Genomic DNA, 115,336 nt, shown 5'->3' with positions numbered 1-115,336 from the left:
GTTATCTGATACAATAAATTTATTATCTTGGAAACTTGTATCCGAAGTTGTAATCGTTCGATTACCAGGAACGTTAGTCAGGTCTAGTTTTATCGGTTCCCAATCAATTTTCCTTTTTTTATCTTGATCTTGTTCAACAGTTTTTGCTTTATAAGAAGTTCCCGCTGAAATTCCAGAAGTTACCGATTCAACTTCATCTTCTGATTCACTCAATGCGAGTTCCTGGACTTCAGGCTCCTTGATAGCCTCTGCTTTCTTTTGCTAACTTTTAATAGCTTCAGCTATATTTATCGCTGGAAGATCTTCAGTCTTCTTGGTTTTCATTTTTTACTGTTGTATTCATTATTCTGTGAAGATATAAAACAAAATTTGAACGAGACATTACGTTTTATGACAATTGTAGAAAACTAAAGAAAAATAACTCAAACGATTCAAACAAAAGTTTGTTGGGAACTTGGTGAAATTGAAATAATATTCAAGGAAAAACTTGTTGGAAACTTGATGAAATTAACGAAAAGATTTAAATATAAACTTGTTGGAAGTTCGATGAATTTAATGAAATATTCGAGTGAAAACTTACTAGAAACTTGATGAAATTATCCAATCGATTCGAACTTGTTGGAAACTTGATGAAATTAACTGAATAATCAATTCAAAGCTTGTTGGAAACTTGATGAAATTAACTGAATAATCAGTTCAAAGCTTTGGAACCTTGGTGAAATTAATTGAATGATCAATTCAAAGCTTATTGAAAACTTGATGAAATTAACTGAATAATCAGTTCAAAGCTTGTTGGAACCTTGGTGAAATTAATTGAATGATCAATTCAAAGCTTATTGGAAACTTGATGAAATTAACTGAATAATCAGTTCTAAGCTTGTTGGAAACTTGGTGAAATTAATTGAATGATCAATTCAAAGCTTATTGGAAACTTGATGAAATTAACTGAATAATCAGTTCTAAGCTTGTTGAAACTTGGTGAAATTAATTGAATGATCAATTCATTATTGGAAACTTGATGAAATTAACTGAATAATCAGTTCTAAGCTTGTTGGAAACTTGGTGAAATTAATTGAATGATCAATTCAAAGCTTATTGGAAACTTGATGAAATTAACTGAATAATCAATTAAAGCTTGTTGGAAACTTGGTGAAATTAACTGAATAATCAATTAAAGCTTGTTGGAAACTTGGTGAAATTAATTGAATGATCAATTAAAGCTTGTTGGAAACTTGGTGAAATTAACTGAATAATCAATTAAAGCTTGTTGGAAACTTGGTGAAATTAACTGAATAATCAGTTCAAAGCTTGTTGGAAACTTGGTGAAATTAACTGAATAATCAATATAAAGCTTGTTGAAAACTTGATGAAATTAACCAATAATCAAAATATTGTTGGAAACTTGATGGAATGAATGAAATTATTCAACTGATATTTGTTGTTTCAGTTGATTTTCTTTATACTTTTTGAAACATTTTATCATTGGAACAAATCGCTAGAACGTTCATCAAACTTCTAGCACGTATTCATTACTTATCTCAAAAAGCACGTATTCGTAAATAGTTACATGTTACACCTACAAAAAGTTGCACCTACTGCATGTTCCAGAACAATTTTCAGCTTCAGTGAACCTTAAAATGAGCTGGAACATGCAGTTTATTACTACTGACAATCAGTGAAGAAAAAAAAAGTTAGAACTTTTTTTTCTTCTGTTGTTTGGGTTTTAGGGGCATGAGTTTGATATAAATTGAATGTCAGAAACATTTGTAGTCAGTTTAGAGGAAGAGAAAAGTGGGAGATATGAGAGAGAAGAAAGAGAGAGAGAGAGAGAAAATCACTTTCTCATCATCTTCATCATCATTTACTAAAGAGAAGCTCATAAAATTGAAACCCTATTCTATTCTTTGTCTCTCCCTCTTCCAATTTTCCTCCTCTTCTCTTCATCATCATCATCATCTTCCTTCATTCTCCTCCTTTTCGATCCTTTCTTTCTCCCCCCATCTCTCTCTCTCTCTCATTCTCCCCTTCCAGATTTTCATCCTCATCCTTAACTTGCATCTATTACATTACCACAGAAGATGCTGTTGCATATTGTATGCAAAAGTATTACTTGTATTCATATTCAGAGATTTTCTCTCTGAAACTTTCAACTGAATCCATTTTCCTGTTATTACTTCAACATCACCATCATCATCACCATTATCATCATGAAGTAATAATGTTGTTTTCATTTGATTTCACTTTCTTTTTCTTTACCACCGGTGTAATAGACACCTTCAGATCAATTCAATCTAATACACATTTTCACTTCCTTTTCCCTCTCATCTCTCATCTCTCATCTCACATATAAGATTTGAATGAGTTGTGTGTGTGTAGGTTCAGATCATGGGAGTTGTTTCCTTTTCTCATTTCAAATTCTGATTATTCAAATTGTGAATATCATGTTTGAAATTCACTATTTTTTATATATTTACATGAATTTTCAATCAATTCAATTCATTGTTACTTATTGTAACTACCACTCATCATCATCATCATCATCATCATCATCATACCAATGATCCACTAATCATATTCAAATATGCGTCACAATCAAATTTACCTGATAAATGAAAAATAAAAATCTAGAACAATAAAAATAACAATTATAAGCCCAATCGAAACAGTTTAACCAATAGTTATTGATTAAATTCATTGATAAACAATAATCATCACAGTCACCATGAGTTAAGTGATCTCTCACTCCCACTCATCATCACTAAATGAAATGTCAACAATCAAAACATAAAGTGCTGAGTAAATATTTACTTACAATGTAAATGCTGTTTCATTCATTCAGATACATAAACCATGGGTTAACCTCATGTCAACATGATATTATTATTATAACGGTAAATATATATTGTTACCCTTTGAACAAGCATTAATAATAATGATGATGATGATGATGATAATGTTAATATAAAAATATATACACATTGATAAGTAGTAACATGTTAATAATAATCATGGTTACACTTGAACTGATAACATTTTCTGATTATCCAATATTAACAGAAAACGTTACCATGGTAATCATATCAACCTATATGATTTAATAGCATCGATAATACTCTTTAATTGTTCATGTTAATTAATCATAATCATCATGATCAATTCAATGAGTGGAAATAACTAATAATCGCAAAGTTTGTAAATAGTAATAATCATCACCCTTGGAATCAAAATATTAATTGTATTTGAATTGAGAATTGAAATGAAACTCAGAAAAAGTTATTTTCCGATTTTTCTAATTGTTGTTGATTTAATTTATTAACATAACATCACAATTGGATAAGTGTTGATTAAATTGTTTACCATTATCTGTCTATTTTTACAGGATTGATACCTTTAGGGCTTATTGTTGATGATTATCATTGATGATTGTTAATTAAGAGTTTGTATTGCTTATTGTTCACTAATTTAATTCAAGATGAGAGATGATGAAAATTTGATCTTCATCATTGATGATCATCATATTCATAACCATAAATTATTAGTAATATGATCCAACCTTCATCACCCTCCTCTTTTCATCCTCATCATCATCATCAAAAGATGAGGATGAAAATGAATCCAAGAAAAAAGGAGCAGCAACAGCTCACTCGATATCTTCTCTATCATCTCCATCTCCATCAACCTTATCTCTTTGTCTTTCTCTCTCATTTTCTTTTTCTTCCTTTGTTCTAACTCATCTTCCTCATCTTCCTCATCATCATCTGATCATCTTCTTATCTTCATCATCTCCTAAACTTATAATTAACTATTAATAAGGCGTCATAAATCAATGAAGCTCCTTTTCATTTGCCTGATTGTTGTCTTAATTTAACATCACCATCATAATTTGTTTACTTATCATCTTAATTGTTATTGTTGATTGCACCTCTTAATTATTATTATTATTATCTTAATTACCATCATGATTTTGATCAAACAAAAAGGAATGTAACTATTAATATAATCACTTAATCAACATTCATCCAAACTTTATCATCGTTATTGATAGATAATCAAACGATTAATTGTTATTACCTCATCTTCAATATCGATCCAGATTATTTATCATCTTAATCATCTATTAACAATTTAATCCTCATCTCTAGTTAATTTAATTGGTACAAATAGCTTATACATAAATTATTGTGATTAAAGATTAACAATCAATGAAAAATTAAGCTGAAAAAAATTTAGTAACATTTAATTACTTTGATAATGACTGGAAGAAAAAAAAACAAACTGAAACAATTAAGATGATATTAATTGATTTAAGTTGATAGAAAGAGTTATGAGTTTATTATGTAATAATAATTAACAAATTGTTTAGACAATTAAACATCCTAATTAACACAAATAAACAGGTAAAAATTGAGTTAATTACTTTTAGTTAATCATCTTATTATTAGTGAGCTTGTTAATTGGTGACAGTTTTAATCAACTTGAAAACAAAAGTTTCATCATTTTATTTAATAGCAGTTTAAACAATTAATTCATTATAACAATACAAAATTAACATACAGTTACAATGTATAACAATTAACCAGAATTAACAATCAGGCTTGAAAATTTCATACATATAAATCATTAAAAATAATTAAAGGTTTCAAGTTACACAACAATTAAAGTTAATTATGAAGATAACAAAAGTTAATCATGATCAAAATGAAATTGCTATGAAAACATTGGTGTTGAAAGATACAATTTAATCATAATATATTGTGAGTGTGGTTAACCAGCCTATAATTTAATGATAACTTGATAATCATCATCATGATGATAATATAAGATGATGAAAACATCATCATCATCATCATCATTGTATGATCATGATACACATTCAATAGCAATTACCTTGTCAGAGGCAAAGATAATTAATGAGTAAAAAATGTTCACCTCGTGAAGATGATGATGAAGGGAAGATGATCCTTAGCATCCTCATCCTCATCTTGATCATAATCATCCTCTTTGAGAAAACAAAATTAAATTTAATTCCAGTAAATGTAAAAATTTAAACTAATTAAGTTGCTAATCAAGCAACAAGATTGAAAAAAGATTAAGGCAAAAATTTTATACATTCACCTTGCTTTTTTCATCCAATCATTTTCATCATCATCAAGAGGTTTTAATTTAACTTTGAAACAATTAGTTAATTGTGTGTTGAAAGGTGGAATGAATTAACTAATATTTAACTAACCTTTAATAATCGTAACTAATTAACACAACAATTAACATGATTTACCATCAAAAGTTATTCAGGTAAATGAAGGTAAAATATATAATAACAACAATTAACCAAACAATTTATCGGGAGGTAAAAAATTGCATTAGATTAACAATCTTGACATAATATTGTTGATATCAAGTTAATTGTGATTAACACAAAACACAGCAACAATTAACTAATCATCAAAAGCTATCAGAAGCATAACTAATTAGTTAAACATGATTTAATTAACCAAAAAAAAAACTATTACATTCATTTCAATGTGATATTAATAATTTTTTTTTCTTGTTTCTATTCAATATTTAGCTTTAAATTGTTGCAGTTAAATTTGAACAATTTGTTAATCACCCAATGATTTTATCCTGTAAAAGGTTAATCATGATTAACATTATTATTATTATGGTTAAATCATGATGATGATAATTTATTAAATTACACTTTTTAATCAAATATAATCAACCAACAATATAATACAATTTAGTATGAAGTAAAAAAAAAAGTTTCCCTTCAACGGTTAGTTAACTGTTTAAAAGTTAATTTAGTTAACAGATTGTAAATTGTTGTTGTTATTTTATTATTAAATTATCATTATTGTAATTAGGAGGGAACCCACAAATTAAGCTTCACTAATTAGACTAAACTTAATTGTTGTCACTTTAACGCTTCAGGTAACAGTTTTTTTTTGTGTTGATGTAACAATTAAGCTGAATAATTATAATGATAATTAATATTGAATCAATTTATTATTAATCTATTAATATAATATTATTAAGCTGATTGATTGTTAACTCGTGTGTTGATTAAATTGGTTAATCATGTCACACTTAACCACCAACAACAATTGGATGGATTGAAAGTTAATTTAAATCTCAAATGACCACAATTAAGGTTATCTTATTATTATTATGATTATTTGATTGTTGTGTTTAAATAAACATGATTAAGATAAGTTTGTATAAATAAATATATATATATAGATGATGATAATGATAATAATATTAATAACAATTTAAAGAGTGATAATTGAATTGATATGATAATGAAAAGAGGGTAACAAAGTTTCAATAACAATCAACTGGGCACAATGATCACAATTTAGTTAAATTGATTGTGTGACCTTAAGATGAAGGTGCTAAGGTGCTTAAATATATATTTCCTGTGCTAATATGTTCAAATTGACAATAAGTTTGGTGAAATTTATCCTCAAATTGACAAGAGAAAGTGTCAAGTTTGTTTTTCTTTCAACGTGCCAATCGCGTTTCTTTATATTGTATTTGACGTGTTGACGGGAGATTTCAATGGCCTAAGGAGGTGGAAATGAGTGACCTCTCGATCCTCATATTAGGGTAAGGATGACAAAAGAAAGAGGATGATGATTGTGATGATGAGGAGGAGGATAAGCCTTAGAATAAGTAACAATTTTCCGTTCAATTGAACGGATTAGTTACTAATATGAGAAGAAACTTTTTTCTCCTTCCTCTTTTTGTCCATTATCGAACTCACTTTAGCTTAGAACTTTTTTTTTCTTCTATTTTTTTATTATTATTCTAATATGTTATCAGCCTTTCCACTCTTAACGTGTTTAGTTAATTATATGGTAATTAGTTGGCAATCAAAAACGTGCTGACAATCAAAAAGTTTGTAGTTTTGTTGTGTTATCAATAAACATTGAACATTGTTTCATATTAACTGAATGATATTATTGATTATTATCAATAATTATGGTTATTATTAAAATCGGTGAGTGTGTTTGGATTAACTATTAATAAATACATAGTTAATAATTTAAATTGTTTGGGTTAATCTTGTTCATCTTGATTTTGTTTGTTTATCTTGTATTTCAATTATAATGATAATTTTTGTGGGTTTGGCTTAATTTGCATAAACTTCAAGTGTATTAGGTTAACCGAGATTAACTAATGACAATAGATTAAAACTCAATTTAATCTTAGTCTTTCCGGATTATGTTAATTGTTGATAAACTAAAGTTTTGGTCAGATAATTTAATCTCAACCAGGTAAAAGGTCAAGATAAGATCTATGGTCTATTACAGGTAAGGTTGACTTTTAAGAAAGAAAGAGATTCATTTTCTAAAATTTTCCATTTTTATTCATGATATTTCATTGAATTTCACTGAATTAGCTTCTAATTCCAATATCAAACTAATAACAATTCATTTATCATCTTATTCTGGTCTCAGTCTTTTTTTATCATCTATCAATCCACCCTCTCTCTCCTCTCTCTCTCTCTCTCTCTCCATGAAAATACTGGGAGGTTATTATTGATATTATTATATCATGATTATTATTGTTACTATTATTATTATTGATATTATTATTTGTTGTATATAAATGTATCAATGCTCATGGTCACTCAATGTCCATCATCATTGTCCAGATGCTTTTGATGGTTTTTTATATTCCAAATAAAAATCTGTTCTTTTGGAACTCTTTTTTTCTATCCCTTCCCACCTTCCACTCCTCCTTTTCCTTCTTATCTCCATCATCATATTTTCATCTCTTTTTCTTTTCAATTTCTCAGAGAATTTCTTAGATTTACCCTGTAGGTTCATTCGCACCTTACACACTGGTTATTCTGTTTTTTATTATCATGAAATTGAGTTTCTTTCTGATCATAGAGAACGAAAAAGTTTCTTATCGAGTGATTCTCTCTCACTCTCTCCCTCTCTTTTTTCATTTGTCATCATTTTGTCATCTTCATTTGGACAAGATTAAAATGACCAGGACAAAACTTTTCAATTCTTTCAACTGGAAATGTTAATGGTTTGTTTTCCACCTCCATCACAAGCAGATACTCAGAGCATCTCTGTGATGGGCCAACTGAGCATATCTTTCATTTGAATTGTTATTAATTTGATTGTTAGCTTGATAATTATTCATTGATCATCATCCGATGTAATAATATGAGAAAAAAATAAACTTGCACATTTTGATTGCCTTCAATTCATTGATGATCATCATCATCATCATCAGCCACTCCCATTACTCCTTCATCTTAACTTTTCCTCTTTCTCCTCCAATCCAATCATCTAATCAACCTTATGCTCTGTATTTGACACTGTATTTGAGTTTGGAAAACAAGAAGATGGAAAAGGATGATAATGATGATAAAAAAAGGGAGTAATTGGAAGATGATGAAGATGATGAAATGATGATGAATCTCTTTAATATAACAATATAAATCTATGGGTGTACATGAAGTCTGAGGAAGAGGAAGAGGAAACAAACTATGATAATGATGACAGAAACGATGATAATAATAACGATAACAACAACGATGACGATGATAAAGATGATGATGATGATGATTTCTGAGTGTTTAGTATTTACGAGACAATTAAGTCGCTTTTATATTATCATCATCATTGAACTGATCTGTCAAATAAACGTGACAATGCTCATTAAATTGAATCTCTTACATCATTAAGTTTCAGCTTCCGAGTATTTCAATTCAATTCAATTCAATTGTTAGTATTATTTTTATTATTATTACCCTGATTATTATTATTATTATTATTATTACCCTTTCAATAACAACAACAAAGTATGATAATAACAATCATCATAATGTTGATTAATTCAAAGCTTATTAACAATTCATCATTAAGGATAATGTGTATTAATTGTTAATCCTAACGGTAAATTTGTTTTTCTTTACCTTTATTTACGAGATAAATAAAAAATGTTACTTTAATTAACCAATTATGATCAACATTAAGTTAACCTATTGTAACGATTAACTGATTTACTTATATATCAAATAATTGGCTTCAGATTAATCAGATTAATCTTCTGTATGAGTGATCACTGATTTATTGGGATGAAGATTACATTTTGCTCACTCACCTGACAATCTACAGATTATATTAACAGCTCACTTTATCATCTCCATCTCAATCTTCATCTTCATCATCATTATCATCCTCTTAATGACACTATAATTCATGTTCCACAAGCTGTTTCCTTACCTTATTTTTTTTCATCACTCATTTAATCACTTTGTTGAAAAGAGGGATGAGGATGATAAAAATCATCCTCATCTTTTATCCGCATCCTTCATCATACTCCCCCTTTATTAAAGTGTGTACATTATATTATCTAATCATTGAGTTGAATGATATTAAGATGATGATGATGATGATGGAGATCATTTTTATTTTATCATCACTTAGCATCATCTGTATAAACCTTACAGGGTTTCCCAATGTTCACTCACTTTCAGATTGATTAACATGTTAACCCTTTTCATTTGATATTTGTGATACTCTGTAGGTTTTTTGATTGATTTTTCAATTAAATTCTGATTACTATCAATGCTAATAATCTAATTAAATTATGTTAATCATGGTTAATCTGTTTCACAATTTTCTTTTTTTGCTAAATTGTTCTTTCACTCACTTAATCATTATCATCATCATAATCAAAGGTTGTTGTTGATTATTAAATTATCATTAAAATTGATTGTGTGTTCTGTTAACGGTAATTACTTTTTAATTGTTCCAATAAAGGTTAACTTTTCCTCGTGATTTAATTTAAAATCAACAAAAAAAACGCTTTTTAATTGTTGTTAAAATTTTCTTCCTCTTTAATTATTCACTTTAAACATATCCACCAATCAACTAATTATTATTATTAAATTCCCATATATTGTTATCATTTTTATGGAAACAAATCAACTGCTAATCATCCAAACCTTTTATTGACTCGATAACAATTAACTTTTAATTGCTACAACTCGATACCCTCAATGTGATCAGAAATTGACCATTGGTCAGTTTTGACCTCAATATTTACATTTAGATCACGAATTGAGAGTCTTGATCATTCATAACGATTAACTTAATTACAATTGTTGAGATTATGTTGATAGTTAATCCATAACAATAAATACAAAACCATCAACATGATAATTAATCTGAACAATAATTAGTTGAATAGCAATTAAAATATATTCAGTTACCTTTTTTTTCATAATTCATTTTCTTTAATCGTTAATTAACTTTTCAGATTAATAATGATTATCATGATTATCATGATGATGAGGATGATAAATATATATACATAAACAATGGATAAACACACACGCCTATGATTAAATTGTTGTTAATCAATGTAAGTTAATTTTCAACTGAATCTAATTTAAGGTAATCAAGATGAATTTAAATCCTCCCATTATTTGTTTTTCTGGTAAAACTAAAAAACTACAATAATTAAACATAGAAAACAATTAAGATGTAACATAATCATCACGTTAACACAAATACAATCAACACATAATTTAGCAAACAATCAACCTTGATTGTGGAAAATTAAACAACAACTAATCACCATTGTTTTCACCAACAACAGCAAATCATAATAACTAAAAGTAATTAATAATAATTGTTACAAGACAAATGAAGATCAACAAGTTAACAGGTAAAATAAATCACCTTTAAAATCAACTGTTTCCAACTGATAATCAAAGTTAATTGCGATCAACTCAATTTCTCTCAATGGATTAATCTTGAATGGAGAATGAAAAGTAAAATCAATTACTAGTTAATTGATTAATTGATTAGCCAGATATTGATAATTGGGAGCAAAAAAAGTTCTAATTGATTAATTGATTGGCCAATTAAATGATAATGAACATTGTCAACAGAAATTAACAAAAGGCAACAAACCAAGTTAATAAAAACTGATTACTATTATTATCATCATTATTAACCTCCGGTTGAATGGGACTGATAAAAGGCTTGTTACATGATGATGATGATGATGAGAAAGAGATGAGGATGGAGATGATGAGGGTGATTGTTACTACCATGACTCGATAGTAGGGGGTAATGATAATATCCATGCCAAGGACAGACTCAATTGTGAGTTCTAATTTTCATCATCATCTCTCTCTTTCTCTTTCTCTTTTCATCATCTTCTATTTTCCCCTTTCTTTTTTCTCTTTTTTTTTACTCGACTAAATCTTAAGAGAATATCTAAAAGTCACATTCGATGAAGAAGAAGAAGAAGATGATGATGATGATGAAAAAACTCCTCCCGTTAAATGTAATGTCGAATGTCCCATGCATCTGTTTCCATTTATTTCCAATGAATAACTTTGGAACTTTTCTTTCTCTCTCTCATCATCATAATTGATAATTTTTATTAGTGAGAGACTTTAATTGTTATTATAATCATTATCATCTAATCCTGAATTTTTTTTTCTCTAATTGTAACTTAAATTAGACTTTTGATCATTTTTTTTATTCATCTTGGAAATTTGGATGAACAAAAAACTTTCCTCATGATTCGTAATTTACTTTCATGGTAATTAGTTGGATGAAGATTCTGGTGATGATGATTATTCATTAGGATTGATAGGAAAAGAGTTGAAAATATTTATTGCATTGTTGATGAGATGATGATGATTAAGAGAGAGAGAGAGAGAGAGACTGTTTTTTCCTATATGAATAGGATGTTATGAAGATGAAGATGATGATGATGATGGGAGGAGTTATTTTGATATGTAATGAGCCAATAGAATTGGATAATTTAACATCTCTCTCCTTTTCTCTTTCATCATCCTCATCATCTTCATCTCCATCATCTCTTACCTTGATCACTCCATGAAAGTGTATATTCAATTTATTAGTAAGTAAATAAAAAGTTTATAATAACAACAATTACCTTTTTTTGTGACCTCATCATAACCAGTGAATTAAATCAACTAATTTAATTAAGTGACAACAATAATTGTCTAATCTTAATTTAATCAATTGATTTGTAAACATCATTTCCATCACGATTGTGTTAATTTGAAATCTTTTTTTATTTCTCCAAAACAAAACCAATAATAATAATCAACTCTAATTGTTTGTGTTTCTATTAATTAGATTAACATGGAGTTAATTATGGATGAGGATCGGCTTGATGATAGTTTATGTTCCAGTAATAATGGATCAACATCATTGATCATTGATCAAAGTGATTTAACTAATAACAAGAAGGAGATTAAATCAATTGAATCCTCTGAAAATATTGTTATTAATCATAGTGAGTCCAACAATCAACAGGATAATGATAATAATAAAATTGGTTGTGATGATAAAGTTAACAATGAGGTTACAATTAACTCCAATACAAGTAATTGCGTTAAATCAACACGATTATCATTTAGTATTAGTAGATTATTATCAAAATCATCGTCACCACCGATTTCATCAACAATTAAACAACAACATTCACCTGATCCAGTTATCCCAAGTTCAATTTCACCTCCATTGTCAATGTCAACATCTTCCAATTCATCTTCCTCTTCCGCATCAACCCATTCATCCCATGGTTCAGAATTGTCTAATTGCTCATCTAATGTAATCATGATGAACGAAGATAATTATAATACTAATCATCATAATAATAATAACAGAATTAAAGAGGAAGATGAGTTAATTGTGAACAATGGTAATCGTGAAGATGAAGATGATGATGAGGATAAAATTATATCAAGTCCATTGATGTTTGATAAGAAACTATTGATTCCAAGTCAGTCAAGTATTACAGTTAAATCAAACTCACCACAACCACTACCACCGACAACAACAACAACAACAACAACAACAACACCATCACCACCATCACAGTTACTATCAACCAATGGATCAAATAAATTATCATTAAAAGATAAATTTAATGATAAACTAAATGATAGTGAAAATAATTTAATGGCAGCAAGTTTTTATCATCATTATATTACCGATGCTTTTAGTGATTCAATGTTGAGACTACATCATGCTCATCATCATGCTCACCACCCTCATCATCACCAACAGCAACAACAACAACAACAACACCCTCACCATCCAAGTGTCACTCATCCTCATCATCATCAACTTTACCATCCACATGCTCATCACCCATTAACTAATGGTACCAATTCAATTCCAGCTCATCAAAGGTCAGCTTATCAATCAGGTAATCATAAATATCGTCATTTTATTGGCAGTTGATTAATTTTATCATCCATTTGATTAGTTAATCTTAATCTTTTTCTTTCCTTCATTTAGCTTATCATTCATCTCCAGTTGAAGCTTCACAATTATTGAGACCAGCGTTTAGTATAAGTCGTTTGTTATCATCAGCAAATCGCAATGATTCAGTGTCTTCATCTTCATCTTCATCAATATCATCATCAGGTGCCAATATTGTAGGTACAAGTAATAGTAATAATAATAATAATAATAATGGCAGTGGTGGTGGTGGTCGGTCAACAGGATCAACGAAAGACTCAATTCACGATCCTCGATTCCCTGCTAATCCAGTCCTGCGATCATCTCTGTTTACAAGCCATCATCCTGGTCATCATCACACTCACCATCCAACACATCATCATCCTGCTCATCATCATCATCACAACAATCTAACCCTTGGCTATCCTTTGGCCTGGATGTCCAGTTCAAGAGGTAAACCTCGAAGGGGAATGATGAGACGAGCGGTTTTTTCTGATGCTCAGAGACAAGGATTAGAAAAACGTTTCCAGGGACAAAAGTACATCTCCAAACCTGATAGGAAAAAATTAGCTGAAGAATTAGGATTAAAAGATGCTCAGGTAAATCAAATTGTTCCAATTGGTCTTCTAATTTTTTTCATCATTCAGAAAACTTTTCCAATGAACCAAGTGAAAAATAGATTGAGAAAAACTTTGAGATTGAATTTTGTTCCTCTGCCAGAAAAGTGTTTAAATAGATGAAAATATTGATTGTTGATCTTGTCTTCTAATGATCATGAATCAACAATCAACTACAATCAACAACAATCAACTTCAATTTATCAAATTGAACAACTAATCAGATCGCTGTTACATGAAAGTACATTACTCCTCCCATCTAAATCATATTACAGTAAAATGATTTAAATTTGTTTCCCACTCACCTCAGCATTCAATGAATGCTTAATTCAACTGATTAAATTGATTATTGATCATGAATTTATCAATTCAATTGAAATTATTCATCATCATCATCATCTTCATCTGATTATTTATATTAATATAAATATTAATATGAATTGTGTTGAGTATGAAAATTGAAATGAAGGTAAACATTTATTAGATTTTGACAATAACAATAAAAATCTAATCATCATGTTGATAAATGATATGAAACCTGAACAATTTAAATTATCATATGAATTGATTTTGTCAATTGTGATTATATGATAATATTATTTATATTTAAGTAAAACCTTTAATCATGAAAAAGTTTTCAATTCAATTTTCATCTCATCATTTATGGTAAGAAATTCAGACTGATTCTCATTTTGGAACATGAATTTGTAAAACTTTCCAATTCAAATTCATGTTACATGATAAATCATGAGAGAGATAATTATTATCATGATCGATTTTAGTTCTAGTTTTTCATTTTCGAGTTAGAACTTTTTTTTATTTCTTTTTCGCTAATATATGTAATGTCCAAGGCTCCATATTAATGGGTGAGGTTTTCATGATGATTAAGATGATAACCCAAAGGCAATCGTTGATTTTTTGTATAATAAGTTGATTGGACTTGAAACTTACACACAATCAATTGATTGTTACCTTTAGATTTAATTTTTTTTCTTCTTCTATTAATTAAATCAGCAATTACCTGATTTAGGAATTAATTAAGAAACTTTGACTTACCCTTAGAGAGAGAGAGTTTTGATTTTTTTCCTCTTCTCATTTGATAAACTTTGTGATGGATAATCAATGTCGCTGATTATATTTCACTCGATTGTTGATTAACCTTTGATTAACCTTGATCATCATCAATGGTAATCAATGATTAGCTTAAAAGCTTCAAGCAATTTTCATCTTCACAATCAACAATTAGTATTTTATTCAGTTTGTTTTTTATTTTCATCACATTATTCATGAGCTTAGTTGAGATTCATTCAATCAATTGATTGTTAATTTTGTTTCTGCTCTTCATTAGTTTAATCATCAATTGATTGTGGAAAAAAAATTTCTTTCAATTTTGATTACCTTTTGATTGTTTTACTTTCATTTAAGATTATTAATCTTGATTAAAGGAAATCAATTAGTTGATAACTGATCAAGGTAAATGATCATACGACCACCAACACTGTTAATCATGATTAAATTCAATTATTCAATGATAGAAAATGAATCTAAACAATTAATTCTCGCACAATTAATTAATTAAAAGAAAATGATGAAAATTTAAGAAGAAATAATCGATGTCAAAATCGAAAATCGATCTATTAATATTTCTAATTGGATCGATTGATTCAAGTTCGAAAACTTTTTTTACCTATTAGAACATTTGATAATCGAAATCGAACTTTGAGTTTATAAAATTGTTTCGAATCTTAGTTCGATTAATAACTCGAATTTAGTTTACTAAATTAATTGTTTTCTTTTCTAAGAAAATGATTAAAACTTTGTAACTAAATTAAACAGAAGAGCAAATAAAAAGTTAATTGTTACCTTTCAATCAACTTGATCACAACTAATTACAGGTTAATTAGCGAGCAATTAGTTTACACTTTTGAATAAATGATGAAAATATCAAGTTAACGATTGTGATGATAATTAAAGCGACAATTTAATTTCTCTCCCTTTCCTTGTCATCATAATTGTTTCATTAGCTTTAACCAATTAGTAAATTGTTATTGCTTAATAGCTTTAAGGTTAATACAATTTAATTTATGATTATTATCACAATTAAGATGAGTAATTATCATGATTATTACTAATTTAAATTATGGAAATAAGAACGAAAAATTTTGGGAAAAAAATTTTCTTTTTCTTTTTCAATAGAAAAATTAAAAACTCCAATCAATACCCTCAGGCTATTTAAAGGTTATGCTAATTGCCGATGTTGATGATAATTAGTTGATCATAAATTTCCAATAAATCATAAATTTATTTCTATCGATTAAATCGATTGACCCGATAAAAGTAATCAAATTAATACGAACAATTAATAAAAACTCATTATTCCAATTTAAAAATTAGATGAATATCGACAATTAAGTAAAAAGGGTTTGCCAGTTGAACACAATTAAGTTAATTGTTGACTGGGAAAAAAGTGATTACATTTGAATCAATCAATTTAAATTAAATTGATGAAAAAGTGATGAAATTGTAAATTGTTGTTACCAAAAGACAATTAAAAATGATAGAAACTTAATTTACAGAACAATTAATCTTAATCTTAATCACAATTATAACTATCAAATGTAATAATAAGCACATTAAATTGTTGTTAATTGTTTAACAACAAACAAACAGCAATTCAAAATAAAATCTAAAGTAGCGATGAGTTTAATTGCAATTAAATTGTAATGATTAAGAAAATGAAATTAAAATCAAATTAAAATGTAAACCAAATGAAAAAAAACTTTTTACTTTTGTTAAATTGTTGAATAAACCAAATCAAATTAGTAAACAAATTAATTGTTTAAACAATGATGATTGATATGCAAAGGGAATCACAAAGTAAATAAGATGATGAGAGAGATGATTGAATGATGATTAAATTATGATTGTTAATTGTAACGATAATTATATAAATGGTTAAGACAAATTGTGAGAAACTGATACCATTTAGAAAAATGATTTATATGTAATCATTATCTTCCTATCATCATGAGTAGTTAACTACTACTGATGATCATCTTGTTGATATCTTCATCATCCTCATCCTCATCCTCATCTTCATCTTCATCTTTATCTTCATCGTTAACGTGACTCGCGGCTCTAACACGAATAGTGACCTTTAATATTGGTGCTAAATACACTTGTTCAAAATTCTGAGGCCCAAAAATTGAGGCTCAACATCGAGTGGAAACTTTATCCTCCAATTTGTGTGCAGTGATTAAAACAGAAATTAATATCATTGTGATGATAAATAATCATTATCATCTTCATAAATGATTATTATGAAATATTAAAGTGATCTCACCCTAAATTGATCAATTCCCGATCATAATCAATGTAATAAATTGAACAGATTAAAGTTAATTGTTCAACTATTTCAATGTTATCGTGGTAATGTATCAATGGTTAATAGCATGTAACTTGTTTTCATTTTTGTTACCATTTAGATTTGATTGTTTACTTTGCTTTTCGTAATCATAATCATCTAATCATCTCCAATTCACTTCTCATCACCTTAACTTGATGAGGATGATGAAGATAAATCATCATCATCATCATCATGTTTCCCTCAATGACAATGAGTGAGAGAAACTTTTTTTTTCCTTCTTCTATTACCAACAATTAACATATCATATAAATGATATCATTTGATGATTAAGATGTTGTAGATGATATTGGGTAGGGCTATTATTATCATCATCATCTCATCACCTTTATCATCTTGTTTTTAACTTTATCTTCCTCTTCTTATCATCATTATCATCTTAATCGCTCTCTCTCTCTCTCCATCTTTAGGATACCCGATCTCAGGTCAAATCGTTTGAGAGGTTGAATGTTGTTGGTGTTTTTAAATAGTTGATTATTGAACATTTAATTTCAACTGGAAACCCTCCTTTGAATTGCAATTAATTTGCTATTTATCATTGCAATTAGATAATTAGTTTGAATGAAACTTTGTTATTTGATTGTAGTGATTAAGAAACAAAAACAAACCAACTGAATTGACACTTTCAATCTCAATCTAATTGTTAAATTGATTTGACTCTTTTCAATGTTAAGATGTATTAGATTTATTTTTGTCACTTCTCAAGAGAAACTGAGTAATTAACTAATCATTGCCGATAGTTGGTCAAGATAATTAAGTTTTACTTTTGTTAATTGTCCATAGGTTAAGATTTGGTTTCAAAATCGTCGGATGAAATGGAGAAATTCAAAAGAACGTGAATTATTATCCCATGGTGGATCTCGAGAGCAAACACTTCCCACCAAGAATAATCCTAATCCGGATTTAACTGATGTGGGTGCAAATGAATCTAAATTGAAATCATCTTCAACTAAATCATCATCTTCCTCCTCTTCCTCCTCCTCCTCTTCCCACTCTTGCACCTCATCATCCTCTGCAGTAGTTACACAAGGAAAACACTCTAAACACCAACATAAACATTCAATTGAAAGATTCACTGATGTTTAATCATCATCCAGGTAAGAAATCAATCAATCAATCAACGACTAATTAAATTATATCCATAAACAAATCTACAATTAACCTTTTACTTTTTATTGAACATCTTAATCTATTATTAATAGTTGGATAACAATTGAATCCGTTTTAACTTTTGGTTAATCTTATCTACGCCTTAATTGTAATACCAAACCCACTCACCTGGATGTTACTGTTTAATTAATGATGATTTAAAGGTAAGAAATTAAAAGTTAATCATGATTAACATTCACAATTTAATTGTTTTCTAGGATACAATGAATGAGTTACTATTTCAATGTTAGGCAATTGTTGTATCAATGACAGATAACATATACAGAGACAGATACAGATATAGATGATGTTAATTGTAGCAATTAAAGTACAATTACAATTGTTTTTGTTGAGTTTCTAAATTATGATTGATTTGATTATCCAACTACAAGGTTAAGGGAAATTAAAATTTAGACTCATGAAAGTAAATAAATCATTTATTATCTCACAATTAACTAATCCAAAAGTGAATTAGTAAATTAAAAACAAACACCAGATTGTATAAGAGTTAATTGTTATCATTAAGATAACAATCAAATTATATTATCTGGTTACAATTTAACAATTAACTTTTTCTTACTATTAAAACACGAAGTACGTGCTAACTGATTAACGATAACTTTTAATTGTACTTAATTTATTATTAATCATGTTGATCAAAGCTTTAATTGCTAATGTTGCAAGTGATTAACTTGATCATTCAAATAATACGAGAAAAAAAAATATAATCATCATGTTACATTAACATGATGATTAAATTTAATGTTGAAGAGACAGATGTAGTTGACAAGATTGTTAATTGTAATTAACGATCGAGATGATTAACTTGATTTGAATTTGATCTTCAATGAAATGAATAATCAATTAAATCAACAATTACCCAAGATAATCAATATAAAATAGCTTATGATTAAATGATAAACAATTAGCATAATATTATCATGGAAACCACTGAATGACAATAACATAACTTTCATTGTTATTATCATCTGATGATGATGAGGATAAGGATGAGGATGAGGATGAAGATGCACAGTCACGTGTTTAGATTCATTGATAATATTATTCAATGAAAATTTGATAAAAATATAAGGACTTGAGGTCGGAATAAATTTCCCACAATATCAATTTACCTCAATCAAAACTAACACTCAATGAATTATGTTAATTAAACACTTAGATAATCAAACAATTAATAGATGAAATTGGAAATTAAATCTAATACTTGATCAACAATCAACGGTCTGGGAGTGAAAGGTTACATATTATTATTGAGATCGAATTAATTTTTTCTTTCTCTTTTTCATTTCCTCGAATTCAATATTATCGAAAAATATTAATAACAATTTAGATTCTAATCTTATGTGAGCTTTATAATATTACTCGAGATTGAAATCATGGGATACGAAAGATGAGAGAGAGAGAGAGAGAGAGAGAGAGAGAGAGAGAGAGAGAGAGAGAGAGAGAGAGAGTTTTCGAATCGAAAGATCAAATTCGAATCTCTTACTTATCTTCTTTCCATTGGATATATCATAATATTATTATTCTAAAATGTTCTAAGAACATTTCTTCTTTCTTTTCTTTTATTCCCGAATAATATTTCATGGGGTGTGTAATAGTAGGTGGGATGAATAGAAATCAATATAATGTTAATATATCGAAGTGATCAAAGGAAAGTTTCTTTCTGTTTCGAATAAACAAAAATAGAACTTTTTTTCTATTGGAAATTTTTTCCATGATGATTTACAAATACACTCAATGTTCATTCACACTTTTATTAACAATTTAGCCGAGCAATCAATTGCCAGTTGAACAATCATCATGATAATCATCATCAATTTATCCCCAAGAATCAGGATCATTATCAACAGAATAATATTTTTTTTATTTTGTTCTTATCAACCTTTTTATTGATATTGTTTTGTAGGCATACTGATGATGATGATGATAAGGATGATGATTGAGTAGTGGGAGGGATAAAAGGAGGCGTTAGGATGTAAGAAAAAGGGAGGAGCCGGAAGAGGAAATGTGAATCTATTGGGATAAAGTTACAACTTTTCAAGTTTTGTTTACTTTTCTAGTCCATTTGTTGTTGAAAATGATATTCATTGAGTTTTAGACCATTAATTAAATGATTAACTAGTTAACAATTAACAAAGAAACCTTTCATTTCTAATGTAAACATAATCAATTCAAGATTTATTCTGTTGATTGTTTCCAGAATCTAATTTTCTTAAAGGTGTATAACCATAATGATATTATCATTTAAAAGATAATCTATTTTTTTTTCTTCATCAATGGAGAAAAAAAAGATAATCCAATTATCATCACAATTATGAGGTTGACAAGTTGATTGTTGATTGTTACCTGAAACATATACTTACCCTAAGGGCATCTGAATGATGTTTATCCAGTTGATTTGATTGTTACAAACAGTAACCATTGAGATGTGTGAGTGAGCGTCTTGATGTGCCAAAGGTGTAAAGTCTATGGTGGAAATGTTTACTCTAAGTATTAGAAATCAAGGTGAATAGAATGAAAAAATTATCTACTTGAAACTCAATCTCGTATCAAGATGCAGGTAAAGAGTATCAATGGCTAACATGCTTCGGGCAACATTGATAAAAGAGCAACAAGATGAAGATAAAGATGAAAAGAATCTCTCTCTCTCTCTCTCTCTCTCTCTCTCTCTCTCTCGTCATCATCTTCTCTACTATTGGTTATCAAGGTGATTTGATTGTTTACAATCAATGGAATTGATTTAGTTATCATATTATAGCTTCACCTTTGAGGCTTATCAAACTTTGCCAATTTCGTTTCAATGATTTTACACAATTTAAATTGTTATGATTATAAGATGCTTGTAGCTATCTTATTGTATATTTACAATCAGTTAATCATAATATTATTGATTTTGATTAAAAGTCTTATTAACTTTGAAATAGCAAAATACCCGCGAGCAAATCAAGTCATCACTTTTAATTGCTTTCTAATCATGTTATTCAATTTACTTTTTAATTTAGTTTAACATCTATTACTTGGAATCATTTTAATCACAATCTATTAATTTTAAACTGATTGTTGATGATTAAATTGTAACTAATACTGTTTTTTTTTATTCTAATTGATTCAATTTTTTTTTTCATAATCAGATGCAATGGATTGATAAACAATCGGATAATTGCTGCAACAATTGGATTTAATTGTCATCATCAGTACCATCATTAACTGTCACAATTAACTTAATTACTGTAAAGTAAAAACCTCAATACTAATTGTAAAATGTGTTGTAAAAATGTAAATCAACAATCAACAATCAATATATTATTATTATTATTACAATTAAACTGTAATCTGTAAATGATTAATTTAATAGCTGATTCAATTAAACTGATTTTACAAATAAAAAAAAATTAAGGTGAGACGATGTCAACAATTAAATTTGATTGCTGTTCCTTAGATTAAACAATTTAAACAACAAATCAAAAACTAATAATGAAAACAAAATCAATCAATCAATGAAGTTAACAATTTGATTTAGGTTTGGTTGATTAGTTAATGATAAATAGTTAATCAAATTGCAAATTCAATATGAACAATCAAAGGTACATTCTGATTGGAACAACAATCAAATTGAATCTGTTACAATTTATTACCAATTTTTAACAACTCAATTTAATACAATTGTCAATCTCACAGCCCAAATAGCAACAATCAATTGATACAAATCTTATATATCATGATAATGATAATCATAAGACTAATCGTAATGATTAAAGGATCAGAATAATAATAATAATAACAAAAAGTTTGTTAAATAGTAAAAAGTTTGACCATGAAATTGTTATAACGTCTTTGATTGTTGTGGTGGTTTTGTTAACAAATCAACAATGTTAATTGTTACAAACGTGTTGATTGTCAACCAAGACAAACATGATTATTACAATGATAATATCAATCGGTGATTAAGAAATTATTACAATTTAAATGGTTTCTCCCTCTTTGTGTAGATTAACTTTTCCCATTGGATATTAACGAGCCTTTTGATGTCTCCATTTATTATCAAGCAACAAAAGTACATTTAAACCATAGACCCACCTCATCCTCTCTCTCTCTCTCTCAAGGTGGGTGGGTTTTTCCATCAAGGTGAACATCTATCCCACCTCCTACTTGAGGGTGGGAGTTTAGGTAAAAAAGCAAAAAGTTATCACCGATAATCAAGCGAATCTAATCCCGATCGAAAACCTTTTGATTCAATTGATTGTTAAACGATAACGATTAAGTTGTCACATCGATTTTTGGTTCTAATAAAAAAGGTTATCACATTGGTGCTGACATTTGTTGCCACTTTTTTTTCACCTTATTACATTAGCACCAATGTTGCGAGACTAAAGGTAAAAAAACTACCAAATTAACACTAATTGTAAATGATAACAATTGATTGATTGTTGAAAGGTAGCACAATAATAACAAATGTAACCTTAAAATTGAAAATTGATTTTGATTAAAACATCAAACGGTTTGATTATCATTATATTATGATAACAATAAAGCAGCAGAAAAAAGTTAAGCCAACAATTAAATCCAGATTAATTTAACACACACACACAATTTAAATTACCATGATACAATTTATACAAATGATTAAGATAATGATCAACAATCAACTGCAAAAAAAAATAATATTATATCAATGGTAACCTTATAATAACAATCAAGCAATAATAATGATAAATATTACAATTTAAGGTGAATACAATCAATTTGATGATGATGATTATGATTATTGTTATTATTATGATCATTGATTATGATTATGATTTAAATTGTTACCTATAGAAAATTATTTGGAAAAAGTTATTAGGTAATAATTTGACAATAATATATAACATATTATGAACCTTGCGAGTGGGAGTGGGAAAATTATTATTACCATGATAACTGAATCCATTGGGGTGGTAATAATAATAACTGTGATTGAATTAGATTATTATTATTATGATTATTATTATTATTACTTTGATGATGATGGGTTAAATGGTTGATGAGATTGTTAAGAAGTAAATTGAGATGATGATTATTATTATATATGAATGATGAGGATGAGGATGATGATGATGATGATGAGGGTGGGAATGATGAGGAATATATTACTTTCTACCTTATTGTCTAATGTTAATCCCATATAAATGGAAATGACCGTCAGCTGGTTGAGACAGAGAACTGAACAGTTTTTCATCTTCATCCTTATCTTCATCATCGTAACTCTTGTCTCTCTTTTTTTCCTTCTAATATCATCCCTTCCGCTTCCTCTTTGTCTTTCTCTCTCTCTCTCTCTCTCATTCAGTTTATATGAAGTTTTTTACTATGAGTTTGTTTTTTTCATGACTTTTGTTGTTTATCATCAGCATCATCTTGTTATCATCTTTTTAAAGGTTATCAAAGTCTCAGAGAAAGATGAAAAAATTATCATCATTCAATGGATGATGATGATTGTTCATCATCTTTTGTTAACTTTCATTGGTTGATTTCTATTTTATCACTTTTTTTTTATCATATTGAATTAAATTTTCATTCTGATGGGATAACATTTGTTCATCATCATCATCATAATAATCAACGATAATGTCGATTCATTTTTTTGCTCCTCTCTCTCTCTCTCTCTCTCTCTCTCTCTCCCTCACTAAAGTTATCGTCTTTTACTATTATCATTGTTTCAATTTAACACCTTGATTCACTTTTGTCATCATTGGTGATAGAGATCATTGTGATTATCATGATGATAAGTGGGAGTTGGTGGGTGTTGGCTGTTGGTGGTTTTCAAGATGAATCAAAGATGAGGATGAGGAAAAAAAATTGTTTCTCTTACTCTTGTTGTTTTATTCATATTTTTGTCCATGAAACAGATGCACTTGATGGTTTTTCATCATAATTCAGGTTATCTCGATTTTCAGTTCGAAATCAGGAAGAGGAAAAAAATTTTCTAACGATTTGTATCAACTGAATGAGCCCATTAATTGAATGCTCATGATAATGGAATCATTTTGCTCTCACTCTCTCCCTCTTTCTCTCTCTCTTCTTTCTGTATCTTCCTTTTAATATTCACTTTAAAAACCCACAATTTAGAAAATAAGTTCTTTTTATCATCAACCTTAATCATCTCCATCAACATGATAATCATAATACAATATGTAATCTTTAACATCATCATCATATTTAGATAATAGTCCAAACCATTTACTGTCATTATAAATACTTGTCGATAAACTAATTTCTTTCTAATTGTATTTCTTTTCCAAAATGTCATTTATTTTTTCCAAATTGATACTTTTTACTTCATCATCTAGAGAAATACAATTTACCACGAGCTGAAATTTATCAGATGGCGATAAAATTATTGAAATATCAATTCTAAGGTATTAACTGAAAATTCATTCATCGTTTTTAGTTGATAAATAATCCAATAGATGTCGACAGGATTGAGGAACTTTTTTCCAATTTGAATGAATGTGCGCCATCTATTGGTGAGAGGAAAAGATTTTATGACAAATCGATTTGTTTTCATTTTGGTTTTTCCATTTTCACTTGATCATTTTTAGTTCTTGTTTCATGTTTTTATTTAATTTCATTTTCCGTTCGTAATTTATTGGTTTGTGTGTGTATATACCTACTAATATAATCACTGTTTATGTGTATGTTGGTGTTTTAATCAGTCTCTCACCATGATGAATATTGATACCCGGAGTATTGAAAGATACTCTCATTGTCTCTGTCTCCATGTTCAACCCACCTCACTGATTATTGGCTTTATTCATCTGGTAAGTTTAACCTTTTCCTATCCTTGTGAGATAATCTTAATTTACCTTTTCTTTACCCAACTTAATCACAATTCCGAATGATTAACACTTAACAATTAAGATACCACCTTAATGAAACAAAAAGACAGACATCCAATCATAATCCAGAGAATTTTTTGCCCTTCTCCAAAATTTTGGTCAAGAGAATATTTTTTTTTTCTATTCTCTTTAAACCTTAATTGAGACCTCACCTTAAAGCCTCTTAGATAAACAATAATATCATCATTATTACCGTGAGAATAGATGACAAATATTTGATTTTCTTAGTTGATTTGTGAACTACCATCAACAATTTCAGTCTTTATCACAAATGATTAAATAATGATGATGATCATCATTGATTGAAGAGATTCAATAAAAAATATATAACCGTATCTCTGAATGAAAGAGCCTTTTTATTTTATTTTTTATTATTCTATGAGATTGATTCTCTCTCTCCCTCTCTCTAGTATATATTATTATTGTTATACATTAATTCATTTACGATTTACATCATTGTTTCGTTGCTGGAGACTATCTCTCCATATCTCCCTCCCTCTCTCTCTCTCTCAGTTAGATCATATTTCTCACTTTTCTATTATTATTTATTACCTTTATATAGACTGTTATTAAGTTGCTATGGCTTCAAAGTGTATACTCTTTATGGATTAGACAAAACATAAAAAGGGGATAGAAAACGATTGATAACTAAATACGAAATATACTCTGTTCAAAGTACACATACTCACACGCACCAATTAAAATATAACATTTTGTTCAAGTTCAGATTTTGATGATCATCTGAGATTGACCTTGATTATTATATTTTTTTGGCAGAACAAAAAAGTGTTACTAGTTATTAAGATTTTATGGATAATCTGAATCAGCTCCTTGTTCTGTTATTCATTTTCAATTGTTTCCTTTTCTATCTTGTAACGAAATGAGTTGATTAACTTTATCATTTTCTTTTCTTTTCTTTTCTTTTCAGATCTCTTCTCTTTTGAGTATCGTTCTACACTTCGAGGATTACACCCAATACCATGAAGATGAAAGACGTATGATTGATCTTCATCGATCAACAACAACCTCATTAAACATGATGGTCAGTCTAATGATGGCCATTGTCTCAGCTCTATTAATCTATGGTGTAACGAAATCTCGTCCATCTTACCTGATGCCCTTTTTTGGTGTTAAACTTTACATTTTTTTCTTCTCCCTTCCCGCATCCATTTCCATGTTATGCTTTTCACCTCATATCTCACAATATGAGTCCAATGGTAGAACCTGGGGAGGTGAAATGAAACGCCTATGGTCATCATCTGATCCAACTACGGCTTACACTTCATCCATTTTCATGGCTCTCATTGAATTTCTCTATCAATTATATTTTATCTGTGTTATATGGAAATGTTATCGCTATTTAAAGCTTAAAGAAGCGGTTATTCCCTTACATATACCTTATCATCTTAGAGGAGTTGAGGTAAGTTATCATCATTATAACAATACTATTTCATAGTCCATCTTATCATCATAATTTATATTACATAAAATGTTTACATCAAAACTTGTTAGTAAACAATTGAGAAATAACAATAACCTCTTCCACCGTTAACAGGAAGTTATATAAATGAAAAAAACAAAGGAACCATAACAAATTAGATAAACAATGGAAGGGAGAAAAAGATGATGATGATGATGATGGAAACTCACACAATAAGACTAATTAAGATTGGAAATAAAGTTGCATGAGTTTGATTTTTTTTTCACAACTTTACATGTAACAAAATGTTTTCAGCGTCAAATTTTTACTGATTTTGAGCAATTGATTGTAAAGTTTTCACTGGAAAGTTCTGAATGTTGCTCATCTTTATTGAATGAGTAATTCCAAGGCTCATTATCATCATCATGACAAGAAGTTAAAGTCTTTTATTAATATTTAATTGTTATATTGTTATTTGAATGTTACTACTTTATTTCAGGTGAACCAGAAAAGTAAAAGATGAGGAAGAGAAAAACAAAATCTTATGAAGGGAAAATAATGAAGAGAATGAATCTTCATTGAATGAACCGGTAGGATAATAGAAATGAAGCAATTAACTTAATTACGATTAATATAAATCCCTTTCTTCATAATAATCATACGGAACCTAAAATTCAAAGTTCTGGCTACTTCTTATAGCCTTAGGGGCTTTTTTATTTGTTTCTCAGTATTTAACCCTTGGGCAACTTTCGTCATGATGATGATGATGATGATGATGATGATGATGGAGTTAGTGATGATTGAAAGATGGAGGATGAGAGAGAGGTATAGTTATGTCTCTTTGTTTTCACGCTAATTCAGTTATTTCAATTGTTTTCATGATGGAAAAAAAGAATCATTGTTTCATTGACTTTTAATTGATTTATTTTTTTCTCTTTTATTTAGATAACTGTTCCCTCTGAGATTGTCACAACTCCCAGTGCCATGGCTCCTCCTGATTATGAAACTGCAACCAAACTGAATCCACCACCAGATTATGATTCAGCAATTAAAAACTATCAAATGATACCTGGAGAAAATCAAGTTAACAATAACATCACAAGCGTAACTGAACCAATAACGATAACGGATTCACATAATAATACAATAAGAGAGGGACAACAGCATCATTTTAATAATTCATCTCACCTTCAAACTAATGATTATCATAATGTTAATCAGCTTTCAGGATCAGGTGAAGATAATAAAGGTTCATCTTCAGAGAAATGTTCAGCTGATAAAAGTTCATTTAGTGAGACGACAACTAGTCATCATCCTCCAAGCAGCCAAAATGATTCAAATTACGATTCAAGTTATCAATTGACCAGTAATCATGATGTCGGTGGAACCAATATTGATAATTCAAGTTCAACATGTGATACAACCACCACCCACACAACCACCACCACCACCAATGACTCCAGTTAATTGAATTAAAAGCCATGAGCCTCAACTCCTTTCATCAAATTGTTACCACCGCCTTCCAATATACCCACCTTACTCTACCTCTCTCTCTCTTCATGTCTCTTCATTTACCTCTCCCACCCTTCACAAGGAAAGTGAGAGAGGCGGAGAGAAAGCGAGAAAGTCAAAGACAAGAGGATAAATGCTACAAAAACAAACCACAACCATGAGCTGATTTTAATTCTTATCATTATTATAAACAAATATTATTATGATTAATTAATCTACACTAATTACTAATATCCTCTGGTGAAAAAAAAAGTATATATAAGTTTTTAAGTCAACAAATTACAAGAAGAAGAAAAAAATTTTAATTTTTCTGCCATTTAAACACTAATCAAGCAGAGTGGACTTAACTACTATCATCATTTCTGGTCATCATCTTGATCATCATCATCATCATCAACATGAACATCATCATCGTCATCCAATTAATTAACTAATTGCTTTCCCAGATATTTGCACAACCAACATAATTAAATGAAATCAATTATTATAATATAATAGTTATGCCTTCAGTGAGATATCAGAGACGATATATAATTTATATTTATAATTTACAGAGTAATGTTAACAATTAACTACAAGAAGAAACAAAAAATTTAATGCTTAAAATTAACTTAATTTAATTAATTCATGATGAAAAAAACATAACTAATATTATTAGAATCAACAAAATTTAATTAATCTAATATATATATTGATGTAATAATAATCATTCAGATATTAATATCATGTAATATATACAATAGTTAATTGTAAAGTTAATTAACCTAATTATTGTTGATTCGCAAGGTAAATTGCTAGAGTAAAAAACAAATTAATTGTATTATTATAATTGAAAAATCAAATGAAACAAAAGTTGCAATTTAACTTTTACTTTGATCACTTTGATCAAGATTAAATTGTAAACAAAAATAAAAGACACAAATTTTAATTGTGACTGTTGATCAACAAAATGAAGAGAAAAAAAAAGTTAATCAAAACTTTTCCACTTACCCTTCAATTAGTAAACAATTAAATCAACTATTTATTCAGTTAATAGGTCACTTAATTGTTGAATTAACAGTAATCATCAACAATGGAAGAAAAAAATTTTCAAATTATTTAATTTTGTATTCCAACAATTAAGAGGAAATCATTACGATACTAATTGGACTTGAGAAAACAAAAAGCTCTGATTAAATTGTTTAAGGGGAAAAAATGAACAAACAGTGATAATTAATTACAACAATTAAATGTTAATTAGTGTTGAAAAATTTTCTCATTCAACTTGATAGTGAGAAAACCACATAATAGATGTCGCTGTTGTCGACGAATTTTTTTCCAAGTTGAAATCAATTAACTTTGCTAATTGTTTGTTAATTGATTTCAGTTCTTGACATTTGATATAAGCAGATGATTATTATTATCAGAATGATTTTTTATCATGATCAAATTGAGGTAAGGTCGTTTCTCACTTGAAGCCGAGTGAATGTTTATAATGGATTCATTTGTTTCTGTAATTGTGATTGAAGTTTTTTCTTTAGAAAATTTGGAAAAAAATTGGATCAATTTGTTGATCATTCTGAAGATGGAGAATACAATTAAAGGTGAGGTTATGATTGTCAGGTAAATTCCAGTAACATATTGGTAGTTTTCCACTTCGAGAGTTCGAAAGCCAACTGATAAGTGTCTTTTCTGATATTCATTATAAGCTCTCGATTCGTCGGCATAAATAGCGTTTTGTTTGTTCCAGAAAAGATCATTCTCAAGAACGGAATGAAATCGTGAAATAAGAAGGTCACTAAGTGAAGGGGAAATGAGAGTCGAATACATATAAATATCTTGTATTGTACTCGATTTAACTTTAACTATTGTTGGACTGTAAAGGTTAGGATGACCTGAGAATGCCTTTCGAATTATGTTGAGTTCAATTGAGTTACCAAAGAAAACGGCCAGAGGAAATTTAGAGATCGTGTGACTGGCCAAAAGGGTTAGGTCGCTATTACGATTGATTATAAGTGAATCATGGACACGCTGATTGATGTGATAGTTTTTACCATTGAGTAAACCTCGATAGCAATTGGAAGTCGTTGAAACGTAAGCACGAAGATTTCGAGAGACAAGATCGCTGATCGATATGACGGGTTCCATTTGCTTTATACTGACCAGATTAGTCTGAAAACTGGCTGAATAAAATGTCTGGAATTGAAGTAAAGCTAAAGTCAATATGCAACCAGCGAGTTTAGGCAAAAACTGAGATGAAAATGTCGGCGCTTTAGCAGATCGGTCGGAAATTTTTTCACTAAACCGTCGATAAAAAATCGGTGACCAAATAGAAAAATTTCTCAATATAAACGCAAGGGTCAGTAGAGTGATAAGAAAGATCATCGTTGATGCGGTGAAAACCCGAAGAGTGGTCAAGATGTCACTAAATCGCCGTTTAGGTGGAGTAACTAAATACGATAAAAAAGCACAGTCCAGTTCCATAATCGGCGGCGAAATTGTTATATTTGGATAAATGCTATCAAACAAAAACAATTGCGTCGATTCTGAACAAATATCATTACGATTTAATTGAATACTTCGTGCGACATGGTGACAAACACCTTCAATACAACCACGATTATTATGACCAGCAACTGACCAAGTTAAATTTAGCCCGCGGCCAATTATACTGATCCGTTTACCAACATATTCAAGCAAAGGACCTTTAACTGTTTGGGTGATATTATCAATGAAAATCAATGGAAATCTATCAATTAATCCAACCCTTAACATAGTCAACAATTAACAATCATTTCCATACAATTAAAAGTATTAACAATTTCAATGGTAACTCCTTGAATAAACTGAATTTAGTTCACTTTAATTGTATTCAATCAGCAGAATCAGTAGCAACTTTAATCAATAGACACATCGGATTTTAATAAAGTTAATTGTTGTTATTAATGTTTCTTTTATCTTAATTTACAGATTTAAATCCTATTAAATACTATTGGAATATTGATTAATTGTTTCCAACAATCAACAGTAACAATCAAGCTATTTTAATCATTGGTGATTGTTTTAAAGTTAATGATGATAAACAATTAGGACAAAGAAAAACTTTTTTTTTTCAATTATTGATATTTAGGTTAATCGGGTAAAGATTTAATATTTTTTAAAACTTAATTTAATTGCACAATTAAATGATTAACATGTAATCCCAATGTCTTTACAATTAGCTATTCAAGGTTAACACAATTAATGATTGTGATTTCTGTTTGTTGTCTAATGACAATTAATAATTTGCAACATTGAGCCAAATTTGCATAACTAATAACCTTTATTGTTAATGAAGAAAAATTAAATTCTGAGCAATTATAATGATAATCATCATGAGGGTACCTTGATCATCATCATCTCATCAATTGATTGTCAATAAATTTCTTGTCTCATCAATTAGTTGATCATTAATTGAAGTGGAAACTTGTTAATTGTTACACCCGAAAAATAATCAAATCATGGAGACTAATGTTCAAAGTTTATGTTATATTTTCATGGTGATTTTCATGATGATGATGATGATTATTCAGCCCAACTGTTGTTATCATGTTGACAATTCCCAGCCTGCAATTGAACCAAAAGCAAATGATTCGCCTGGAATTATGAACACTTTCGTCAACTTCATTCGGACAGTTGATGATTTCATTGAATTTCTCAGGTCACTTCCTTATGACATCCGTCGGACCTTTAACACTGCGGTGGTCAATCCAATCAGTGAGTTGTTCCCATCAAATTCAACGGTGGGTGTATCATGGTGGGAGAAAAGTTGGCTTAATCGTACCCTTAACGATGCATATTCAGCCCTCAACGAGACACAAATTAAAACATGATCAGTAAATCAGTCCAACAATCAACTTACAACCCAATTGATTATCACAACTTTCATATCTGTAAACAATTAAGTGCAATTAAAAAAAAGTTTCATCTCTTTGGTAAAACTTAAAACTTTACTAATTGTCAATTATATTACTTATTTATTATCGTGAAAATTAATTGTAACCAATTGTAATTAGCAAATTGTTCTCATAAATCTAATCCTAATTAATTGTTAATCCCTTTTGTAAAGTCAAAGTCTCAATCCTGAGAAGAGAAAACAAAATCGAGAAGAAAAAAAAAAGTTCTAAGTCTTCAAGTCGATAATAATCACTCCCAACATTGTCATTAACTGGATTTACGGAAATGGAAATTAAATCAACAATTATTGTTTTAACCATAATAATCAAACGATAATCTGATTGTTCATAGCATTACAATAATAATCATCAAGTTAATATAATTCAGTTGTACGATAACCATGATAACCATGAGTAATCAATGAGTCTGCTCATGAATTCAGCATTTAACTGAACCTTTTTTATATATTATTTTATGATTTGGTTATTTTTTCATCTTCCTGGTAACCATTAAGCAACATAAGTTAACTTGAATCACTTGAATCATTGATAATCATTAACAATCAACATGGAAACACTGAAAATGAAAACATGGTGATTATTGTTATTTTTGTGACTTAATAATCAACTTTTTCATTTAAATCAGCAATTAACTTTTGCCCCATTCAACACCAATGGATAAGGATATCTGATTTTCAACATTTATCATTAATTTAATTGTTCTGGTGGTTAATGAATATTCATAAATATACAATTTATCATTTACCTCTATTGGTTAGTTAATATTAAAATTGATTGTGTCTCTCTCACTTTTTGTCTGTCTTTGATTGTGATTATGGATCAACACAATTGGACAATCAAAAGTAATGCTGATTAAGTTTTAAAGGTAAGTGATTAACCAAATATCAACTAATTGATTTGTTTCATCATCATTATGGTGACAATTATGATAAGATAAATGATTAGAATTGTGAATGTTTCAAGTTAATCAATGAACTTTTTTTTTCTCTTGATTTTGCTTGAACAAATGAAGAAACAATTTGATTACAATCAAATTGACTCTCAATGTTTTCATGATGATTTAACTCAATTGAACCATGATGATGGTGATGATCATGTTGATGATAAGTTTTCCATGATTATTTTTATCATTTGATGGTTTTTTTTTGTTCATCAGGAGGGAAAATCATTATTCAGTTGAATAGAGGGCGAGGAGGAGGTTAGGTGGCGGTGGAAAAATATAACAAGAGGAGGAGGCGAAAAAAATAGAGGAGAAAAGTCGAAGAAGAGGAAAAAAGGTTCAATTCGAAGAAGAGAAAATTCAAAGTTCATTTAGAACTTTAATTCTGAACAATAATAAGAAAATAATAACCAAAGAAGAGAAAGAGAGAGAGAGAAAAAAATAATCGAACAAGATAATCGGATGATCGATAATAATTCTAAAAGTTCGAGTGGTTCATTTTCTGAACATTTATCCTCGATAACTAACAACAAGAATAATAATAGCAGCGATATTAATCATCATGATCATGATCAATTTACATTTAATAATGTATCATGTTCATCAACAATTAACTGTAACAATCAAAATCTACCAACAACAACATTACTTGAGCTTCACAAGGGTCGACCAATTAAGATAACAATTAAGGTTATCGTACCAGTTAAAGATCATCCAAATGTAAGATTATTGATAATCTGAGAGATTAATTGTGATAATTAACTGTTATGGTTTAGTATAATTTCATAGGGAAACTTTTAGGACCCAAAGGTAACTCATTGAAATGGTTACAGGAAGAGACTCAGACCAAGATGGCGATTCTGGGTAAAGGGTCAATGAGAGATAAGAAAAAGGTAAATAAAAAAGTTCAGAGGAAAAAGTAAAATTCAACATTTTGTTAATTTAGAAAATTTTTCTCATTTGTTCAACTCAGGAGGAAGAACTGACCAGCTCAGGTAATCCAAAGTATCTTCACCTGAAAGAGGATCTTCATGTTGAGATTAGTACCTTTGCCCCTCCGGCTGAGGCTTATACTCGAATGGGTCACGCCCTGAATCAAGTTCAACGTTTCCTGGTCCCTGATTATTATGATGATATTAGGCAACAACAGCTGAGAGAATTGGGAGTGTTAAATGTAACTCGAAGTGGTTCAAAGGGTGAAAATGAAATTGATTCAATGACCACTGGTCATCATCACCTTTACCATCATCATCATGTTCATGGTGATAAATTGATGGTGAACGATGATGATCAGATTTTTGATGAATCAAATGGTTCAATTGGTACATCAAAATCTAATGGACTTTGTAGTAACACCCAAACTCAACCAACACCCAATTCACCAACAGCAACAACAACACCATCAACCATTGGATCAAATAATTTAAATAATCATTCACATGCTCATCATAATCTATATCATCTTCCTCATCATCCTTATCGCCATCATCATCTTTCCTGTACTGATATGAGTCCTCATCATTTTCACAATCATCATCCCTCTCACTCTCAACATCCTCCTTATCTTCATCTTTATCCTCATCATCACCATGCTGGTTTTCAGACAAAATGTTCACATTGTCCAATCGCTAAAACAATCATCTCATCAACATCTCCAACACTTTCATCATCATCAACTTCATCCTCAATCACAGCTCTAACAACGGGAGGAGGAGGTAAAACAAAGTCATCATCATCATCATCGGAAACATCACCATTAATTAACAATGATTATGATTTAATCACAAAGGATTGTAGTTGTCCTCATGTTGAACTTGAAAATTCAGGTAAATTAATAATCTCATTCACCTAATCAAACATATAATTTAAATGATCAGATTGAACAACAATGAAAACTAATCCATTATAAACATGAGAGTATCATTGATGACAAACAAGTGATTGATTGATTGATTGGTCACTAATTGATCTGTAAACAATTAGTAACAAATCCCATTGATGGTAATAATCAAGTAACTGTTAACCAACAGTAGATCAATAAATTGTTACCATTGTTACCAGAAAGTGATCAGTTTTCATTAACACTCTCTCTCTCTCTCTCTCTCTCTAATAAAAGTAACCTCATTATCGAGTAAGAAAAAATTTCTCGAAAAAAAAGTTCTAAGAAGAGAAAAAAATTCGACACCTATCAGTTCTTTACCTTGGATAAAGTAACATTAATATCGATCAGAAACCAATTGACTGTAAATATTATCGAAAGTAATAGAAAATGCAAAGAGAAGAAAAAAAAATTCGAACTTTTTTACCACCCACTCCCACCATCGAACTGTTCACAAAAAAAATATTACTCAACCTTTCACCATTAATGAGACCCAGAGGTATACATGGGATATGAAAGTTAATCACGCAATCAGTTGATTTAATCAACAATATCAAAGCAAAACAACAACAACATCAACAAAACATGATGATGATAATGGATGACCAATGGAAAGTAAACAAAAATATAAACCAATCAGTTGATTAGTGGTCACTTTAAAATGTCAATCAAATGAAATTGCTTTGAAATGTTGACCATGTTAATTTTCAATTTGTTGATAAAAGACACGAATCCATTTTGTTAATCAGTTTGATTACAATCAATATGAAACTAATATTATTTTTAGTTTACTGATCAATATGAATCAATTGAATGAACTTATATTCACATTTATCAATATAAATCATTGATATTTGAATGTTGTACATCATGAAACTGGAATGAGTTTCAAGTCAACATGGATATTGGAACGGAAATTGATGAGAAGAGAAGAAAAAAATTTGAATAAAAATCAACAAAATCTAAATGTCGATAACAACAACAGTAATAATAATAAAGATTCAGAATTGTGATCAGAATTCAATATTATTACATGATAGATAAACATGATTACTATATAAACACATGGTAAATATAATAATATTTCTGACAGGATAAATAAATAACTGAATTGATAACAATCTGTTGATAGTAATCATAACAATATATAATAATTGCAATTGCTCATACATAAATATCAGAATATAATAGTTACCTTGATATCTATTGTTTTTTGTTATTATTGTTTCAAAAGGAGGAAAATGATTAGGAAAATCTCAGAGAAAATGAAAATATCAGTAACTGTAATTAAAGTATAAACTATATTTCTGAGTTAATAACAATTAACAAGCTACAAATAACACAATTGTGTGTGTCTCTATGCTATTATCATGATGATAGTTATTGAATCGTAAAGTTATTTAACCACCATGGTGAAGGCGGGGAGGGTAAGAAATAAGTTCCAATATATATTTAAGGAAATACTCTGACATTATTGATATTCAGGGTATTTTTTGCTCCTGATAACCTGAGACACTTTTATGATGAAGTGTCAATAGTTTTGTAAAAGTTTCAAGATATTATTATTATTTTTATTTTGTTGTTATTACTTATAAGTAACAACAAAAAGTTGAATGAAAATTTTATCATGAGGGATAATCAATGAATCAATTGAATCATGAGCGTAACAAAAGAGGAGGGCGATGAAGATAATGTAGATTATATTATATTATGATTATTATTAATTTAAGTGATATCAAAATAAGAGATAGAATTGAAACTCTGCTCTTTTTTTTATAGTCCGATTCTCATTCAGCATGATCATCATCATCATCATGTACACGAATGTATTTCATTGATCACGAAATCTTAATGTTATAATATCATCGATGATCATTTGGTCTTATCATCAATTAGTCTCTGAATCTTTTGTTCTGGTAATCTAATCGATTAATTGATCATTGATTACTAATCTTTTCCTTCATTATTGTTGTTATTATTTCCAGTTGATTACAATGCTGAAGAAACATTGAGAGAGAGAGAGAGTTTAGATCGATGGGAGTTGGATATTACTATCATCTAATTCATAGGAAGCTGATGAGTGGGAGGAAGAGACTGAGAGAGTGGGGTTGATGGTAGAGGTGAGAGAGGAAAACGGAAATAAAAGTATACGAAAGTGAATTTCGAATCGATGGCGAATAATATTCTAGAGTTCTGAAAGTAAAAGGAAAAAGTACTGAACATCTAAATGTTTTTCTACTAATTAGCACTCGAGATATTAGCATTTATATCAATTAGGTTAATTGTAAATAGAGAAATCATCGTAATCAATGTTTCGCTTTGACTGTGTGCTGTTAATTGTTATTACAATTAGAGTAGAGAAACGACTTGCAAATATTAATAAGCTCTGATGATGATAATGATAATAGATAATTAAAATGGAAACAACAACAATGATGATGACATAATCATTGAGAATCATCAACATGTAAACATTGAATTTAATTACTGGACTGATGGGAAATGCAGATTAAATTAGGAGTGATTTTGATTAACAATTTAATCAAATGAAGCAATTAGTCCATTGAATCGTTATTAATCTAATTATATTACATAACAGAAAACAACTCTGAGATCGAAACGATTGTGAGAATGTAATTTTTTATTAGATCAAAATGATCACCCACTCACGAACTTAACCAAATGGATAGAGAAACTATTTTCCAACCTTCACCTTGTTCAAGTGAATGAATTAAATTTAATCAATGGTTAATTATCACAATGATGATAATGATAATCATCAAGGTGAAAGAAAAACAAAATTAATCTATTCTGACCAAATTTACTCTTCTTTTAACTTCCCTGTAGGATTTTATCAAAGCAACAACAAGAATTGATTATAAACATGATAACATGATGATCCCTGATGATGGAAATGATTCAAATTGTTACAATTAAAGTTAAATTTTACTATTACAATACAATTAATGATAAAATTAACTTTCCGTTGATAATGAAAACTTTTCAATGGCCCATCAAGTTGATGAGAAACAAAATTATTACAATAAAAAAGTTTTCATCAATAACTTATTGTAACTTATCATTACTATTATCATGATTAACATGATACAGCTGAATACATGAAATATAAATAACATATTCATGTGATCATGGATTCAGCTGAAAATAATGTTCATTAATATAGATTATATTTCAAAGTCAAAGTTATTATAATGTTAATCCAATAGACATAGAATAGTTTATCAATAATTAACTAATTTTTTAATGATCGCAGGTAAAAACTATTGATCAGTTGATTGATATGAACATTTAATTTGATGAGAAATTGAAAAGTTAGTGTTTCTTTTTTTTCATCTTCATCATTCAGGATTCAATTGTTAGCCATTATAATGATAGGTTAATTTTAGTGTTAATCGGTTGGCTGATTTTTCATATTGTTTGATGATAATCTGACGTTTAGTTGATTAACTGATTGTTTGAAGATTGTAAGATGTATAAGCTGATTGTTATCATTATCGAATGAGGGAAAAAATAAAAAAGTTCTATGAACAATTTGAATGGTGAACAGAAATTGAAATTATCGATTTGATGAGAAAATCAAATATCTTCAAATGGATTAGTTGTTCATCCTTTGGGTGGAGTTGAGATTGAGATGATAATCATTGGGTGGAAGATTAAATCAGTTAATCGAGTTGATCTGATTGGATTGATAGAAAAACAATTGATTGGTTTTACCAATTTAATGATATATTCTAGTAGTTGATTAACTTTTCAAAAAGTATAACGGATTAGTTAATTGTTATCATATAAGTTGAATGTCAATTTCAGTTTTCTCATTGGTTTGATTTTCATCATTTGATAATTGTAGTAATTGTTTCAAATAATTTACTCAATGTTTTTGATTAATTAGTTGTTTTTCCTCTGTTCTCTTAATTGTTGTTCACATTTAAATTATCAACACTTTATCCAGGGAATTTAATTGTTGGTCCTTAATTAAATTTTTATGTTTTTCTTTCTTATTGGATCAATGTGATTACATTGGAATCTTTAATTATTGATGTTAATTGTTGTTTTCTTTTACTCCAGATGAAACATGGAATCCAAAAAGGACCCATTGTAAAGTTAATCGTAATAATCAATGTCGACAATCAAATTTACCTTATATTACAAAACGTAATTTCAATCGCTGTTGAATGGACAGTTAAACGGAATTGGAAAAAAAACTAGATTTAATTATCGAAATTGTATTAATATCTCTAATTATTCTTACTGGTCTGGTGAATATCAATACAAATTGTTTATCTCCATTCATTAAAATACTACTGATAATATCACTTAATTGTTTTAATCATTAATTTCTCATGAAACTTCATTCACAACAATTAATCGACGATTTGATTTTCTTTCATATCCATTGATCTGAGAATTGAAGATTTCAACTAAGGTTTTCATTCACGATTTTGAGGAAGAAGAGAAAATATAAATTGAATCAACAATTACTTTAGATTTGAGAGATTTTTTTTTACAATTGTAATAAATATTAACAGTTTTTCTTTAAGAACAATTAACAAGCAATTTTTAAATTGATTACAATGAAACTTTGATGGGTTAACATTTTCAACGGTCAACATTGATTTACCAAAATAATAAATTTAGAAATGGTCAAATTTGATTGACATGGATGAAGTTGAATTGGAATGATTAATCAATCGGAGAAAGAGAGAAAAGGAAGCAAAAGAGTGGCCTATGAAGGCGGAAGATCAAGTTTAGAGAACTGAGATTCAAGGCCAAAAATTGAACGATAGCATGAAAATTGGAAGATTAAGATTATTTAAAAACATGTATTGCAATGAACTTCAATTTCATCTTTTCCTCGAGTAATATTTTCTCATATTTGTCTGTCTTCATGGTGTTTTCATGGTTCTGATGTTTTCCTATTTGATTTTGCTAGTCCCCATGGTTGAAGTTCCGCTGATCCAAAGAGGACAAAAATTATCGAAGTGACTGAATAGACAATCGTTGATGTGTAAAATACCCAAGACCAGCTTTCCAATGAAACCTCTTTACTGGTCATTACACCGACATAAAGTGGAGCTAAAACTCCAGCGAAATTGGCAATACAATTGGTTATTCCCATCAGAGTTCCAGCATAATCGGGAGACATGTCAACATGGGTAATGTTAAAGCCCGAATAAGTGAACCCATTGAAAGCCATCGCGAGGAAAAGCGCACCAACAATATAATTAAAGTGACATTTGGCAACTGTTAATCCAACCAAACAAATCGCTGGACCAACAAGACCAACGGTATTGGCGATTTTACGAGCACAATTTATCGAAATTACATTTGATTTAATCATAACATCGAAAACATAACCAGCAAACCAACCAGCAATCGCTTGTATAAGATAAGGTAAACCCGAAATTAGACCATTCTAGTGATGGAAACAAAAAACAAAAATAGATTGAAATTAGAATCTTGTACTGAACCAACTTCTATCCAATGTGATTACCTCTTTAATGTCCAATCCTAGAATTGTCTTGAGATAATTGGGTAACTCGAATAGCAATGTATAGAATCCCCAATTTTGACCAAAATGAGCGGCGACCAAAGCCCAAACTGCGGGTGAAGTCACGATTTTCAGCCAAGGAGTATTACCAGACTAAATTTAGATCGAGACAATAACAGATTATACATTATTGTATCAACATTAACACATTCGATAAACAATTTCAATTCTGAGACAATTTACCTTTCTAGACTTTTCGCCATTTTGTGTGGTACCAATGTACAGAATTTCTGCCTCACTGATATACGGGTGCTCCAACGGAGACTCGTATATAAGTAAAGTCCATAAAACGAACCAAATAAGACCAATTGAACCTGAAATTTTGAACAAAATAATGATCAATATATAAAGTCCATGATAATATTTTGGGTCTATTCTGAGTTGAATAGGATCAAGAACACGAACCGAAAACGTAAAATGCTGATGGCCATCCACCGAAAAGACCTGAATCATCAAGATAACCGGTAGCAACCATAGTGATCATGGTTCCAATTTGTGCTCCACTATAAATAATTGCAGTCATAAATGAACGATCTGATTTGGGAAACCAACGGGCACACATTGAATGCATTGAAGGGAAAAACATACCCTGTAAGTTGAAAGACAAAGATAAACAGAAACAAGATGAGAAAATGAATCAGCTGACAATAAGTTGGTTATTTACCTCTGAAAGACCAATTAAAACACGACAACCCATAAAAGCTAAATAATGAAAACGAGCAGCAATCGGACAGAGAAGAGTAAAAATTGATGCCAATAAAATGCTAGCTGCAAGTGGCCTTTTAGAACCGTATCGCTCAGCTAAACGACCTGCAGGTATTTGAGTTATAACATAGCCCACGAAAAAACTTCCAACGATATAAGATTGAACTTTAGCGTTCCAATCAAATTCCCCGGTGGTCAGTTGAGTCTACGAAGAAAATATCAAGATATTAACATAAATGGACTTTAATTTACAATCGAAAAATTGAAAATCTAAACTCACATCATTTCCCTGCAATGGATAAAGATGTAACATCTTCTCCATTTTATCGAAGCTTTTAGCATCTGGATCATAACATTCAGTTTTAACCACGACTTCGCTCGAGTTGGTCACTTCCTTGGACATTGTGACGATCGCCACACTTAAGTTGACCCGAAGTGAGTAAAGAATATTGAAACCAAGAAAGGCCATCACGAGGAAAACATAACGAACTGGGAATGTCCATCTTCGACCTGTTTCGTTGGATAAAGTAAACGAGGTGAAAGGTGGATTAATAATCATGATGGACAATCAATTAATTAGAAATCATCTTTCTACTATTAATATTAAATCTGAAATTTGAAACAATTTGAAGATTGAGAAAGGTGAAAGTAATAATTTACTAATCATTTGTTTTAATTTCAGTTGTAAACAGATTCAACAATTGAATTTGAAAACAAGTTGAAGTATCTTGACCAATGGTCAGTCAATTGATTAGCTATCATACTGACCAATAGCTGGAGCTGAAAACTGTATCATCTATGATTTATTAATCAATAGTTAATTGTGATTTTTAAAGAGGTTAATCAATTAGCAGAAAACTAGTTAATTACTGCAAATCAAATTAAAAACAAAAATTGGTAAATTCAACTTTAAATTGTTCAAAATTTACTTCAATCTATTGATTGCTTGCTATAAAACAATCATCGACAATTAGACTAATTTAATATACAAATTGATTCTATTTATGGTAATTAAATCAAACTATTAATGATTAAACAACCAGGATCCTAATACAATTAATTGCAAATGAGAACAGGTCAACAATTACATCGAACCAAAAATAGAAACAATTAAATGAAGAAACAATCAATTAGATTAACTGTAATTAGGGTTAGAAAAGTAATCGATACCAATGTATTAATCTTGAATAGTAATTAGTTGATTATTAAGGCGTTGACAGTAAAACGAAAACGTTATAACAATTAAATCACCAAAATGATTAGACGATTGTTAGCAATCCAGATGAAATTATCACGAAAAATTTAGTTGATTAAATAGTCAAGGTTAATTTGATTGTCACTATATTGACACAAACAGATAATCAAATTGGGAACTATTCAATTGTCAATAAAGAAAAACATTTAACAATTAAAACCGTTGATTGAAAAGGTAGCACAATTAACATCAACCTTCATGTCACATTTTCTAAATTGTGATATATTGAACAATTAGAAGATGTTTAATCAAAGAGTAAATCCAGTTACTGTCAAAATGCACAATTAGATTAATTGTTTAAAAGTAACTAATCAATTTAACTTACTTTCAGTTGTCATGATTAAAAACTATTGGATGTAGACAACAAATGAAACAATTAAAAACAATTGAAATTTAAAAGTAATTAATTAGAAATTATTTATAAGGATAATAAGTGTAAGTTAAGTCTGTTTTTTGATCAGAGAAAACAAATTAAATGATGAGACAATTTAAACTAAATTTAATTGTAAACATTGATGGTTGATGATCTAGATTGTAAATGAATTGTAAATCAAGTTAAATTGTTGAACATTATTAAGTTTGTATATTTATATTAATGAGGGAGATAAAATTGAGGGAGCCTAATGATGACAATCAAAATGAATAGTAATCAATGAAAATTAAGCTTTTGATTGTAATCATCATGCCAATAAAGTAACTTTCCACTGAATTAATTCAGTTGATTACTCAATGACAATCTAATGATAAAATGATTAATTGTTATACCCAATTTTTAGGCGATAGAAATTAATTGTGGATTTAAACATCAACATCAACAATCAATGGAAAAATAAAAATTGATTTAGATCTTATTATGTTGATAAATAGACCTGAAGAGTTGTAACAAATTGTAGTAAACAATTTGTTAATCAACATGGTAATACAATTAACGATAAAAAAGGAACAATTAAAAACAACAATTAACAAAATAAATTGTTACCTGTAAATTTTTCCCCGTAAAAATTAATCTAATTGCTAAATGAGTTATGACTGATAACATATTTGGCTTTGAGCTTTGGTGTTTGCGGGAAATTATTATTTACAGGAAATATAATTGTTGATTAATTGTGATTATCTTTTTAGGAGTTGATTGCAAAAAGTTTCACTGATATTGTTTGGTTGACAAAAATTTGAAAAATTTCTCGCCTCACAATTAAGCCAAACAATTAAAAATCACCATGTAATTGGTAATAAGAGTCTATTATCAATGGTCTGGTGTTCCAATTATAACTCTATGGCTCTAAAGGAGATGGAAAATTTTCTTAAGCAACTTTGGCTCCTTTGGATGTCTTCAAGTAATCAAAATGTTGGATAATCTTAGAGATAAATTGATAATCTCAACCTTTGGATAGATGATTATGTCAAGAGATTAGAAATAAAGCCAAAAATTAGGAAGGATTATGATAATCTTTTCCTGTCTTTATTTCACAACTTTGTCTTGATATCCGATTGTTTCTTTCGTAATCTAATTTTTAGATTACGAAGGCAGACAATTAAACAGCAAAACAATTATCTGAGCTAATGAACTCGCTGGAAATTTCCATTGATAATTAAAGATTAAGACGAACACGCAAATCAACAAGGAAGAAAAACAATTCAAATTGTCATACCTATTGAACAATAAAAGAGAGAGAGAGAGAGAAAGAATCATAAATAGAGAATAAAACAATTTATCAAAGGAAGAACAAGAAACAATAACAATTAGACTAATATTTAAAAATAAAAGTCATCAAGTGTTGTAATAGAAAATACTAGAAGGAAAAAAAAGAGTCAACAATTAATAAAAACTCTTAATTATCAATCTTAAGTTAGCACAATTCTTACCTTTAATACGTTTCTCTGGTAAGAGAAGTGATTTAACTGAACCTTCATTTTCATCATCCGATGAACAAGCCATCTTTTTGACGATCGAACAAAAATTCGAGAAAGTTAAACAACTGATCAACAGGAAATTAAGATGTAATTATGGAATAATCAATTAACCAGAAGGAAGATTAAAATAGGTAAGATGATTATCTTTAAGGTTGCAAATTGATTCCATTAAATTGAAAGGTAAATTTGTCCACGTTCAATGTTACCTTGACAATTGTTTTTCACTCTTGTTACATTGAACTTAATCAATACGATCAACCAAAAAAGGTGTTAGAAACATAGAAAATAAAACTTGATTAATTTAAATGGTGACTAAAGATATTGAAACAAATGAACAATTAGATTAGATTTAGATTATCGGGTTTCAGGTTAAAAGGTAAACAAATTTTTCTTTTTCGGTCCAATCAACAGTTACCATGGAAACGAGACAAAAAAGAAAACCGCCAAATATAAATTTCCTTTATTGGGAATTTTTTCTTAATTTTATACCTGTCCCGTAGGTAACTTAGAGCGGCATTAACAAGTACCATGCGATCTTCAGCCTTCCTTGGATTCAATTGTCTTTCCATGTTTACCTTAGTTTGTGTTTTACGTTCACTTGCTGGTGGATTTTACTTTTCCCTTTTTGCCAGTGTTCCGGCCACTCTTGGCTCTCTTATGGCCATTCTTATTGAACATCCGTCACGGCGAAAAGCTCTGGCCTTCTATTGTGCCAATGTTGCCTCTGAGTGCATCTATCGAGTTACCCTTCGTCACTCAAAGGTCAAACCAATACCAAAAGGTGAAGTGCTAATATTTACCTTTTCAATATCAATGTTAATGTACATCACCTCAAAGTATGGCCTCCGTCGTGATCCAATCGGCATGGCATTGAAATTGATCTTGGGTCGAACTGAATTCTCAAGGAAAAGATCTGATCAAACGGAAATAGAGCTCAAAGTCAACGATAATTCTGATTCAATGGTCAACAATAATAATAACGACCTGGTAGACGACAAAATTAAATCTTATGACTCTGATTGTGATAAAGATACTCAAGGCTCTTGTTCAGATGACCAACAACAACTGATTGAATACGACGATGGTCAATCATCTTGTTCATCTTGTTCATCTTTTTCATCACCTCCTCCACCATCATATTCACCTTTGTCATTGATAAACAAAATCGGTACCTGGTTTGTAAATGGTAAACATGATGCCTGTGGCCATTCAAGTTCTTGTTCCTTGTATACTCTTGGTGGATTTAGTCGAAGCTTCTTGACCCTTTGGTTTGGTCAAGCTGCTCTTGTAGCTGGTCTTAAGTTTCCCCAAATCCGTCGTGATCCAGGTCTCATTTTACGAGTTTTAACCAATCGAAAAAAGTTGGAACTTTGTCTATTTGCATCTCTTTTCACGGGAATATATCGATCAACACGATGTAGCCTTCGATGGTTAACTAATTCAAGTGAACCCTGGCATTCAGCCTTAGCTGGAGCTCTTTCAGGACCAACAATGATCTACTATCCAAGCTCATTAATCGCCACCAATATTGCCTGGAAGTGTATTGAATGGTCACTACAACAAGCCTGTTCCACCCCGTACTTACCCTCATTTGACACGTTGATACCCTTTATTTACGCTGTTTCGGTTAACATGATCTTTGTCACTTTGGTACTTGAACCAAGTTGCATTCGTCCTTCATATGTTCAATTTCTCGATAGTTGTTCTAATCACAAGCTTCACCAAGTAAATCGAGGTTTACTCAAACTTTTTGGTACCGATGCTCACATTGGTTACGAGGACTTTTTCCCCGACCTCGTTCCCGAATATTGTACCAAAAAGTTTCTCGAAAGTGTTTTCGTTTGGCTACTTTAACTTAAAACTGACCATCAACTTACTCACCCTCATAATCATCGATCTCATCTTATCATCATGGATGAAACTACCGTAGATTTTAAACTAACTGATGATTATGGAAATCGTATTTGAATAGAAATTAAATATTTATTGAATTTTCTACTTCAATTCTTGAGAGAATCGATATTTGGTGTAATCAACCGATTTCATTTTGGAATTCTGTCACAAAGTTGAAGGTTCAAGAAGCCACATGGGTATTGGTACAATTGTCTCTCGTCCTTAAGATAATTGATAACTTGTTTCCAATCGACGTCTTTGGTTCCTGATTCAGTTGAAGTTGAAACCATGTAATTGATCAAACCTTCAACATCTCCATTGTTCAAATATTCAATGATCTTGGACTTATGTTCGAGGATAAAGGTGACTAAATCGGCTCGATTAACTGATGAATACGATGTTCCTGGTCCAGTTTTCCTCATGGCCCATGCAACCAGCGAGGGAACACCATGTTCCTTATTCTCAGTCAACCCAATTTGTTTCTTTAAAGCGATCTTTGCTAAAGCCACAGGCCAAATAACTCCAGTGGTTCCTGATGCCTCTGCATTACCGACCATCAAGTGTAACACCAACAGCGTCATTATTTTCGTAGAATTTGTTGATTTCCGCTCGATGATCTTCAGTAAACTTGAAAAATTTCTTCAAATTAATTTTTTCTACTTCATTTTCTTCGGCAGGATCAGAGGCAGCCCAAAGGAGGAACGGGATTGGAGCAGTATCAGGCCCATCTTCAGCTATTATAAAGAACAAAGAAACAAATGAATATGTATTAATCAGAATTTCCAATAAGAAATTAGCTTAAAAAAATTCAATAAGATTTACCTGAAGTAAGAGCCACCGAGAGGGTGAAAATAAGAGAAACGATAATCAAAAGTTTTACCATTTTATTGTTAACTAGAATTGAGATGAAATTTGGTTAAAAGTATTAGTAGATTGAGTGAGTTAACTGTAAATATTTTCTGTTTTCAAATGAGCCTTTTTATACTAAAATTTACTAATTTATCGATGATTAGATCCACATCGAAACCCTGAATTGTTGAATACGATTTCTTTTATCGCATTGATTTTGATTAAGGTACAATTGGAACAGAAGTTCTTGAAAATTAAATTCATATTTTTTCATTAATGAGTTAAAATAACATTTATTCATCTTTTCCCAAATCACTTGCAATCTCAATTGTAACTTGATAAACTCATTAAATTTCTTGTAATTTTTTTTATCTTCTTGATTGTGATTAGGGTACAATTGGAACAGAAGCTCTTGAATTCAAATCTATTTATGGAAATGATAATATAATATCTATCAGTGTTATCGGTGTGATTTAGAATGACTCAGAATAAGTTTGATACAACTTGTTAGTAAAAAGGTTTTCTTTGTATTCAATTTTGCAGGACAAATAGTAATATTGTTCATTCAAACGTTTTTCTCGGATGATAATGAATTTTTCGTTCTATCATTAAATAGTCAACTCAATGGTACATGTTACGAGCATCGCAAAGTAGCATCATACAGTTCTCATATTCAGATCTGAAGAGAGAAACTGAAAACTTTCATCTAGATATTTAGGTTTGAAATGAGTCTCAGAATATTTTGACTTTCTTACTTTTTTCTCACTTTGATTAAGTTTAAGGAAAGAAAAATCAACCAGCTGATCAGAGTTATATTGAAACTTATCTAGATCACTATCTTGAGCACTCGTTAAACTGGTAAGTTAACCTCTAATCTCCCGTTGAAAGTTTCTTCATCAATCTTGGACTTTCTGGTTTTCGTAATAAAGATCATCTTTCAACAATCTATTCAAAGCTCTATCTAAGAACGGAATGAACTACTTAAGAGTTTAGTTAAAAGAAATTTGTTTCATCTTGTTAACGAAAAACTTTCATTATTGTTTTGAATTGATTTTTATATTTTTTTGTGTCTTTTCGAGTGATTTGTATTCGACCTTCTTGCCACGATGGATAGACCAGTATGCCCATATGTTGTAGACAGAAGCGGTAGTAAGTAGATAATCTGGTTCTTTGTTTTTGTTTAATTTAAATGAAGATGAATGAGACAAAAATTATTGATAATCTTTTCGTTTGATTTTTTAGGTTATGTGCAGAAAAAGGTATCTAGAACTGGAATTAGTCTTTACGATTTGCTGAAGATATCTGATTATTCAGAGTCTCCTGGAGCTTTGAAGTATCGGAAGAAAACGTGCCTTCGATCATACAAACCATCGGATAAAGCACCAGATCCAAATGATTACCGAAAAGTTGGATGTGAATATTTACTTAAACTAAGAAAGATTGTAGGAAGAACTCAAATAGACGGGAAACCTTTCTTGGTCTTTAACTCCATACAAATGATTTTAAGCATCGAAACATTAGAGAATGAGCTGGGTCATCCTGAAATTGACGAGACGAAACTTCCTATAAAAGACTATAAAAAGTTTAAGAAGCCTGAAAACTTTCTCGAGAATACTGATGAGTTTGTTATCCATATGAAACGAGCGAAATTTACTCCGTTACTCTTTTCTTGTGTTTATTGTGATTGGGACTCGACTGATCTTTCGGAGGTGAAAAAACATTTATTTGGACGAAAAGTCGGAAAAAAGGATAAAAGTTTCCTTGTGATCGATTGTAAAGAGAGAATGGTAAAAGATGGAATTCAATTTCAACCTGATGAAGTTCCAATCGATCATCCACCACCTCGCATGTTCCCTTGGGCTCTAATTAAGTGTGTCAGACCAGAGATGGTTCATTCTAAAGGAGAATTTGACTTAACAGATGCAATTAAAGCCCAATGGAATCTATTAATGCTCGACAAGAGACCCAAATATCATCGCTTAGTCAAATATTAAAAACTTCTCTACTGTAATTACACTTACACGTAACCTGTGGGTATAAATTTTGAGACTTTTTGTTTTAAAAAGTCTCATAATTTATCCCCACAGGTTAGATACATTGTATCGGGTGACCGAAAATGAGTGAGTATCTTAAGAATGGTAGGTCCTAGAATAAAGTTGCTAGTACTTAGCGGTTAGTTCTCTTTCATTTACTCATTTCTCTTTATTCATTGTGTTGATTATTTATAGTGGAGCACAAATTGGAACCATGATCACTATGGTTGCTACCGGTTATCTTGACGCTTCAGGTCTTTTCGGTGGATGGCCATCAGCATTTTACGTTTTCGGTTCGTGTTCTTGATCCTATTCACCCCAGAATAGACCCAAAATATTATCATGGACTTTATATATTGATCATTATTTTGTTCAAAATTTCAGGTTCAATTGGTCTTATTTGGTTCGTTTTATGGACTTTACTTATATACGAGTCTCCGTTGGAGCACCCGTATATCAGTGAGGCAGAAATTCTGTACATTGGTACCACACAAAATGGCGAAAAGTCTAGAAAGGTAAATTGTCTCAGAATTGACATTGTTTATCGAATGTGTTAATGTTGATACAATAATGTATAATCTGTTATTGTCTCGATCTAAATTTAGTCTGGTAATACTCCTTGGCTGAAAATCGTGACTTCACCCGCAGTTTGGGCTTTGGTCGCCGCTCATTTTGGTCAAAATTGGGGATTCTATACATTGCTATTCGAGTTACCCAATTATCTCAAGACAATTCTAGGATTGGACATTAAAGAGGTAATCACATTGGATAGAAGTTGGTTCAGTACAAGATTCTAATTTCAATCTATTTTTGTTTTTTGTTTCCATCACTAGAATGGTCTAATTTCGGGTTTACCTTATCTTATACAAGCGATTGCTGGTTGGTTTGCTGGTTATGTTTTCGATGTTATGATTAAATCAAATGTAATTTCGATAAATTGTGCTCGTAAAATCGCCAATACCGTTGGTCTTGTTGGTCCAGCGATTTGTTTGGTTGGATTAACAGTTGCCAAATGTCACTTTAATTATATTGTTGGTGCGCTTTTCCTCGCGATGGCTTTCAATGGGTTCACTTATTCGGGCTTTAACATTACCCATGTTGACATGTCTCCCGATTATGCTGGAACTCTGATGGGAATAACCAATTGTATTGCCAATTTCGCTGGAGTTTTAGCTCCACTTTATGTCGGTGTAATGACCAGTAAAGAGGTTTCATTGGAAAGCTGGTCTTGGGTATTTTACACATCAACGATTGTCTATTCAGTCACTTCGATAATTTTTGTCCTCTTTGGATCAGCGGAACTTCAACCATGGGGACTAGCAAAATCAAATAGGAAAACATCAGAACCATGAAAACACCATGAAGACAGACAAATATGAGAAAATATTACTCGAGGAAAAGATGAAATTGAAGTTCATTGCAATACATGTTTTTAAATAATCTTAATCTTCCAATTTTCATGCTATCGTTCAATTTTTGGCCTTGAATCTCAGTTCTCTAAACTTGATCTTCCGCCTTCATAGGCCACTCTTTTGCTTCCTTAAGTGAAGAGAAGTCCAAAAAATGGCTCCATCTAAGAGTGAGTAAAGTCACTAGTTAATTTTCGTTAGGAAATTCATCATAACTTAGACAAGACCATCTTTTAGTACGTTCTTATTTTCTTTCTAAGTTGATTGTCTTTTACTTATGTGCGCTTTATTGTTTTATTTATTAATAACTAAGTGTTCTTGCCCATAATGAATAGACCCATATGGCTATTCGCAGCGTATCCAAGTGATGTAAATAAAGGTAAATAGTCTCGTTCTTTGTTTTTACCCGAGTTTCAGTAACTGTGAACGAGAATAGTGGCTGATTATTTACTGTTTTACTTTTTTAGGATTTATGCCCAAAAAAGGTGAATCAATTTTTCTTAAGCTTGGTCATGGACATGAGTCTTTGATGATACCTGTTCCTTAGAATCGCCTGGAGCCTCAAAATGTCGGAAGCGAACTTACCGTCGACCATATAAACCATCGGGTACAGCACCAGATATAAATCTTCATATTAGATTTGAATGTAAATACTTGTGTTAAATGGATTAGTTTGTAGTTAGAACTGAATATTCATTCGTTCACTTTTCCTTTCAGTTTGTGCTCCGAAGAAGATAATCAAAACTTATACTACTCTTTTCGACTTGCTGAAAATACCTGATTATTCAGAATCTCCCGGTGCTTTGAAATATCGAAAGAAAACTTGCCTTCGGTCATATGAACCATTGGATAAAGCACCAGACCCAAATGATTATCGAAAAGTTGGATGTGAATATTTGCTTAAATTACTAAGACTAAAAGCAAGAACCACAAAAAACGGGCAGCATTTTTTGATCTTCAGCTTCCCCGAAATGTTTATCACCATGGATACAATAATAAATGAGTTAAACTTGCCTGAAAGCAATTTTGCAGACAATCCAAGATATTCCAAGAACGATTCTTTTGAAACAGATTACTTTCTTAAGAATACTAAAGAATTTGTTTACCACATGAAACGTTCACTACACACTCCGTTACTCTTTTCCTGCGTTTATTGCGATTGGGACTCGACTGATCTTTCGGAGGTGAAAAAACATTTATTTGGACGAAAAGTCGGAAAAAAGGAAAAAAGTTTCCTTTGATCGATTGTAAAGAGAGAATGGTAAAAGATGGAATCGAATCTCCATCTAATGAAGTTCCAATCGGTCATCCACCACCTCGCATGTTCCCTTGGGCTCTAATCAAATGTGTAAAGCCCGAAATGGTCTTGTCCAAAGGTGAATTCACCTTAACAGATGAAATTAAAGCCCAATGGAATCTATTGATGCTCGACAAGAGGCCCAAAAATCATCGACTAACAAAATAAATTTTCTATTCGATTTTCGATACACTGACCTGAAACAATTCAAACAAACGTTCACCTTTATTATTCTCAACTTAAGATCTAACTTTACTTAAAATGTGAAAATGTGAACACTTTGATCATGATAATTTACACTAAAGGCTGAAGGTGAGAGGGAGAAGGTCAAAACTTTTACTTCTCTATTTTTTCATTTTCATTTTTACCGTTATCTTTATCTCATCTTTTCCTGTATCACATTTGATTTCAATCGTTTTACTTTGATTACAATTCCATGTCTATTTACGTTTATAACTTCTCAATTGATTGTTATAAAAATAAAAAAGAATTACTATTAGACTAAAAATCTCGATCGATAATCATTCTATTGTTAATTAATAGATTTCCATCTTTTTATTCTTGATTAGATGTGAACAAATGTAAACAGCTAATCTACTTATGCTCGAAAACTAAAAAAGAATAACTTTTCTACCTTTCGATTTTTTTACTCATCACAAATCTTATATGCATCATATTCATTATCATCAATTGAAACTTTGAAATCTTATGTTAACAAAAAAGTAATTAAAAATAATTAATAAAATGAATGTTAAAAGCATCTTCAGTTAACATGAAATAGAAACTCATTTGTTTGTTGATGGTTTTTCTTAATTGTGAAAAAAAATCAACTGACCATCACAATGATTATATTATTTAATTGATTTCTAAATCATTTTTATCATATCTAATCGCTACTTCATCTTAATTAGTTGTTTCTTTATTTTTTATCTTCTTTCTCTATTCATCTCTGTTTTCCATCATTTCCTTTTCCTTTCCTCTTTGAAGGTCTTACAGACAACAAATTGTCTGCAAGTTTTTATACTTTTCTCAATTTCTGAACTGAATTTAATCATTAAACTGGTCATCAGGATCTTAGAAAACAATCTGTTCCCAATAATTTTTACGAAAGACTCAACGAAGTTGAATTTCAAGTTTCATTGATGCTGTTTGGTTAACCAAAGTTTGAAAATTTCTCACACAATTAAGATAAACAATTAACCATCACCGTATAATTGAAAATGATTACCAGACCAATTATAACTCTATGAGCTATGAAAAGGATGGAAATTTTCTTGTAAGACTTTGGCTTCTTTGGAAGTTATCAAAATGTTGGATAATCTTCGAGTTAGTTTTTTAATCTTCCATTAAATTGTAACAATATAGTCACTGTATGATTACAGTTTGTTTGATTTAACATCTTCAACCTTCTGTCTCATTCAAGGTAAGTTAGGTTTTTCACAATTAACTAATTATGTAGTGTGATTGGTGAAAATATTATTCAACTATTGAAATTTTCGATTCATTTTAACAAGAAAACGATTCAAATTCGAGCTTTTGTTACATTTCTTGCGATTTTGCAAATTCAATCTTTGCCTTGACTATATTGCTAATCATTTAGAATCTTATTGATATTTTTTCCTGAGATCAGTCATAAACAAATGTTCAGTAATTGTAATATTGAATGATACATTGAAATGTACCATAGATTTCAAAGTAACTGATAAACAGCCAAAGCCTTTGAGTTTGCATTCACTTTTAAATCATTCACGCAGTTGAATATAATCAATGAGAGATAAAGTTAGATAGAGCCAGAGATATGAACAAATGTTCTGTAATTAGAATTAGAATTTAACTGAATCCTTCATCTGAATGATATCATTATAAATGAAAAATCCTATTTTGGCCCTTCACTATCGGTGACACTTTTCATGGACCTTAAATCATTCAAACCAAAATTCACTATCATTAATTGTAAATTAGACTCTAACGTTAGTCTCATTTGTGTAGCATGCGTTCACGTTCAATAAATTGATATTTATTCAATTTTGCAAGACAAATAGTAATATTGTTCATTCGAGCGTTTTTCTCGGATGATAGAATGATAATAAATTTTTCGCTCGGACATTAAATAGTCGTCTCAACAGTATATGTTACGAACATCATAAAGTAGTATCATGCAGTTTCCATATTCAGATATGAAGAAAGAAACCTAAAACTTTCATCTAGATATTTAGAGTTGCAATTTAGTTGAGTCTCAGAATATTTGACTTTCTTACTTTTTTATCACTTTGCTTAAGTGTTTAGAAAGTAGAATCAACCAGCTGATTAGAGTCATATTGGTATTCATCAAGATTATATACTTATGGACTCGTTAAACTGGTAAGTTAACCTTTAATATCCCGATGAAAGTTTGACATAAATCTTGGACTTTCTGGTTTTCGTAATAAAGATCATCTTTGAAAATCTATTCAAAGCTCCATCTTAGAATTGAATGAACTACTTAAGAGTTTGGTTGGCAGAAATTTGTTTCATCTTGTTAACAAAAACTTTCATTATTGTTTTGAATTAATTTTATGTTTTTTGTGTCTTTTCGAGTGATTTGTATTCGACCTTCTTGCCACGATGGATAGACCAATATGCCCATATGTTGTAGACAGGAGCGGTAGTAAGTAGATGATCTCGTTCTTTGTTTTCGTTTTAATTTAAATGAAGATAAATGAGAAAAAATGATTGATCATCTTTTCGTTTGATTTTTTAAGGTTATGTGCAGAAAAAGGTATCTTTAACTGAAATTAGTCTTTACGATTTGCTGAAAATATCTGATTATTCAGAGTCTCCTGGAGCTTTGAAATATCGGAAGAAAACGTGCCTTCGATCATACAAACCATCGGATAAAGCACCAGATCCAAATGATTACCGAAAAGTTGGATGTGAATATTTACTTAAACTAAGAAAGATTGTAGGAAGAACTCAAATAAACGGCAAAAGGTTTTTTGCATTAGGATACCCAGAAATGCTTTTAAGCATCGAAACATTAGAGAATGAGCTGGGTCATCCTGAAATTGACGAGACGAAACTTCCAACGGAAGACTATAAAGATTACAAGAAGCCTGAAAACTTTCTCGAGAATACTGATGAGTTTGTTTACCATATGAAACGAGCGAAATTTACTCCGTTACTCTTTTCCTGCGTTTATTGTGATTGGGACTCGACTGATCTTTCGGAGGTGAAAAAACATTTATTTGGACGAAAAGTCGGAAAAAAGGAAAAAAGTTTCCTTGTGATCGATTGTAAAGAAAGAATGGTAAAAGATGGAATCCAATTTCAACCTGATGAAGTTCCAATCGATCATCCACCACCTCGACTGTTCCCATGGGCATTAATTTCATGCGTCAGACCAGAGATGGTTCGTTCTAAAGGAAAATTCGACTTAACAGACGCAATTAAAGCCCAATGGAATCTATTAATGCTCGACAAGAGACCCAAATATCATCGCTTAATCAAATAACTTCTCTACTGTAATTACACTCACACTTAGATACATTGTATTTCCACCATTTTCCGCATAACCAATGATCTTGGTCTTACATTCAATGATGAAAATGGACCAAGCAGTTCGGGTAACCGATGAAAATGGACCAAGCAGTTAGACTAACCGACGAATATGATGTTCCAGGTCTAGTTTTCTAACTGGTCCATCTTCAGATTTTACAATTTGTATAAAGAACAGCGAAACAGTTTATTTAATATCATTAATTGTGATTAGAGTAAAACTGCGACACTTGTACCTAATAAATGATGAAAATTTTCAGCATCACGACGAGTTTCAGACAAAATATTTTACCAACAATACAGAGACGCAACATAATTGAATGGAATAGAACATGATTTTGGTTATTTATGATCAGCGATTTTTCATTAATTTTGTTGAAACTTTCTGGTTCTCGTATAATTATAATAAGAAGATGATCTAAGGCTCCATCTAAGAATGAAAAAAGTTACCAATGAAGTTTTGGTAGATATAAATTTCTGAGAACTTGGACAACACCAAATTGTATTAGTTTCTTATTTTCCAAGTCAAATCTTCCGTTCCTTGATTGTTTCGTTACAACTAAGTGTTCTTAATCACGATGGATCCACCCAAATGTCCATCTGAAATAAATACAAGTAAAGGTAAATAGATAATCTCGTTCTTTGTTTTAATTTATTTACTTGACTTTAAATGAGCCAAGGAATATTATCTTCACGTTTACTTTTCTTTTTAGGTTTGGTGCCCAAGAAGCTCGAACCAAATTTCGTCAAAATGGGTTTTACAAGGGGCAGTATTCGAACTGTGCCTGATTATTCGCGAATCCCTAAGAAAACTGCACGTAAGTACTTCCTCTTTATGTCTAAGATTCCACTAAGAACTGTTTGTTTTTCCGTTTACTTTTCTTTTTGTTAATAGGTTTTCTACCATTAGAACCAGACGAATTTATATTGGCTATTAAGTTTAAGAATGTTAATCTTTTCGAATTTCTGAAGATACCTGATTACTCAGAATCTCCTGGGGCCTTGAAATATCGGAAGAAAACCTGCCTTCGATCATACAAACCATCGGATAAAGCACCAGATCCAAATGATTATCGGAAAGTTGGATGTGAATATTTACTTAAATTGCGAAGACTTGTAGGAATGAAAACAAGATATGGTCAGCCTATTGGTTTTTATGTACCCAGAAATGTTTCTATCCATTGATGCATTAGAAAATGAATTGGGTTTCACTCAAAGCCAATTAGCAGGAGCCAAACGATGTTTCAAGTCCAATTCATATAAGTTAGATTGCTATCTCGAGAATACTGATGAGTTTGTTTACCATATGAAACGAGCAAAATTTACTCCGTTACTCTTTTCCTGCGTTTATTGTGATTGGGACTCGACTGATCTTTCGGAGGTGAAAAAACATTTATTTGGACGAAAAGTCGGAAAAAAAGAAAAAAGTTTCCTTGTGATCGATTGTAAAGAGAGAATGGTAAAAGATGGAATCGAATACCCATCTGATGAAGTTCCAATCGATCATCCACCACCTCGCATGTTCCCTTGGGCTCTAATCAAATGTGTCAACCCAGAGATTGTTCATTATAAAGGAGATTTCGCATTAAAAGAGACAATTAAAGCTCAATGGAATCTACTAATGCTCGATAAAAGACCCCGAACTCATAGACTTACAAAATAAATTTTTTATCGGTTAGTTTTCTTTCATTTATTTAAAACTTTCCAAATCAATATCCATCTTTATCAATTCAGGACGAAACTGTACCAAGGAAAAATCAAGCAAATGACCGAGCAAAAAATAACTTAAAAACATTCAAATTGGTCAATTGATTGGCCATAATTTTCATTTACGTTTTCTTATTCATAGATCTTCTTTCATCCACTGATACAACAAGTAAATTTTTCCCAATACTTTTGGTAGGAGCTTTACATGTGTACTGTAATTCTGTTTATTCAAATCCATTTAATCGTATTTTTTGTATCGTCAACAATACAATATGTATAATTATTTACACCCATTCTAATATAAATCTATCTACAATCGAATCGAGACAACTACTTTAAGACTAACAACCTCGGGTGATCTTAAATAATGATGCAGTATTTAAAGGTCCCTTCGATAATAGTAAAATTATCTTTGGTCTTTGAGATGAATTGATCTTTTTTCGGTTGTTTCTCAGGTCAGATCTTTTCACGATTCTTTTCTAGAACTGGTCTTTCTAACATGTTGGTTTTTCAAGCTCAACTTTCACCATTAACACCAAACATAATCACACACTCAGATCACTTTTATAGTTTTAAGTAACTCTAAGTATCACTGATGTTTTGTTATTGTACAATGAAACTAAATCGACTAAATCAGATCTTCAACTTTGTCACATTCGTCAAGTTGTAAGTCTTAAAAAGCCACACGAAATGTTGTTGATCATAAATATCAATATAAAGAGAGTTTCGTCTAGAAACGACCAAAGTGAACAAACTAATCAATTAATGAGTAGCTTTACACAAAAAGATGACAAGGATGAAGGTGAGAGGGAAAAGGTCAACAATTTGACTTTGATATAAACTGTTTTTCACCTTCATCTTTATCTCACCTTTTTCTAATCGATTATTATTAGTACTGTTATAAGACTAAAGATCTAAAGAGCTAAAGAGTGTAACGACAAAAGTAAACGAACTATGCAATCCCTCAATTGTCCTAAAAAATGATACCAATGATTAGTGTTGCGCGATACCGATAGAAAGTATTTCTATCAATTGAGTGATTGTCAGTCTAATTTTCCAAGGGTCCAATTTGCATGTAATTGTAACGATTATAAAAAGGTATCAAGGGCTTAACCCGCTAAATTTAAACTTCTTTAGATTGGAAATTTTTTTACTTTAATCAATACTAATCAATCAGTTATTGGTTGATATTTAATGATTAAGTTTAATCGTTAGATTTAACCATCTACTTTTTTTAATCATCCATTCAACCAATTGCAACAATAAAAAAAAATCCTCAGTGTATGGTTACCGTTTGTTTGATTTAACATCTTCAACCTTTTGTCTCATTTTAAGGTAAGTTAAGTTTTTCACAATTAACTAATCATGTAATGTGATTGGTGAAAATATTACTCAACTATTGAAATTTTCGATTCATTTTAACAGGAAAACGATTCGAATTCGAGCTTTTGTTACATTTCTTGCGATTTTGCAAGCAAATTCAATCTTTGTCTTGACTATATTTCTAACCATTTAAAATCTTATTGATATTTTTTTCCTGAGGTCAGTCATAAACAAATGTTCAGTAACTGTAATATTGAATGATACATTGAAATGTACCATAGATTTCAAAGTAACTGATAAACAGCCAAAGCCTTTGAGTTTGCATCCACTTTTAAATCATTCACGCAGTTGAATATAATCAATGAGAGATACAGTTAGCCCAGAGATATGATGATAAGTTTGTCTAAAAATTTGAGTGGTGTAGTCTTAAAATGGTCAACTGATTAGATTTCAAAAGTTTTCTTTAATTGATTATTGTAAAGATGAGGTTGATGGTGAAAATCAAGAAACAATCAAATCAGATTAACACAAAACTTTAATTTTTCGACGACTTAAATTGAAAACCGATTACAATTTTACTTTTCACTTGATGAGAATAACAGACACAAAACCAATTCAAGACTAAAATCAAGACCAAACGCAAGACTAACTTTTCTGGTTATTCAACCTTATTTTTATATTGAAATTTTCTCTCTTTCTATTTTCTCTGTCTACAATTCGTGGTACCTTGACTTTTTCCTTCATTATCGCCTTGATCTTTGTTTGTTTTTCTCGTAGCAATTTCTTAATTAAAAACGACTTTGAACTAACTAATTAAGTGAACATCTAAATCAACATTAGATAATTTTCTCGATAACCTTTTCAATTTTGGATCATTACATTCACCCCTTCTAGTTAGTCCGAAGCCTCTTGAGGAACAATTAACTAATTTAACTAAATTAACGAAACTTTCTTGTTCGGGTCAATACTATCGAAACTTTCGATCTATCGCTCGACCGTTCGGTCAAAGTTAACAACAACAACTATGGGGTCATTTCTGTTTCCGTCTTTCTATTTGCAATAACAACAAAAGTTTCTTTACGTTTAATTTATTCTCTGTTTTCCGGATTTCTTTTCTTTTTCGTGGTTCTTTTGATCCCTTTTTAATACTTTTTTTCATAATCATTATCATCGAATTCTCTTCTATTTGACTCAAATTTTTTCATCATGTCTGCAAAATTTTTCTCGAATCTTTCAATGGTAAAGTGTCTCTCTTTTTCTCTTCCTTTTTCCTTTCGCATGATTTTTTTTCGCTAATGATTTATATTGATTCATTTTTTTTCTATTTGTCTCTCAGTGTATTGACGAGGTCAATAAACAAATGTCTCTCTCTCCATCAATCACCGATTCGAATGAATATCTTCGAGCAGTAATCACCATGAATAGGCTTTCACCCTGTTCCAAGGAGATTGAGGAATTTTGTATAAATATGATTCTATTGGAAGATGACGATGATGACAATAAGGATGAGGATGAGGATGGAGATAAGGATGACGAGGAGAATGATAATGAAGAGAACGATGGATTGGGTGGAAACGCTGTTGATGATGACGATAATTTTCCTCATCCAACTATTTCTTTAACGAGAATCAATCCCAAGGATCTGTTTCCTCTATTGCATACCCAACTAGAATTTATTTATAAAAAACTTCGGGATAGTCCCAATCCTTTAATCAATCGATTACTCCCTATGCTTATGGACAACCCCGGGTTCGGCTTTTGGACGGGTTTTTCCGTTTATCAGGATTTTCTCAAATGCAAATTTTGTCTTTACGGTTTTCGACTGAAAAAAGTCAAAAGATGGAAGAACTTAATTTCTCATTTGGTTCATTGTCATGCCAAGAAGATCACAAACTGTAACGGGATGATTCCTTCTCTCCAAAAGGTTTGGATTAATTTCCAATGATGAATAAATAAACTTTCTCTTTATACTGAAATTGATTTGCTTTTGAACTTCTTTTAATTTTCTTGGACTAACAATAATTAAACTTATGAGAGTAACTTAGAAACACTAGAATAATTTGACTAACGATACTTAGAGGCTAATGATGAGTAGGAAATGTGGACTAACGATACATAGACGATGATGATGACTCGAAATGGTGGACTAACCATACTTAGACGATTATGATGGCTTGGGAATGTGGACTAACGATACTTAGAGGCTAATGATGAGCAGGAAATGTGGACTAACGATACATAGACTACGATAGGGGCTCAAAATGGCGGACTAACGATACTTAGACGATGATGATGACTCGAAGTGGTGGACTAACCATACTTAAACGATGATGATGGCTTTGGAATGTGGACTAACGATACTTAGACGATGATGATGACTCGAAATGGTGGACTAACGATACTATGGTGAAGGTGGGAACTTGGTGAGGTGGACTAACGATGCATAGGTGATGATTGTGACTCGAAATGGCGCACTAACGTCACTACAATGATGATGGTTATTCTAAATGGTGGACTAACTATACTATGATGATGGCTATTTAGACGGACAAAACTGGCGGTGGGGGAGGTGGAAAGTCGAATCTTGGGATTGATCTAATTAAACGTCGACGAGCTAATTGAATTGGGTCTTGCGCGGATGGATTGATCGTTTCGACTTGCTTCTTCTTTTTGATACTGAGGATGATGATGAGAATGATGAGGGATAAAATAGTGATAATGACAGTGAAGGTAACTAACCAGAAGGAATAGTATTGTGTTCGGTGTATCCAAAGGTGATCACTTGGCAGGTACGATCGAGGCTACAGAAAAGGGGCCTAATTTTTAATGTAGTTAAATCGGTGCTATTTTTGAATAATTTTTCTATCCCTACATCTAATAAAAGTGGGTAACTTAATTCACCGGACTCCCATGCGGCGATTATTCTTCTCACCTTTTCTTTGATCAACACCAGTCGGGTTTGAATTAGTGACATTTTTAAATTTTCATTCGTGGTTCGGGTGGGTCGAGAATGGAAGTCAAGTAACTTATATTCGGGGCTAAGGATGCAAAGTGTAGCTAAGGGTACTAAAAAGGCTTCTTCGAATTGTTGTTGACATTTCTAGCGGATCTCCATTATCTCTACACTATTACAAGGATTGATGTATTGAAATTGGACAACATACGGATTTGAGGTATCGAGAGGGAGAGCGATAGCTTTAAGTGGACCAAAAATGAGTAAGCTGAGGATGAAAAACTTATTATTATTGCCTTTGGATGGACGCTCCAAAGGCAATAATAATGGGTGAGGGGGGATAGATAAATCGGACCTTAGACTTTTGTACTTTTCTTTCAGGTGACTCAGGGTTTCATCGGGGTTCAATAAATGTAACTCTGGCATTAACTGGAAATTGATTCTCTCCGACTCTTCGGGTAGGAAATGAATTGTACTTTGAACGGACGCTTTATCGGTCATATATGCATATTTTCCGATCTTGAATCGATCTTGAGCATCTAACTTAAATGGGTAAGGGGGACAGGAAAGGGTTCGGCCGTAGACTTCTATACTTAGTCCTGGACAATAGACTAAATTCTGATGTGAAATCGGTTTAATTTGGAATAAATCACCATCTTGAATGGTGTGTCGATAATCACATTGGTGTTTCTGCCAATTGATATGGGTATTATTTCCTAATGTAAAGTCACAGACAGAGGATTCAGGGAGGATGATCATGGTGTGAGAACCTTCGGTTCCGAAACTATGTACAGGATTTACACATTGGTTTTTCTCATCAAAAATGACGTGAGAGGGACCAGTATATTCTAATTTACAGAATTCACCTGTGATTTGATTATAATTGATTAAGGTGAAAGGGTCAGCGGTCATTATTCTAACATTAATAACTCTTCTAATGTTAATTTTAACCTAAGGGTATTCACGGTTGGGTCATGATAACAATCCATTGAATAGGTCATTTCTAAGGGGCAAGAGGAACTATAAGGTAGACTAATGTTGAGAACATCGAGGAGAAGTGGACTAAGTTGTTTTAATTTCCAGGCTCGAACTATTTGTAACATTTGGTGTTGAGTTATTTCTAACTTGGAGACTAAACTAGCGATCGAGTGAGCGTTTTCAGGGATAGTCGATTTCCATCTAATGAACGTTTTCTTTTGTTCTTGAACTTCTCGAGATAAGATATCTACTTGTGATTCTAAATTTTCCATAATCTCTTCCAAAATCTTTTGGTTCTTTTCGACAATATGTAAACTTTCTAATTTCTGTTCTAATTCACTCTTCAATTCACTAACTCGGTTACTAGCGGAAACAGCGATTGCGGTTCCAACGGCTCCGAACTCGATGGAAAGGATGCTGGCAGCGGCGATGAGTAACATTACACTCCCGGTGATGATGAACCTTTTACTTCGTATCAATTGTTGTTCGGAGATCACCTGATCATGGACATCCGTACACATTTCTGAGATCGGTTTGAGGAAAGCTTCCTCATACGCATGAAGACACCAGCGCTGCAGAAACTCGTGGTTAAATCCAGCATTAATCATTGATTGGACTAACGGTGGGCAAGGTGAAAGATATTTGGTGCTAATGTCAATTTCAACTGCCCCATTGACGAGAGCGGGTCTCCAGATGATTGGATCTGACTTCCTAGTAGGCTTCACTGATTGGGGGTGCGAGGACGGTTAGTCCTAATAGACTGATTAATAAGACTGGTGAAAATCTGATTGGATTGTTCCTAACTCGAGTGGATCGTCGAGGAGGCAAGGGAATAGGTTCAGATGATTCTGAGTCGGTTGTTTCATTCGACTTAGTCCCCGAGGGTTCGTTATCTTCTAAATTTTCTTGAATTTCGGTTGCCGATGAATTTGGATCTTCGGCAATTGGTTCATCCCAGAGAAAATGATCTGACGAAGAGGGAGCCTTATTCAATTCATCGATTAGAGTATCGGAGCGGCTTGTTATTTTTTTCTCGACTCTATCTTTATGCTCTTTCATTCTACTAACATGGACAAGCTCAATTTTCGATGGATTAGTATCAGATTTTAACTTATAAGTGTTTAGTCCACACCTCTCAATTACGGTAAACGGACCAATCCATGGATGTAACAATTTTTCAGATTTTCGGACATATCGGCGAGGATTAAAGACTCTCACCCTATCATCAGGATGGAAAACGACGGGCGATGACGTTCGTCGTATCTCACTTTATTTGCTGCTTGGCTATTTTCTAAATTGATTCGCGCAGCTTCTCGTCTTTGGTTAATAATTGTTGTTAAAAGTTCAGCGTATTCAGCGGCATTATCACAACCCAAAGTGGTCGAACTATTAATTTCGGAAGGTAATTCAGCTTCATATCCATGTAATAAATAAAAAGGTGAGAATTTGGTTGATGGTCCCAATCGCTATGACTATTATTTACATACATTGACAACATGGTTGCCAACGTTTTGTTAAACCTTTCGGTAAGGCCATTAGTTGCTGGGTGGTAGGCGGTGGTTCTGGTATGTTTCGAGTTAAAAATTTTATATATTTCTTCAATAAACTGGCTCTCAAAACATTTTTCTCGATCGGTGAGGACTTTAAATGGGGCTCCGAATCGACAAACAATCGATTGAGAGAAAAACTTGGCCACCTCTTGAGATGATCCATTTGGGATTGTTTTACATTCGGCCCATCGGGTGAGATAATCGGTAGCGACGATGATATTTTTATTCCCATCCGTGGAGAAGGGAAAGGGTCCCAGTAGGTCCATTCCAACCATTTCAAATGGTCCACCGGCCTTGATGGGCATCATTAGTCCAGGTTTTGGTAGGTTCGCGGACTTTTTCCCTTGACAACTCTCACAAGTCTCTACATGAGAGCGAACATCAAGGTTTAAACTTGGCCACCAATATCGACTTTTTATTTTATTAAGGGTCTTTTGAACCCCGAGATGACCAGAAACAGGATCATCATGACATGTGGTGATAATTTCTGTGACCATGGAGGGTGGAATACAAGGGACTAAATTGGGCCCGGACTCACTTTCAATTAATTTATATAAAGTTTCTTCTCTCACCACAAATCCACTGGTATCGATTGACGGGGAATCTTCCGGAGATTCGAGTGCTCGGATGATCCTGTGCAGAAAATGATCTTTCTTTTGTTTATTTATCAACTTTCTAACAGGACTAATGAGATTAATTTTATAATTTTCAATTGGTTCACTAAATTCTCCCATAGGATTCACTGCATTCCGTGAGAGATAATCGGCCACCACATTCGATTTCCCTGTGGTGTATTTTATTTCGAAATCAATCTGTTCCAACTGGATGGCCCATTTTAACAAGCGATCCGGAAGTTTATCTTTCGTTTGGAGCCAACACAAGGCCCTGTGGTCGGTTAAAACAGTAAAATGGATTCCCATGAGGAACCTTTTTAACTCGGTGAGAGCGAAGACGATAGCCAGACACTCCTTCTCGGTGGTTGAATAGCGAGTCTCGGCTTCATGTAGGAGGCGGCTCAAGTACCAAACTGGCTTCTTTTCTTCGTTAGTAGTATAAAAAGTTAACCTCTGGCACAGTTTTATACAGGGTGTACCAAAGGCAAGAAAATCATCCTACTGTGTGATCTGAATACGGGGTACCCTTTAGGGCACCCTGTATATAGGGTCAAGTATGCAAGTTAACCTCTGGCACACTATGTAAAACCGTCTTTTGGAGCCTTCTGAATACCGGGTGTTCTATGATGGTATCAGATATGGGTTAACTTCTGGCACACTTCAGAAAACTTTCATAAGATGTGTTATTAAATATTATAATGAGATTTTCTATACAAGTACACTTCTAGCACATTTGGCGCCATCTGGTAATTTCCTGATCAACAATTTTGGCTTTTTTAAGCTTCAATATAATAATGTATCTTAGTTCTGATTAGTTGGAAATCTAATGGCTGGCTAAAGGGAGCTTTTTCCACTCCCTCATTGTGTTATCAAATAATTAATTCTATTTATGTCATTTCTAGTTTGAGCTTATAAGTGTAAACATCAAAAAAGTTAATTGTTAATTTTGGGTGAATTTCAACCAATTTGACTACGAAAAGTGTTAATTGTGGATTTTGGATGATCTTCAATCGTTCAACTTTAGTCGGGTAACTTACAAGTGTTAATTGTGGATTTTGGATGATCTTGAGTCGCTCAACTTTTAACCGTGAATCAACGACAATGGAACAGTTTTATATATCAGTTCTCAATAAACTTGTTTACTTCGAGCAGCAATTCCAACTCATAGGTGCTCAAAATCTACGAGATGAACCTATATAAGGTCTATAGATGATTGAATCTAATTTCCCAGGCTGGAAATACATAAAGCAACTGATACTTTTGCATTCGTGTAAGATGTACAAGGATCATGATCATTAAGAAAATCAAGAAAAAGTTTTCTTGGGCAATTGTTTGCATAATTGGCTTTCAGCTCAATTTTATCGATAAATATTTCTCTCTTCAGATTGCAAGTTACTAAATTTGCGAAAAAATCATCAAAACAATTCTCGATATCTTTCAATGTGCAAATTTTCGATTTTCTGTCAAGAGTCCAATTGATGAACGATCTCAACATCTCTGAACCATTCCACTTTTGCGTATACTTAATCTGTGAATTCAGCTTTTTTATCAAATTTTGCTTTCTTTTGAATAAAGAAAACTTCTCGATAATCAGCTCGACGCATCGTGGTATCTGGAAAAGTATTGTTGAAAAGTGTTGTTAAGTCCATGGATGGGTTATCAGGTAAAGAAATGAATAAGGAATCTGTGTCTATGAAAAGAATAGTAGCCTGGTATGACTTTACACACAATTGTCCCTTTGCTAGAATATTTGTTCTATTTATGGCCGTGATTGCAGCTCCTAGTTGAGACACTTGCCTGCTTGCTATTCCGTAGATAGATGATACCGTTAGTTTCATGTGTCGGTCTTCCATTTCCAAACGTGATTGTGTTATCTTGGTATTTGGTAGACATTTATTTGCACATTCAATGCTAAAACACTTTACAATAACTGTATCTCTAATTGTCACGTAGACAGAACAACCAGGCCAAACAAGTCCCAAAGCAACATTTAGAAATTTATCTCTATCTAAATAGTCATAATTTTGATCCGATCCTGTATCTTCTTCTTCTTCTTATTCTTCTTCTATTTCTTCATCTTGATCTGAGTAATCCATAGATAGCTCGGTTATTTTGAACTGCATTGCTGGTAATAGTTTTTCTTCAATGAATTTCTTATATTTGTTACAAAAATCAGGTGCAGAATTAAATTCTCTGACAATTCTTGATAAAACTCCAGGCCTATTTTTCCAAATAATAATTACTAGTTTATCACCTCTTTCGGTAAGATTTTCTTTGTTGAAAACAAATTCTCCACCAATATATTTGTCTTCATATAAATATTGATAAGTTAGTAGATCTTTGGACTGTTTAATAGACTGGTATCGAAAACTTAGATTTTTTTGAATGTTCACTCATTACACGCCTCTTATTACTCGATACTTGCAGCTTACTTGTGTTAGCTATTTTACTTTGAGATGCCCAATGATTGAGTGATGATGGATTATCATCATCAGTTATGGTGTTTTATAGTCAAACGCAATGAATTGATCTGAATCCATTTCGATAAAATCGAAAATTTTACAAAGAATACATGCTTTGAAAATTGAACATGTTTCATCGAATATATTTCTTCTGTCAATCAGTGTAGAATAAGCTCTATCGTAATCATACGATGAAACATTTTGAAGGTAATATTTTCCTTGGCACCAATTAACACCACCAGGATGTTTTTTCTCTTTACCACTAGCATCGGTAATTTTAACATAATGCTCAAGCTTTTCAATAGAAAAGATATAGTCCTTGATTGGTGTGGAATCTTCAGCATGACTTGAAGTGTTTTCAAATGGATACTTAACAATACCAATATTAGAGTTGAATTTACAAAGAAAAACACGTAATCGCAGGCCAATGTAGACACATTGATTTAGAATACGGTACTCTGAAAATCGATAATTGTTTAGATATTTGTCAAGTGTTATTCCATTCTTTATGATTTAATTAATAAATCCTGATTTATGATCCAACACATTTAATGTTGTCAGAAGACGGGTAACCAGCAATGTGTCTTGTATATTGTACTCCAGAGAATTAAATATACAGGGATTTTTTTTGCTTCTGAGAAATTGAGAACAAAAGTATTCCATGCTTAGCTATATCCATGAAGGTGAACCTGAGTTGTCGTGAATCCAAATCAATTTTATTATCATTAAGAATATGAGCTGAAACTGTTGAGAGGTTATGATTTGGTAATTCACTAAACTCAATTACACAACTTTTGTAAAGATCGAAGTTAATCTGAGCCAAAGTTAAACTTTTAACACCTGAATCATGGACGATGAACAGATTCAGTTCATTTTTCAAATTATGAACCAAACAACGATTATAGAGAAATTCAATATCGTATGCATCTGTATTCCAACCAGTCATGCAATGTAATCTTTTTTTATGAGTATGCTATTGATGGTGAATTTGAGAAGATAAATTTCATTATCAAAAACATAAAGTCTATTTTTCGTACCATGCTGTTTCAGAAAATCAGTAAGATGACCAGATGGATTGTAACTTGAATTGTACACATATCTTGTTACGAATTTTTCTGTATCAATCCCTAGTATCGATATGTATACACCACAAATAGTTTCATCTAAAACAGCGTTGTAAATAGACACCGAGAAAAGCTTATCATCCAGAGCTTCCACTGTTGGTACACGATTAGGCTCAGAGGTAACTGTTTCAATATCAAAAGTGATAAAACTTTTTTGTAAGGGTGGATCAGGTTGATATGTTTTTGTAGCATGAAGGGATTCATTAAACCAAGTATAGAGAAAACGTGGAGTAGCACCATTATTTTTTACCTTTAACTCCATGTAAACAAGATGGTAAATCTCCCAATATTGAGTTACTCCAACATAATTGTAACACGTATGCTGATTTTTGAAAAATTTGTGTATCCATTGAGCTGAGTCAAAAGAATCAGTTACGAGTTTTACCAGTCTGGTTTTCTCTGTGACTTTTTCATAGTCACAGAATCGATCGTAAACAGTGAAGTTGTTAGTCGTGAAATAAAGTTCTGTTGGAATCACTTTAAACCCTAAAACTTTTCCATGGCACTGTAGGACTGAAAGTTTGTTAGACATAACGTAAATACCTGGCAAAATTTTCATTTTCATTTTATTGCTGTTGTTGTTCATTTTCACATACAAAAGAAATATTTGTGCTCACAACAGGAAGATTTTTAATCAAAATCTTGTTAGCTATAATTGGTGAACTGGAATGTAGCAGCTTACAACCGTGCGACGTTTTAAACGATGGCTTGCTTAATGTTTTATCAAGTTTGCCTTCATTTCGCAATCGAGCATCAAATTTGATAACGACATAGGCTTCTTCATCCTTCAATGATAATCCTGAAATGGTAAAGAAATTGTATTTAAATTACTCAAGTCCTAAACCGCTCATAAAAGTTCATTCATTTGATCAACTTGATCTTCTTTCATGCTCTCAACATACAAATTAACCATAGGCAATTTTTGAACTGCAAAAATTAACCATTTTCGCAGAAATTGATTCGACTATTAGCTTCAACATAAGCTCTGGCTATTCTTTTCCATCTAACTCATTCTAAGCATAATCATTGTAATGAAAATTTAATCAACTTGCCAGGGTGAAAAGTATCTATTCACCTGTATAGATACTTATTGATGATTTTTAATATGAGTTTTCATGCTGATTATAAGGTAAATGACTACCATAGAACAGTTTGAAGCAAAAAAAGGAACTCAATTGCATAGAATAATACTAACCATAAGAATCTAACTTGGTTCTAGCCTCTGATCTCTTTTTCTCCTTCTTTCATCCTTTCAACATACTAACTAACCATAGACAATTTTTGAACTGCAAAAATTAACCATTTTCGCAGAAATTGATTCGACTATTAGCTTCAACATAAGCTCTGGCTATTCTTTTCCATCTAACTCATTCTAAGCATAATCATTGTAATGAAAATTTAATCAACTTGCCAGGGTGAAAAGTATCTATTCACCAGTATAGATACTTATCATTAGATTTTTAATATTATATATATATAAATATATATATTTAGCAAATTAAATCGAAAAATACTCCTCCAAACAAGTGCCAACCAACCTTCCCATAAGAAAAAATGGAGCTTGCATTGAATATACATACTTCATTGACAAAGCGCCTTCTTGATAATGAAAAATAGCACCATCTTTCATCATGTAAACATAATTATTTTCATTACATCTTCGATCGCGATTATCTATCAATTAATAGATGAGTGTTTTGTGATGCAACTTAAGCCAATACTTGTGATTGTATGTTGAATCATCACTTAACGTTAACTTACAGCAAACTTTCATGTATTAATGATTAAACAGCAAGATATTCGATAGTATTAAGGGTTTTTCAGAAAAGATCAACCTATATCTATGTGTTTTCACAAGAAAAAGATTCAAGTATTTCTGATGATAGGAACTTGAAAATATTTGATAATATTATCGATTTAATGGTGCGATACAGGTCTTGTTGATTCAACGTCAAGTTAATTAATGATAATTATGTTTTCGAAAATGAGTTGAAAAGTCGAATTTGCTGAGTGTTTTGCATCTCTCATTGCAATTTTGAAACCAAAACTCAAGATAAAGCTTACACATCCTCAAGTTAACTTAAACATATGTATTTCTTACACAGATAATTGACAAAACAATTGTTTACAAAAAGAATATTATTGAATTGAAATAAAAGCGTAAATATTACTAAATATGGAATTTGAACTCACTAAAGATATGTATTGAGTGTTTTGATAATGAACAATTGAATCTGAAGTATAATAGACTCACTTACCTGATAACATGATTGCAAGAGAAAACTTGAGTTTTCACCGTATATAAGAACATAAAAGATTTTTCAATAACTCACAGAGAAGTTTTGACTGTTTAATAGTTGATTTGTGTTTTTCACAGTGTTTAATACTTTTGATTTCCTTGTGTACAGATTTTAGTATAAAATTATGGATGTTTTCGATATGGATTTTCATGACACTGATTTTTTACTTACGGAAAAACTTCCAGATTTTATTACGAGAGATGGAACGTAAGAGCCACCTTTAACAGAATTTTTTCAGAAAAATCATCTATTGACGATGCCACTGAAAATTGTGAGCATTCAAGGGAAACATTAGCTGCTGTCGAAAGTTTGATTTCAACTGGTATCCTTGCGGAAAACAATGGACATTCTAACATTGAAAATCAACGTCCGGATGAGATTTGCCAGTCCCCAAGCAAACCTGTCAACCGTAAGAAACCGCCAAAGACTAGCAAATCGTGTAAAAAAAGCAAAAAACAAACACCTAAAACCAAGATCAATGAAACGACTCATAATGAAGAAATAATGCCAAACGAGATGCCAACAGTTGTTACATCCGAAGATTCACCAGTTTCCATATCTCAAACAATGGATCCCATAGAAAGTGACCCTGTTTCTGTTGCCAAAGGTAGAGTAAAATACAATTATCCATTGTACACTCACGTCAAATCTGATACATACTACAAGTTCATCAGAAAAACACAACAGAAAAACAGAAAAATTCATCTTGCTCCACCGGGAGACGACAGTCACCAATACAAGATGATTTTTTGATACCAAATTGTTTTTTCAGCTCTTGGTATCGCCAATCAGTTTTTCTGATGAACTGATGATGATGGTGACTGTCGTCTCCCGGTGGAGCAAGATGAATTTTTCTGTTTTTCTGTTGTGTTTTTCTGATGAACTTGTAGTATGTATCAGATTTGACGTGAGTGTACAATGGATAATTGTATTTTACTCTACCTTTGGCAACAGAAACAGGGTCACTTTCTATGGGATCCATTGTTTGAGATATGGAAACTGGTGAATCTTCGGATGTAACAACTGTTGGCATCTCGTTTGGCATTATTTCTTCATTATGAGTCGTTTCATTGATCTTGGTTTTAGGTGTTTGTTTTTTGCTTTTTTTACACGATTTGCTAGTCTTTGGCGGTTTCTTACGGTTGACAGGTTTGCTTGGGGACTGGCAAATCTCATCCGGACGTTGATTTTCAATGTTAGAATGTCCATTGTTTTCCGCAAGGATACCAGTTGAAATCAAACTTTCGACAGCAGCTAATGTTTCCCTTGAATGCTCACAATTTTCAGTGGCATCGTCAATAGATGATTTTTCTGAAAAAATTCTGTTAAAGGTGGCTCTTACGTTCCATCTCTCGTAATAAAATCTGGAAGTTTTTCCGTAAGTAAAAAATCAGTGTCATGAAAATCCATATCGAAAACATCCATAATTTTATACTAAAATCTGTACACAAGGAAATCAAAAGTATTAAACACTGTGAAAAACACAAATCAACTATTAAACAGTCAAAACTTCTCTGTGAGTTATTGAAAAATCTTTTATGTTCTTATATACGGTGAAACTCAAGTTTTCTTGCAATCATGTTATCAGGTAAGTGAGTCTATTATACTTCAGATTCAATTGTTCATTATCAAAACACTCAATACATATCTTTAGTGAGTTCAAATTCCATATTTAGTAATATTTACGCTTTTATTTCAATTCAATAATATTCTTTTTGTAAACAATTGTTTTGTCAATTATCTGTGTAAGAAATACATATGTTTAAGTTAACTTGAGGATGTGTAAGCTTTATCTTGAGTTTTGGTTTCAAAATTGCAATGAGAGATGCAAAACACTCAGCAAATTCGACTTTTCAACTCATTTTCGAAAACATAATTATCATTAATTAACTTGACGTTGAATCAACAAGACCTGTATCGCACCATTAAATCGATAATATTATCAAATATTTTCAAGTTCCTATCATCAGAAATACTTGAATCTTTTTCTTGTGAAAACACATAGATATAGGTTGATCTTTTCTGAAAAACCCTTAATACTATCGAATATCTTGCTGTTTAATCATTAATACATGAAAGTTTGCTGTAAGTTAACGTTAAGTGATGATTCAACATACAATCACAAGTATTGGCTTAAGTTGCATCACAAAACACTCATCTATTAATTGATAGATAATCGCGATCGAAGATGTAATGAAAATAATTATGTTTACATGATGAAAGATGGTGCTATTTTTCATTATCAAGAAGGCGCTTTGTCAATGAAGTATGTATATTCAATGCAAGCTCCATTTTTTCTTATGGGAAGGTTGGTTGGCACTTGTTTGGAGGAGTATTTTTCGATTTAATTTGCTAAATATATATATTTATATATATATAATATTAAAAATCTAATGATAAGTATCTATACTGGTGAATAGATACTTTTCACCCTGGCAAGTTGATTAAATTTTCATTACAATGATTATGCTTAGAATGAGTTAGATGGAAAAGAATAGCCAGAGCTTATGTTGAAGCTAATAGTCGAATCAATTTCTGCGAAAATGGTTAATTTTTGCAGTTCAAAAATTGTCTATGGTTAGTTAGTATGTTGAAAGGATGAAAGAAGGAGAAAAAGAGATCAGAGGCTAGAACCAAGTTAGATTCTTATGGTTAGTATTATTCTATGCAATTGAGGTCCATCTTCAGCTATTAATATAATAAATCATATATTAATATATGAATAAATTTCAATCAGAATTTCCAATAAGAAATTAGCTTAAAAAAATTCAATAAGATTTACCTGAAGTAAGAGCCACTGAGAGTGTTAAAATAAGAGAAACGATAACCAATAGTTTCACCATTTTGATATTAATTAGAATTGGAATGAAAGTTGGTTAAAAGTATTAGTTGATTAAGTGAGTTAACTGTAAATATTTTCTGTTTTCAAATGAGCCTTTTTATATTGAAATTTACTAATTTATCGATGATTAGATCCACAACAAACCCTTTATTGTTTGATACAATTTCTTTTATCTCATTGATTGTGACTAGGGTACAATTGGAAAAGAAACTCTTGAATTCACAATTATCCATGGAAACTATTAATATAATACATCTATCAGTGTTATCGATGTGATTTAAACGTGTTTAATGAGAGTCCATTTGTACCAATCAAATGATAGCAAAGAGACTCAACTTAATTTATAAATAGATTAAAAATATAAGTTCATTCATTTTATCAATTAGATTCCTTCACAATTATATACTTAAGTAATTGTATTGCGTAATATAACTTCAAATCGGTTAGTTGGTCAGCAACTACCGGTCGAGTTACATAACCATAGATGGCGACAGTATATTACTAACCTTCATATTTATAATCAAGATACAGTTTTGGGTACGGACAATTTCAGGTACTTGACTGTAATTGTTTTACTCTTTAAATTCATTCAAATTGCATTTTCCCCTTCTAACCAAAAGGTTTTTCTCAAATGATCGTTGAATAGTTAACTCATTTATCCCATAACAATACAATCAGCATCAAGCTCTAAATGAATATTAAGCTTCTTCTCTATCAACACACTGATCTTGCGATTGTAAAATGTAGACTGTAAAAGAGAGAGAGAGAGAGATTGGTTTTCAATGGCTGTTGCGGCCTTCGGGGGCTTCCCCACTAGTTGGGGAGCTCGGCTAATTCCACGCTTTCGCGTATTCGCGCCTACCCGACTATTTTAGCCGACGTACTCAATCGGCTGTATATAGTTTAAACTACGGGTCCCGGGGGAAGGGGTGAGGTTATTCGTAGGGGCCTAATCCCACGCCAGAGGCTTCTCTCCCCAATGCTGGATCATAGCATCAGTACTCGCCTCTGTCAGGAGTCGAACGCGGAGCCACAGAGTTAGTAAGGCCAATGTAAAGGCTTACCCTCGTCGCTAACCACTGGACTACAGCAGAGAGAGAGAGAGAGAGAGAGAGAGAGAGAGAGAGAGAGAGAGAGAGAGAGAGAGAGAGAGAGAGAGAGACCGAAAGTTCAATGATAGAAAACCAAAAATTGTTATAAGAAATTCAGTTATCATGAATGATGGTGAGAAATGAAATCACCTTAAATCTTATCATGAAAACATAGAAAAAGTTTGGCAACAACAAACATCTTAATCAAAGAAATTAATAAAAGAATAGTTATCATTATCTTATCCATGATTTCAAAAGATATCAGAACTTTCATCAAGAAATTGAGAGTTAAATTCAGTCTCAGAACATTTTGACTCTGTTACTTTTTTCTCACTGGTTGATTGAAAGAAAACACAACACAATTCAATCAGAATTTTCTCAGATTAATCTATTATTATTATCAGAATTCAATCATGATAATACTAATCAAGAATCATTATTAATATGTAATAATGATCGTCATAATCAATGACCAATATCATCTCAATTTATCATCATTTGTAACCCATCTATAAGATAAGAAAATCAAATTCATAATCTATTGGGAATAAAGTTTATCTAATGATTTTTTTTTCTGATTCTTATCATGAGCACGATGATGATAATCTGTCATTTGAACACAAAGAGTAATAGTTATTACTCTTTGCTTAAAAGTGTTGAAAACTGTGATTAAATTGAATTAGCAAGTTTTCTTATACTTTTCTTAATTTCTGAACTGAATTTAATCATTAATTAGAACTGAGGTGAAAGTTAGTTAAAAGTATTAGTAGATTGAGTGATTTAACTGTAAATATTTTCTGTTTTCAAATGAGCAGTGAAAAGGTTTTGCTTTGTATTCAATTTTGCAAGACAGTGTAAGAAGAAGGAAGTGTAAGGAAAGTAGAATCAACCAGCTGATCAGAGTTTTATTGGTACCCATCAAGATTATTTACTCATGGACTCGTTTAACTGGTAAATTAACCTCTAATCTCCCGATGAAAGTTTCCTCATCAATCTTGGACTTTCTGGTTTGTGTAATAAAGATCATCTTTCAACAATATACATGTATTCCAAAGCTCCATCTAAGAATGGAATGAACTACTTAAGAGTTTTGCTGAAAAAAATTTGTTTCTACTTGTTAACGAAAAACTTTCATTATTGTTCTGAATTAATTTGTCTATTTCTTGTGACTTTTCGAGTGCTTAATGATTTGTATTCAACCTTCTTGCCACGATGGATAGACCAATATGCCCATATGTCGTAAACAGAAGCGCAAGTAAGTAGATAATCTCGTTCTTTGTTTTTGTTTTAATTTCAATCAAGGTGAATGAAGAAAAAAATTATTGATCATCTTTTCGTTTGATTTTTTAAGGTTATGTGCCGAAGAGAATAACTAAAACTACTCTTTTAGACTATAAGGGGATACCTGAATATACAGAGTCTCCTGGGGCCTTGAAATATCGGAAGAAAACGTGCCTTCGATCATACAAACCATCGGATAAAGCACCAGATCCAAATGATTATCGGAAAGTTGGATGTGAATATTTACTTAAAATGCGAAAGTTTGGGGGAACGACTGAAATAAACGGCGAAAGTTTTTTGGTCTTCAAATACCCAGAAATGCTTACAACCCTTGAAGCAACAGTAAATGATCTGGGCATCACAGAAATTGACGAGTTAAAACTTCCAAGACGCAGCATGAAAGATTTTAAGAGACCCGAATACTTTCTCGAGATCGAGAAAACTGATGAGTTTGTTTACCATATGAAACGAGCAAAATTTACTCCGTTACTCTTTTCCTGCGTTTATTGCGATTGGGACTCGACTGATCTTTCGGAGGTGAAAAAACATTTATTTGGACGAAAAGTCGGAAAAAAGGAAAAAAGTTTCCTTGTGATCGATTGTAAAGAGAGAATGGTAAAAGATGGAATCGAATATTCATCTGATGAAGTTCCAATCGATCATCCACCACCTCGAATGTTCCCATGGGCATTAATTTCATGCGTCAGACCAGAGATGGTTCGTTATAAAGGAAAATTCGACTTAACAGATGCAATTAAAGCCCAATGGAATCTATTAATGCTCGACAAGAGACCCAAATATCATCGCTTAGTCAAATAACTTCTATTGTAATTACACTTACACTTAGATACATTTCCACCATTTTCCGCATATCCAATGATCTTGGTCTTACATTCAATCATAAAGATGGACCGAGCAGTTAGACTAACCGACGAATATGATGTTCCAGGTCTAGTTTTCTAACTGGTCCATCTTCAGATTTTACAATTTGTATAAAGAACAGAGAAACAATACATTTAATATAATTAATTGTGATTAGAGTAAAACTGCAACACTTGTACCTAATAAATGAACATTTTCAGCATCACGAAGAGTTTCAGACAAAATATTTAACCCTCAATACAGAGACGCAACATAATTGAATAGACTAGAACATAATTTTGGTTACCTGGTTATTCATGATCAGCGATTTTTCATTTATTTTGTTGAAACTTTCTGGTTCTCATAATAATTATCTTGCGAGAAGATGATTCAGGGCTCCATCTAAGAATGAAAAAAGTTACCAATGAAGTTTTGTTGGGATAAATTCTGAGAACTTGGACAACACCAAATTGTATTAGTTTCTTATTTTCCAAGTCAAATCTTCCGTTCCTTGATTGTTTCGTTACAACTAAGTGTTCTTAATCACGATGGATCCACCCAAATGTTCATCTGAAATAAAAACAAGTAAAGGTAAATAGATAATCTCGTTCTTTGTTTTAATTTATTTACTTGACTTTAAATGAGCCAAGGAATATTATCTTCACGTTAACTTTTCTTTTCAGGTTTGGTGCCTAAGAAGCTCGAACCAAATTTCGTCAATATGGGGCTTACAAGGGGCAGTATTCGAACTGTGCCTGATTATTCGCGAATTCCTAAGAAAACTGCACGTAAGTACTTCCTCTTTATGTCTAAGATTCCACTAAGAACTGTTTGTTTTTCCGTTTACTTTTCTTTTTGTTAATAGGTTTTCTACCATTGGAACCAGACAGATTTATATTGGAAATTCAGTTTAAGAATGTTAATCTTTTCGAATTTCTGAAGATACCTGATTACTCAGAATCTCCTGGGGCCTTGAAATATCGGAAGAAAACGTGCCTTCGATCATACAAACAATCGGATAAAGCACCAGATCCAAATGATTACCGAAAAGTTGGATGTGAATATTTACTTAAATTGCGAAGACTTGTAGGAATGAAAACAAGATATGGTCAGCCTATTGGGTTTTTTATGTACCCAGAAATGTTTCTATCCATTGATGCATTAGAAAATGAATTGGGTTATACTCAAAGCCAATTAGCAGGAGCCAAACGATGTTTCAAGTCCGATTCATATAAGTTAGATTGCTATCTCGAGAATACTGATGAGTTTGTTTACCATATGAAACGAGCAAAATTTACTCCGTTACTCTTTTCCTGCGTTTATTGCGATTGGGACTCGACTGATCTTTCGGAGGTGAAAAAACATTTATTTGGACTAAAAGTCGGAAAAAAGGATAAAAGTTTCCTTGTGATCGATTGTAAAGAGAGAATGGTAAAAGATGGAATCGAATTTCCATCTAATGAAGTTCCAATCGATCATCCACCACCTCGCATGTTCCCTTGGACTCTAATCAAATGTGTCAACCCAGAGATGGTTCGTTATAAAGGAGAATTTGACTTGACAGAGACAATTAAAGCTCAATGGAATCTACTAATGCTCGATAAAAGACCCAAAAGTCACAGACTTACAAAATAAATTTTTTATTGGTCAGCTCTCTTTCATTTACTTAAAACTTTCCAAATCAATATCCATCTTTATCAATTTAGGACGAAACTATACCAAGGAAAAATCAAGCAAATGACCGAGCAAAAAATAACTTAAAAACATTCAAATTGGCCATAATTTTCATTTACGTTTTCTTATTCATAGATCTTCTTTCATCCACTGATACAACAAGTAAATTTTTCCCAATACTTTTGGTAGGAGCTTTACATGTGTACTGTAATTCTGTTTATTCAAATCAATTTGTTCGTATTTTTTGTATCGTCAACAATACAATATGTATAATTATTTACACCCATTCTAATATAAATCTATCTACAATCGAATCGAGACAATTACTTTAAGATTAACAACCTCGGGTGATCGGTGAGTATTTTAAGGTCCTTTCGATACTAGTAAAATTATCTTTGGTCTTTGAGATGAATTGATCTTTTTTCGGTTGTTTCTCAGGTCAGATCTTTTCGCGATTCTTTTCAAGAACTGGTCTCTAAGAATATCAATATAAAGAGAGTTTCGTCTAGAAACGATCAAAGTGAACAAGCTAATCAATTAATGAGTAGCTTTACACAAAAAGATTACAAAGATGAAGGTGAGAGGGAAAAGGTCAACAATTTGACTTTGATATATATTAATACTATCTCACCTTTTTCTACTTGATAGTTATTAGAAGTACTGTTATACAACTAAAGATCTAAAGAGCTAAAGGGTGTTTCGTTCGAGAACGACAAAAGTAAACGAATTAATCAATCCCTCAATCGCCCTAAAAAATGATATAAATGATGATTAAGAAAAAGATGTGATAAAATTTAAGGTAAAAATGAAAAACAACAGAGATCAAAGGAAAAGTGTTGACCTTTCCCTTATTATCGCCTTCATCTTTATCATCTTTTAGATGAGTTAATTTACTGATTAGTTTGTGTACCTTGGTCGTTTTTAAACGAAACACTATTTACAATCATCATGATGATAACTATTAATAATAGATTTCATCTTCTCGTTTCTTGATTAGATAAACAAATGTTAAGAGAATCATCATCATAAGTAACATCAAGTTGAAACTCATTATCAAAGAGTAAGAAGTTACTACTCTTTACTCATTATGTTGATTGTATTTTTTAATTGTTTGAAGAATCAATTGACCATCACAATGACTATAAACTTTTTCTTAATCTTTTTGTGTCTGATCTCCAATGCATCTTAATTATTAATAGTTTTCTTTTTTAACTTGTATCTCTCTTTCTCTCTACTTTTTGGTTTTCGTAATAATTACCTAGAATTAAGCAAAATGACCTTATTGACCAGAAAAAGAAGCTTATAATGGTCTATCTTGAGAGTAACAAATTTATCGGAACATTACATTTATTTAAAGGACAATTAAAATTTTCATAAGGATAGTCAGGCCGGAACGAGCCCGTGAAATACTGAGCCCAAGACTCTAACTTCTCGGCCAGCGATTCGGCTAGCGAAAGTCTGATCCAAGGCCCCGTCTATTGTGTGTAAAATGATTAACGTTAAGTTTATTCCACGTTAAACTGATTTGGTGCCTGATTAAGAAACAATTAAATGGAGCAACGAATATTTAAGTTGATTAGTTTAATCGTGATTAACACCAATCAAGCAAAACAATAGAAAATGTTCAATAAACTCTATTTGATTTACAAGAATAAGACTGAAGAGATTTACCAATGAGTTTTGTAAAGGGAAATTTCTCAGAACTTGATATTTATCGAGATAATTTACTTATCGACTCATTGTATTGTTAAGTAAACCTCTAATCTGATGAAAATTTGTCATCAATATTTATCTTCCTGCTTTATATTATATTTAACAAGCTATTCAAGAGCTCATTCTCAAAGTGAAGAGAACTACTAACACGTTTCGTTGAAAGAAATTTGTTTCATCTTGCAAACGAAAAACTCTGATATTGTTCTGAATTTATTTTTCTTTTTGAGAATTTTACTATCTGACCACAATGAATGTCGCAAGAAGGAGTATATATATGGGTGACCAAAGTAAATTAATAATCTAAGTTTTGATTTATAAATATGAATAAGGAAAAAAATGGCTGATTATTTTTTTGTTTAATTTCCTTTTCAGATTATGTGCCCAAGAAATCTAATGTGAATTTTGTTTCTCAATTCGATTTGATGATGTTACCTGAATATACAGAGTCTCCTGGAGCCTTGAAATATCGGAAGAAAACCTGCCTTCGATCATACAAACCATTGGATAAAGCACCAAACCCAAATGATTATCGGAAAGTTGGTTGTGAATATTTACTTAGAATGCGAAAGTATGATGGAATGACTGAAATCGACGGCCAGTCTATAATGATCTTTATCTACCCGGAAATGCTTTTGACGTACGAAACATTGAAAGAGTTGGGCCATCCTGAAATTCAACCATCGAAGCTTCCATTGCGCAGCATGAAAGAGTTTAAGAGACCCGAATACTTTCTCGAGATCGAGAAAACTGATGAGTTTGTTTACCATATGAAACGAGCAAAATTTACTCCGTTACTCTTTTCCTGCGTTTATTGTGATTGGGACTCGACTGATCTATCGAAGGTGAAAAAACATTTATTTGGACTAAAAGTCGGGAAAAAGGAAAAAAGTTTCCTTGTGATCGAATGTAAAGAGAGAATGATAAAAGATGGAATCCAATTTCCATCTGATGAAGTTCCAATCGATCATCCACCACCTCGCATGTTCCCTTGGGCTCTAATCAAATGTGTCAACCCAGAGGTGTTGAGAGCTAGAGGAAAATTCACATTAACAGAGACAATTAAAGCTCAATGGAATCAGTTAATGTTTGACAAGCGGCCCAAAAAACATCGACCTGTCAATTAATTATGTTCTACTTATTCGATTTTTGTTTTACTGACCTGAAACTGTCTATACCAATTAGCACCTTCGTCAGCTTAATGTAATTTCGAAGTGAAAAACAAATTAATGAATAAAAATCAGGATTTCCAATTAGAAACTAATTCAATGTTTTACCTGAACTAACAGCCACCGAGAAGATAAAAATAATAGAAACGATATCCAAAAGTCTTACCACTTATGTTATCATTTATAATTACATTATACACATTATTGTAATACTTGTATTTTAAAATGTCAGGACCGAAGACGAAAGTTTATTATCAGACCAATTATAACAGTAGTATGAAAACCTCCGCTTCTGGCTCAGAAGCGGAAACGGAAATGGAGGTGGGGATCAGAAAACGTTCTAGAACATTCTAGAAAGTTCAATGAACTGTCTGGGATGACGTCAATAGTGTCTTGAAACCATCATTCGATGTTAGGACTAATGAACTGAGTAGAATGACGTTATCAATAAAAAATGATGCAATAAAAATAGGTATAAAAAGCACTAGTCTTTGTTAGATAATCATTATTATCAAAATGTGTCAATCAGAGTTGGAGTTGATGAATCTACTGAAGAGCAAAGAATTCTCAGACAAATATGAATCTTTCTTGGTCAAAAATGATCTAATATAAGAATAAAGTTATTAAAAATGTATAAATACTTGTAACAATTTATTTAATCGGTCAATCATGAGTGATCTAGTCTACGCGTTGCTGCTTTTCCTCGCTCTAACCATTCTCATAATCTTTAGGTATTATTTCATCATCTCTTTTGTTCAAAATGAAAATAGCTAATCTCGTGTCATTATGGGATTATGGTCAAAAAATTCCTCTGAACAATCGAATGAAAAAATTCAATGCAGATGTATAAAAAATGGTCTACAGACTCTTCTAACATTTGAATCAGGAAAGGATTCTTGTTGTTCTTGTTCTTGATGTTGTTGATGATGATGATCTGTTAGTAAATATATATAGTTAATAGTTGATTTATTCATGAAATATTATTATAACAATGATAATTCAAACCTACCATTTGGAATCACAGTAGCATTATCCCTTGTATTTGTCATATTAGGATCAAAAACCATTGCTGCAAAAACAAAATAAAAATATTATTAATCACATCATTAATAAAGGATCATTCTTCAAACTTACCGAATAAAAAAAACAATTGAAGAGGAGCACGAAACAAATACATTGTTATTAAAATAACAAAACAAATTAAATCAGATAACTTGATAAACAGATAACACGATAATATTAACTGTAAGGTTACAAATGAAAAAAATGTAAACAAGAAAAGTTAGCAGGAAAAAGTAAACAGGAAACAGAATGGTCACGTGAAGTGTTACTTAGTAACAAAAATCATGTGACCATTCAACCGCATTATTTAAATAAATTTCTATTAATTAATAAAATAGACAATAATTTTTCCCCCACTTCCGCTTCTGAGTGGTTCAGAAGCGGAGGTTTTATTACTACTTATAACTCTATGAGCTATGAAAAGGATGGAAAATTTTCTTGTAAGACTTTGGCTTCTTTGGAAGTTATCAAAATGTTGGATAATCTTCGAGTTAAAATGATAATCTCGAAAGTTGAAGGTTCAAGAAGCCACAAGGGTATTGGTACAATTGCCTTTCGTCCTTAAGATAATTAATAACTTGTTTCCAATCGACGTCTTTGGTTCCTGATTCAGTTGAAGTTGAAACCATGTAATTGATCAAACCTTCAACATCTCCATTGTTCAAATATTCAATGATCTTGGACTTATGTTCGAGGATAAAGGTGACTAAATCAGCTCGACCAACTGATAAATACGATGCACCAGATCCAAATGATTACCGAAAAGTTGGATGTGAATATTTGCTTAAACTAAGAAAGATTGTAGGAAGAACTCAAATAGACGGGCAACATTTTGTGATCTTTAACTCGATACAAATGATTTTAAGCATCGAAACATTAGAGAATGAGCTGGGCCATCCTGAAATTGACGAGACGAAACTTGAAACTAAAGAGTCTTTAGTAAAGACTATAAAAAGTTTAAGAAGCCTGAAAACTTTCTCGAGAATACTGATGAGTTTGTTTACCATATGAAACGAGCAAAAATTACTCCGTTACTCTTTTCTTGTGTTTATTGTGATTGGGACTCGACTGATCTTTCGGAGGTGAAAAAACATTTATTTGGACGAAAAGTCGGAAAAAAGGATAAAAGTTTCCTTGTGATCGATCGTAAAGAGAGAATGATAAAAGATGAAATTAAAGCCCAATGGAATCTATTAATGCTCGAAAAGAGACCCAAATATCATTGATAAATCAAATAAATTCTCTACGTGGTTGACCCTTTTTCACTGAACCGAAATCTTCCAAAGCAATATTCATCATCATCAATCGAAATTAAACCGCCGACAAAAATATTCTAGGGACAAGCCAGTACGATTAGAATTATATGATACAAGTAGTTCGTCTTGGAGATGAAGATCAATGTCAATAGAATCGGTTAGTTGCAATTACCGGTCGAGTTACATAACAATAGATGGCGACAGTATATTATTAATACTAACCTCACATTTATAATCAAGAATCTTGATTCAAGATATTAATAATTGTTTTACTCTTTAAATATATTCAAATTTTATTTTCTCCTTCTAACCAAACATTTTACGTTATTGGTATGGCTATAAAACTTATAAGAATTTACTTTTCGATAAAAAAAGATGTTGATTCATAGCTGAATTTTTCAATTCTAATAAAAAGCTAGACTCAGTCACACAATATTATCCATTCAAAAGTTTTTCTCAAATGATCGTTGAATAGTTAACTCATTTATCCCATAACAATACAATCAGCATCAAGCTCTAAATGAATATTAAGCTTCTTTTCTAATCAACACACTGATCTTGCGATAAGTTGAAAAACTGTAAAAGAGAAAGAGAGAGAGAGAGACCGTAAATTCAATGATAAAAAACCAAAAATTGTTATAAGAAACTCAGTTATCATGAATGATGGTGAGAAATGAAATCACCTTAAATCTTATCATGAAAACATAGAAAAAGTTTGGCAACAACAAACATCCTAATCAAAGAAATTAATAAAAGAATAGTTATCATCATCTTATCCATGATTTCAAAAGATATCAGAACTTTCATCAAGAAATTGAGAGTTAAATTCAGTCTCAGAACATTTTGACTCTGTTACTTTTTTCTCGCTTTGATTGAAAGAAAACACAACACAATTCAATCAGAATTTTCTCAGATTAATCTATTATTATTATCAGAATTCAATCATGATAATACTAATCAAGAATCATTATTAATATGTAATAATGATCGTCATAATCAATGACCAATATCATCTCAATTTATCATCATTTGTTACCCATTTATAAGATAAGAAAATCAAATTCATAATCTATTGGGAATAAAGTTTATCTAATGATTTTTTTTCTGATTCTTATCATGAGCATGATGATGATAAGATATAATCTGTCATTTGAACATCACAGAAAAGGCAAAAAATATCTTCCAGCATGAAATCAATTTATAATTCAATCAAAGTGAATCATTTATTATTTCAGATACAATCTTTATAATCAAAAGTAGATGATGATTATCATGTAGCAATAATGATTACAGTTATCACCATGATAATGATAACAAAATATTACAACTGAATCAAAGGATTGGAACACATTATTCACCGAAACAGTGAAAAATGTTCAGATTTACTCTGAGTGAGTTTGGAATTACATTAAATTAAATCAGCATCATGAGCTCAGATGCTTCTTGAATTGTCATTACCTCTCACTCTACATCATCGTTTCATCATCAAAGTCTCTCTCTCCCTCCCTCTCACTCTCTCACTAACTCAATCTTTTCGTAATAGTCTGATGAGAAATCGGAAAAAGTAAAAAAAATTGATACGAGCAATAGAATAAAAAAATTGTCCTTGGAACTTTTTTCTTGAGATTCATTCAGATATTCTGAATTCTAGATAAAGATAGATTGATATACAATGTTGAAGAAAAGTGTAACATCAAGCATCATTAGATGATAGGAATTGAGGATGAGAATGGATGATGATAATGATGATAGCGAATTGAAAATTGCTATTTTTTCATGTCTCAAATTTTTAAGGAAAAAGTTCTGGATTATGATGATACACACACAGATTATAAGGTGAAAAATATAATATAATAGGTAATAATGATTTCTATTTGAAAAAGACAAAAGTTAAACTGGAATCTGATTGAATCAGAATCATCTATTAATATACTGGTTATGGGTCCATGATCATTTCCAGCCCCATGAAAATGTCTTAACGATAATGATAGGTGATGATAATCGTCCTGATGATGATGGTGATGGGAAAGGATGATAACAATAGATGATATTAAATGTTTCAAATAAGATGGATGGAGATATGTGTCAACTAGAGTTTGTTCAATTCTGATTGTCTTCATTTTCATTCTGAATTGAACTTTTTCCCTCTCGCTCAGTTGTTTTCACCATGAAATTAAAAAGATTAAATTGATTCTCAAGGTGGAAAATGTTACTTGTAATGATTTAATTGCAATTAAATTGAATTCAGTCAACAATCAACTGAACTTGACTTATTATCACGAAGCTTCAAATTACCGTTTTCGCTTAAATCTGATTCAATTAAATACTAATTCAGTGATGTATTTATAATAAAATGACCAAATCGATCCATAAGCTCTTGGTCAATACCTAGAATCTGACCGATGAAACTGATTTTCAGATTATAAGGGAAATAAAAAAACTACATTTCAATGCCTCAGGGTAAATAGTTGATATTAATCAGAGTAACAGTTAAAAACATCCAAGGTGTATAAGTCATAATAGGAAATCATATTTTCACTATAAACTGACCAATGAGTCTAATTGATGACCAGACACATGGTACTCATAAATAGACCAGTTTGAGTGATATTAAATCAATAGTTTATGGAGAATCAATTTTTTCCATGAAAAAATAATATCTTTACTTGACCATTACATGGACCATACACAAAAGACTCTTGATTGTCCAGTTATTATTGTTCAATGTTACATTTATTACTTTGAGCTATCACCAGTAAAGAAGTGGACACAACCAATTCAAGACTTTGAATCTGAGGTATTTTTTACAACTGGACAGTGAAAATATAAAAAAAATCACATAATGATAATAATACATTGATCATATTATTGGTCAGCAGTTGATGGTAAAGTAGTGGTCATCTTTGCCCTTTTTATATTTTATCATCAATTGCCAATTGAAATGATGATGGAAAACTTTTTTCCTCTCTTCCATTTAATAATTTAAAGATAGATAAATGATTACCCAATGTCCAGTCTGGCATGAAAAATGACCTTACAAATGAAGAGTGACCACTAGTTAGCGTTAAATGTTAGTTTGTGTGTGCTTTTTGTGACCAGTCATTTACAACCATGAATGGTGAACCCCTTGAGGTATCAGATGATAATGATGTTCATGATAAAGTTCAATAAGTGGGAAGGGGAGAAAGATATCAAATGGTCATTTTCATGTTCGATCAATGTAATTTTTTCCCCTTCTTTGATGATGAAAAGGAAACTCTCAGAATTTACCATGAAAAAGTTATTCAAATAGATTATAAAATTGTGATCAATTCTTATTCTTTTCTTTTGTCAATTGTTATACTTTTTCATACACATGGAATACTTTTAACTTTGAATCTTAATGGTTCATTGAATTTATCTCAAGGTTATTTCAAAGTTTCTCTTTTTCCCTGAAACATTCACGATTTCAGGGTAATCTTGAATTCATTTTCTTTAATCAACCTTAAAATCATCATTTGATTTCAACCATCACCACAATTCACTTGAACTGATTCATTTGATTAAAATCTCTGCTCCAAATATTGATCATCACCTTCATGATAACTTGATTAAAAGTTGAACAATTAATTACTCAAATTTTTCATGCTATATCAATCCAGCAATTACTTTCACTTGTAATTAACAGTTTTTTTTGCTTTCCAAAGTTAAACTTGTTGACAATCAAAGTGGTGACAACAATTAAAGCCCAAATTTGCAATTTACTAATTACTTCAATCAACCAGCAATTCAATCGTAATGAAAATGGTATTGTAAGTCAAAGGTAATCAATGTTATAGATTATAATTGAAATTAACTTGGAAATTGATTTTTGATTGTCCAATTTAAATGAACATTTTGATTGTCCTCGATTTTTACTCTCTCTCTCTTTTAACTCATTAAATTTAAATCATTGGATGTTAATATGTTAGATTAGTTGTATAATAACAATTAAAAAGAAACCATAGTTAATTGTGATTACACTTGGTGATTGGATTAATGATCGTGAATGAAGCAGATTAACTTTAAAGGTAAAAACAAAAATCATTTCCTTTTTAATGGGTTAATCTTTATATTGTTTTGATTGTAATTGCCATTAATGGTTAACCTGGAAAACGAGATCAATTTTACCGTTATTTTTATCGTGTATCCTTTTTGTAGTAAAGTTTTTTTTTATATTATTTGTGATACTATTAAAAAAAGTAAAGGAAACGATTAACAGTCAACAATTTAGATTCTGCTGCCATTATCAGCTCATTCTATTAGATAAACTTATTGATCAGTCAACTTGCTACTCGAAAGTGTATTATCAACAATCTAAACTTTTTTCTTTCTTCAAATCTGAGCTGATTGACCATTGTCCGATTCGTTTATTGATTGATATTGAGATTGTATGTTACAGGGAAAGAGGGTGAAAATATAACAAACAATTAGAACATTTTAGAGAAGCATTTTTTAACTTGTATCGAAATCGAATGAAAAAGTTGATTAGATGATCCGGAGAGAGATGATTGGATAGAGAGATGGTCATTTATCAAATGGATATCTTAAGGAAGCAGAAATTAGTCCTGATTCCATGTGTGTATGAGCCTCTTGAGTTTTGATTCGAGTGGAAAAAAAAAGTTCCAAATCTTTTTTCAATTGATTCCAAGATAAGAATTTATAAAATTTTCTCTCTTTATTATCATTTGAGACAAAGGAGACAAATTGTTTGACCAAATACCATCGACTCTCCATATTGACTTTCCCAACATCTCTTTTACTCTCATATCCTTGTCTCTCTCTCACTCTTAAAACAGAATGGTCATTCATCTCTCTCTCTCTCTCTCTCTCTCTCTCTTCTTTCTTTCTCTTTTGGGTGACATCTACTATCTGGATAATAGTTTGTTTTTTGTATCAATGAAGATGAGATGATAACAACAATGACAATGATGAGGATAAAGTCCAAACAAATCTAACAATCAATGTGTGAATATCATCCTACTCCTTCAAATAAGTTATATCTCTCTTTCACTTTCTCTCTCATTCTCTATTGGGAATGAAGATAAGTCGCAAAATCGAAGCAAAAAAAGTTCTAACAAATATCATCGTCAGTTATCTTCATAAACTTAAATCGCTTTGATACTAAAGTAAAGAAAGAGAGAGAGAAAAAAAATCATTCTAACAATTGATAACTTTTTTGTTCTATTCCATGTTTCTTAGATGTACTTTCGTTTATCAAACCCCAGTCTCACTTTTTCTCATACACTGATTGTGATTTATCGTTTTCTAAGGCAAAAAGAGAATCTTCCATAGACTTTATTCCATATATAAATAATATGGATTCTATAAACTCTAATGAAAATAGATTAGTTTCGAAATTGTTTGGAAAAGAAAATAAAAAAAAACTTTATTCTTTTTATTCCAAGTCATGGAAACGAATCAGTAACAGGTCTTGATTTCAGAATTGTATACAACATCGAATTCAAAAGAAGTTCGAAGTCCTAATCAATGATTCTACCTTGATCTTACCTCATTGTGGACATTTCGAAAAAGATTATAACTTGTCCAGTCTTTCCAATATTAGAACCTTTCGAGTTCATTTCACTATTCTAATGACGATTATGAAAGTTTTAACTTTCAAAAATCAACTGAATTAGCTAAGATACACATGGAGTTTACATTAATCATTCTAGATGAATTCGAACGTTAAATTATTCTCTTAATTGTTACTATTAATTTCTAATCGATATTTAAGTTACTTTTTGTTTTCCTGAAAAAAAATCGTAATTTCAGTTGAGGCTTCAGTTGTGTGATTATTTCTTTGATAGTCAACAATTAAATTATTAATTAAACTCGAAACACTCTGATTAAGACAACAATCAAGGAAGAGAGGGGAAAATATTCAAAATCAATCTCAATTCGTACAATTCAATAAAACTTTTTTTCTAACAATTCAAGAAATTTTCTCCTTCCAGTCTAATTATTTATCTATTTGAAACGCTAACAATTAACTAATCAACAACTTCTTTCCTGCTTCTTTTGATAATTGACTGTTATCAATTGCAATCGTAAATCAATGGATTATTAATTAATCTTGAGATAAACTTGGTATTTAAATTCACTTATTTCTTCAACAATCAAGTTACAATGACAAGAATGATAATCTAATGGCAATAAAAGGTTAACTGATTATTAAAATTAAATCTAATTGCTTCGTTTCAATAATCAAAAATCAAAGTAAAAAAAAAACGATAATCAGTAAATAACAATCTAACTTAACAATATTAAATTGTTAGCCTTAATTACTTTCGTTACTTTTTCAAATTGTTGTTGCTAATCAACAATAAATGTAATTGGTATTAAATCAATTGTAATCAGGTAATCAGATAGTTAGACGATAATGATTATCCTAATCATCGTACTGATTAATATTCAAATAAGTTTGGTGTTTTGGTCAGCTAAAGGTCAGTTGATTATCTGTCTGGGTTAAATCATTTGTCACCAATTCAAGTGATCAGTAGTTGTTGATAAATAAATTGGACAATCAGGTAAACCAAATGATCACAATAATTTTTAATTAAACGAAGGTGATAATTGAAGGTTAATGAGGATGACTAGTTTCATCCATGATGATAAGATGAGATCGATGATTATGAGGGTGAGTAAGTTGATGGTCAGTTTTAAGTTAAAGTAGCCAAACGAAAACACTTTCGAGAAACTTTTTGGTACAATATTCGGGAACGAGGTCGGGGAAAAAGTCCTCGTAACCAATGTGAGCATCGGTACCAAAAAGTTTGAGTAAACCTCGATTTACTTGGTGAAGCTTGTGATTAGAACAACTATCGAGAAATTGAACATATGAAGGACGAATGCAACTTGGTTCAAGTACCAAAGTGACAAAGATCATGTTAACCGAAACAGCGTAAATAAAGGGTATCAACGTGTCAAATGAGGGTAAGTACGGGGTGGAACAGGCTTGTTGTAGTGACCATTCAATACACTTCCAGGCAATATTGGTGGCGATTAATGAGCTTGGATAGTAGATCATTGTTGGTCCTGAAAGAGCTCCAGCTAAGGCTGAATGCCAGGGTTCACTTGAATTAGTTAACCATCGAAGGCTACATCGTGTTGATCGATATATTCCCGTGAATAGAGATGCAAATAGACAAAGTTCCAACTTTTTTCGATTGGTTAAAACTCGTAAAATGAGACCTGGATCACGACGGATTTGGGGAAACTTAAGACCAGCTACAAGAGCAGCTTGACCAAACCAAAGGGTCAAGAAGCTTCGACTAAATCCACCAAGAGTATACAAGGAACAAGAACTTGAATGGCCACAGGCATCATGTTTACCATTTACAAACCAGGTACCGATTTTGTTTATCAATGACAAAGGTGAATATGATGGTGGAGGAGTTGATGAAAAAGATGAACAAGATGATTGACCATCGTCGTATTCAATCAGTTGTTGTTGGTCATCTGAACAAGAACCTTGAGTATCTTTATCACAATCAGAGTCATAAGATTTAATTTTGTCGTCTACCAGGTCGTTATTATTATTATTGACCATTGAATCAGAATTATCGTTGACTTTGAGCTCTATTTCCGTTTGATCAGATCTTTTCCTTGAGAATTCAGTTCGACCCAAGATCAATTTCAATGCCATGCCGATTGGATCACGACGGAGGCCATACTTTGAGGTGATGTACATTAACATTGATATTGAAAAGGTAAATATTAGCACTTCACCTTTTGGTATTGGTTTGACCTTTGAGTGACGAAGGGTAACTCGATAGATGCACTCGGAGGCAACATTGGCACAATAGAAGGCCAGAGCTTTTCGCCGTGACGGATGTTCAATAAGAATGGCCATAAGAGAGCCAAGAGTGGCCGGAACACTGGCAAAAAGGGAAAAGTAAAATCCACCAGCAAGTGAACGTAAAACACAAACTAAGGTAAACATGGAAAGACAATTGAATCCAAGGAAGGCTGAAGATCGCATGGTACTGGTTAATGCCGCTTTAAGTGCGGTCAAGTTGTACTTTCGCTGGACAGCAAAGTTGGTCAAATAGAGAGCGGAATACATGCCGAGCGCTTTTTCCGTTACATCTAGGGAAAGGTCAAGAGCGTAAGCTGAACACGAAGGTTCCCAGGCGTGGCCGATCTCATAGCAATTGTACGGGAATGACCAGTCCTTCATCAATAGTTTATCAAACAATTTACTCCACACTGAGGGCATTTTAACCGGAGGAATATCAAATGTTTTGAAACGAAACTAAAACCCGATGAAAATAAGACGAAAAATTTGAATGAACTTTTTGATAACTTGGTTAAAATGAGAAATAACTTTTGATAAAGTTGATGATAATTATGGTTATTAAATCAATTATTGATAAATAAATAATTGAATCATAAAGAGAGACCAACAATCAGCTTAATTGCTGCGGATGAATCAAGTGTAGCAAAAGTTGATAAGGTTCATGATGTTGATTAAATAAAGATTAAAGTTTCATTGTAGCTTAATGAATATGGATATCAGTTGATTGTTATGATGATAAAATAATTAACTTGTTAATTGTTGATCTGTTTTATGGGTCACTTTGTGTCACTTTTTGGTTCAATTGTGTCTGTTGTTAGATTGGATGATTAGGGAAGACAAAGTTAATCAATCGAAAAGGTAGATTGATGGTGATGGTGGTGGTTTGAGTGTTCATCCCAACAATCAGAATGAAAATGAAATTGTTAACACACAAAAAGACAATTGGATTGAGGGAGAAACGATAATGATAAACACGCAAAGCTAATTCAATAAAAACAGAAGAATATTAATTTTACCTGTTGTTCAATCAGTCAAACTGAATTTTCTTGTTCGTTGCCTCAAGGTAATACTTTCATTGGAACGTTAAAATTACATGGAGATGATGATGATGGAAAAGGTTGTTCAAGGTCTTCAAGTGGACACCATGTAAACGAGTGTAAGGTTGATAGTAAGATGAAGGTGAAAATTAAGAATTGGGGAAAAAAGTTTCCATCAACATGATGATGATCATGAGAGATGAAGGAAAATAATTTTCATCTCATTCAGTTGAAAATCAAATTCAATCTACTTGGAGGTCAATGGTTTGATTTTGTTGATGAACTGAATTCAGATCATCATGATTGTTATCAAATATCAGAGAGAATTTATTTTTCTCATTTCTAAACTTTAATCATGATACTTTCGTCTTATTTTTGGTTCATTTCCATGATATAAGCGGTTCACTTGCAATTCAATGAATCAATTTCTTTGTAATATTGTTCAACAATTAGCTAATTAACTGGTTCGAAATCTCATCAGAGAAAAAGCAACAATTAAATATCATCAATTTAGAACTTTTTTCAACCCTTTCCTTGATCATCTCTATCACTCGATGATAAATCAAATTGTATCGTTTTGATTGATTATGTCAATCAATTTTTTTCATTGTAATTATTTTGGTGTGAAAAAAAAGTTTCCCCACAAAAATTTGCTAACAACAATCAAGGAAAAAAAATAAACAACAATTTAAAGTAAATTACTGATAATTACCAATGTAAACTAATTGAGATAAAATTAATCAAATATTAAGGCCAATAATCAATCTGATATCTGGTTAATGTTAACATTTACTTTTAATTTTAATCATTTCTGGTTAAGGTTTGGGTTGAAAATTTATATTAACCTTATTATGAGAGGATAAAACCAAATTAACTGTATCAACCTTTGCTTTCAGTTAAATTTGAAACAATTAATTGATTGATTGAACATTAATCGTCATGATAAGTTCATCTTTAACTCTCTACCTACTTTATATTTTAAAATTGCAATCACTACAATCAAATAATTGCTTACAATTCAGTTATGAACTTGGTTCAATTTCAATGAAGATTTAATCTTAATGTTAATTGTTTACAATTTACCTTTTACTTTCCTTGTTTACCTTTTTCAAGGTGAACAAGTAACTGTAATCAACACACAACAATAACAAACAACACCTTAACTGACCTTTAATTGACCGTTAACTTTTTCACTATTCAGGTGAGCATAAATTTTATGATACTAAGATGGTTAACAATTAACAATTAGCAATTTAAATCAACCCAATCCAAGAACCAGAAAACCAAAACTATCAAACAAGTTAAACCAGTTTAAAAGTAATGTCACAATTTAATTTCACTTTGGCTCCAAATTTGAAAAGCAGATTAACTGTTAATCCTTAATCTTAATCAGATTTTACCTTATGAGAAATTAAATCATTTCCAGTAGATTTAAAATCAATCAAATATTTGAAAATCTTCATCATGTTATCAAAGAGCAATAGAAAATTTTTTTATTCTTTAACAAATTCATCATGATTCATGTTAATCACCATGGAAAAGTAATGATAATTAACCAAGCACAATTTGAATGGTTAATTTGTTTCATCAACAATCATTAATGATCAATAGTGAACAGCCCCAATTATCATGATTATCATTAGTCAATCATTAATTTTATCAACTCATTGATAATTTTTGATAATTCATACATGTTCATGAAGGTAAATTGTTGATTTAATTTGAAAATTATTACCAAACGTAATTGAATCATTAATATTGAACTAATTTCCTGTTATAATAACATGATGATAATAATGATGATTAACTAATAACTATGGATGAATATTATTAATATTATTTTTCTCCATTTAAATCATGAAAAATGAAAAGGAAAAATTTTGGAAAAACTTTTTTTTTTCATTTTCTCTATTCAATTTGTTCATCGCTCTTCATGATGATTTTCCATGAGTTTTATCGTTATGGTTATTGGTATTATCATTATTGTTTATAAAACATTATCATGATATCATTTATTATTACCTTTTATTATTATTATCACAGAAAAGGTATAATATTGAGAGGGAGAGAGAGAGAGAGAGATGAAAGATGATGATGATAATGATGAAACTGAAAAACACCAAAAACTAACAATTGAATAAACGATAAAGTTTCATTGTTTCAGATTGGATATTCCATCATCATGAAATTATGAATATCATAGTGATAAACATTTGAGAGATAAATGAAAATAAGAATAAAAAAGTTCTGATGTGGGTAAACAATTCATCATGAAATATCAGCATTTGAATATCAAGATGATATTAATGCCTTTCTATCATCAATAATTCAATCATATTGTGGTTTCATGAAATAAAATAACAATTCAATTGATAATTTAAATTGTTGGTTATGTTTTTATGGAACTTTTTTTTTCGTATTATTATTCCGGTAACGAATCTTATTTATCTCATGTGATGAGTTTCATGTTGATAGTAAAATTATTAGGATGATCAGAAAGTTTTGCATGTAACAATCATAATTAAACCTATATCAGAAGTAATTAACAATAATTGAACTAATTGAAACTATTAGAAAATTAAATTAATTTTCAGGTCATAGCGATGAAATGGCCTCAAATTATTTTTATCGTATCGATCAATTGAATAATGATTTCAATATTTTATTATTGAAATAAATTCATATTTTACTTTGATAAGTGAAATTTTCAACAATTAACTAATCACAATTAAGGAAAATTAAATTCAAAATTTGGTCTTTTAGCAAATTGAAAATTCATCACGGATCATGAAATTTCCATCTACTCAATGGTAATTTCATTTTCATTTCTCGTTTGCTGAAAATATTTAATCATGATGTTGAAATTTCATATCAAAGAAAAATATCAATTTTATTCAATAATTATTGAAATCTATTTTTATGTCGATCACGATGATTTTCATCGCTGTTTCATTTATTTTATTATAAAATCTTCTACTTATTGTGATGAATTTTCGTGCTGCTGATCATCTAATAATGAATTATCATGAATTTAGTGATAGATGTTTGCAACTTTTTCCACCTCTTTGATTTTCCTTGTGGATGTAAGCCGTAACCCGCCTTTCACCTTCACTCATCATTCAATATTTTCAATCATCTGATTGGTTGATATGTTCGTTATTAATAAATCAAGAAAAACTTCATGGTAAATGAACTTATTCAGAGTTTATTTCTTTCCTTCTATTCAGACATATATTCATAAAGTAAGGTGTAAGTTGAGAAACAGGGTGAAAGTGTAACTTATATTGCTTGTGAAAGATGAAGAGAGTAAGAAACAAAGAAAAAGTAACTCATTCATTCAGATTTTATCCTGAAAAAAACATAACATGAAGAATACTCTGTAAGCTTAAGATTTATATGTACATCTAAGTTTCCATCTTATTCATGATAAGGTTGAAAGTAATTCAGTGAATAAGCAAAAAATAACATGATCCAAATATGTAACTGATACACATTAACCAAAACAGGAAGTAGATCAAGATGCTTGTGTGTGTGAACTGATTCATTTCATTCATATATTGAATAATACATGATACACAATGAAGATACCACGATTATAATGATGATATAACATGAGAGATGATATTTCAATCCATCAATGAGCATCAATATCAAGGCCAATAAAAATGGACTAACTTACACCCAACACACACACAAACATATAATATCATTCAGTGTGATCAGATTAACTATTTCATTGGCTAACATGATCAATACTCAATAACCCCACCATCAGATTGAGTAACATTCAAGTTACTTACAATGTTATCATCATCATCATCGTCATATCAATCAAATAGTTTTTTTTTCAATCTAATCACTTTGATAGTAATATTTATTTTTCCCACCCTCATAAACAATCACCTTCACCCTTCACATGTTACTTGAAAATCACTCACTGAATTTCATCATCATGATGAAAACCTTATAATCTAATAACCCTCCGGGTAAGAAAACACATTTCCTATCTCATATGGAATCCATTGGATGATATAAATAATAATATCCCTTTGATTTCAAGTTTCAAATCAAATTTTTCCTCCCCCAATTAATCAAATCAGTTCAGTATCATCAACTTAATCATAATACACACTGATTATTATTTACATTTAATTTTTACCTCTTTTTTTTTGCTTAAGGGATTAAATCAATATTTACTCAATCAAATGAAAACCATAGGAAATTATTTAAGTGGCAGTTTAAATGCAATAATATTAATATATTTACATAGCATTGGAAACATGATAACATTTAAATCACCATGTAATTCAAACAGTTCACTAGCCATTGGTCATCTCAAGTGATTGTCCGATGGCAAAAAAAACGCTGAGATAATTTGATTAACATTATCATCAACCCATTGATAACACAATCAAGTAATTAGATACATATTGCTGTTGTTTTTTTCCTCCTTTGATAACAATTAGCAATATGTTGAATCATTAACGATGATTAAGTGTATTCATATTCATGTAACACTATTAAGCTGCTTCCTTATCATTATCATCTAATTAGTTTATTAATCATGAAATTTCATGAATAAGAACAAAAGATTTTTGCTTTTCCACCGAATGAAGATATTCATGATGAATAGAAGAGGTAATAATATTTAGTCCTGGAACTTTTTCCCTCACTCCCAATTTAGTGAATGAAACATTTTCTACCTTTGTTATTATCAATATGAATTCACTTTGAATTTTTGAATCTTTCAAGTTCATTTCTTATCTTTCTTTTCATGGTAATAGCCTGAGGATCTCTGGCGATGAATTTAATGGTTTCAATTGGAAACTATTCAGCTAATTGAATCAATTAATATTCGAATTTACTTAAGGCGGTAAAAATTTCAACTGGTTCTGATTCTATGAGATTTAATTAAGATTCACAAACATTGAGATAATATTTTGAGTGAAACTTATTTCTTAATATGAACTTTTTTGCTTTTATTACTTTTAAATTCGAGAATGAACTTTAATAGTTAATAATTGTTTCCATTCATGATTCTGTGTTTATGTACGTATGTTTAAATAATAGAACTTGATAAGAACTTTTTTATGAAAGGACAAAGGTATCGAACTTTATTATCGAACATGATTTTATATTTTAGTTTTCATGAGATGAAACTTTTGTCTCTCATGAGACATGAACAGAAGTGGCAGATCTGTTGCTTGTATCGAAACCTTTATGTATCGTGTTTTGGATGATAAATATATTCAGATGATGATGAAATTATCTGATGATTCTGCAGAAAAGGAGAGAGAGAGAGACAAAAGAGCCCAGGTAAAAACGTATCATGACATGAACTCTAAAGGTATATTCATACATTATAAACGTTTCCTCACGCAATCTATCAATTAACAACCATGGTGACGTTTAGATTCACAATCTATCAGATCAATTGCCAAGAATATTCATTTTTTGCTCAATCCACTCCCATCGGAAAATTGTTCCTTCCTCTTCCCACCCCGCTGAATTTACCATCATGTAAAATCCTTTCCACCCCTAACCTTGATAATCTTATACTCGGAAATTTGTTCCAAGCCTTTGATTTTAAATTTTAGTAATGCAAACAAAACAACATGAAATTCATACGCATCATCATGAATAATAATAAAGTTTCATGATGGTAACTATTAATATTAATACTTTACAACTTTTTACTTGCAATTTTTATCGTCAATCGATTATTAGTATCAGCAATCAATTAATTCTTATGCTTGACAGTAATTATTGACAATAAATTAGTATTTTCTTTTTCATTTTAATTTCTTTGAGCTCATTTTTTGAAATTCTCATCTGTTCATGTCAATTCATGTCCACCAACTATGATTGTCTTTATCATTAGGTAAATGATCAATATTTTTTTTTGATGAAGTTAAGATATTGAAACATATTGCCGATAATATCATACAGGGTGATATTGTCAGTGTACTTTAGGTTGTTGATTGGTCAATGAGTGGACATTACCACTGACCTATTGGCTTGTCTTTCTTAGTTATACACAGAAGGATGAATGATATTCTTGTAGATTGAGCTTCTTAATGAAAATGTTTGACATGAAATCAATAATAAAATGGTTACCAGAGTAAAAAAAGGAAGGTGAAAAAGGCATAGTGAGGGTGGAAATATCGAAGATGAAGAGAGAGAGAGAGAGAGAGAGAGAGAGAGAGATATTACAATATGAAAGAAACAGGGAAGGAGATATGGAGGAAGAAGATAAACTTGAAGTTGCTCCATGAAAAAAGAAATAACTTTTATTCATTAAAGTTAATCAGACACCAAGAATACCACTGAACATTATTATTTATGAACTTGTGTCATGAATTTATCAGAACTTTTTTTTACTTCATTTCATTATCTTGATCTGAAAATTTATAGTCAATAATAATAATTTATATTGATATTTGTTCAGATTTCGGATATTGTTTTCAGGGTGACATCTAATATTGATAATAATGTTTTATCATAATTTATTTCTGGTTAACATGGGGGTCAACAGGGTGGTAGTTGGAAAGGTGGATGAGGATGAGGAAGAGGAGGAGTATGAAAGATGTTCAATAGTGACATACAATAGGAGACTAATGATGATCCATTCAATGGATGAGTAAGATGATGATAATCTGTTTTCTATTCTTACGAAAGAAAAGGATAAAATGATGAAGTTTCTTGATTATCTTTTAGTCTGATGTTGTTTTTTCTTCATCCTCATCATCTTTGTTCTGATGGTTTTTTCTCTGAATCAGAATCTTTGTCTCTCTCTCTCTCCTCCTTCTTAATGATAAAGATGCTGTAGGTTGGATGAAGATGGAGAAACAAGTGGATGGGATTGAATTTTCACAGAGAAAATTGAAATAGATAAATGTTTTCATAATGAATCGAGGCAGTAAAAGATGATGATAGAAATGGATTTCAGTGTATATATCATGAGGAATATGATGAAGTTGAACAATAAAATGATATGGTAACAATCAAGGTGAATACAAGGTAGTGAGAGAAATAACTTTTGAAAGTTGTGTTCGATTTTCAGTTGAGTTTGTTCAGAAGATTTTCAACAACTTTTCTCTCTCCCCTCGGTTTCTAAATTACTCTCTTACAAAGATTCTTGATAATCTATGAGGTATTTCAACTGAAAGATGATGGAAAAAAATTATGAAGTTGAAAATTCATCATCAACTTTTGCTGCTCCAAAGTAAAGACAGGTTGATGTTCACAGGTAACTTTATGATTAACATGATGATGGGAAAAGATTGATATCAAATGAACTTTTTATAAATGAAGATGAGGATGATAAGAAACATCGGGTTTTGAGATAAATTGAATTTATGTTTATATGAAAACATTTCAGGATTCATGAGAGAGGGAGAGATGAGAATGTTGAACATTTTTCTACCTGAAAAAAATGAGGAGGAAAAAAAATTCGAGATGAGATTTAATTCAGTTTTCAGAAAATGAATTAGTTTTAAATATCATGTTATCATCATATGATTATCATCAAAAGTAACATTTTCATTATCATGATTATTTCATGGTGAATTCAGACTATACCTTTCATCGTAAATAATATGACAAATCACTAACAGAGATTGAATTTGTTTCTCTTTCTCTCCCACTCGTTTTATTCATATCTATCATGAAATTTAAACTATTATCATGAAGAGACAAAATAATAACAAGAAAACAAAAATATTGAATAATCATTTTTTTCCTCCTCAACTCTATCCACTCTCTTACTTCTTGAAGATACATTATCATCATGATAGACTTTTTTTTCTGTGAATGCTAACATGTGGCTTCTCATCATCATCATCATGAAATTTGAATAATGATAATATAAAAGGAAGACAAGGTTAGATCCATATCATGAACAATAATGTTATTATTGTTATCTATTTATTTCATGGTAGATTAGCATGATCTCATTCAATGAATAACTATTTACTCATAATGAACTTTAATTCTTAGTGAAAGACCAAAGGTTATAAGTAAAATAAAGGTTAGAATAACAATTTACCTGGATATTTAAATTCCGAATAATATACAAACAAAAATAGTAGAAAAAGAAAATATAAAAAAAACTTTTTCTTTGAAATGAATCATTGATTTCCAACCAAAACCAAGCACATCAACTAAGTGGACATTAAACTGACCACTAGTTTTGATAGATGAAAAATTGTCTCCTCATGATTGTACAAAATGCTCATGATAAGCATTTATATTACTTCAGGTAGGTTAGGTTAATACAATGGATTCTGAGTCCATGGAGTTGTTATCAATGTGTATTAATAGCTATTAAATATCACCCAAAGCTATTATCATCAATGGTGGGGTGGGGTAGGTGACAAAAAGCTTATCCTATTAATGGAGTGATAATCTTACTGTTGTTGTTGTTGTTGTTTGTTCAATGCTGAGGATAATATCATTATGATTATTAATATTATCATCATTATGTATCATGAACCAGGGGAGGAAAATTTCAGTTCCATGAAAAGTAAATAAATGAATCATGTTATCAGAAAGGATCGGATTGAAACAATAGTATCAACAAACAATATAATCATTAGACATGATGAAAAATAATATCCACCCTGTCCCTTTTAGTAGTATTGTATCAATTTCATGATAATATATTATTAGTCGGTGGGTATTATCATTATCTGTTTTTGGTTAAATGATGTATTAACATTTGATGTTCATTGAAAGTTTAAGTAAAATAAATGTTATATTTATTAGTAAATGATAACAGGGTAGTGGTATGATTATGATGAATACCCATGTGAATATTATTTCCAGGATGAAATTCTGATGGTGTATCAATGTGTCAAAATGAATATTTTATCAATCATCTGATTGCGATAATGGAAATCGTAATCTAATGTATTAATATTTTCTACAATTTCTTGATTCAATGATCATAAAGTTAATCATATTCGATATACTCTAATTAGAGATAAACTTAATGTTTCAAATCATAGCAAAAAGATTCATTAGATTAATGAATTAACTTTTTCTTTTTCTTTTTTTTTCTAACATTAATCAAGAAAAGAATCAATTTGATTTCGATAATTTTTACTCGATTTCACTGAGAGAACTTTTTGATTTTGTTTCGAAACTTTTACAACTTTAGTTTTTTACTCTTCTCTCTTTTTATTCATCTATTCCATTCAGAATCTGATTCAATATAATTACATGATCTGTGTAATTGGTTAGAGAAATGAATTAATCTGCTTGGAACTTTTCTTTTTTTTCTTTTGATGAGAAAGAAGAGAAAAAAAATGATAACATGAGCAAAGAAGATGAATAGATGGAAACTTGTTTGCCATTTTATTCTCATTATACTTGGAACTTTTTATCATCTTCCTATCTCAGCCACTCTCCATCTTCCACTTCCGACCTGTTAAATATTCATATCACATGGTAAACTAAATGTGATAATGATGAAAATAAGTCAATAGTAGTTAAAGACTTTGTTGTTTTCTTATGTTATCAATGTATTTAGAGAGAAAAGGAAACGGAAATTAAATGGATTGTTGCTCTCATACTATTTTAAGCTAATCATTATTGGAAATCTTATTAAGGTTCATAGGTGTTAAGATAACATGATTTAATCGATATGAATATAACCTACCGGGTGGGTGATGTTTGGTGTAAGTGAAGGTGAGATTAAAAAGAGAAACTTAATTTAAGAAAATTTAGTTTGAAAGGATGAGGGAAAATGGCGAAGATGAGAAAGAGAGAGAGATGATGATGATGCAAATGATGAAGATTTTACACCAAACTGTGTTCATTTGTATTTACACTACTGAATTAGGAACAATTTTCATGGAGAAAATTTTTCTAATGTATAAAGGCTTTTGGGAGATTCTATTGTATATAAATCTTGATATGATATTAAAACTATTTAGGAGGAAATTTTTTATTCTCTTCTTCTTAATTCATTTTGTTCGATAATCATAATTATACAGGGGTAAAGAAAAGATATTGTAAAGGAAGATGAAATGGTGATGCAACTGATGAAGAGGAAGACGAGCTTTAAATTTGGTGGTAAAATTAACGGAAAGGGTGAGATGAAAATTCTTAGATGATGATGACATTAATATAATATTATAAAGAGAAAGGATGTAGGTGAGAGTAGGATGGAGAGAGAGAGAGAGACTGGGATGAGCCATTAATAGCTGTTAATGATGATGATGAACTTGTTTAATAAAAATATATAACATCAGACCAACATTATTATTAGACTGATGATAATTATATTATTAACATTGGATAAGCTTATGAAGAAATGTTAAATTAAGAGATGATAAGGAGGATGAGAGAGTTGGTGAAAAGAGGAGGATGGTAGATGAAGATGAGGATTGAAAAGCATCTTACAAATACTCTAACAACAAAAGCATTTGCATCACCAAGGAGATTGAAAAGTTTACTTAACTACATTTAAAAATGAAAGAGATGAAAAAGTGAAAGAAAAAAGAAAGAGAAAATTTATCTTCCTCATCATTCCTCATCCCAGTAGCATAGTAGTTAAGTAAAGGCCTCTTCCAGCACATACTTACACTCCAGCACAAAACTCACACTCCAGCACATGAAACTCTGGAACAGATTCACACTCCAGATCAAAGTTTTCTAACCAATTCAGAGAACAATACCAACATTCAGTGACCATATTTCAGATCAACTTTTCGGCGGGAAATTTAAATTTCATAAAATGTGTATAAAAGAGGATGAGCTGACGGTAGTCAGCTCATTCGATACGATGAAACATACCATGATTTTACGAATTATCATTTTCATAATTATAACAGTCATTTTACTACTAATATTCCGTGCAATATTTTTTGATAATATTAAATATGACCAGATATTATGAGCTCAATGCTCCTGGTCCCATGGCTGTAAAGTTTAGACGATTAACTACTATCATGGAACGATTTTCCACTTGGACCCCTGAACAGCAGGATGTAGGCAGGGTTATGATTAATAGCCAATTATTACATTTAACACGAGAATGTGTTCGGATAAGGACCAGGTCACTCAACAATTCAATGGACCAATTGTTAGAGCAGGTCAACCAAATGGACAAATTGTTCAACGAAGAAGCGCAGAAAAATGAGGCTCTTCATAGAGAGAATGAACAATTAAGAGCCATGCTGAAAATTAAGGAAGGGATGAAGGAAAAGAGGAGATAAGTTTCCTCACTTGGGTAATGGAAAAGATGAAGAAAGAATTTTCTGTCAACACCCAAAAGTACAAAGAAAACCCTCGAGGGCTTTAAATACATTGTTTTCCATTTTCATATTCATTAAAATCAATTAATTTCGTTAAATGTAACTTTTTAAAAAATTTAAATTTCGCGCGCAAAAATTTCCCAGAAAAAAAATTCAGCAAAAAATTTCATCATGAAACCGTTCTGGAGTGTGAATGTGTTCCAGAGTTTCATGTGCTGGAGTGTGAGTTTTGTGCTGGAGTGTGAGTATGTGCTGGAAGAGGCCTTTACTTAACTACTTAGCATCATCTTCATCTCTCTCTCTCTCTCTCTCTCTCTCTCTCTCTCTCTCTCGTTCTCCTACATCTTCCTCTTGATTTGCTTCTTGCTCTTTGTAACAACAAGTTGTCACAAGTAAAAATAAACTACTTTCTCCATCTTCGCTCATCTCTTATTCTTGATCTTCCACATATCACATCTTCATATGTACGAAACAACATCTTCCACTCTCATCTTCATCTTCATCTTCATCCCACCCTCATTTTACTCTCTGCATATTCCCAAGACTATATTTAGCTTTTTCTCAATGATTGTTGTTGTTTTTTTTTCTTCCATCAATAAGTTCAATATATTAACTAACAAGCATCATCATTATCATCATCATTCCGCCCTCATTCATCTTCCAATTTCTGATGATCACGATTGGGAACAAAAAATTCCGCCGATGCGACAAATAACAACAAGAAGAGAAAATCAAATGGATTCGAAACTTTCTTTTTCATCATCCTATCTTCCGATTATACATCAATACCTTATCATTGTCTTTTTGGGAAAACTTTTCTCTCTCTCTCTCTCTTTAAATATTTTTTTCCGTCATGAAAAACTGAAGCGCTTGTAGTTTAATATGTTCAGTCAATTAATATTCATTTCTATTGAATCAATTTAGTATGATAATAAAGCTAATGACATTTCTAATTAAATCACAGTGAGAAATTGTGTAAACTCATTAACCCACTCAGTGGGTTTTGAATGGGAGGAGGTAGAAGATATAATAGAATCAAATGTTTTCTCCAGCTTTTTGTTTCCTTCTTAATGGTTATGATGATTAATTGTTGACACTTCCCAAGGAAAATGGTGATGATATTGATGGCGATGATTATCTTTCATTATGAATAAAAGGAGCACGCATTTTGCATGTTATCATCATCACCATCATCATGGTACAACAAGTATTATATCAATTTGAACCCTTTTCTTGGTAAAAGATGATGAGGATGAATTTCATCTCAGCTTTGGTGGTAAAATGTTATGTTCCATTGAATTAGATGAGCGTGATAAAAGGAGGATGAGGATAACGAAGACTAAGAAAACAAAGGATGGGGCGAGGTTCATGATGATATCATCATAAATCATGTAATCTTTGATTACTAACAATGATGATGATAATTTAGTAGCCACAAAGGTCAATGGTTTCCATTCACTTATCCTTCATAGTACATGATATTTTTTGTCTCTCTGTTTGTCACTTTTCATGGTCAATAGATTACAAATATTACCTCTTGGTCAAATGCTGAATATTGGGATGGAAAAGTTTAGTATTGTTATTAATAACTACTGGTCAGTCCATGTGTTTGTGTATATGTGATATTATCTGACCATGATTGTGATGATGATAAAGTTACATGTTATCTCAAGATATTTATTGTTCATGGACAGCAAACTTGTATTGTTTATATTGTCCTGTTTTAACAATGGTAATGACCATTGGTCATTTCTTTCAATTGTTGTCTTTTTATCAAATCAAACTTTTGATAAGAAAATGTTATATTAGTTAAATGATGGGTTTCAGTGAAAATAGGAAAAGGAAATGAGAAACTAAAGTTTAAGTTTCAATAACTTTATGATGGTCAATTGGTCAGTTTAATTTCAGTCTGATTCAATCATATGTTTCAATAGTTTGTAATACAATGTGTTGATCTTAGTTGATTGTTTAATTCAATTGTGATCAGTTTTTGTCTCCACCTCTCTTTTTTTGATTAACTAAATTATTTATTCAATTGTTATGATCAAATCAATTACTTGATTGCTTGTGTTGAATCTTGAATGAATAATTAAATCCATTGATGTTATAATATATAATGTAGATAACAATTAACTTGATTGCTTGTTACTTGTGATTACAATTTAACACATTTGTGATTGTCTTTCTGAACATTGATTGTGCAAATAGTAGTGATTTAGTCATTTGTATGATTGTATTGTGTAAATTGGTCATCATTAAGCAAATGACCATCAATTAGTAAACGTGGATAAACAATAAACATGCAAATTGAATAAAAACAATTGATTATTATTCAATTGAAAGAAATCAAAAGTGACAATTAACCAGCAATCAACACTTGACCAATAGATTTTCAGTGTTATTCAATTGATTTTGTTCAACTGGACATTCTGTATTAGGTTTGTGTCCAGTAATAGTCAATTCACCCTGGGAATTGTTGAATAAATTGTTTACTTTCATAAACTGAAACACAACTATTACAATCAAATAAAAAGTAAAGGTGTGTAACTGATTAGATGATGCAATCAAATTAACTCTAATTGTGATTATAAATAACAGAGATTTTAAATTATCAATGATAAATTCATTAGATGAACACCAAAATAGGTGTTGAACTTGTGGGTGTGTGAATGTAAGGTGCATTTGGAAATGGTCATCATCACCAAACTGACCACTTATCATTCAATCATAATCGTTTACAACTCAAAGTTTAATCATTAATCATCATCTCATTAATAAGTTTAAATTTTATCAATGATAACACTAATTTACATTATTAATCATTGGAAATCTAATCTTGGGAAACCTTTCACTGGACAGTTGACCAGTGCTCACACCATAGACTTACAATATCCACTCATCAGTAACATCAACATAACCACACCCAAAGATTTATTAACATAACCAAAGATGAAACTGAATCTTTTTCAAGTTTTATCCGGTGATTTTTTTTCAGTCCATTGGGGTTAATGTATTAGTATTTGGTCAACTTGATAATATTATGTTGAAAAAAAACAATGAATATGAAGTATTTATATCGAAACCTTAAAAACGGAAACGGAAATGATGAATTCGAAGGGAAAAAAAGTAATATCACACTTGGAAGTAACAAAGAAAAAAGCATATTAAGTTGTGACCCTTCAGTTCATGAGCTTTTCATCCTCATCATGATACCAATTTCTGAATATAAATGAATATCCTCAACCTCCTCAACCCCAACTATTGAACCTCCTTCACAATATTATTATTATTACATTGATATCATTTTATTATATTGCAACTGTTTTCAGTATCTTATATCCACACACCATGAATACATATCATTTACCTGAAGAGTTGAGGATATATTCATATATGAATCCAACTGAAAGAATCACCAAAAGAGGTAAACCAATAATACTGTTGATGATAATATGATGTAATCATAATAATATAGTTAATCATGAGTGGAAATCATTGTGAGAATCAATGAAACATCAAATATATGAATAGACAGTTGGGTTAATGATGTGGCTCAAAATACTCAAGCATCTTCATCTTTTTTTTTGAGGTTACACACTCAGTTCATCACTTGATCATCTTTCATCATCATCATCATCACATGGAACCATGAGAAACTCTTGTCTTCAAGAAAAAAGGAATAGAACAAAAAAAATTTTGGAAAAACAAAAACTCATCTATTCATTCAATCAATCAATTAATCACCTTGAAACAATTACTCATAAATTTTCATGGGGATGAAGAGATGATGATGAATTTACATGGATTTGATTATCTTTTATATTTTGTGTTACTTTTTTGCTTAATAAGAGTAAACAATTAATTTCAATTAAATATAATTTTCTTTGTTTATAATCAATGAAAAGGTGTAACTTTAATGTATTAACTTGAACCTCACCCTCAGCATCCGCCATCAACAATGTTTAAAGTATAATTTCATAGAAAGTGGGAGTTGTGAAAATGAATACATGGTAAAAATAATGATGATAATTTGAAAGTGGGAGTTGGATATTGTTATATATGAGAAACTGTTCAAGTTGAAGATGAAGATAAAAAGGAAAGTGTTAGTATTGCAATGGAAAAGTGGCTGAGTGAGCCAAGAGGTGGGGTGGGTAAGATGCTTGTAAAAATTATACCTCAGGGGGTTGTTGCCATATAATTGCAAATTAGATGCAAGGTAAATGTTTCCATCTTCATGATATTATACATAATATAAGCTCCATGGATTCAGCATCTTATGTATTATACAAATTTCCAACCAATCGAGGTATCAGTATTTATGGATATCATTAGTGAAAGATTTTCGAGAAAAAGTTGAATAGAACTTTTTTTTTCCTTTTCTTTTGTTTCCCTGTTCGAACTCACAATTTTCAGAACTTTTTAAGAATAGAGAGAAAAAAATTTCTTCCAGTCAACAACATTAAAACTTGTATTCGTTTGAGTATAATGAATATTAATTTTCCACCGTCAAGATAATACATTTATTTATCTTCCATTGGGGAACATTTTTAATAATAATAAACCAATACTGAGTTTAATTCATTGATTACTATTAAAAAAAGTTTGCAGCAATTAAGCTAATTAGCTTTTCGTTGGAAAATGTAATTTACCTTAATTTTGGTTTGATTTTGTTTTATTTTACTTTCAATTCACTCTCAACAATCAATATATTAGTTGTGTTGGTGGGTTGAAATTGGTTGAAGGGAAAAAGGTTCAAATCAATTGATGAAAATTTCAAGATTTGAGCTAAACAAAGTCAATGAATACGTTTTACTTTTACCAATGGGTTGATATTAATATTATTATTAATATTATCATCATTTAAATTGAAGAAAAATTTTGTATATCAATGTAAATTTACCGTTACAAGTGATTGTTTTTACCATAGATTTTTTATTTTTGTCAAACTTGCTTTTGTAGTATCTTTTTTACCTTCAAGCAATCAACTTGAATTCATATATATTCAGAAGCAATTGAATCCCATGTAAATTTTGAGGAGAGAGAGAATCAAAATATACAAGAGTAAATGAATGTTACCATGAAAAATATTATTCATCTAATATACGGAATTCATGTAATATTAAATGTATTGTATTAGAGGGAGGGAAGAATCACTCTCTCTCTCTCTCTCTTTCTCTATTCTTTTCCAAATGTGTATAAAATTACTCAAATTTCCAGGCCTCGGATTCTGAATTACCTATAGGAGAATGTATTTATATTCATATTCACTTTTAAATCCATTAGATTTAACTTAGGAAAAGGATAGAGAGAAAGAAGAAGAAAAAATTCGAAAAGTTCTGAAATGAAGAAGCTACAAATAGACTTGAGAAAGAGAGATGGTGATGACGATGAGGAAGAAAAATGAATTGAAAGTTTAGGATAGAAAGAAGGAAGATAAAAAAGTTCGAAAATATTTAAACTTAAGATCTGAGGGTGTATTCGTAATGACTTGTTTCTATTCTTTGCTTTTTTTCAATTCTTAGTTCTCAAATTCGAGAAGCTTATTTAACTCCTTTGTTTGCATTCTTGAGCTTATTATGATTTCGCCAGTTAACTTATAATGTTGATAATAATTCTGAGGGCTGAGGTTCGAGTGATATGAAAAAAAAAGTTAATGAAACTTTACCTTTTACTTGGGAAATTCTTGATTCTGAAATTTTCTACTTCTTCTTACATGAGGATATCATTAGCACTCTCGGTGGTTTTACAGTCGACAGGCTGATTATGATGATGATGATCAATGATTTCCTCTTTCATTCATAATATTAACTTTTCCTATTCTCATTGATAGTACATTTCTATTGTTATTATATTAATTTAAGACATTTCCTTTTCCGTTTACTCCGTTCAGTTTATATAAGCAAATTTAGCTCTCACTCTTGGTGAAAATTTTTGATTCAATTAAGTTAAAGACTAGATTGATAACTTAAGTTGAGATAAATATTATTACTTTTTATATGAAACATAAACTATTAATTGAATGAAAACTTTATATTACACTTGGTTACATTTGCATTAAGATTACTATTGATTATTATTGATTATTTCCAGTTAAGCTTACGTTGCTATAGATAAGTTAATTGTAATTGATTTGATTATCATGACAAAATGAATTGTAAACAAAGAGAGTAAAACAAAAATAAACAACAATCAAGTTTTCAAATTAAACTTTTTTGTTTCAACTTGTATCAATTTGATGTTACACTCGGAACACAATGAATGGTATACATTGATTTTGTTTTAAAAGTTTCATGATTATGGTGATGGTGAGAAAGTGGGTATGAGGAGGAGGATGCTAGTGATATAATAATAAATATAAATACAAAACTGTTAGCAATGGAAAGCATCAGCATCTTTTATTTTTTCCTATCAAAGGCAATGTTATGTCATAAAGTAATAGAGATAAATTGAAAAATAAAGAAGATCAGTTGATCATCACTTAATCGAGATCCAGATGATGATAGTGATGAAGCAAAAGACAGACTAAATGAAAGTTAAATCTCTGTCATAGTGGAAAAATTTGACAGGAAGTAGTTTCCGCTTCCTTTTTTCCAGAAACTAAGACCAACCAGACGATGAAATGATTAGTAAACTGAGAAAAATGAGATTCTAAGAATTTTTAAACTTCTTTCTCCATGTTTATTTCAGGTGTATCATTATTATTATCATCATATTTCATTATAATGAAGTTAATACATGTTGGGTTTTTGTTTGGAATACGATACAAACATAATCTACCCAACCTCCTTGTTAAATAATTTGTTTGTAACAAAGAGCATTTTTATCAACTAGGGCTATAAACTATGGCTATTTCATTGTATATCTCAAAACATTGGAGCCACATGAATGCAAAACATGACTAGAGGTCTGAACAGCATAAGTGCTTGACCCTATGACTGAATGACTATTTAATATATAATAAAATAAAGTATAAATTATGTCTTAAATTTATATAATTAATTCTCAATTTCTGTAGATGCTTGAAAATGCTGGACATTTGCTATCAATTGATTGAGAGTGCAAAAGAATTCCAAGTGCCCATAAAACAATCATAAAATCTATCACAGAAACGAACTCATCACCCAAGATCATGTAGGGTAGAAATTCTGACTCCCTCAGCTTTTCTCTGCCTATTCTTTAAGAATATCTCCCGAATAGATTTTCAATCTATTCTTTTTTAATAATTAACTTTCATTAATTTCATTTGATTTTCAATCTTTAAAATTATGTAAACCTTCTTCATTTATCTTTATTTGATTTAATTAATCATGTTATCTATGCTTCTAAAAGCTACTTTTGTAAACCTTTGATACATCTTTAAGATGATCTTATGGTCAATATTTAATCTTTTTGATAAGAACCATTGTGTTCAGTTACCATGGTAACCACAGTTACCATTATCATTAATCTTTAATCTTAACGATTAGTTAACTTTTACTTTCATTAGATTAACATCTATGTTTTAAAGTTCTCTTTTCATTACAATAAAAATTCAGTTTCATTCTTGATGAATAATTGTAATCTCTTTGTTAACTCAGTTAAGTCGAAAGACTTTCATCTTTAAGTTCATTTATTCAGTTAATTAGTTACATCTAACACGATTCAAATCCTAGATCGAATTTTAATATCAAGTGAAGGTGATAGCTTCTTCTCTTTCGGTTTCAACCTTACGTTGTATTATCGTTCAGAGTCTCTCTTTCGAAAGTCTCGAGATAGAGCTCCTTTCTTCTTTATATTTTAAATATAAGACCCGTTCTTATAAAAATTCCTACATATTTGGCGACCCAGGCAGGATTTGCCTAGTGTTCTTGGTGTGATTAACTCTAACTATACTTTCGTATATTGTGAATCGATAAATTATTTATCTCTTCTTATATTTGGCGTGAAAGTGCTTTGTTCATGATGCCGCGAGGAAAAGCTAGAGTTGTTAGACGGAAGAAAACCGTTAATCTTTCAGAGATACCAAATGAATTGGATCATCTTCCAATTGGTGAAAGAAATAAACCCATTGCTGAAATTTCCATAGCATCTGCAGAACTTTGTTTAGGCTTTTGGAAAGTCGTTGTTCCTGTTTCAACTTTCGTCGATAAGAAATTCAGAGAGGCCGTAAGGAATAATTTATATTTGGATTCCATTGAAATATCGGAAGATGATATGGACGAAATTGTGTTAAGTGAAGTGGTGGACAAAGTCCCACCCTTCTGGTTAACCAAATTAAGAGAATTGAAACTCTCAGAAAATGAGATTCATTCTATTTTAAGAGAGTCTGGAAGGACCCTCGATGCTTTCATGGCGTTAGAAGCAGCCGATATTCAAGGTTTGTCTTTAGGACAAGGTACCAAGAAGTTGCTCATTCAATTACTCCAGGAAATGAAAGCAAGTGATGAAGATGACCAGCCTGAATCTCATGAAGATGAAAGGCCAGAGTGAGTACTACTGTTGAAACAGTTACTCCCTCAAAGGAAACATTCTTGTTCCCCTGTTGTCGCCCCGAGCGTAAGCTCAAACATGGTTTTACCTAATACTTTAGGTAACCAACCTTTACGAATTCTGCTACAAGATCCATCGATTCCTGTCTTTAAGAAAGGAGATGATCCTCATGAGTGGGTAACTCAAGCAGAAAGGCTTTTGGATTTGGAACCTGTAGATGATGAGATTAGACTTCGTTGTCTAAAAAGAGGATTTGCTCATCAAATTCTACACATTTCTGAAATGGTGGATAAAAACATCCAAGACTATCGAGAGTATCTGATGGCTCTAAAGGAAAAGGTTCAAGGACCCGCTTCAAGATCCAATGCTCTTCATAAGCTGATGTCTTATCAATATAAGTTTGAATGTCCCCCTGAAGATTTCATATCTAAAATGCGTGAATTGGTTTATAAAAGCCAAGGTAATGTTTCTAAAGAAACTTTTTTGATTTTTGTCTTGAATCATTTAACAGACAATATAAAACAAAAGGTTTTTCATCAAAGAGCTAACAAAAGCTTAGAAGACGTTAATGAACTTTTGCTCACCTATTATTATGAAAGTCTTGCAACAAAAGAAAAGGATGCAAAAGAGAAGATGAAAATGAAGACTAAACTCTTCAAAAAGTCTTCTGATGAATCATCTGAAAACAAAATCTATTCAAAGAGAAGAGATAGAAAAGACGTTACTTGTGTAAAATGTGGTAATAAAGGTCATTACGCGAATGAGTGTGATAAGCCAAGGTCTTCAAGACCAACAACCACTGTTAAGCCTTCACCCGATGAAGCACCGGTAAAAATTGCTACTGAAGCAAAAATACTTTATCATTTCTTTCGTGACAAGGAAGAAGAAGTCCTGACTAGACTTGATGATGATATGATTGAAGAAATGCCTTTACTAAAGGTACGATTACGAAAATCAGACAAAACTTTGGTAAAACGAGGAATGGTCCTTGCAGACACTGGCGCCTCATTGTCAGTAATAGATTTTGATTTGGCAAAATCTCTTGGAGCTGATGTAATCGAAGACAATAAACCTTTGGCAGGTATTGTCCCTGGTTCAATTATTCGGTCAATTGGCCATTGTTTTTGTTAAACACCCGAAAATTGAAGATGTCCGAATCTTAAAGGTTCAAGTTGTGGAAAATTTTGAGACCAAAATTATTTTTGGTTGTCCTTTTACATTCGTTTTATACGAATATGGATTCAGATGGAGAATCTTATAATGTATCTGTGAAAGATACACCTGATGGACAATCATTTAGTGCTGAATTTGACGTTCGTGTTTGCACTATCGATGAAAGTAATCGAATCATGGATTGTCGCCCTTCTTCCTCTAAAGAAGAGAACTTTTCTTGAAGAAAGAAAATTGAAAAGAGAACTTAAATTCTAATGTTCCAGTTGAAAATAGATCAACGAGAATCTTCAAAATGGTAAAGCTCCTGAAAATCTTTATCATGATAAAGAATTGGAAAAAATTGGTTCGTTCACTATCAAGGATGGTGACGATAAAATCAAAGTTGCTGAAAAGTTAATGGTCATTGCTGAACCTGATGATTTTGAAGAAAAAATCAAAGCAAGGATAAACCCAAAATTAACTCATGACCAGAAACAAAGTTTAACGGAGTTACTTCTTCGTTATAAAGACGTGTTTAGTAAACATCGTCATGATTTAGGTTTAGTTCCACACGAAGTGTGTAACATCAAAATTGATATGGGTAATAACGCTGTTCCCTATCAGAAACCTTACCCTTGTTCTGTTGAAAAACGAAAAGCATTTACTGAATTGGTAAATAAACTAATTGCTGCCAAAATCGTACAACCTTCAGAAGAAGATGGTGGAAGTCCAGCCTTATTGGTTGAAAAACCAGGTAAACAATATCGATTGGTTTGTGATTATCGTGCTGTTAATAAATTAACAAACGTTCCAAATTATCCTATGCCAAGGATAGACGACTGCTTGGAAGCAGTAAAAGGTACACAGTTTTTCAACATGTTTGACTTATGTCAAGGGTACCATCAGATCGAGTTACCTCCCAACGAAAGGAAGAAGACAACTCCCGATGGTAAATATGAGTATTTACGCTTACCCATGGGACTAAGTGGAGCCCCATTCATCTTTCAACGATTGGTCAACAAAGTCCTTAAAGGATTACAGTACCAAGAGTGTCTAGGGTACTTCGATGATGTACCTGTTATGGGTAAAACATGGAACGAACTACTCCACAATACCGAGTTGGTCTTGCAACGATTTCGAGACTTTAATCTTAAAGTTCGAACGGAAAAGTGTTCATTTGGGAACACTCAACTTCTATTACTTGGACATATTGTGAGTGGAGAAGGAATCCAACCGGATCCAGAAAAAGTTCGTGCTCTCAAACAATTACCTTACCCACGCTCTTTAAAAGAGCTTCAAAGTCAATTAGGTTGCTATAATTATTTTTCGAGATACATCGAAAATTTTTCGAAATTAGCACGACCTTTATATCGTCTTATCAATAAAGAAAGACGATTCCAATTGAATCATGAAGATCGATTGGCTCTTGATCAGCTTAAAGCTGCTCTAATAGAGAAAACAATGTTGGTACATTTTGATGTCGAATTGAGACACAAACTCTCTGTAGATGCTTCTGATTTTGCAGTAGGAGGCATTCTTCTTCAAGAAGATCCCAATGCACCTCTTCCTGGTTCATTTAAAAATTTTAAAGAAGTACCAATTGAGAAAATTTTGGCCTGGAGACCAATTAGTTTCTTTTCTCAAACTTTGTTAAAACATCAACTGGCTTATACTGTGAGTGAAAAGGAGTTACTCGCAATTTTGGTTGGAGTTTCCAAATTCCGTCATTACCTTGAGGGTAAAGAGTTCATGGTGGAAACAGACCACCATGCCTTGTGCCAGTTGCCGAAATTGAAATTTAAAAATCCAAGGTTAACCCGTTGGAGTGTTTCCCTTGAAGGATTACAATATAAAGTTCTTTATAAAGAAGGCAAACAACATCCCGCTGATTGTTTTTCTCGAAACCCTTGCGAGTGGGATCACCGTAAGATACTCGACGTTGAGAAAGAATATCTTGACAGTTTACTTTGTGCTTATCATTGTCGCGAAGACAAAGTTTCTTTGGTAAACCAAGATTATGATGTTGGCCTTAACGTTATTCTACTTGCCCTGGAAAGAACTAATAATATTAGTGATCGACCTCGTGTTCTCTTCACAAAAGAGAAAATTCCCTTAAAGGAAGAAATCGAAGATTTCCAACAAAATGATC

The 115,336-nt window shown here is 31.1% G+C and overlaps 10 protein-coding genes and 1 long non-coding RNA gene across 18 annotated transcripts; 7 read left to right on the top strand and 4 right to left on the bottom strand.

Moving 5' to 3' along the window:
* Nucleotides 1–11,867: 11,867 nt before the first annotated feature.
* Nucleotides 11,868–21,874, top strand: LOC128391285 (probable serine/threonine-protein kinase DDB_G0282963). 2 transcript variants are annotated; one of them, XM_053351140.1, is made up of 6 exons: nt 11,868–13,230; nt 13,323–13,864; nt 18,090–18,218; nt 18,325–18,403; nt 18,509–18,619; nt 21,608–21,874. In XM_053351140.1, exons 1-4 carry the CDS (start codon nt 12,159–12,161, stop codon nt 18,325–18,327), a joined length of 1,746 nt encoding a protein of 581 aa, XP_053207115.1. In that variant the 5' UTR covers nt 11,868–12,158; the 3' UTR covers nt 18,328–18,403; nt 18,509–18,619; nt 21,608–21,874. The 2 variants fall into 2 exon arrangements, with proteins under 2 accessions (XP_053207115.1, XP_053207113.1); XM_053351138.1 differs by having other exon boundaries at nt 18,090–18,403.
* Nucleotides 21,875–25,012: 3,138 nt separating this feature from the next.
* LOC128391177 (lysosomal-associated transmembrane protein 4A-like) lies at nt 25,013–28,928 on the top strand. Its single transcript, XM_053351025.1, has 3 exons — nt 25,013–25,273; nt 26,280–26,771; nt 27,717–28,928. Exons 1-3 carry the CDS (start codon nt 25,178–25,180, stop codon nt 28,236–28,238), a joined length of 1,110 nt encoding a protein of 369 aa, XP_053207000.1. The 5' UTR covers nt 25,013–25,177; the 3' UTR covers nt 28,239–28,928.
* A 3,778-nt stretch (nt 28,929–32,706) lies between these two features.
* On the top strand, nt 32,707–39,417 carry LOC128391573 (branchpoint-bridging protein-like). 2 transcript variants are annotated; one of them, XM_053351479.1, is made up of 5 exons: nt 32,707–33,083; nt 33,375–33,878; nt 33,935–34,051; nt 34,132–34,984; nt 39,124–39,417. In XM_053351479.1, exons 2-5 carry the CDS (start codon nt 33,621–33,623, stop codon nt 39,228–39,230), a joined length of 1,335 nt encoding a protein of 444 aa, XP_053207454.1. In that variant the 5' UTR covers nt 32,707–33,083; nt 33,375–33,620; the 3' UTR covers nt 39,231–39,417. The 2 variants fall into 2 exon arrangements, with proteins under 2 accessions (XP_053207454.1, XP_053207455.1); XM_053351480.1 differs by having other exon boundaries at nt 32,707–33,878.
* A 104-nt stretch (nt 39,418–39,521) lies between these two features.
* On the bottom strand, nt 39,522–44,814 carry LOC128391572 (putative inorganic phosphate cotransporter). Of its 2 annotated transcripts, none has more exons than XM_053351475.1 (7): nt 44,430–44,814; nt 41,592–41,821; nt 41,271–41,516; nt 41,012–41,195; nt 40,790–40,920; nt 40,550–40,699; nt 39,522–40,471 (listed from the first exon to the last, which is right to left on the bottom strand). In XM_053351475.1, the coding sequence occupies exons 1-7, from the start codon at nt 44,500–44,502 to the stop codon at nt 39,953–39,955; spliced, it is 1,533 nt and encodes a 510-aa protein (XP_053207450.1). In that variant the 5' UTR covers nt 44,503–44,814; the 3' UTR covers nt 39,522–39,952. The 2 variants fall into 2 exon arrangements, with proteins under 2 accessions (XP_053207450.1, XP_053207453.1); XM_053351478.1 differs by lacking the exon at nt 44,430–44,814 and adding an exon at nt 42,892–43,110.
* A 31-nt stretch (nt 44,815–44,845) lies between these two features.
* Nucleotides 44,846–47,323, top strand: LOC128391574 (transmembrane protein 135-like). Its single transcript, XM_053351481.1, has one exon. It carries the CDS (start codon nt 45,006–45,008, stop codon nt 46,329–46,331), a length of 1,326 nt encoding a protein of 441 aa, XP_053207456.1. The 5' UTR covers nt 44,846–45,005; the 3' UTR covers nt 46,332–47,323.
* LOC128391577 (uncharacterized) lies at nt 46,441–47,348 on the bottom strand. Its single transcript, XM_053351484.1, has 2 exons — nt 47,193–47,348; nt 46,441–47,104 (listed from the first exon to the last, which is right to left on the bottom strand). Exon 2 carries the CDS (start codon nt 46,949–46,951, stop codon nt 46,520–46,522), a length of 432 nt encoding a protein of 143 aa, XP_053207459.1. The 5' UTR covers nt 46,952–47,104; nt 47,193–47,348; the 3' UTR covers nt 46,441–46,519.
* Nucleotides 47,349–49,262: 1,914 nt separating this feature from the next.
* On the top strand, nt 49,263–57,520 carry LOC128391578 (putative inorganic phosphate cotransporter; the record flags this gene model as incomplete). Its single annotated transcript, XM_053351486.1, has 10 exons — nt 49,263–49,339; nt 49,448–49,545; nt 49,637–49,767; nt 49,858–50,007; nt 50,086–50,831; nt 50,975–51,040; nt 51,129–51,307; nt 54,700–56,113; nt 56,206–56,310; nt 56,388–57,520. Coding segments are annotated over 5 exons (975 nt in total), but the record flags the coding sequence as incomplete, so codon positions are not given.
* Nucleotides 57,521–74,483: 16,963 nt separating this feature from the next.
* Nucleotides 74,484–78,726, top strand: LOC128391575 (uncharacterized). 2 transcript variants are annotated; one of them, XR_008325827.1, is made up of 3 exons: nt 74,484–75,691; nt 75,788–77,169; nt 77,262–78,049. XR_008325827.1 is itself a non-coding variant. In XM_053351482.1 (3 exons), exons 1-3 carry the CDS (start codon nt 77,127–77,129, stop codon nt 78,211–78,213), a joined length of 918 nt encoding a protein of 305 aa, XP_053207457.1. In that variant the 5' UTR covers nt 77,030–77,126; the 3' UTR covers nt 78,214–78,726. The 2 variants fall into 2 exon arrangements, 1 of the variants encoding a protein (XP_053207457.1); XM_053351482.1 differs by lacking the exon at nt 74,484–75,691 and having other exon boundaries at nt 77,030–77,169; nt 77,262–77,366; nt 77,444–78,726.
* Nucleotides 78,727–79,803: 1,077 nt separating this feature from the next.
* LOC128391576 (uncharacterized) lies at nt 79,804–81,222 on the top strand. Its single transcript, XM_053351483.1, has 2 exons — nt 79,804–80,252; nt 80,338–81,222. The coding sequence occupies exons 1-2, from the start codon at nt 80,213–80,215 to the stop codon at nt 81,087–81,089; spliced, it is 792 nt and encodes a 263-aa protein (XP_053207458.1). The 5' UTR covers nt 79,804–80,212; the 3' UTR covers nt 81,090–81,222.
* On the bottom strand, nt 80,802–82,422 carry LOC128391579 (uncharacterized). Of its 2 annotated transcripts, XR_008325829.1 has the most exons (5): nt 82,266–82,422; nt 82,141–82,200; nt 81,240–82,065; nt 81,125–81,159; nt 80,802–80,994 (listed from the first exon to the last, which is right to left on the bottom strand). It is a non-coding gene; the product is annotated as an uncharacterized LOC128391579 (long non-coding RNA). The 2 variants fall into 2 exon arrangements; XR_008325828.1 differs by having other exon boundaries at nt 81,125–82,065.
* Nucleotides 82,423–90,003: 7,581 nt separating this feature from the next.
* Nucleotides 90,004–93,549, bottom strand: LOC128391280 (transmembrane protein 135-like). 3 transcript variants are annotated; one of them, XM_053351133.1, is made up of 3 exons: nt 93,474–93,549; nt 92,285–92,397; nt 90,004–91,724 (listed from the first exon to the last, which is right to left on the bottom strand). In XM_053351133.1, exon 3 carries the CDS (start codon nt 91,686–91,688, stop codon nt 90,135–90,137), a length of 1,554 nt encoding a protein of 517 aa, XP_053207108.1. In that variant the 5' UTR covers nt 91,689–91,724; nt 92,285–92,397; nt 93,474–93,549; the 3' UTR covers nt 90,004–90,134. The 3 variants fall into 3 exon arrangements, with proteins under 3 accessions (XP_053207108.1, XP_053207107.1, XP_053207105.1); XM_053351132.1 differs by having other exon boundaries at nt 93,389–93,517; XM_053351130.1 differs by having other exon boundaries at nt 90,004–92,397; nt 93,389–93,516.
* Between the last annotated feature and the right edge of the window lie 21,787 nt (nt 93,550–115,336).

This window comes from Panonychus citri, unplaced genomic scaffold (genome assembly GCF_014898815.1).
Source record: "Panonychus citri isolate SS breed McGregor unplaced genomic scaffold, ASM1489881v1 Contig00134, whole genome shotgun sequence".
NCBI lineage: Eukaryota > Metazoa > Arthropoda > Arachnida > Trombidiformes > Tetranychidae > Panonychus > Panonychus citri.
Note: the sequence above shows the minus strand (reverse complement) of the source record. Positions and strands in the feature narration are given on the sequence as shown.

Excerpts from the sequence above, each read along its gene's own strand:
- LOC128391285 (XM_053351138.1), top strand. The coding sequence starts at position 12,159 with ATGGAGTTAATTATGGATGAGGATCGGCTTGATGATAGTTTATGTTCC. Across the intron at positions 13,231-13,322 it reads AAGGTCAGCTTATCAATCAG|CTTATCATTCATCTCCAGTT; the intron begins GTAATCATAAAT and ends TCCTTCATTTAG. Across the intron at positions 13,865-18,089 it reads TAGGATTAAAAGATGCTCAG|GTTAAGATTTGGTTTCAAAA; the intron begins GTAAATCAAATT and ends AATTGTCCATAG.
- LOC128391177 (XM_053351025.1), top strand. The coding sequence starts at position 25,178 with ATGATGAATATTGATACCCGGAGTATTGAAAGATACTCTCATTGTCTC. Across the intron at positions 25,274-26,279 it reads TTATTGGCTTTATTCATCTG|ATCTCTTCTCTTTTGAGTAT; the intron begins GTAAGTTTAACC and ends TTTTCTTTTCAG. Across the intron at positions 26,772-27,716 it reads ATCATCTTAGAGGAGTTGAG|ATAACTGTTCCCTCTGAGAT; the intron begins GTAAGTTATCAT and ends TCTTTTATTTAG.
- LOC128391573 (XM_053351479.1), top strand. The coding sequence starts at position 33,621 with ATGATCGATAATAATTCTAAAAGTTCGAGTGGTTCATTTTCTGAACAT. Across the intron at positions 33,879-33,934 it reads CAGTTAAAGATCATCCAAAT|TATAATTTCATAGGGAAACT; the intron begins GTAAGATTATTG and ends GTTATGGTTTAG. Across the intron at positions 34,985-39,123 it reads TGTTGAACTTGAAAATTCAG|ATGAAACATGGAATCCAAAA; the intron begins GTAAATTAATAA and ends CTTTTACTCCAG.
- LOC128391572 (XM_053351475.1), bottom strand. The coding sequence starts at position 44,502 with ATGGCTTGTTCATCGGATGATGAAAATGAAGGTTCAGTTAAATCACTT. Across the intron at positions 41,822-44,429 it reads ACCAGAGAAACGTATTAAAG|GTCGAAGATGGACATTCCCA; the intron begins GTAAGAATTGTG and ends CCAACGAAACAG. Across the intron at positions 40,472-40,549 it reads TAGGATTGGACATTAAAGAG|AATGGTCTAATTTCGGGTTT; the intron begins GTAATCACATTG and ends TTCCATCACTAG.
- LOC128391574 (XM_053351481.1), top strand. The coding sequence starts at position 45,006 with ATGCGATCTTCAGCCTTCCTTGGATTCAATTGTCTTTCCATGTTTACC.
- LOC128391577 (XM_053351484.1), bottom strand. The coding sequence starts at position 46,951 with ATGACGCTGTTGGTGTTACACTTGATGGTCGGTAATGCAGAGGCATCA.
- LOC128391575 (XM_053351482.1), top strand. The coding sequence starts at position 77,127 with ATGGATCCACCCAAATGTTCATCTGAAATAAAAACAAGTAAAG. Across the intron at positions 77,170-77,261 it reads TGAAATAAAAACAAGTAAAG|GTTTGGTGCCTAAGAAGCTC; the intron begins GTAAATAGATAA and ends TTTTCTTTTCAG. Across the intron at positions 77,367-77,443 it reads AATTCCTAAGAAAACTGCAC|GTTTTCTACCATTGGAACCA; the intron begins GTAAGTACTTCC and ends TTTTGTTAATAG.
- LOC128391576 (XM_053351483.1), top strand. The coding sequence starts at position 80,213 with ATGAATGTCGCAAGAAGGAGTATATATATGGGTGACCAAA. Across the intron at positions 80,253-80,337 it reads TATATATATGGGTGACCAAA|ATTATGTGCCCAAGAAATCT; the intron begins GTAAATTAATAA and ends TTTCCTTTTCAG.
- LOC128391280 (XM_053351133.1), bottom strand. The coding sequence starts at position 91,688 with ATGCCCTCAGTGTGGAGTAAATTGTTTGATAAACTATTGATGAAGGAC.